The following is a 116,430-nucleotide window of genomic DNA, read 5'->3' on the forward strand; positions in this document are numbered from 1 at the left end:
CATTCTTTTGATCTGATGCAATTGCAGACCGGTTGTTGCAGAACAAAACACACCCAGGTCTTAATGGAGCTGTCACCAATAATAGCTGTGACTTCATTCTATGCAGTACTATACAGGTGCTATGTGGTATTATGTGTCAAGTGCAGAGATGATGGTGAAATTGTTGTTCCCTGGGCACTGCGGATGATTCTCGTTCCTTGTTCAATAATGCTGCTCATAGAGAATACACGCCCATTTGTTTAGAATCGTTGTTTGCTCTATATATGTTGCAGACAATTGAGCCAGCAAACCTCCCCCTTGAATTTACAGTGTTTGTTAATAGGGTTATAGGAGGGGAGTAAGAGGGGGAGAGTGCTAATGGGGAAAACACTGGATACAGGGGGAGTTTCATCTCTTGTGTCTCCACTTGATTAGTTTAACAGCTCCTTTGATCTTTTGCTGTGATTGAAGTGTTTAAGTGGAACATGGGGGGCAATGGCAGAGCTAGAGAGCAGGCACCGAGTAATGTGCCACCAAATGCCTATGAGGCACAACATCTTAATGTCAGGGGGAAATTAAAACACTTTTCCATTACCAGGGCCCTTGAATCTTAATTCATTTGTCCACACGCAATACAAAATAGGTGACAAGGTCAGTAAATACTCATTGAGTAAGATGGGAATGTTGACCTTTCAGAGAGGGTAGAATTGAGAATATTTTCAAAATATATGAGAAGGAGAGTTCATATATTTCAGTTTTGGATATGAATGAAGCCTTCGCACACAGCGGCAGCTTCCACTGATTAAAGCCACACTCAGCAACTTCTCACATCCACATCCACAACCACAGCAATGAGGGATAACTTTTAAGATAACCTCATATATAGATCCTGGGGATATCAGCAAACAGGGCACTCATGTTTATCACACTGGGTGCACTGTTGGTGACATTTACTCACCCCTTGCAACAAGGCAATCTTTCAGTGGGACCTATTTCAATTTATCATCATCTTTTAGTTATTTTTTTCCCTCATTACAATTATGTACATTGTTTGAATATGATTTGATTACTTCTCAAAATTAAATGTGGTTTTTCAAATAATGGGTCCTCAGTTTCATAAACATAAACCGCTTTCTCATTTGAGGACAGAAACAGTCAATTTTTGCTACTTCAAATAAAAATGACAGTTGTCTCTGGCTTGCTAGTTCCATGAGTTTGTTTAGAACAGCATTGCTGTATCACCTAATCATATGGTAAGATGTATTTGTTAATCTTATAATTCCCAAACCATGGGCAGGTGAAGTAGGTGAAAAAAACAAAAAAAACAATCGACAGGTTGCATTCATGTTCATTCAGTTATATAATAAGTCACTGTGATTTTGATCTTTGACCTTTCACCACCAAATCTAATAAGCTCATACTTGAGTTCTAGTGAAATTTTCTTTTACCAAATTTGAAGAAATACCTGAGTGTTACTGCATCTATGAGAATGGAACGACAGGTGAACAACCTGGAAACAATCAGGCTTTTGCTCACTGGCATGGAGACATAAAAGTGTCAGTGTGGACACAGCCTCGGATTTCATTTGAAAAGTCCTGACCTCCAAGTTGGAAACAGCTGGGTTAGGATGAACTCCACAGTTGGAAAATAGAAATGTATTTGTATAAACAATTTATTCAACTGGGTAGAGAGTTTCTTCCCAACTGTATTACTTTTTTTTTTTTTTTTTTACAAGAATCTTACAATGGTTACTTTTAAGCCAGTCAAGTTATCAGATCAAATTTTTGTCATTTGTCAGACCATTATTTATTTGTCTGCTTGTCAACCATCATCAGCCTTCAACTCGTGAAATCCTGACACTGGATCTGTACGAGTCATAAGCTTGAGGTATCTTCAAGACACACCTCACAACACAAACAATTTGGTACCTGTAATGTTATGTCAATACCACTGGACACAAGACAGATGTTGTTATTACTTTGTCATTTCAACATTTTGCACCAGTTGGAGAACCTCAGAGATCCTGCTGCGCTGCACCAGAATGTCAACTAATGACCGGACAGTCGGAAAAGAGCAGCAGATTTGTTACCACTGACAGAAAGCAGTGATGGATACAAGACCTGGTGAACATCCACAAAACAACAGCCTGCAGACAGTCTTAAAGGTCTAGTAACAGTAGCTGCACAAGGTGTTACTGCAGATATATAAATAGATGCCTAATACAAGACTGTGATAATAAAAAAGTAAAATGTCATGTTGAAATTGTGAATGAGTTCAAACAATAATTAAATTACACCTGTTTCACATGAGACAGATTGTTTCATTATTTTCTAAAACATTGTCATTCCTCACTGGTGTTGCCACTGTTTTTATTTCATGTTAAATGCAAAATCAGTATTGCAGGACTACAGTATGTTGATCAAGAGCAGCTGTAAAAGTGTGATTGTAAAATTACATTCACGTGTTCAAAGTTGAATTTTAAGTAAATTACTTCTGCTTAAAGCAGATATCAGTGGAATGTTTTTGTTAATATAAGTCCTAAATAGTCCTATTTTCCGTCAGCAATCACTTACATGAAGTATTTCAGCCTAAACACGAGTCTCTCCGTCACTCTGCTCTGCTGTAACCCGAGGAGAAAATTTTCCTTGTGGGATACAAGTGTTATCCAATGAGGAGAGAGAACGGCATGAAGGGCTGTGTGTGCAGCCAAGGGATGCGCGTGAATGTGGTGACGTAGCACGAGGACCAATTGATGCCTGACAAGGGCGGGGGCTGCTAACTCATGGTGCGTTCAAAGAAACTCGTACTTTGTGTTTTTCCTTCCTGTGAAGTCATACCAGTTCGATCTGGTACGAGTTCACGGGTCGGAAGTTACGAGTGGCCGTTATAGGGAACTTTCACAGACAACAGGATGGTAAAAACACGAGCTACGGGTTACCTGGAACGCTACCAAGTCGTAGTTGTGACTTGAAGCTGTAACTTACGGTTTCAAAAGCCTGCCTTGAACGCAGCATTAGCCGAAACGGCCGTGAAGCTGATATCTGCTTTAACATTGCATCAGTTTATGATGTTCCACTTTAATTATCACTGGATGAATTGTAGTTGCATTGTAATGCAATGTTTCAACTATTTTTCTGACCTTATTTTGTTAATAGACTTATATATATCAGTGGGAAAACCTCACTCTTAATAGGCACTAACCACCGATGTTGCATCCTCTTCATGGTCTCATTACTGTAGCTTCTTCTTGTAAACTTTTAAACACTAAAAAGGGGTTTGCAATATCTGCTCTTACAAATGCACAGACATGTTTGTGGTTTTGGAAAATATTTTCAAAAAAATATTTACACACACATCACATATTGTGCCAAATGACCCTTAGTTGTACATTCAAATAAATCTCTGATCAGTGTAGTAAACCTCAGCCAGGGAACAGAATGATCTCATTTTATGACTGATATAACTAAATAAAGATAAATTAGGTTAGCTAACATTGATTTACCATGATGCATTCAATAAAACTGACTTGTATTAAAATTATAAAAATTGATTAGACCCTTGTTTTAAAGGAGTGTTAGGATAGAAATTACCTTTGAGTTGTACAAATGCACAAAATTACATACATATTAACTCACAGAGTGACAGATATTTAATTAAGATAATTGTAAAAGCAAAGGACATAGTCTTATATTAGATTTCTATTTTTCCTGTTAATGTGTTTTAATGTGACTATTGCTGACTTTGGTGCCACAGATTAAGCTGAATAAACAGTGACTTGTGTGGTTGGGGTATCTGAAAGATTTTCTCTGTCTTCAACACCAGTGTGTGTGAAATAACAACATCTGTGTTTATGTTAACACTAACATTAAGACAGTTTACCACCAACCATCTAAAGAGCTGTATAGGCTCACAGTGCATCTGTAATTAATCTGTAATGAGGGACCAATCTTTAAAACATTACATTGCATTTACCAGACATGTGGAATATTATTTCCACGGTGGTCTCATGTGCTACAACTATAGCTACCCTACATGTCACCTTGAGAGAGCACAGTGAAGTGTGGTTTTTTTTTTTATGTCACCTTGACCCTATACAGTATGAAGCATAAGGGCTGTCAAAATGACTCTGACTTTGGCGAATTTCTTCAATAGTCTGGTCTGGGCTGCCTGTTGTTGAGCTTGTTGCCTGCGTTAGCACAAGCTTAAATCAGTAGAGATTATCCACAGATTCTTGTTAGAACTCCAATCACTCCAATTACATTTGCTCCAAAGTGACTTTTCCCAGTCATCCGGCCAGGGATTTCTTTAGCCATCAATTAGAAACGTCGCTTCTAATCTGAGCCTGCTTCCCAGACACTGGTCATTTCCCATTAGAGTCATTTTCCCCAGGATCCCGTGGAGCGATAGACATCTCCGCCGCTCAATAGAGGAGACGTGGAGGAGACCATAATTAAAGAGGTGGCATTTACTCTCAGTCAGGCTCTCTCAGAGATCTGAATCTGCAATTACCTTCCAGAAAATAGCATTGTCAGGACAGGACCCACGTTAATAATGGCCCCCATCTCTGGGGCAGGGTACAGAATGCAATCATTTCCACTGAAGCCGCACTTTGATTGTTTATCGCTTTACCCTGGGTTATCAGCCACTCTACTGTAGTGAATGTACACAGAAGGAAATAATCCTGCAGGCCACTAGCCGGGCCATTCAAGTATTTTGCTGAGCGGTGACTGCGCTCATAAAGGGTAACTTTAACACCATGCTCATAAAGGTTGTAATATCATGGCTAGGATTCACCAACCAGCCGTCACTAAGTCTCACTATCTATACACTTGCCTTGCTCTCTCTTTCTCTCTCCCCCTATCTCACACACACTCCTTCTATCTCATTCGCAAATACTGAAAGTGCACAGACTCCCCGAAGCCGCTACCAACCCGTGCCTGATGCCTGACTTTCCAGATACTTTATCAAGTGCATAAGGACCATTTGCACAGAAGGCAATTAAAAGCTTTAGTGGTTCCTGCAGGCAGAGGGGTAGTTTGGGGGCCCCAGTCGACACATGAGCCAGCACCTTATTGGAGAGGGCTGGCTTTGTGCAGCAAAATGGCTTCAGTAATTTATACCAAATAGACTGCAGGTAGGGTATGAGAGCCAAGAGGAACGCATCTGCATTAATCAATATGAAATTATCCTGGACATAATTTGTGGAGGGCAGCCATGCACCTGCCTAGAAATGTGATTGGGGGAAGCCTGCACATAAATAAGTGACTAAACACTGCTGAAAATCTGGTGGCCAGAACAAGAAAAGAGATCCAAAATCAGATCCAATTGTCTGCCAAATCCCAAAGAAACAGAGGACTGAAAGGGGAGAAATGATTAATGTTCAACCCTGTTCAAAAGTACTAAGTTATGAAACACACTGGGTGCTTCTGACACCAAGTCATCATGCTTTATTTGTGCTAAACAGATTAGATGTACCATTAAGTAAATGTGACTTGACCTAGAGACAAATTTAGTTGTAAAGAAGACTGGTTCTCAAGGGTTGTAAGGAAAGAAATCTATTAGCATGGTAAATTCTGGTGCCAGAGATAAGCGTGTCCTTAAAATGACCATATGCAAAGGTAGCGATAGTGAGGATGGCCAGCGGATTATCGCGTTTGCATATCTTCTAATCAATCCACTTGTGGAGTTCATGTGTAGAGGCCAAGATCACAGTGTCGTGATTTTGAATCAGCCAAGTGTTCATTTTCCTCAGACTGCAGTTTTTTTCTTTGTCCTAATCATAGGCCACTTCTTCCTTCTACTGATACGCCCCTCCACCGCAGGCTCCCAATGTCATTAGTGTCAGTAAATAGAGGAGAAGCCGAGGGCATTCTGGACATGGTCTGCCCCTTCTTTGGCAGCTGGTGACCTTCCTGGTCTATGCGCTCCATGACTTTCTCTCCAGTTTCTTTTTTTTTTCAGGTTTCAGACAGCCCAGCTCTCTTTATCACTCCCCAGGATCAGCAATTGCTCACCGACAGTCTCTCAGTAATGCATCCATGCTGGGTATCTCTTCAGTGCACAACAGTGTGCTTTGCAAATGCAATATACAAGGAGTGAATACAAGAGGAGAGTGGAGTGTAGAGAGTTCAGTGGATTTCAAGTACCATCCCACACAGGAATATTTGAAGCTATGAAATGTTACTTTAGGCAAGATTTGAATAGCATTTCACCTTCATTGTGCTGATTTTAGACAAGTAACAGGAAAACACGGGGGTCAGGGTTGCTCTAAACCACCAGGCTTCCATCTTGTTTGTGATGGCAAGATTTTCTATGTAATGTTACACCTGTCAGCCTGATCAACAAAGGCATAAAGTCAGATAGGAGAATATCTGTCCTATTTTCAATAATGAAGTTTTGTCAAACCCAAATTCCAAGAGGGATCTGGCTTTTTTACTTTTCTTTTTTTTATTATGATAATGCAGACTGTAACCTTGAGACTAGAAAACAGGGGCCACATTTGAGTAAAACAACAGGTTGTGTTAAATTTTGTTATTTAAGTTCTTGGTGACTCACAAGTGGTTTGCCAATTATGCAGAGTGAAATACTGAAAAAACATCTAGAGCCCTTCCTGTGATACATGCTTCATAAGCATAGTAGCAGAGGCTTAATTGGTTGAATTCCTCTCTTGGCAGACAAGGAACTGTACCCCCAGGCATAGATAAAAGACTTCTAAACTCTCTTTTGTGGAGCAAGGAGATGAAAGGGCAGAGAAGACAGGAGCTTGTGAGGAAGAAGCCGGTCCCAGCTGCCAGTTAGTGTGCAGGTGTAGCAGACGAGAAGAACGACAGGTTATCACGAGCTCCCTGCTTGGGAAATGAGACGCCTCGTCATCAAGTCATGATGTCTTATTCCTCCCTCAACTCTCGCACCCAATCACCCTCACTCCTGACATGACAGACGGCATGTTGTTTACAAATATGAAACGCTAACTGTACAACAGTGTCTGCTCAGATTTAACAACCTCATTTTGCCACAGTTAATATTAAAAAAAGAAAGAAAAACAGGATTTAAAGACTGTGAAAGCTACATCTTGCTTTTTGTCAGAAAATGATTGATTATAATGTAAATGTAAATGTAAATGTGAAAAATCTAAATGTATACATATAAATATTTTAAATCGGAACATCGATAATGTTCAAACAACAATTAGTGTACACATGAAACAGACCAAGACAATAGGAGGAACAACACATTACACCACATTTACATAGTACTTTGTTTCATACTTTGGCAGACATGACATGGCATAGGCTACATTCAAACTGGTAAAGGGTCTTATTCAGACAATAACCAGTGATGCTCCAATAGTGACTACTGCATAACCCAAGTAGACTACACTGTCCCTACCCTACAACAAGAGGTGAAGCCTGTTGTTGTGTAAGTGCCTGATATCTTGCCTGTTCACTAATTGCAGATGATTTACAAGTAAATTGGTCTTTCATTTGTCTCACATTTTGTTCTCTTACAGTAAAATTAAGGAACAGAATTAGCTGCAATTTAGCCATCTGTAATTTAGCCAAAAAAGGGGTAAATTACTGTCTGCAGTAGAAGCAGTGCACTGAGCATTCATCAGGACTCATCATTTACTCTAATGTTAACTGTTAATACACTGTAGGTTAACCTAATGTGGGATGTTGTTTAGGGTGTATTAAATTCACATATATTAAAACTGTTCATTCGCGCTATTATCCATAAGACTATATTCTTAGGTTTCAGGTATTACCACAAATTGTGATGGTAACATTATTACAACTGACAGTAAATATAAATGTACCTGATTTCAAAAATAGTTGTGAAAACTATACTGGTAATCATAAAAATGGACAGTTTTTCATTTAAAGAGGATGATTGATGTTTAGATTTTGCATTGACATCATATCTAATTTAGTTTTAGAGTTTCTAACTACCACACAACCTTTGTTATATGGACAAAAATAACCACAGTCACTACATTTTCACTGAAAATCTTACAACATTGTTTCAAAACTGTCAAACTACTTTTTCGGTTTGTTTGTGAGCTGTTCATTTGCACCACTGCTATCACTTTTCCTTGAGAGAATCACTAGCCAGATGTAGTTGTATTCTGCCACTGGAACAACATTCAGCAGCATACACAACTAATTCAATATATCAATATAATATCAGTCTGTCAAGTGCACAAAGAATCATGGAGAAATTATCACATTAGGTTTGTTCTCTTTAATCAAGTGAAATGTGGAAGAATGTGGTTGAAATGTGTTCATCTTAAAACTAATAACCATGATTCAATTTCTCAAGAATGTCATAGTTCATTTGATAATCAAACCAGGGAGAAAAAAATGTGCATTTTGGATAAATTAGTGTCTCATTTCCATACCAAGCGGCACTATTAATAACATGGAGCTAGTGTGCAATTTCTCTCACTGCTCCATGGGAAATGAGCTATGAAGAATAGCAATAATTGTCAATGGACATCTTGGCAACAGAGCATCTGCTTCATGCTGTATAATCAGCCCTGTCAAAATCGTGAAAGGGCTCAAAGATTGTTGGGAAGGAAAACAAGGAAACCACTTAATGAAGAAGAGCGAAATGGAAACAAGTGTAATTTAATTTTGTTTGGAGTTTCATTACACTCAAACCCTCTTGCAGTCTCCTCACAGTTAATTTTCTGCCAACTCTGGTGTTAAACTCTCGTTTTGTAACACTGGACACTTTTGGTTCATCACACAAATGTAGTTTTGTATTGTCATTTTTTTTGAATAAGTGTTGGTTTTCTGGCAGTATCATGGGGTGTTATTATATAAAAAAGGTAACATCATAATGTAATTATATAAGCTAAAAGCAGTTTTGAGGCCTTTTACCAGTTATATTTTACAAAGTACAATACGTAACAGTGTAGGAAATCCTATTATATGTGTGAATGTCTGCTGAAGAGCTCAGTTATCTGAATCTAACCAGCTCCCTGAAGGAGACAAAATTTCTTGTCATTTTAGGGAGGGTTAAGCACATAACGGGGGAAATGGTACTAAAACCTTTCTTAGTGATTATATCTTAGTGTAAGAGCCCCGGTCCAGAGTGCAGGCTCAGTGGAGCTGCACATTTTAATATCGGCACAGTGAGAGAGAGGCACTGTGCTAAAAATTCATACACAAAATACATATTACATATATATATATATACATATTACAGTATATAACAGTTTAAAAGCAACCTGAATGTGAACTGTCAATGTGCAGCTGGTCTGGGAATGTCTTATTACTGCATAACACAGAAATTCTAGACAACTGTGGCTGTAGAATAACCTCAAATTGAAGATAAGAGAATAGACATGAGGCACTATGACATGTGACTCTATTCTTGCTAAACCATACAACAAATTCTCTTATCAGTTCATTTTGAACCTATAAATTGATTAAGATAATTATGTCACGTGTTTGATTAACACAGGCAATACATGAGAGGTGTGCATATTTAACAAGTGTGAGCTACATCAAATTCAGATGTAGGAGATAGAGGACACCTTCGACGATGGAGACAAAATATTCGAAGTGGAAGGAGATTCTAATTTTACACTTTGCATAATTTTCATGAAATATTCCATACATTTCCTGACAATCACTGTGATTAGTTTGGCAAGGAGATTCAAGGTGATTCAGTAAAAGAAACTGATGACAGTCTACAGAATTATTGGCATTTTATTAGGATGGGATTAGACTCATCATGATACTTGGCTGTTATCATATCTACAGTTGTTTGTTGTTTTAGTACTAGTATTTTATTCATTATTATTTACAGAAATGTAAAAAGATGACAATAACAGGTATCCCAGTTATCTCAAAATAACTGACATTTAAATGGAGGCAAGTGAAGTAAACTTATGTGACTAAAACTATAAGTGCCAGCACTTCACAAAATACCCATTTACTGCTCCAGATGGATGAGAAACTCTTGTGAATAAAGGATCTGTAGATAATCGGACCAACTAATGCCTATTTTCTGTGCCCATCTTCTCAACATTTGGATATTAGCATATATGTTATTACTTTGATTCAATCAAATTGGATAAAACTGAAATCTCTGGTCGCTGCCATCAACTCCTTTGTTCAGTATGATGACTTGATTTCCAAGTCACTGAGAGAAAAATAAGAGCATGACCGTTGTCAGACTCCATTTTTCTCCTGACATGACCATGTTCTGATAAGGTCACAGGGGCTCGTCTTGTCACTTTTTTTTCTTCCTGCTCATAAATTCCTTCTCTATCATTCTTCATCACTGAAGCCATTGAATACTTGTCAGGAATAATATCGGTGGTATTTTAAGATCTTCTTAATTAGAGCAGTATTGTAGATTGGAAGAGGAGGACTGTCACAGCCATTGTCTAAGGAGATATTCATGCAGAGGGCTATTCATTCCCAAGGAACATATCAGATAGGACAAAGACACAGAGCAGGTATTCAGTGCCATTCATTCTGAAGCCAAACATGCACTAAGAATAGAAACACAGCAATCAAACTGATGTGAACCTGAAAAAAGAGCTTTGCATTCAGTATTAAAAAGTGAAATGCTCCATGTGCACACACTATGTGCTGCATACAGAGTGCTAGGCCTAGTGCTTTCAAAGCTGATAAATACAATTAAATGATTATTCCTGAGACTCCCCTTTCTCGGATTGTTGGACTATGTTGTCTGTGGACACATGCAGTAAGGCCTGTTTCCCTGCCCTTAAATTAAACTGATTTAAATTCATGATAAGTATGCTTTTATCTCTCCAACTCTGATCTTATCATCCATCCCTTCTACTTCAAGATGGGTCACTGTATCATCGCTATGGTATTAAAGACTTTTGATGTGGGCCCCAGAATCAAAATGTGACATTTTGCTGCTGTGTTTACAATATAGTATAGACCAAACTGAAACTGGCTTACTTAGGTGTTTTGATGTTTTTCATCACTCTGAAGTGCAAAAATCCAAATGACTGTACCACACTCTGTCCATGAATGTAGACTGATTGGTGCTGAGGAGCCATTTATCGCTCATAGTGCAGAACAATGTCCATCCATCTGAAAGGGAATTAGTTATCACTGGCCTACAGGGAGTCTTTATGGTGTATTGTTTCAGAGAATGACTTACCCCAAGCTGCTTTGTGTTTGCTAAACGAGAAACATCAGAAGCAGAAAGAAGAGACAGTGGCTGAGAATGAGCTGCATTTGGGGGTTTCATCTATCGAGACTCTGTTCTTTACTTATTTTTCGATGTCTGTATAGCCTATGAGGATGGGCAATTATGGGCAGATAATAGGCAGATGATGAGTAGGGCCTACACCTACTCTGTCCATATACATTATTTGCATTTTCCCATATAGACCCTCAAGCATGCTGTGAATGAATACATTTATATTCAGAATTCTATGTACAAGAAAAAAAGACAAACCTTTACAAATTATAACCTCATCGACCCACACAGACACAGCCTATAGGTACTTAAACTAAGTTACACATGTAACTTGTACAAGAAAAAAAGACAAACCTTTACAAATTATAACCTCATCGACCCACACAGACACAGCCTATAGGTACTTAAACTAAGTTACACATGTAACTTGTACAAGAAAAAAAGACAAACCTTTACAAATTATAACCCCATCGACCCACACAGACAATAGTAGGTACTCCAACACTAAGTTACACATACTTTCAGATGGGTCAAAGTTTAGCCCACTTGTTGACATCTTAAAAATAGGCTAGTATTGTAGCCTACCAGTATTTTACAACATATACAAAGTGACTGAATAGAGACAAAGATCGCAATAGACCTAAAATAAAATTATATTGTAGTTTTAATAGCCTATGTTTCAGAAGGGCTCTTGATTTAGGCCTAATGCAACTTCAAACTTACTTACTGCTACCACTAAAAAATAAAAAATGAAAAATTATATTATACCTTCATCATACTATCATCTATTGTTATCAGTTTTATTTAGGGTTCATTTTGATTTATTATTATGGTGGTACTAGTAGCAGTAACAGTACAAGTATGTTTGGATGAGGGGAAAATAAGAAAAAGAAAAAAAAAGAGATGGACCAGGATGTTATCCAAATGTGGCGCATGCGCACTGGCTCTATTTTCTAGCCTGTTAAAGATACCAGCCAGCTAGACAGATGTAAGCTAGCACAGATATAAATTAGACAAAGAAGCCTTGAGAAGAGATTGAGTGAAAAAGAGTTTAAAGTAACCGAGGGTGAAAGGAGCGAGTGTGACACAAAGCTACATGCGTTGTCCGATATATATGGAAGTATGAAATTGAAAGGTACGCCGTCACCATGTCTTTTTAAACTTTTTGTGAGCATCAGTGCAGAGATTAGCTTCAGCTAGCTGCTGTTTAGCCGCGGTTGTTTTCCCACCAGCCGACTGAACCAAAACGTGAGGGTTTAGCTTGGGTAGTTAGCATCCTGCCACAGGAATCAGGCCCTTTGTTTTATACTGCGGGCTCTGCACGGGACATGAACAGTTTAAGTTGAGGTGTCGTTAGCTAGTTTGTGGTTCAACATAGGACCATTTACCGTGAGTCCGACCGGTTGTATGGGGAAGGATTTACTGTTAACAAGCTAGCAGATCAGTGTTAGCTGCATTTGCGGTACAAGGCTAAAGTGAACTTAACATTAATCTTGCTAATGAGAAGATTCATGTTAGCTTGTGTTAGCTAAATACGTATTTCACACATAATTGACAGATTCGCGAAATCCTATTGTTCTTCATTTTGATTATGGAGGCTTTGCTTGATTATCTATCTTTATATGTGTATAGGAGGCGAATCGTGAAGCGATATTGATGGTTTGGGATTTAGTGTTGACACTTTAGCTGATGTTACGCTAACATTGAGCTGTTGCTCTCCACTGATTTCGATTACATTGTATCAGACGCAGTCACATCTGCTTACATCTCGTATAACATATAATGTTGGGCCAGAGCGAGCCGTATAGCTCAATTAAGATACGACAATTTAACCTTAAACTACTGCGAACTAGCTAGGTGCCTTTCCGGATAGCATCACTTGTGTTGTAGTGAAGGCGAGGTGGCACGACCCAGCTAAGATGTTAGCCAAACAAAGTTGCCGGTGAGTCCTGAGTTAGCTCATTTAACTGACTGGTTTATGGCCTGAGCCCTCGGTTATTGACAAAGCTTCACGGGAAAGCGTTGAAATGTGATGTGGTTGATTATGATACATGGGAATGTATACAAACCCCACATTGCCTGTGTGGGCTAACACAATTTGGTATCTGAGTATCTTTTTAATAACGTGGCATTCTTGAGTGGTTTGATCGCTGTCACTATGTTCATGTATGTCCCTTGGTAGATGTGACAGTTCTGGTTTATTGTGAGAGCTGTGACTTTATTGCCAGATGCTTCAGTAGCGTTAATAGCACTTCATTTCCATTTTCAAGGTCTAATTTTTGTTTCTTTATCTCTAGAGTGGAACATGGAGATGGGGCCATGAAGGATCCTGTGATAACTTAGAAAAACTCCATCATTATACATTTCAACCAATCAAGAGGTGATGAGAAGGTTTTCATTTCATTGCTTGTGTTGCATGATACAGTACATATCTATTTAACATAATCGTATGTAAGGGTGGCATCAGTGAACTGTACAGTTGTTGAATTTGAGGCCTGGTAGCCCAGTGTTTATCCACTCCATCTGTGGTACTTTATGAGACTTGGAGGCCCGTAATATCATGAAAGGTGATTTCAAGTGAATCATATTAATAGAGACAACAGGTATCATTTAGTGTGGTCCCTGCTGGCTTGGCCATACGTGCACATTGTCTCACAGTTTGAATACTTTTACCCCAGAATATTGAAAAATCAAAAGATAAATAAGAGATTTTCAATGTAAATGAAGAAAAATGCTGGAAACATGTTGCTTAGGGGACACAAAAGAATTGAAATTTAGAGATGAGAGCTGGACGGACAGAAATTCTAGCCATGTCATCCTTTCCCTGGGCTTTTAGTGCCTCTTGTCATCTTGCCATGGATACATCTCTGTTGTTTGTAATTATTGCATCAAGCATTGTGTCAGTGTGCAGTACATGCAAATGTGTGTATGGTACATTTTTAAATGAACGATATAGTTGTATTGTATTTGTAGGCGTTTGCCTCGCTCCATTTGCCACTTGCCAAAAAAAATTGACATTGTGGACCATATTTAAACCTTGCAGAAGTAACAGGAACTAACTTTGAGATTGCTTGATCGGAGATATGATGTGGCTTAGAGGATTTGACATGGAGTTCACTTTGTAAGAAAGGTGAAATGAAATGTGCAGACACTCTTCACAGTCTCAGGTGAGGAGGGAATGTAATACACTTTGAAATGCTTCACTGAACATGTGCATTTCATGTTTGGACACGAAAGGCCGTTGTATGACTAAAACAACATGCTACATCTGCTCCATCACCTTTTCTGCACAGTCTTGCAGGCCAGGTGTTACTGTACACAACTGTTAAGCAACTAGCTAGTTCACCTCAACAGTGAGTCAAGAGCATGATGTGAGAAGCTGTTTGTTTTTTTCCACTACATGTTTCCAGTTAAATTATCTCAGGTAAAATTGTGCAGATAGCTATCCAGATATCTTCCTTTGTTTACAAAATGAATCGGAGACTAACACTCAATTCTCATGGAGGCTGAGCTCAAGTTATGAAAAAATCTATGTGTTGACTAAAGGCATAGTGTAATTTAATGTCTCCCTAGTGTCCACAGTTAATTTGTGATTAGCAGACTGCCCCATCTGGCATAATGTGCCATTTAAAAACTTTAAGCTGCACCAAGCACACATACATTTAGCTGCTCTGCTGTAATCGACAACAGGATTGTGTTGATTCTCTTTACTTGATGCCACACTAATAGGGTTTTGATATGGTTTGCCTGTGTTGTACGCATGGTGTTGTGCAGGATGAATGATATTATGTTTTATATATTTATCCCTCATGGAAAATAGATTATTATTAGTTAGCCAGGATAGTAGCAAAAAGCTTATCAGTACAATAATTGGAGGAGAGGAGAACATGTTGTGCTGTAGCTCGGTATTTGTTGAGTTGTAAGTTCCAGTACATTTGAAAAATAATTCTGGAAACTTTTTTCAGTTTTAAATAACACTTGAGATTTCACCTTTTAGAGATAATGTCAGTCTCACTGTTTATGGTCCCTGTTTGGTCGTCTTTCAGAAGTTTGAAGTGTGACAGGATACTGAGTGTTTGACACCGCAGCTGCTTTAGTCTGAGGTGTTCTAAAAGTGATGAAAATAATGCCATAATTTCACATTTTCACACCATGTCATTAAATTACAGGAGGTCTGTTTTACCTGTGGTCTTTTTCACAGTCATTTCTTCTAATGATCTGGAGAGTGGCTTTGAACATGTACATTAATGTGACCAGCCAGGGAGTGTGAATTTTCTGAAGCTGTGTCAGTAATGCTTTCCACACTTAAGTAGGTACTGATTCTAGCATAGACCACACAATTTGCTATGTTACCATGGATACATTTGCATCATGTGTCACCATACCCGTGCAGCAATTGCAGCTGAATTCACATATTTTGACTTTGCCTGAGAGTTTAGACTTCTGTTTTTTCCATCACAATCACAAGTCAAATTCCAGGGAAGGATTTTGCCATCTTTTTTTTTTTTTTTTTTTTTTTTTTTTTTGCTAGACTTTAAACTATTGGTTAAAAGGTTAGTTGATTTAGTAAATGAAATCTGTGCTTTTAATTTTTGCAAAACTAATGATATCTACTCTCTTGAATGATTAGCGCTTAAAGGACGTGAGTGAGTGGTACTCCGAAGCCAGTGATGTCACGGGTTCCCACCCCTCCTCCTCCTGGGGAGATGTCAAGTGGACCTGTGGCAGAGAGCTGGTGTTACACACAGGTATGGGCATAATGGAACTAATTGTGTCATGTTGTGTACACAAAAGAGCCAGATCATATTTGAGATGCCAGTTACATTAGGTGTATCTTTTTGAATAGTTTTCAGCCATAGAAAAGGGAGAGGGAAAGCCCTGAGCTCTGGTATTTCCTTCTCAACGTGCACTGCTACTTTTATTTTTCCTTCTTTTGTTAATACGCCTTTTCACAGCAGACAGTTTGACGTGCTGTTAGTCATAGAACAGGCGCTGCAAATAATATTAACTACAGCTCTCCTCTGTCCAAGTGCCCCATTAAATCATGACATTTTGACAGAGAGCCAGCATGTACGACACCAGGACCCTGAGTCTATAACTGCTAAATGGAGTTTAGCCATCTTTGGTTTTATTATTACACCTGTGCTCTTCCTACTGTGACATAACCAAACCAGACCTACTTTACCAAAAGATAAGACAATAAAATATCTGAAACTTTTGTATTATTTTTGCTGCAAACCATTTAATTGTAATAAGTTAAAACTATAAAAACTGTTTGTTGACTAAGTAAAATGTTATTGTTGTGTTTTTTTTAAAATAGAAACAAAAGAAACAAAGCTTTGGTCTGATGGTTCCTTATGCTTCTCTTTCTGGTTCCAAGGTCAAAGTTGTGAAGTTTTCCTACATGTGGACCATAAACAACTTTAGTTTTTGCAGAGAAGAAATGGGCGAGGTGTTGAAGAGCTCAACCTTCTCCTCTGGTCCCAATGACAAAATGAAATGGTAAGTACTTCCGTTAAACAACGCATTGGAGTGGCATTCCTGAAGTGTCCTCAGTGTTGTTTTGACACAAGTGATAAAAGCAGTTGTAACTGTCTTGTCTAGTATGATTAGTAACGTGCAGTGGCATCTGTTTGCTTTCCAGGTGTCTGCGTGTCAATCCAAAGGGACTTGATGACGAAAGCAAAGACTATCTGTCATTATATTTACTACTTGTTAGTTGTCCAAAAAGTGAAGTCCGGGCAAAGTTCAAGTTTTCTTTGCTGAATGCTAAAAGGGAGGAGACAAAAGCGATGGGTGAGTACAAGCAGAATCATCACCACATCCACTCATTATTATGTACGTTTGGTTTTCCTTGTGTAGCCTCACTTCAGGTTATTTTCAAAGGCAGTAGACCATTCACGCAGCAGCCGTAATCCTCTGATGCGATGCTCATGGTGGGAAGCCCAAATTCTGTAACTCATCTGAATGTCAGGAATTTGACAAATAGTTGTTGTGGAACACTTCATGATCAATCTGCAACCGGAAACACGATGGATGATGTATGACTGCTTGTTTTTAAACCTGCTACACTTTACCTTTGCACTATTTATCAGTTTGGTTTAATTTAAGTGGAGGTAAATACATTTATCTACATTTCAACTCTCGAGCAAGGTGTTTTTCGAGGCTTCCCACCCTCAGTGTGATGTTAAAGGAAAATTATCGTCATGTGATATGGTATGGTTTCTAACAAGACTGAGTTATTTGTTTTCTTGTGTTTTACAGAAAGCCAAAGAGCATATAGATTTGTCCAAGGTAAAGACTGGGGCTTCAAAAAATTTATAAGGAGAGATTTCCTCCTCGATGAAGCTAATGGACTCTTACCAGATGACAAGCTCACTCTCTTCTGTGAGGTAATTATTACTAAACCGTTACAATTCTGTTTACACAGAGCCACACTCTCCTCGCTTTTACCTGAAACGAAGGTGGAACTTTACAGAAGTGCTTAAATGACATGTGAATGGGATTGTGAAGAGTTATTTTTCCCCATTGAATCTGTTGCTCATTCTCCAAGGTCATTGTGCTGGCACACACTTCTTCTCATCTGTCCACAGAAAATGGCAATCTCTCAAATGTGTGTCCTTTCTTTTGGCGACGACATCCTTTAAATATGCCTGTTACATGTTGTTCAATGAAGCAGAGAGGATTTAGAGTTTGGATATCAATCATTAGTGAACTGACTGTGGTGTTGAGACTAAAACAGAAAGTTACTGTGTATAATTTATGTGAAAAATGTGATTTCCAGCTCTGAAATGGGCACAAAGAGGCTGTATTGTTGGACACAGCTCCTAGCATTATTTGGTTGTTTCAATTACTCTCCTCTTTGCTGACTGGCTGAATGATCTGAATTTGGATTGCCAAACCCCATAATGCCAAGTGTGTCTGTTCAGCCTCTGTTATTCTCATCTGTCTTTATTGTGTAGCAGTGTCGTATTACTGAGCTGCTGATGTGTTGTACACGGGCTACAGATCATTGAATCTTGGCCAATAATAGAAGATCATTATAGTGCTGAAGAATTCATACTCCAAGTGTTACTCTTAGTTGAATCGCAGCTCAAGTCTCTAATTCTTGTCATTGTGCATTTACACCAGAGTGTAAGCTGCAGTGCCATTTAACTACAACCACACTGATGACATTTGCTTGAAATTACATTAAAATCTGAGGAAGTGAAATGCTTCCCCCTTTTCTCATTATTTACAATGACACTTGTTCTGAAAATAATTGAATTCATTGTGTCAAGAAGAATAAATGTCTCCTAAAATGCTCTCTCAAGGGACAAGTTAAATTGAGTTTCAATGAATTTTGATGTAAATGCAATTGGCTGAATTCTGCCAGGACTGGACAGTGTGCTGGAGAGTAGTTCCAGAAAGATTCAGCATTTTCAGAGACACTGCCACTTTGAAAAATAAATTACATTCAAATGAAAGACAAATGCCTTTTCTCATCAATGAGGTGTTTCAGCAAAGTGAATTAACTTCGGTCTCAAGCGGATGTGTTTAGTCGTTGCAACTGTAGATTTTTCCTCCAGTGCTGTCAGATATGTTTGCTGCTTAATGTGTTGCTATGCTTGGTCTTGATGAGTCATCTTCATCGTGCGCTTCTCCCTGTGATGTTTCTCATGTTGCAGGTGAGCGTCGTCCAGGACTCTGTTAACATTTCAGGCCAGTCCAACATGAACATGCTGAAGGTACCTGAGTGCCAGCTGTCCGATGACCTGGGGAACCTGTGGGAGTGCTCACGTTTCACAGACTGTAGCCTGTATGTGGGAGGGCAGGAGTTCAAAGCCCACAAATCCATCCTCGCAGGTAAGACCGTCCTTGGCCACCGCCACTTAAGCACACAGCAACGAGGAGAGAAGCCTCCAAACAGGCTCCAGCAAGACACGTCTTAATGCCCCCTCGTGGAGAGCCCATAAGCACGGCTGTAGTGGGGTCTGTGTCCGTGGCTTGATTTGTGGCGGCCTAGTTCTGCAGTGGGCACTAATCCACCCCACCACCCCTCTTTGGCCCTGCTTGACCCAGATGATTGTAGGATCCAGGAGATTGAGAGGCTGGCCCTCCTCTCCAGTGTGTTTCCATTAGACATGGTGGCAACTGCAGCAGTCAGGAAGAAAATGCTGACAAAGTGGCAGCTCCACAGATTTTACAGCATTTTAAAGAAGCTGCACCAGTTCAGTTGTAATAGTTTGTTTTGTACAGTTTTTTTTTTTTATGTCAGACAACTGTATCCCTTTTTAAATGCTCTTTTATCAAATGTGCTTTCTTTGTCACATAACTCAGGGTTGGTATGTTTTGAATTATTGATTTGTTTTTCCAGCAATTGAATTGTGATTTTGGCTTGTTATATTTACCAGTGTCCAATTTATCTCTTTGACAGCAAGGTCACCAGTGTTTAATGCTATGTTTGAACATGAAATGGAAGAAAGTAAAAAGGTGAGAATATCTGCTTATAATGGCTTTTTGTCTCAGGTCATTGATCTTGCTCATTAGTCCCATTTATGAGCACAGTGGTACAAGTGCCACACAAAGATATTTTTAATGAACATCACCCTCAACTCATTGCTAATAATACTCATCACCATCTGACATGGATGTTTTTCAGTTCCCAAAGTCTTGCTAGTGGTCAAGTAACCATTTGTAACTTTTTTTGTAGAACCGTGTTGACATCAGTGACGTGGACCCAGACGTCTTTAAGGAAATGATGGGCTTCATCTACACAGGAAAGGCCCCCAACCTGGAGAAGATGGCAGACAATTTGCTGGCAGCTGCAGATAAAGTAAGAACCCAAGAAATGTTTATATTTTAATAAGCATCTACCTCCGACTTATCAGCAGTAAAACAGTTTCCTTCAGTTCTGGCTTTAGTTGGTCTATTTGTGTGGTCAGTGTGAATTAAATGAAGTGCAAATATGTAACCTCACGAATCTTGTCTTTAGTTAGACTTGAGATGTTTTTTTATAAACCAACATCACAGTCCTCTGTCTGACCATTCCTGTCACTATATTAAATTGACAATGTGACACTGCCATCCACTTCACCCCATGATTGTAGAAAAGAGCCAAGGATTGTGCACTTGTCTGTAGCTCTCCTTTTTTCCCCCTTTGTGGTACCTTTCATGAGAGCAATCAAGTGTAACACTATCAGTGTCTTCTCAGAGAGACTGTGCGCTGATATCCCCATATTTAAACAATAATCTCTCTGCCCCGGTTTGTGACATCTGGTTTTCACTCTAACCTCGAGTGTTGCTGCTCAGATCAGGCATAAACACCTCTGAATTTGGATGTGGTTGGAGAGCATGCCGCTGTGTTTAAAATGTTTGGCAACCAACTATAGAAACCCATCCTTCTTTGTGTTTGCCGATAATAGCAGAACACAGTGCTTGGATCCATCAGCTCTTATCAAAATAACTGATGTGCAAGTTTGATTTTTTATTTATTTATTGAAAATTGGCACCTTCAGCGGCAGTTTCAGACTTGTATCATCATGAGGTATTAGTCAGTATTAATATGAGGCCACTTAATCACTGAAACAGTCATGTTAAAATCTGATGCACTGAGGGACAGTCATGTAGCTTGCTGTCTCTCTGTGCCTACATCTAATGTGACATATTTTCATCACAGATAAACTATAGAGGAATAAGTCTATTTCTTTTAAAAATTGAACATATTTGTACACAACATGAAAAATATCAAACACCTCTCAAAGTATAATAACGTACTACTATTGCTGTAATTTTTTGATGCCTATGGTCAACATGTATTTGGACTTTGATGAGGAAAATAAATAATAAATTCCTATAGGATGCTCATTTGACAATTTATATTTTTGTGTGTTGTGTACAAGTGGAGGTCAAATTTTGCAGCCACACATTGTGTCTTTTTAGGTTGTGCGTTTATAATCAGTTCACTTCAATAGTTACCATAGCGATATTTCCTCTCTTGAAGGATAAGCAACAAGCTGAATTCCCCCTTCATGATAACCCTCATCACCACTAAATTAATAAATGTGCACCATGTGGTGAAGTTGTGTAATTCTGTGTTTTTTATTATTTCCATATTTACATGAGCTTGCTGGTTGCTCATTTTTCTTCGTTAGTAGTTGAGACATAATTAATACAGATTTCAGTAACTTTTTCTACATGTGCTTTTTATATGTTCTTCAAATAGTTGAGACAAAACCTCAAAACATGAGAATCCTCATTGAATCTTACATGTAACTGCATCATTTTGTGTTTCTGTGTGTGTCTGTGTGTATGCGTGTCCCCCGCTGCCACCCCAGTATGCTTTGGAACGTTTAAAGGTCATGTGTGAAGAGGCCTTGTGCAACAGCCTTTCAGTGGAGAATGTGGCCGACACCCTCATCCTAGCAGACTTGCACAGTGCCGAGCAGCTCAAAGCACAAGCCATAGATTTTATCAACAGGCAAGTATTGCAAAAAAAAAAAAAAAAACCTCCAGTGATAAATTCCTGCTGCCATTTCTGTTTACCAGCCCTGAATGCTTACCTTTTTATCTCCTTGCCATAGGTGCAGTGTCCTGAGACAGCTGGGCTGTAAAGATGGAAAGAACTGGAATAGCAAGTATGTAATTAGCTGATATATGTGACACAAGATTAATAACACACTCTTATCTCTTCCCCCAACCAGATGCATTAGAATTCATTGTTTTAGCTCAGGCAGACAGAGTGCTATTTGCCTTTTCAGTTTGAAGCTCCATATCTCTGTATCCATGTTATTAATAGACTCATACCTGCATAAACCCTTGAAATGGAATATTTGTAGAATTTTAAAAAGAAGGGAGGTGGTCGCTGCGGGAAGTTTTTCTTTCAGATGATGTAGTGTGTTATTTAAGGACATTTTGAAAGGTTGAACCTAAAATCTGTCGCTGTTGTATTCAACATGCGAATACGTTCCAGTCCTGCGTTCATTTCAACCTATGCTCATGCATAAGGCACTAATGGCCCTTTTCAAGTTTGACTGTGAAAATCTGCTTTATTTGCTTTGTCATTACCATCCCATTTATGTTTATTGATTTTTAATGTGCACACGTCTTACGTCTGAATGGTAACTTCATTCTGCTTGTGCTTACAGTCATGCTACAGATATAATGGAGACTGCAGGCTGGAAGTCAATGATCCACTCCCATCCCCACTTGGTAGCCGAGGCCTTTCGTGCCCTGGCATCAGCGCAGTGCCCACCCTTTGGTCTTCCCAGGAAGCGTCTAAAACAGTCGTGACTGGCTGACTGTGCCCCAGGACTTTACTGGAGGTGTGAAGCATGGGTTTACAAAGGAAGGACTAGCGAGGGTACCACTCTTATTTCCACCAAAACTGAACACACTTGAATAAAGAAGAGTGGAGCTTTCTGGCCAGGAATGTGGGGAGGCTGGCACGTGGACGACTGACATCAATGCATTGGGAAAAAATCGGTTCAGTCGGTGTTGCTTGCTTGCTTTGCTTCCCCAGCTGAATTCTGTTCAACCCGGGTAGCAAGTCAAGCTGTCTGCTACTGTTTTTTTCCCGTAATTTTAAAAATGGCCTTAATATATCTGCCATTGCTCTGGGGCTGCTCTAGAGTACTTTGTCTATTTTACTCTGTGCCTGCCTTGTCACAAAGACCAGGCCTCCTCCAGGTTGCACTAGTTCCCATGAATAGTCATTTTGATATGGAGTTCTATAGGAACGTAACAAAGGTTTAACTAAATGGGAAATATTATATATATTTGTAATGTTTAGCCCGTTTTGTGACTAGACATTAAAAAGCATGAACACTTTCAGTGCAAGGTCAGTTCTTTACACTTTTTAAAAGATGTGTATGCCCCATATTGATGGCACCATTTCTATGTAAATGACAGTTGAACCATCTTCAGAAGACTAGTGTACAAGAAAGTCTGTTCTATTGCATATTTGTGGGGAAAAATAATCTGCCATTATGAAGACCCAGTGTCAAACCTAACGATTCATGTAAGACAGAAAAGTGTCTGTACCTTGGCCCTAATATATTAGAACATTGGAAGTATATGGAAGTATTTACTCAGTCTCCCATTGAATGACATATTCCAGATCATACGTCTGTGAACTGTTATAGATAAAATTTTAAGAATTTTTTTCCTTTAGTATCGCCAACTTGCAAATATATATTCTCAATATATTGTGGTTAACTAAAAGTGGAGAGACTAATGCATGGTCATGTTATTGTCAAAGAAAGTGTCCAAGTACCAATTTTGTTTTTAACAATTTATTTTCTGCAATTATCTGACATATTTGTGCAGAATTAAATGAATTGAGTATGTGCAAAAATTTCCTCTAACATGCTTGGATATTTGTAGGATGCTGAGCATCACTTCTACTGGCAATGTTATTCTGTGTTTGAATGGGGGGGTTGTCATGTTTATTCAGTCCGTCTCGTATGTAGTGTGGTGTGACAGACACTTCAGAGGATTTTGTAAATTAAAAGAGTAGCATCATTTTTACATGATATTACTCATCATTCAGCGTCATGTTGAGATGTTGAAACTACTTTTGGTTGGAAGCAAAAAAGATGAAGTTGTTGTCTGCAAGAATGCCTGCATTAATCCATTAAAACATTTTCCAGCAGTACGAAGTGCCCCAGGTTTGTTTATTTATTTTTAATTGGACAAGTCAATGTAACAAGTGATTTCAGTGTGAAAAAGGATGATTATTATCCACACCGTCTCTTTTTAATGACCATATTAATGGATGTGGCTGTCAGACAGAGGTGATTTGTTTTCTTCTACTGGTTTCTTTTTAAATAGAAGAAACACCACTGGTGATAATCAAAAGAAAATGTGCTTTAACTGCATTAGCTTAGTAACATGTTTAATGTTGAACCTTTCACGACACATGAAAGGCATTTCTTCCACACGTTTTGTGTGTGAATGTGCGGCGCAGGCTCTAATTAAAGTGAATGCGAGGCACCTCTTTCCTGCTGGAACAGAGACGTCTTCATCAGCAGCTCGCCGATCCCCTCCACCCCTCTCAGCACAGATCCTAGGAAAATGCCAGATACCATCTCTGCTTTAGGACGCCTCTTCAACCCTCTATCTGCCTCCGCTTTCGCTCTCTCCAACCAACCGTAACACCTGAAAGTGGAAATGCCTGCAGTTGCACACTTAAAAATTTGTTCTGTAATTTGGATCGTTAAACAAGCGATGAACAATGACACTGGGTCAAGAGTTTAGATGCTTGAATATGAATATGGGCTTGTTAATATGACAATGTCTGTTTCGTGAGGCTGTAGCAGAGAGCAGTGTCCTGACTTACGTAAAGAAGTAACAGGTTGAGACAAAAGAAATGCTGCATCCCTGGAGGTATTCTGTGATGGATTGGATGTTTTTAACTACTACTTATTTTTCTATTCCTTCAAGTGTATAATCCTTTGTTCCCCAGGGTGTAAAATTGCCATTGTCAGTTCCTGAGGAGTACATACAGTATCAGCTGTGGCTGGAGAGGGCATGTGTGGACTTTTGCAAATTTTTTGCTTTACATTTCTAATGAATTTTCCCTTTGTGATTGTTGTTCTTAAGCAACAAAACCTGATAATTAATATTGCCACTTGTAAACCAGGGGGGAAAGGTATGTTAACATTCCTCTTAGTTTTTCAAGGGTGAGGATGTGTGCAGCAGGAGAGGCTGGTGTGACTTGATGCCTAAGGAGTAGGTGCCTCACCCTGATCAGATAAGAGTAATGGAAGCGAATGAAAAGACCCCTGTCCCTGATGGCCACAGCAAAATGGATGTGCTCCCTGAGGTGTACCTCTGGTATCATCCACGCCTGTGGACACAGATTTATTGCCCATTAAAAAGCTACACTGAAATGTACCTCTTAAAATGGTGTGTTTATCCTGTTGAGAAGTCGTTGTCGGAATGAAATGAGACAACCGCGAGCGCCGACAGACTGGAGCTGACTCAGTGTGACAATATGCTGTGAACCAAGTTCAAATAAGGTTTAATGCCATAAAAACCTAAATTGATCTTTACAATTTCATTTTAACAAAAGTAACCCCCTATGAAATCAAATATTCCAAAATGAACATTTGTACTTACACTATACACACATCTGTGCTCTTATTCATATTTTACAGGGGAAACCGTTAAAACAAGATTAAGCTAGCAAGAAATCAAAATAGGTACAATCTGCAAGGATTACAAAAAATGGAAATCAAGGCAATCTCTAACTAGAAGCAATAAATATGACATCTATCTACATGATACCTCTGAACAAACACCAAAAATAAGGACCAGTATACTCATTGATATATTTCTCTGGGGGGAAAAAAGAGAATAAATTGACATCTTTTACTGTGAAGCCATAATTAAACACGTTTAGTTTTAGAGTTACACGATAATACACTGCATTTTCACAAAGGAGTAGAACTAAAACATCAACATAGATCAACTTGGATTTCAGTATTTCCTTATCATACACCGTTCCATGTGCGTTAATGTGACAGGGTCATTTACAGCAGATGAGGAAAGACATGAGATACAGCGAACAAAGAAACTGCCATGGGATCAGTCAGTAGCACATGCCCTGGCCCTAAATCCCTTGGATATGTGCTAACAACGCAGCGTATGGTATTTAATGTGTTGACCGTTTTAAACAACACCTTTTTGAAAATGTTTTTTTTTTGTTTGTTTGTTTTTTTTTTAATGCTAAGTCAAAACACATGACACCGTTTATTATGAGCCTGGATGTTTTCCACTTTTACACAAAAAGTTGTTTGGTTTAAGCCTGCTGTACAACTGGGAAATGTCTCACATTTTCAAATTTAGTAGTCCCACTTCTCATTAAAATTCCAGATGGATTCTGTACTTTTACCTTCTCTCTTTTTTTCTTTTTCTTTTTTTTTTTTACTTTTGCGTTTGGTTCCTCCACTCTTGGTCTTAGGTAAATGAAATTTCCCAGGCTAATTAAAGCCTATTAAAGACAGGTAATGTCAGGGCTTGTGGCAGGACCATGACAAAGTGCTGATAATTGTCTGCCAGACTCACTAAATCCACCTGTCCTGCAATTATCGCTCCTACCCCCCCACCCCCACCTCTTCTGACACATTAATCCACTGCGGGCGTTGCACGGCAGGCTGATGCCTCAAAGTGCATCCTGCAAACACAGATGTTGGATCTCAGGCTAGTTTAGCGTACACATGCCTTATGATGATTGTAGCAGAAAACCAATACATTTTAAGGAGCAAACAAGGCAGCAGCCAGGTTACACATGGATGGATACCTACATATGTATGTGTTATAATTTATGATCATGCTGTCTGGTTGCTTTTGGATTAGATTTCTTTGATCAATTTATTTTGAGTTGGGCACTTACAAATAGGTTCAATGAATCAATCCACTTTATTTCAGTCCCTACAAGAGACAGATAACAGATAAAAGATAGGTTGTAAGGGCATGTTAATTATTCAGAGCTACTTGAAAAAATAACCATTAATCACACTAATCTGAAATAATGGAGACTGTCCCGCCTGTGTTCTGTTAACAGGTACAAATGGATGGTAGCTCCACTTTGAAGACAATGAACAGACCACTTTGACTAATCAGTCAAAACGTAGAGACATTTCAAATAGGGAATATCTAATTTTATGCCCTGTTGAATAATAATTCAAATGTCTTGGTATTGTAATTATTAACATAATTCAAAGTCTTGTCATATTTCTTCCCATAACTGACTGTTTAAATGAGGTGAGGAAATTGTTTGATAATGCTAGCATCATTGCAGCACTGGCAGAGAAGGCTGCTATATACTTCCAACTGAGAGGCTGCTCGCCTATGGTCTAGCCTCGAAGAAAACATCTGGACGACATGCTAATTATTCCTGTGGTTTACAGAGAACATGTGCTGCTGTGATATGAAGGAGTCACTCAGGGTTGGTAGCTAGCTCTGAATCCCAAGTCAACCCCTAAAGCCCAGTCCCTGGACACCTAACTATCTGAAGTGCTAGAGCTGTGTACTTGTGCAGTACATACAAAAGTTTTAGAATAATGCGCAGAATCCCTCCTGTGTGTGTCCCATTTGAAGTTACACCTCATGCAACGTGACTCAGGTATTTAGGTATTTCGGGACAAGGAGCTTAGAAGTTGACATTTACATTATTTGAGGACAAAACAAAAGGCCGATGCATACTAACAGCCGCTAGGTCATCCTGTGGAGGAGTAGGGTGTGTCACTATGGTAGTTGTAGTCGGGGCAAACCTTCTGTACCAGTTTATAGTCTACACTGTAAAAGGCTATATAGATGCATATGACTTTAAAGGGTTTCGAGCACAGCCAGGACACGTGGCTCTGCGTCTGCTCGTGATAGCACACCTTGGATGGGTCAAAGCCGCACAGGGCAGTCTTCTTGTTGCGGTCCGTCTTCTCATACTCAATACGACAGTTGAATGATTTGGTGTCTTTGGTCTCCAGCGTGGACTGCTGGGCGATCTCAAACTCCACCACCTTGGAGGGCGGCACCAGGCTGACTGAAACGTTCCCCATGCCCGTGGAGTTGTGGCGGAAGTAAACGCTAAAAGTGCCATTCCCGTGGTCCACAATCTTCCCCGTGATCAGCAGGTTGAGTTTGACAGTCTTAATGTTGGAGTGGAAATCCCCCCACCCGAACATCTTTTTGAACTTGCCAGTCTTGACGATAGGCCTGCGTTTAGTTCTGGCCTGTGCACCCTGAACATCTGTCTGGTTAGATAACCAGTCCCAAAAGTCCTCCATGTTCTGCAAATATGTTATTTCCCTCATGTTGCTCTTGAACCCGGGGGAGCCCCTGGCAAACAAACGCAGGGGGTTGAGCATCCGTGGACTGGCCCCCGAGGGAGAAATCTTCTGTTCATTACTGTCTCCCCACTCAATGAGCTCTGTGGCCCCTCCGTGCACCTTCCTGCATGTGACCTTCAGAGGAAACAGAGCACAGGTAGACAGAAAAATTACATTAAATGATACATCAGAATTTAGTCTTTGCACTTAAAAACAGTTTATTAGATATTTTCAAATGTTCCACAGTTGCACAGACTGTGTATCTGTGTACCGACTTTAATGCTTGTTATGTTTCCATGTTGCACAGAAAGCGTCTGAAAAGGTCAGCGTAGTTTACACAGGCAGTAATACCTTTCACTGACAATAGCACCAGTTGTCTAATAACTGAAAAGATTAAAGCTTTACTTTACAAAATGTTCTTCAAGAACATGCTGCACTTCAGTCAGATTGCTGAAGAAAATTCACAGTCTTTGAATTTGATGTTTTATTAAAAATACATGGAGTTCAGGGCAAATCTTTTACACAATAAAATTGATAAAAGAATCAAGTTGTCTTTCTGTACTTTACGCACCTTAGAAAAAGTAGTGTCAATAAAATTCATAACCCACAAGTGAGAATTTTCTTTCATATATACTGTCTGTTAGTGAGACCAAAGTCTACTAAGCTAACATTGGATGGGATATGACACTGACTGATTATTCACTTCATTCAGAAACTATTTAAGCAATTGAGAATAAATAGCTGCTATCAAGGCCTACAAGAGAAAAGAAATGTAACATTGGTTCGCCCAACAAAAAAAAATATTAAGATGGGTTATGTTGTCATTGGATATTTCTTTAGGAGGATCAGAAAACAGTTATGGTTGGCTTTGTCCAGAGTTTAAAAACAAAACAAAAAAACATTGCCCTTCTCTAATGCTCACGTCACACGTGTTTATTTGAACATAGCCAGGTTAGCATTGTTGCAGTCACTTTGTTTAAAGCCGTGTCACTCATCGTGACTCAACTTAAACCATTTTCCATTAAAATTCAACACGCTATAGCCACTCTTGAACGTATGTATTTAAATGTTGTTGTTTTTGGGGGGCTTTTTGCCTTTATTTGATAGCTCACAGTAGAGATAGACAGGAAAGGGGGAGGCAGAGAGAGGGGGAATGGCACGCAGGAAAGGGCTGCCCGACGCGGGATTCGAACTGGGGCCGCCCGCGGTGAGGACTGTAGCCTCTACATGGGGCAGCCGGTTTACCCACTGCGCCATGCACCTCCCCATGTATTTAAATGTTTAGTGTCTTTTAAGCCCATGTGGGCTGGGCACAAAAGAAAATGTGCATGACACATCAAATCAATCAATCAAAGCAGTAGACATGCTACTGTACCATGTGGGCCTACCAAAGGCCCTTTTGCTTTAAACATTGGTGAATAATCCCTTGTTTATTTGATGTGTAAATATGATTTTGTGTGTGGTGGTCTGGTGGATGAGAATGATTGCAGGCCTGTGCAGTATAGTGAATAGCACTAAGTAGACATCTAAGTAGACTTGGTTGAAGACAGAGTAACTTAAATTGAAACAATATTGCATTTATGGCCCTTAACTGTTTGTACCTACTGGCAGTTCTGGTTGTTATCTGCTCCCATTGTCAAATGTGACAGTGTAAACATATTTATTGTAATTAAATTGCATTTCTATAATTTAGTTGCTTCTTAAAACTAGTAACAGCAGAGAACGTGTCAGACACTGAAGTATAAGGGAAGATTCATGGATGCACAGCTAAACTCCCACAGAGCTCTAATTTGCATAAAGCTACTAATATTTTAGGACAACTTGTCAGATTACATGACAATGAAAATCCCCTGAACTAAACACGTGAGCTGGTCCCAGATCAGTAATACTATTCTCATAAAGTCTATATGCTTATGAACTTTAGCTTATAGTGGTTCCCAACAATAAAATCGGCTTTGACAGTGGTGTGGTAAAGTATGTGCTAAGTGCTAATCCAGAGGCAGCAATGAACTATGATCCCTGCTTGTGCCTCAAAGCCTTTTAGCTTCAGGAGCGATTCCTGGTCCACTTCAGATAAAGCTTTAATAATTCACGGCAATAAGCTTAGCTAGTTTTATTAGTAATTAGTAGTGCTGGCTTTCCCCAGGCCCGGTTGTAGGGATCACTGAGAGAAGCAGATGTTGAAAGCAACGAGCAGCGGCTGTTTGAATTCTTACTGAGCTGCTGTGCACTTCTTCCAGACTAATTATAATTTTGCTGTAAGCTTAACTGAGGCACATGTATACAAAGCTAACAAACTACGCCTGTCTGCCACAGTTTGTTTTTTTGTTACACTCTCGCTTAAAAACCTAAGAGACTGTCTTTACTACGACACTGTCCGATACAGTAACACCTTAATGTAGCAGGCGGAATTGAATGGTTATCTGGATATGTAATGTGGAATCAATGCGGTTCCCACGGACAGTGAGCCCGGCTGATCTATTAGCCCTCACAACGCTTAAACAAGACAGTCGCTCCCTGTAAACACGGATGAATGAGGCAACAGAGTAATAATGTCCCTCTGTGTAGCTCATCACGTCCACAGTCATTTAATCAGCCAGTTCCAGTGTCAGTATTCCCCAACGATACTGGCACTTAGTAATACCTTGTGTGAGCTCAGCTGTTAATTTGATTAGACTATTACAACATCACAATAACGGGTGATGCTCAACATAAAATCTGTGGGACTGAGGGCTCCTAACAGGAATATTCCTGTACTGCTGTGAACTCGTCTTACAGCCCGAGCTGTTATATCCATTTCACATTGGGTGTCACACTGCGCGGCTTCGGAGGTGAAACTGAATTTTGTCTTTCAGTGTAAATCTCAGGTGAGCTTTGTATAGGGTGATTATAATGGAAATGAGAGAGGAGTTTAAGTATGATGAGCAACTGGGGAAATTGCTGTGACAACAAGGGGATCAGCAGAGGGCTATCTAATACTTAAATGCCCCAAGAGAGATGAAGCACTGGGAACTTGAAAGCTCGCGCTGACACGCAGGCTTTGGTTTCTTTCTTTCTGGCTGTCTCCCTGCACGCATGTAGCACCTACACACACAAACACACTTCCTTCATTTAGGCGGAAGTGGTGTCTCTTAAAAACTGACTGAAGGAATCCGAGTTTTTATATAACAAGACGCTTTGGGAAAAAAAAAAAAAAAAAAAAGGAGGCAAGGTCTGATGAAGGAGAATCTACAAAAGCTTAATTAAGATTTCTTAATCGGTGCTGCTGTGCTAGAGGCATTTCAGGGCCACTTGAAACAAGACATTATTATGATAATAACTGCCGACTTATGGAGCTGAAAACACCAGACCTCATTTCAGCAGCAAAAGAGAAAGTGCAGCGGATATGTCTGCGTGGTTTCGCTTCTTCCTTTTCCTGTAAGTCCTGAACCAAAACACAGAGGTGTGCACGAACCCCCCACCCCCCCAGCAGAGATGTTGCAGTTATATTCCCCAGCAGTCAGTGTGCTTTATAAAAGAGTGTGTTTAGTGACACAGCGGTGAATTTTAATGACACATCTACCAGTATGAACAAAAAATATTTCTAGTTAACACTGTACTGTCTACAACACATGCAGTATTTTTTCTTTGACATACCATATAGATTTCTCTCACAATATTCAATAATCATTATCAAACTGTAAACCTCTCTGACATCAGGGGCAATGGGTTATTTGATTTATTAGCAAAAATAATATGTATTTTGTGTAATTAAAGTTGAAGTTATGATCTTAGACCTTATTCTGGATCTCAAATACGTTGTCTGAGTGTAAATATTGTGGATTGTGGGCCCGATAAGGAATTTTCAACTTAAGTTCTATCTATCATATTTTTTTTACTTATCAGCTGTTTAATGCAAGCAGACCCACCGGTTTAATTTGAAATATTAAATTGATTTGCACAAAAAGAAAAGGGGGAAAAATAAATCTTGATTCATAAATAGCTACACTTTGGCCCTGTATTAATGTTGGTAATATCAGATCAGGCAACATTTACTGATCTATACCATAAGAGAGCAGGGTCAATATGATCTGCGAGTTTCAGCTTATCACATATTTAGCTGTGTGAGCCCATTATGTCATCCTATTAGTCAGTAAAAAAAATGCAAAATCTATGTCTAGAATCATTTAGAAACAGTGTCAATGTCAGAAAAGTTTATCAATGAATCATAAAATAATCAAATTTAAAAGGCTCCTATGACTAATTCCTGTTTTTGTTTTTAGGCCAATATATTATTGTCAAATATTTGTATCAATATTATCCTCCAAATAAATGTGCCTACGCTGTTTATCATGACTTTGCATCATTATTATGTATGGCTGTTTAATCACCTCAGGGCATATTATCTATTTTAATGATTTCTAAGGAGAAAAATATTCAATACAACCTCAGATGAAAACAGACTTTCAAAAAACTGCTACATTTTATTTTCTTAACTTCTAAAAAAAAAAAATTGAACAGTGTTGGGGCATTCTTCTACTTCTTCAATACGCAGGACTTCATTATCTTATTAGGTCTTCATTGACTCTTCAGACCTTGTCAGGCAGGTGATGAACTGTCATAAGGCATCATCAGCTGATTAATTACCAGACTCTTCAAACTTTGTGATAACTCAACCACCGGTGAGCTCTGAAAATGAAGCTAAGTGAAGCTTAAAAGGCAAGGCAAGACAAAAAGCAGAAGAGAATATAAAAACATATCAAAATGCTTCCAGCTTGTCATTAAGAAGTACACACGTGAGTGAGGAGATCAATACAAGATCTGGAAGAACAAGAAGAGATGGAGATAAAACTGCACATCAGCTGGGCAGAGAGAGAAACCTCCATTTGACCGTAAAAAGGTGCTGCAGGAAGGTTTTGCTCTGATGCACAAACAGGGTCTACATCCCATCGCAGAGAAATGTTACCTGTTATCTCATCACAAACATCAAACCAGAGGCAATTTGTGAACAAAGATTATATTAATGATAAACACTTCGCCAACTGATAGAGTTGGAAATACTGTGGGTCGGACACATTGTGAGGAAAGACAATAAATAGGACAACAACCCAAAGCAAACCTGAAAATCCACCATCAACTACTTCAAGAAACAGAGGCTGAAGCTTCTGGAAGGGGCCGTCTGATTTGAACATTGCTGAAAATCTGTTGGTGGATCTTAACCCATGCTGTGAGAGCAAAGAAGCATAAAAATATCTCAGAATTTGAAGTGATCTGCAGGAAGAGCGGGTGGAAATTCCTAAATCAAGAATAGAGAGAAGAGAGACTCATCTGCTACCAAAAAGCATTTGCAAGCTGCGATATCTGCTCGAGGGCATTACCAAGTACTGACTCAGTAGGGTGCCCAGACTTTTGCAGATGCCATACTTTTTTATTTCTTAAGTTCATGAAATAAAAAGTAACAGAGCATTAACATTTGAAAATGTCTATTTTGATATCAGCTTTCTGAGGGGTTTGTATTTACTTCTTCTCACTTAAAAAAATCAACAAAATGTCGTACGCGCACTGACATTTGCACACAAGTGTGGATGTCAACGCAGGGAAAACTTGAGTGTTTGGAAAGTTCATCCTCTACAACATCATTTAATTGCAGGCGCTTCTCTGTCTGCACCTGACAGGCAGTTACTTTGTATATCACACTTGAGGCACAGCTGGATAAATTACCTTTACATCTTTTTTCACAAGCAATTATTCCTCTAGATCTATATGGCACTTTCTTTTACATGTGTCAAAAGTACATTCACCGCCGAATATAACTCTGCCTGTAGACCTTGGTTGTGCGATTAACTGCAAATTATTGTTACTGCAGAAGGGCTCCCTTTACTTTTTAAGTGTTTTCACAAACTACCTTGAAGAAAACCTTTTAATTTTGCATGAATCATCTAACTAAATGCTTATTAAAAATGCTTATTAAAAATATGTGGGCTGCATCTTTCTCCTTTACTCTATTTTTTCAAGGGCATGTTTGTATCGCTTGTGCATTTCTACTGTATGTCCACTTTGTGCATATGTGAATTTGACTGCATGTGCGATTTTTACAAGTTTCATAACTATTAATGCCACTGGTATAGTAGATTCATATTCATCCGTGTGGCACACACTGTATATTTAATGTAATGGCACATAAATCAATACTAAACAGAGGTTTTAGTGGAACTTAAATAGTGACAGTGGCCTGAGCAGCATCTCACACACTGAGTCACGATGAATCAGGCTCAACATTCATTTGTAATGAGCATTATGGAGCTGGCTGTCTGCTTGTCCCGTGGGTAGACATATCTTTTAGAGGCCTGACATAAAGGTAATTGCCACAGTGACCAGAACTAGCCTCTAGAAAGTTATTAAGAAGCCAGTGACATCTGGCTTCTGGATCATCTGAAGAGATGCCGTGAAAATGCATTTGCAGTGAGCAGCCGGCAAGATTGTGCTCGACCATGATGGGCTCTGGGCCGCGGGCAGGGCAACGGTACTGTTTTGATGGTGACTTGTGAAGCACCCCCCCCCCCCCCCCCCCCCCCCTCCCTAAGACCTGAGATCTGCGTACTCATTCTTTCCGTCTCTTTTCTGGTTCTGCGTGAGTCGTCTTCATCACCAAGTTTCTTGTATGTGAGCTGAAATGATCAGCTCTTCCGTAGTTGATTTTTTTTCTCCAGCACATAAGGTTGGTATATGCGTCTGGGGAAAATTGGTTTCAGGCATCTTTCTCACAATAAACAAAATGGGCAATTAACCTGCTCATCAGTGCAAGCAGAGCAGTTCCAATGATGCACTCCACTGTTCTTCATGGATTTATCTGTGCAAATTGACCTCACTTTGGTGGTGCAATTCATTTCTCTGCTAATTTTCTGTGTCTGAAGCTTCATTAACTTGATGCGCTTCCACGTAGTAAAAATCTGGACGTCCCACGGAAATTACACCGGCTTCACCGCTGCCTTCCCCGGCATCACTGCAACACAACACCTGCCATATTAGAGCTGCTCAGCCGGCGCTGCGAGCATTAGACCACAGATTGTTGCAGAGCTGGATTGACTGCAGCTTCTTGCTTTCAAGTATCTAACATGACAAGCCGCTCCACTCACATTAAAACCATTCTCAGGCTGCAATCCCCTGCCCCACGTCCTTCCCCAGCCATCCACCTGATGTTACAGGGCATATCATTTGTAATGATTCACACCCAGAGCCGGTTCCAGGAGAGAAGGCCCTGGAGGCGCATAGCCAGCACAGAGCGAGAGTCTACACGCTGCTGAAGAATAGATTGGTGCTGTGATCGCTGGAACAGCTTCACGCTCCAGAGCCATCACTTTTAATCAGAGGCTGTCCAGGGAAACACATGGCAGGCACTTCAGCACTGTGGTGGATCGCAACAGCAAATCCACACCAGGGGCACCTTACCAATCACGCAAGGCTATGGTTAGGGTGTGTGTGTGCGCGCATATAGCATATCTACTCCCCTTTAGTATAATCCTTTAGGCCATTACCCCATGACCTCGGTGTGAATGAGACAGACTACTGCGTCTAATATCTTAACACACATACTTCTTAACTAACACCCCATATGGAATTTGAGGCTTAATTCATACATACAGAGTAATTCAGGTGAATGTTAAGAGCAGTGGTGATCTAGATGATCATTGCGCTTGGTGTTCCTTTTTATGGTGTATTATATGAAATACAATTTCTTCATGAGGTTGTGTGGTGGCAATGCCAACCTCCAAAGGCCTAAAAGCTCCAGTCACCACCTTTCTAAACTGACATTAGCAAACTCTGACTGAGTGTTGATAGAGACAGGAGAGGGGATGACACGCTTCAGAAAATGGAATGCTGATGATTTTATTAGTATAATCCCAGCAGCATCACCAGTTCTCTATCTCCACAGTGCATTGCCACATCAACTTTGGGTGTTTGAGTACGCGCTGAATAATAATTGTGCAAATTTGGTCTCCTGCTTCACATTGAAAATGCACTGAAAACTGTGCCCAAAATGATTTCACGGGAAGACAAAAGCACTGCAAAGATCATGAAACAATATTCTGCTGCACCTGGTGAGTGTTTTTCTTTTTCATGTTCCCCAATGATGAGCGTTGCGTTCTCCTACAGAGCCGTAACAGCATAGGCGTCCAGCCACTTCGGAGACATAACCTAAACCTTCACGCTCCTTGAGCTGTGTAATGTTTAATACTGTCGGATGCAACACACGAATGAAATGGGCATACGGAAATGTGTTGCGTAAATTAAAAACAGGAACTCCAGTTTTCACTCTAAATTCCCCTAGTTAGTTTTGGTGTGTTGCTTAAAAATAATTAATACACAGTGCAACTTAGTTGTCAGCACAAGGACATTTTTTAAAAGCAGAAAATTGTTGTTTTCTTTCAGCAATATTGGCTGTTAATGAGTTTTATATCAACTGACTGAAGTATTCATCTTACAGTTGTGTCCCTAAGCAAGATGCTGTACCTCTACCACTTGTCGTGCTGTTGATCTGCCCTGACCTCTGACCTCTGACCTCTGGAGATACACTGAGAGAGCTCCATCTATACTCCTCCCTCTATGTAGAATTTTAAATGCCAACTACTTGTGTTCCACTGAAGTCTTGTTTTATTCTCACACAAACAAATGTGGTCATCTTGAGCACTTTTAAGTTTTTCTAGTCGACTAGCTCTTAATGTATTAAACTAAGACGAACCTGTTTCTGTGACAAAATAATATTATCTCATTGCTTATGATGTCACTCGAGGCTGCTCGCATACCATGATTAGCATAAATTATAGCACATAACATATCCCTCCTGTGGCTAGCATAAATCATATGATGTGAGTCATTAGTCATGTTTCTACTGTCAGAGCTTTTTCTGTTATTTCTCAATCACATAAGCTCCTGTACTCCTGTGCTCCTAACAACTGACACCAACTGAAACAATGGCTCACATCACCTCTTTTGCACTTTGATTGACTTTTTATTTTTGTTGATGTTTGTCTAGGTCTTCCTATGGAGAATTTAGTGACATTAAAGCATTTCCCCACAGGAAATAATACACTGTACTGTGCAAATTACACAGTGTGTCTCTGCTGCTGCTGCTGCTGTGTGGAAGCTATGAACACCAAATTACAGAAACGTGCCTCAGTGTTTCCTAATAAATAGAATAATTACAGGAAATTATAGCGCAGTTATCTCCGACCTCATTGACACACTTTGTCTCCTGTTAGAGCAATCAAGAGCTCTCAAACTATCTATATTTCTAACTATTTATCTAACCATGTAGCAGTCCTAGTACCACAGCAAATAGTCACCTACAACGTAATCTGTCTTTTTATGTTGCACAAGAAAATATCAGTGATTTTGTAAAATGTTGACTATAGAGATCTGCTGGACATATTTCCATCAGCGCAGAGCAGGTGTGAAATGTTATCTTTCAGGAAAACCACTTCATCTCTCATTAAACCAACTACAACTTACATGGAACTGTGTTGGAAGCAGATGCAGCAAACCAGTGTCATTATCACACTACACAACGCTGCTGTTTTTGTATTATTACTTCAGCATTAAAGCCAGATTGCACCTATTCACTGTCAGGCAGCGGGAAGTGACAGGTTATTGTAGCAGACTACTTCTTCAAACAGTAATTGCTTTTGTGTGTTTTATCATGGTAGTCTTCAAAAAGGAATCAAAACAGATTTTTGTTTCCTTTATCTGGGGAAGACGGATATCAAAATAAGACTTTTCTTTATTGAAGCTGTTGATAGTTGTGCTGTTCAACTGCAGCATCTTTTACATTTACTTCTAAATGGGGCCATTCATACACTCCCAAGGTATTTACCCCGTAGTTTACTTATCAGGACAGATGAAGCCTGTAAAACACCATCAAGCCTAAGGGACTCTAATACTGTCAGCTTATTACTGAGCAGTAATGAAGTTACAAACAAGACACATCCAAATCCTTTAATTAAACTAAAGCAACTATTACACATAAAACATACTTTTAAGTTGCTGCAGCAGAACTGATCCTCTCAGTTGTTGTTTCTTCTTTTTTTTCTTTTTTTTACTGTAATGTATTACTGGAGAACTATTATTGATACATGAACATGTCAGTAGCATGTCAGTCCTAATCAAGAGGGAGCTTATTAACTGTCACTTATACTGTATGTGCTAGTCAGTGGCTATGCATCACATTTTTATAATTTCAGTTTTTATTATATCTTTGATTATACTATATATAAAATATATTTTTAATATAGGTTTTGTATGTAATAATGTAAATTTAATTGCAATGCTATTTGAATCTTTTTTGCAGAGGAGGGCCACAATATCTATTTAAGAGTTGCAGAAATTATAGGCTGTGATAGACCTGTAAATGAAGGATTCATTCCCGCACATCAGTAACTCTGGAAAAGAAAAATAAATTAAATCAATCACAAGTTGTGGGGAAAAAAACATTGTGATAATTTATTTTTGATCCAAATCTTTTCCTTGCAGGGAATTTCATAAAATCTGACTTGTTAACCTACAGTAGTCACAATTTAAAAGTGTGTCTCCAGACAGTTTGCAAATTATCTGCAGGAGATGACTGACATTTTTCACCTACATCGCTGGCAAGGCCAGGAGGTGAAAGTGGGAAGTTAGTGAGCATGGCTCGGTGTGGGAAATTTAAATGCAGCGACGATGTCAGGTGTTCAGTAAGTGTTAACAAAGATCCCACCAGGAGAGAGGAAGCAGAGCGGGTGGAGGCTCTGGGACGAGAGCCTCCAGGTAATCTGGATACTTGTGTTATCGCAGCACCTGCCACATGTGACAGCAGCAAAGCCCCTAACACTTCACTTTTAGGCAGGCGTTACCTTTCAACGCATCATCAGTTTCATAATCCCCTTACATGGTCAAAGCGCCATCTCTTGTGCTGGCTCCTGACACCTGCAGCGCACCTCCGTATGGCTGATAGCAGGGATTCAGGAGGATAATACCACAAAGCGTGTTGGACTCAGTGTAATTATCATTCTCATGACTAATTTCAAACACCTTCTACTTTGTTCAACAATAGTATATGTGCATGTAAAACTCCTCAGATAATAGCCTACTTGAAGAGGAATGGCATGTTGTTCTTTTTTAAATTAATACTTTATGTTACCCGGTTCAAGTTCATTCCTGGAACACGTCATCTAAATCTGTCTCTCAAAAAAAAATATTATATTGACAACCTTTTGTCAATTTTATGTTTTCGCTTCCACAAATTCATGCTGCAAACGATACAAGTGTTTTATTCAGAAATGCTTTTTGCTTGATTTGCTCAAACACACGTCCACTGAATTTGACAGAGCAAATGTTTCTGTTCTGTGAGCAGATTGCGCCACGACTGATTTCACAGAAACAGCTCCCTTTGAAGAAGAAACAAGAGTTGGGAAGACGTTGCTTCCTTTTTCTCTGAGTAGCTCTGAAGACAGGTACTTCACAAGAAATACACAAAGACAGAGCGGAGCTGACAATGCTTTGTTAGGGCTGAAAATGACAAGCTGAAAAGAGAGGCCTCAAAGCACAGAGCCAGAGGAGGAAATGCAAAACTGAGAATAATCAGAAGGGAGATTTATTGTACTTATTCTAAAGCTGTCACACCTTGCCTTTTACAGGAAAGCAACAGCGTTTTAATTAAAGAGGTCAATCATTCTCCTGCTCTCTGACATGTGGTGTGATTGCCTTTTCCAAGAACCAACCAGGTGGTAATTAAGAACTTAATGTGTCAGAGTGTTTGGAAAATATGAAACTGTTCAAAGGCTGAAACTTTGCTGCGGCGCCCGCTTGAGTGGTGGTTTTGTGTGATTACGGAGCTTATTATGAGTTTGGTAGTTCAAACACAAATGGAGAGCTCACAGGTCTGAAAGCAACAAGACAGCTATTGCAATACTTGATTGAATAAAAGACGACGTGACACCAAAATTCCTGTGGCGATATTCTATCATCCGCATGCAATTTAGACAAAATACCTGCCAATATACGATACGATGCCTGCATTGTACTTTGTTGCAGCAGAGCAGTAAAGAGCACTGCAGGCAGTAAAAGAGCTGCTAAACATCGAGGCTGTGCATCAGAGAGTGCCGGATGCTTCTGACCCTGCAGAGCAGTAATGACAACGCTATAAGGTAGCCGAGCCTCCAGATCTAACAGCGCCTCGGGCTGCACATTGCCCATAAAAATTCATAGCTGTGGACCAAGATCAGGAGACTCAACATCATATTAAACATAATGTTCCCTGCACCACAGCCACCAGAGTGGGTGCGACGTCTTCTGAGAGAGCTGCTCAGCTCTCCACTCCATTCTCAACAGTTCACATCACAAGAGGAGCTTGAGGAAAGTAATCGCGCTGTTCATAACTGCTCGACTTTAATCTTTAATGGTCCATCCAGATGCCAGATTAGGGTTGTTGTCAATGCAAAGGGCAATGGTGTCACACCCATCAATCATTAGGAGCTTCTTTCTCTTCATTTCGGGACCTTTATCATGGATTTTTTTGCCAGTACGTACAAAATTATGATCGATGATTAGAAAAGTAACAGGTTCCAGGGCTCAATACAGTCAACACCACCTGTAGTAGCTGCAAGCTACACTTGAGGGATTTAACTCAAAGAAACAACAACCTTTCCTTCAGAGGTCTGAGACAACACACAGGCGGAGGACTTCAAATGCCACAGACAGTATTGTTTATGAGGGATTATCCAGTCAAGCCTTCTGGCTAGAAAGATTGTGACCCCAATACGAGAACAGATACACATCAGCACCATGTAAGCTCCAAAATGATTCCTGGAAGGCAGCACATGCATACAAGGCCCCTTCGCTCTGTCAATCCATGTTTAATCACTTCCACAGAAAATTTCTACTGGTCTGCCTGACATTTTCTCTCATATTTTTCTCCCTCCCCACCCAATTTCTCTGGTGGGCTTTTGAAGACTTAAGTTCCACACTTTTTTCCCCCCTCTCTTTCTTACAAGGCAAATCCTGGGCGAGGTTGATGTGAAGACCAGGCAGAGCAGGGATGTGAAGAATATAAACACAATTTTTTTTTATTGTCCAGAGGAAAAGGGAGGGTGCAGGGGGTTGGGCGGTGGGGTCTGTAAAAGAGACGAGGACCTTATCACAGCCCAGCAGCTCTGTAATTCGCCGCCATGATAAAGTGGCAGCGCGGAAAACCTTACAAGGCTGGCACAATCCAAAGACGGATTAGGTTTTTCTGACATAAGCTTCCTGAAAAACTAATCAATCAGCCCATGCAGTATTATCAGAAGCGTGAGATTAAAGCGCTGCTCCTAATCCCCCCACTGTACATTTTATTACACTTCCCAGTGTTAGTTGCCTTTAAATACACAATAAATAAATAATAAAACCAAACCTAATTGAGCATGGGGAAGGGGAAAAGGGTTAAAGAGCCCTTAGAGAGGGAATTTATGTAGAATTTGTGTTTTGTTATGAAGACAGGGATAAAACTGTTGTCCTTGCCAGAGCCCTTTTTGACTTTGAATAGAGCCTCACTGTCTCACTTCAGCACTGCAGAGGAAAAAATGTAAGTGGAGAAGAAGAAAAAAAAATCCTCTGGTAGAATTTTACAACAATATTAGCTGCGAAAAATGAGCTTATTCAAATTCACATCCCAACTCTCCTGTTCTAAGCATTTCCCCCCCGATGGACGAAGAGATAAATGATGAAGGAAGTAGATGTTAATAAATAAATAAATAACTTTTGAAATTAATGCCAAATCCTTTGAGGAATGACTTGTAATCCCTTAAATCAGTGCACATCAAAGTTGCAGAGATGAACTCCGAGCTTGTAGCGGATCCCGAGGACAAGACACGTTGAGCTTACTCGAAACCAGCTAAGCTTTGTCTCTTTAATGCGTCACACCCTTCTGTCAGGATGCCTGCTCCCTCCCTGCACAGTCCGACCCTGGACGGCGTTTTACAGTAACAGGGAAGGTAGCTATACTTTTAATACAGAACCTCTAGGCACGGGCCACGTAGATGTTTTGTCATGGCATAGTATTACCAAAGAGCTCTTACCCCCCCGACAATAAGATACAAAGGTGTAATAGACTTTGTCATCGTCTTCTCACACTTAATCCCAACCAGCATTGAAAAAACCCACTTTCACTGCATGCAATCTGTGGAGCAGAAGCAGGGCAGGACAGGCAGAGAGCAGGGCTCTCAAGTCATATACATTGTTCTGCTGTCATTGCACGGAGGATAACTGCAGCAGATGTCATGAGGAAGAATGGATTCTCCCAGGATGGCTTTGACCCTCTTATTTGTCCCTGGGGTATGGCACAGATGCTGGGGCTGAGGTTACGTTTTCCCTCATTTGATTCATGCTCAGAGTGTCTTCTCTATGAGTGTGTGTGAAGACACAAGACAGAAAATGTGTTTGTTTGTTTTTTTTTAATTCTTATTTCAGAAGGTTGTCCCAGACACTGAACCTCTGATTAAAATATGAAATCAGCGACTGTCCTGCTGGTTCAGTTGTCTGAGGTGGATCCTGTGATGCCATATGATGCCCCAAGTTGAAATCTGGCCTTGCAACTCTGTCCCATCCTAAAGAATTCCTCCAGTGACAGACTATGAAAAGAACAAAAATTGCTCAGATCTCAAGGAGTTTTGGTGCACCTATTTCATGCTTTCACTAAACGTCAGCCTGGTATTTAATAAGCATTCTTTACACCAGGTAAAGTGGAGGAATATTGATAAGAGCCAGTATGTCCCCAGTCAGACAGTGGTTGGTCTGCTGGGAAGGGAGCCACTGAGGCATATGAAGAGAGCCTCTCCTGGGAGGGAGCCTGTCCCCCTCTCTCTCTGGAGGCGAAGCTCCCAATGGGCATAAGGCTGATTACAACAGCAGCCGGAGCAGACAGCAGTTTGCCGCTTCATCTGCACAGTTCAAGGCTATCTTTAAAGAAGCCCTCCTAGAGGACAGCACAGATGTGAAGAACCTCTTCAGTCACATGGCATTTTCTGTTCAGGTCTGATCACGGCACGAGCCCGTAAAGCAAGGATGATCATAATAAAACTCCCACTGTTTTCAACCAGAGGACAACACGAGCAGCTGCTGGAAAGAAAAAAAAGACCTAAAACTTCATATTTCTCTAAAGCCCATGATCTTTCTTTGAAGAGCTTATTCCTGCAATAAAAACAGAATTAGACTGCAAAAAGATTATGTCCAAAAGCTTAAGACAATCAGTCTCTGGTGAATACTAAATAATTTCTTGTGTATTCACGGAGACTTATGATTTCATCACATTGTATAAGTTATCAAGGAGGAAGAGCGCAGGCCTTGAAAACCTGTGAGTGTAATTTTCACCTATTATTCTCAGTTGACAAATTATTTATACTTTTCAAATTGTATTACTGCAACAGCACTCTGCTGGTTGTTTTGGGTTCCACACAAAGGTTTGTTAATGATTGAAAGCTAAATAAATTTCAATGGTCCTTAATTACAAATACGCCTGAATAAAGGAGGAGGTGTGGTGCTGGTCTTGTTGAGACACAAGTAGTGGATGCAAAACACTAGTACCAAATATTAAAAAGATTGAAAAAAAATGCTGCACAGTGGAAATAAAGTGTAAACTCCACAAGCTTCCACATCAGTCAATACCGCTTCATGTTCAGTGAAGGCGATTGATGTAACCACATTAACTCAACTTCCCCATTAAGATGCACCGCAGGAATCTTAATTAAAGACCACAATGATGCTCGTTAACTAAGAATGTATGCAAATGTCTTTTACATTGTACAAATATGCCTTTTTTTATATATCTGATTGAGAACGCTGAATGCTCTGCGATAAGTCACTTAAAAGCCAAATAGGAATTATAAGTTAATTAAGTCACTAAGAAAATTAACAGCACATTGTATCATAAATAAATAAATAAATAAATAAATGGTGGTCCTTGGCAAAAGTAGAACCTGCTGTGGAAAAAAATACTGGACTGATGTTATGAATATTTCTTTTCTTTTCTTTTTTTTAAATATCCTCTAGCAAATTAAACACATGAGATACTGGATGGAGATACTGAAGAAAGCTCTATTTTAGAAATAATAAACAGCATTTGACTGAACAGACTGCAGGTTCACATTGAAAGCAAGCTCACCCTCTGTAAAACTGAGACAATAGCACTAACAAATTTACTGCTGATGACTGCGTCCACTCAAATTGAATGGCATGAATTTCTTTCTATTGTCCTTTTGTTGTGGTGTGGTGAGTGATGAATCTGCTATTGCATGAAAAAAAAAAACTCTGCGTAACCTCTTTAGACACTCTTGTCCATGTTTTTATCAGCTGGCATTCAGTCATAAGCTCACCTGGTGCAGGAGGAAAAGAAACAGGAACGTTTGCAGAGCACTCATCTTCAGTGACTTCTCGACTTATTCAAGATGAGCGGCGCTTACACCCTCTCTGGAAGATTTGGGGAGAGGCAGACGCACATGCCGCAGAAACATCGCTGTGATCACCTGCGAGAAAGATTCACGATGTTAAATCACCACAGTTTCTGAAAACGTGGTTAATTTTGAAAAGGCCCACACACACACACACATCCGAAAGAAATGGGACATTTGAATCTGAGAAAATGATGAACTTTTGTTTCTTACCGTTTCGTTTCGGAAAGGCACTACCTCATTTAGATGAGTGAGGAGACTGGAATGAGCATTGTTCAATCCACTTTCGGCAAAGAGTCCTAAAATCCTCTCACAACGCCTCCGCCTCTCAGGATGTTGAGTGAATTTTCCCTGAGCAGCTGGGACTCTTGGATTTCTCTACAAACAAGGTTCAGCGGCTCAGTTGAAACAACACTCCACTAAGTTGAGAATCGAACCAAAGCAAGATAAAAAACTGTGGGCTTTATTTTCCCCGCTACTCACTCCGGAGCAATGTTTTTTTTTATTATTTTCTTTTTTTTAATAAGATGTCGATGCACGCGGCAAAGTGCAGCCAAGTGAGCCTGTATCCCAGTGACAGGACTGCAGCCGGTCAGACAGCTGTCCGCGCGCTGTGCGCTCTCCTCAGCTCTACTTCAGTGCGCAAAATCCTTCGCTGCGCGTCTGAAGACTCCAAGGTCGGCGCGCATCCGTGCAGAGAGTCAGCGCCAAAGATCTACCTCTGAAGTCTTACTCTCTCCATCTTGGAGACAACTAAGAGCCTTGATGTCACTGTTATCAGGTTTTGTTCACCAACACGTCCACATGTTTAACCCTTTAGAGGTTTCGTTACGTGTACAAATAGTTAACGCTGTGTTTTCATAGGTGCTGTGAGTGGGTGAGCGGGTCTAAGAGAAATGTGACCATGGCTGCTCTGCACTTTGTGACTTGTTCTTAAAGGTGTGTGCAATATATACAAAACTTTAAAACATCACTTTATATTATTCCACTCTATGCGTTTAATGCCTCCCAGCTTGCAACTACAGTCCTGTTAGGAGAGTTGTTTGATTCATAGTAGAAGCACCATGGTGAGTAATATTAATTCATCTGGGAAAGTGGCTGACACAGCAGTCCTGACCACACAGTGCAGGCTGCGGAGAGGTCAAGCGCTGACTATGTCTGTGCTTAAGGCAACAGGATTTTTCTACTGTAGACGAGACTACTTGTTTAGGGATCCACGTGACTCTGGCACCATCATGTGGCAACAGTCAAGAATCTCACCAAACAGGGAAGACTTGATACAAACACTCAGTGCATATTTATATGCATTCAAATACACAAGATCAAATGTAGCTGTGCATTCAAATAGACTGTGCAATTGTATTAAAAAGAAAAAAGTGTCACATTAAACAGCTTAAGGCCGCTCTGAAAATGATTTTAGTCAGATGGGGCCTTCTCATACGAATGACCGAAGCTCATGGTGCATTACAGGCCAAGTGTGAAACACTAGAACAAATAGTGTCTGAGTAAACAGATTTTCTTTTTTATGAAAATAAATACTTGCAGTGCTTACTAACTGGATACACATTCAGTGTCCTCATAACTGTTTTCTTTAGTGTGTTATAAATTAACAGTAAGCACATTTCACTCTCACAAAACTTGTCTCATTTAGCCATATAAATGTGTTATATGACAAATATGTGCCACAATGGGCCCTTACTGAAGGTATAGAAATACAAATAAAAGCAAAGAGTGACTCTTTTCTGTGCCCGCATTTGTTCAGACATGTTTAAGCCAATGCCACAAGGGAGAATGTGCATGCTGCTTGCTTAGTGCACAGACATATTTATCAACTTATTTCCCCACCCAGCATAAAGCAACCAACCACGCCATCTGTAAACAGAAAACACTAAAGCCTTTTATTTTGCAGAAACACATATTGGATAGTTAAGCTTATACAGTTGACACCATGCTGTAACACCCACTGCCCTGAACTCTAAACAAAACTGATACTGGGCTGCCTGTGACTTTACACATGAGCTGGATATCAGCCAGCAGGGGTTAAACACTTCTGTAAAGAGTCATGTGATGCAATTACATGATAACATTGTGTAACTGATTAATACACGCAGGCTGCTGCTATCCAATAAAGACAAATGAAGAAAAAAAGAACAGGTCAGTTTCTACTGATCCACTCACCTTATCAAATCACCAAGACAATAAAACAGAAATTCAGGACTCTGTCTTTGAAATTTGAGATAAACAAGGAACGGATTACAGATTAGATCTGTTTATAGGACGGCAGTACAGTGGCTTGTTAGACAAACATTCCCACCTTGTCTTTCATGTCACAACCCTGTTTTTGAGTGAATGGCTCAGTATTTAGTGAATGTAGTCACAGTCCTGCACATGTAGCGATAATAACTGATTCAGCAAACCAACAGAAATTATTTTCTAATATCTACTGTGGGTGATTCTTATGTCTCTGGCACCACCATCTGGTTGAACAGTACAGTAATGTAATTGTTTTATGGCAAAATCAAAACTTCATAAGTTTCTTGTTAAAAGGCTGTTTTCATAAGTCATGAAAGCAGTTAAGAAGTCAGATGTTCCTCTCATTTAAACATTTTAATTAAAAAATTGACTGTGGAAAAAAGAAATTCTTCGGTCATAAAAAGCTCCAAATATGAACACAATCCACACAAACTGTGCAAGTAAATGGGCAAAATCCATATAAAAAGCAGTTTGAATGATTGATCTTGAATTAATTATGTTTTTTATTTGGCTGTGCAGGCAGATATAACAGACAGCAGCTTGTCTGTAAACTGGCACACAACACGCAGTGTCGTCCAAAATGCCGCATTTCATCAGGTTGTCAGCATGCTGTCTGGTGAGATTCTAGCTTCTATGAGCACATTAACATTTCATTCATATTGAGATTTTTTTCCCCCATTCATATGACAGCTTGTCTGTGAGCTACACATGATGACACTTGTATGTTGTTTGAAGCTAGAAATGGTTACGGTACATGAGTTCTGTCTTGTGGTGAAGGCAAAAGAAAAGAAGTAAAATACTGAAACTACCAGTGTTTACACAAGTGAATTGTGTGTAGGTTTTTATTCTATAGTATAGTCTGACAAGATGGTTTGAGGGTTTTACATTGTAACCCCTTGTTGTTACAAGGGTAACAGTACATTACTCTGCGTGTTCACACAGGAAGCATTTCAGTCACATTTATCACTTTCATGTCAGAGAGAAGAGATACAAGATGCAAGTTTAATCAAAGCAGTTGTGTCTATATCTTTATGTGAACAAAATCTATACAAAGTAATGATATGATTGCGCTTGTTTATGAATAATCTCAGACTACTTTTAGCACTGTGACTGAATAGATCCCCGTGGCTGCTGCTGTTGAGGTGTTACTTTCGATTGAAGGCCAGTGTAGACAAGGTCATATGTTATAAGGTGTGATGCTCACATACACACACACACCGAGGCAGGAAACACTTCTCCTACACCCTGCAGATACAGTAGCAAAACAAATTGGAAAAACACCACATCTACACAGGTAGCTGAGAAGTTGTCAAACGGCATTTTTCTGTGTGAAAACAGTTATGTGTCAGGAAGCGGCAGCATCTGGGTGCTGCTCCGGCATGAAAGAAGCGTTTTTCATGTTGTTTTCACCAAAAGAACTACACATCAACCCCAGCAGAGGCCCTTCTCTACTATTTCCCTACTATTGTTGAAACTGTTTCCTCATTGCTCTGTGGGGTTCCTTTGTAGAGACCAAACTGAGCACAGGAACACAGGAAAACTGAATGTCTGTATCATATTACATTGCAATGCATACATTTCACTCAAAACCACAAGTATCAACCTTCAGATGGTTTATATGGGATTCATCCTCTAAAGACCATAACGTCATATCCAGTAGTTGAACAAGATGAGGTCAAAACCTTGCATGTGGACCACTCAGTTGTATTTACTTAACACTCAAACACAGTTAGAAGAGACAGACTGTCTTTCTGTTCTTGTAGATGTTACTTTTTCAGGCTTTTGTCTTAGTGAGATGTTAGATGTAGTTAGCTTGCTTGCTAGATAGACAGAGACACACAGAGGGACCCCCTATCCACACTCACACACTCACACATGCACACCTCTAAATACGAATGTATATGAGAGACATGAAGAGGGCCAGTTACATGCCCATGCAGAATTTAGTGTTTGTAATATTACTTAACAACGCCACTTGTTGTTCTTTTTTTTTGAATGAATGAATGAATGAACAGTTACTTAATTCAATCTCACTACAAGTACAATAGTCATTGTAAAAAGAAGTTTATAGGTGAACTCAGTTGTAACTGAGGGTGAAATTCCACACATTGCATGTTCGTGTGATGTTATCATCCCCCTTCCAAAGAGGAGGGTGTCGGTTTCCTATTACAACTGGCTTTGCACGCTACCGTTTTTTTTACAATGAGTGTAAGTATACATGTGCGTGAGACTAAAAGGTATGGGGGTAAAAAAGAGGTTAACGGAGGCCGCTTGCAACAGCTCACCGCACGCATGTGTCTGTTTTCCAAGAGTGAGAGAGAAGGAGCGGCCAAGATAAACAGAGAGGACTTTGCACAAAGCAGTTGGTAGGACAAGCTGCATATCTGCATGGCCACCATGACTTGCAGATCTACTAACTGTTAGAGTCCACAGCTGAAGAAAAAAGAATATAAGTTTTTCTTACAAGAAACGTTTGCTAAATGAAGAATGCAACTTTTGATAATGTTATTACAAAAGACACTAAAGCTTTCTAGTTACATGTTCATTGTTGGATAAACACACCATTTATGAAATATGAGAATGTATTTAGCCCACTTATAAATGTCTGAAGTGGGAATGAATACACTCAGGCATGACACGAAAGACTAACATGAAAAAATCTCAGAGAATGATTAACTGCAGGCAAACTCTGAATGCAGGACTTGACCACAAACTCCACTGGGATTCTCCACTCTGTCTGTCTTTCCTGGTTATGTAATAGCCCGCCTGCACATGCAGCCTGAACTTCCTGCAGAATTTAAACACACACTCACACGCACACACACACATAAAGGCACCTCTTAAGAGCAGGCACCACTTGCTCTTGTAACAAGCCAGCTTGCACAACAAGAGAGGAGGCAATGAGCAACGGGGTGTGGTTTCCTACACTGGGGCTGGTGGCCTGGATGTGCTGCTCCAGTCTGGGGCTCGTTCAGGGGGGGAAGGTGCTGGTTATGCCTGTGGACGGGAGCCACTGGCTAAGCATGAAGATACTGGTGAAGGAGCTCTCCCGTAGGGGCCATGATGTCTCAGTGCTGGTGCCTGAGACCAGCCTGTTGATCCAGGGCTCAGAAAGCTACAAGACTAAGATCTACCAAGTGCCGTACACCAAATCAGACCTGGATGGAAAATTCGACCAGCTGAAGGATGGAGTATTCCGCAGCCCACCAGGGACAGGGATCTCAGACTTGTTTGTCAGTGTGGAGCTGTTGGTTAACTTTACAACATTGCAGGTGACAGGTTGCGAGAGTTTGCTCAACAACCAGCCTTTAATGACTGAACTGAGAGAAGGGGGCTTCGAACTTATGCTCACAGACCCCTTCCTCCCCTGCGGCTCCATCCTGGCTCATATTTTCTCCATTCCAGCTGTTTATTTTATGCACGGTCTTCCGTGTCAGCTGGATATGAAGGCTAACCAGTGCCCCTCTCCTCCCTCCTATGTTCCTTTGTTTTTCTCTGGCAACACAGACAAAATGAACTTCCCACAGAGAGTCAAAAACATGGTCATGTCTATGGTGGAGCTCTATATGTGCAAAGTAATTTATCGCCACTTTGACGAACTGGTCAGCAGGACCTTTGAAGATGTCAAGACCTACAAGGATCTTATAAGTTATGGTTCTGTCTGGCTGCTCAGAAATGATTTTACTCTTGACTGGCCCAAACCCATCATGCCAAACATGTTTTTTATTGGAGGTATCAATTGTGCAAAGAAAGCTCCTCTGCCAACAGTGAGTATGCTAAGATTTTTTTTGCCAGAATAAACAAGCATGCAACACATGGTTTCACTTACATCACATATCAGTGCTTTGTGTTGAGTCAAGCTACAACAAGCCCCTTAAACTCAGATGTAGGAAAACCAAACTCCCAACCAATAGTAACTTACAGTATGTATTGACAGTTGATCAAATGACAGTGCTGAATATGAAAATAATAATAATGTTGCATGCATTTTGCATTTGACTCCCTTTTAGCTCATTGTTTTGGTTCCACCACCCTCATGCTGATCTTATCATCCCTGTTTTCAGCTGTAACAACTATTTTTAGCAAACAAATGTCAGATAGACTGAGCTAACTACTGAAATCAAACATCTAGCAGGCAGAGGTAGATATTGGCTGATCGAACTTCAGTGCAAATGCAGCTCCATCATGTCCAGCTGATGGGTGCAACAGTAACTGTTTGTCCACATACTGGTCAAAACAACTTAAAATTGGGATGAATGGTCCATTAAATTTGTTATTGAGCTTTTTATGATTCAAATCAGATCCCTTGCCAAATTATGAAAGTTTAAATTTTAGTTGAACATCATCGTCTGTGATTTAAAAGTTAAAAGTTGCCCCTGATTTTCTTTCTCTTTCCCTGCAGTACGTTTTGTACCAGTTAGCAGCTGTTCCAACCACAATAACTTATGCTCTTCATTTAAGGGAACCTCAAAATATTTAATTGTTATGTAAAAACAACAACACTAGATTTTATGTTTCTTAAAGTACAAGAAAATGTGGATCTGAATATCAAGATTAAATGTTAATAAAATTTAACAACTAAATTATTCCAAAGACTACATAGTATATTTTCAGTGGTAGGCTAGTTGTGGTTTACCGGCCTTTGGTTCACAACATTTGTGAATGAATGGGCGGGCTTGTTTAGATTTAGTGTGTGAAATGTGAGCCATGGAAAGCTGGCTGTTGGACTATGGCCAGTGTAATCTAGGTAAATAAGAAGGAAGGTGGACTTTTAGTCTTTAGTTTTCATTAGAAGCTTTACACACAAAAAAAAATCAAATATGTTCATACAAACACAAATGAGATTTTGCATCTAAGATTTATTTATTGGCTGAATATAATATAATTAATACATTAATATAATTACAAATTAAATTACTTCTCTAGTGTGAGGCAGCTGATTAGATTAAAGTTATATAAAGGCTTTATAATATAAAGGGAAAAAAACTGGGGCACATTGGTCTTTGCCCACTAGATTACATTGTCACGCAACCACCCTAAACTGAACATTTTTCACAAATGGTCATTTTATGCCTTCTCTAAAATCCCTGCAGGACTTGGAGGAATTTGTAGAAGGCTCAGGAGACGATGGATTCATTGTCTTCACGCTGGGCTCAATGGTGTCCAACATGCCTGAGGAGAGGGCTAAACAGTTCTTTGATGGTTTTCGGCAAATTCCTCAAAGGGTAACTATGTACTTCCTCCAGATAAAACATTGATATAACGTACGTTTTCAACTGCACATTACAATAAGATACAAACATTCTAACTCGTTATTTCAATGTTTTTACACATCTTCAAAATTAAAACTGTTTTCTATGTTTTAGGTTCTCTGGAGATACACCGGAGCAGTCCCTGAGGATTTACCCAAGAATGTCAGGCTTATTAAGTGGCTACCACAGAATGATCTGCTAGGTGCGTTTCGTTTTATCCACACAAACATATCTGGTGCTGCTATCATGTCATTGTACAATTCAAAGCAGATTTGTTTGTTGCAGTCATTAGTATGCAAAAACATTTTCAATTAAAAACCTATATGCAGTTGTAACTAAGTATCAACAAATGCAAAGGCACAACCCCTGTGCTGAGGTTATTACATAATGCTAGTTTTTAGGTTTTTATACATGTTATTGCACCTCAGTATCAGTATAAAAACTGCTGGTTAGCTGTGTACTGGTGAACTCCAGGAAATCTGGTGAAACTGGCTTTAGATTTTAACTATCTTTCTTTTTTTCATCACATTTTATTCATAGGCATGTGCTTTGTAGCACATAATATCTCCACCTGGAATGAAGTGTGCCATAAAAATAAAGTTTTGCTTACTTGCTCTAACAGTAAATACATAATTAATGAAAGAACTGACAGGGGTGCCTCTTCTTCAAATGTAACCCCACTGTTATGATGTTATAGTATTTTATGTTTTTTAATCAATTCAATGATAACATTTGAAATGGATTATAGTAGTGTTTTGACTACAGTATTTCCCATTGCATCTAATGTAATTTTCCCTCTGCCTCTCAGCCCATCCCAAGGCAAAAATTTTCATTACTCACGGAGGTACCCATGGTATCTATGAGGGGATCTGTAATGCTGTTCCCATGTTGATGTTTCCGCTGTTTGGAGACCAAGGAGACAATGCACATCACATGGTGGCCCGTGGTGTTGCAGAGAAACTCAGCATTTTTGATGTGACATCTGAAAAACTAGTGGCTGTACTAAACAAAATGACCCATGATAACAGGTAAGACAACGAGATGTTCATTAACAAAAGTCTCCTATTAAAGCAGAAGTAAGTGATATATTTGTGTTAATAAGTCTCAAATAGTTATATCTTCCGACAGCAATCACTTACATAGAGTGTTTGGACCGAAACACAGGTCTGTCAGTCACTCTGCTCTGCTCTGAGCCGAGGAGAAAACATTTATCGTATCCTACAGTTTTTATCCAATGAGGAGAGAGAACGGCATGCAGGGCTGTGTGTGCAGCCAAGGGACGCCGTGAATGTGGTGACGTAGGGACGAGGACTGTTATGGTGCGTACAAGGCAACTCGTAACTCGTATTTTTCCGACCTGTGAAGTTGTACCAGTTCGATCTGGTACGAGTTCACGGGTCGGAAGTTACGAGTGGCCGTTATAGTGCACTTTCACCGCTAAAACAGGTCGGAAAAACACGAGTGGGTTGCCTGGTACGCTACAAAGTCGTAAGTTGTGACTTGAAGCTGTAATTTACGTTTTCAAAAGCCTGCCTTGAACGCAGCATTAGCCAAAACGACCGGATCGCTTACTTCTGCTTTAACTACTATTTTTCCGTAGCAGTAGTCAACTAGTGGTCAAAGCCTCCTCAAAATACCTTTGTGAGTTGGTCCATGTTGGACTCCAGTCAGTCCAACATGTTCACAGTTTACCATGTCCACAGTTTGCCTGTTTTCCCTGGTAACCCACATGTAAGCACCTTTAAAATGACCATCAAAAGACACAAATCTCGGCATTGTTTTCCAAAATCACAAACCACTGGCCATACTTTTGACTTTATTTGTACTCCTCCACAGTTACAAAGAGAAAATGGTGGAGCTGTCTCAGGTGCACCTGGACCGTCCCATTGAGCCTCTGGACCTGGCTGTTTTCTGGACTGAGTTCACCATGAGACACAAAGGAGCTTCACACCTGAGAGTGGCTGCACATGATTTGAACTGGATTCAGTACCACAGTCTGGATGTCTTTGGCCTTCTTGTTATAATTCTTCTAACTGTTCTGTGGGTGACACTGAAGTGCTGCTTATTCTGCACCCGCAAGTGTTTGAGAAAAGGACCTGGGAAGAAAAAATCTGAATAACGTTTTCTTGCATTAGGGTTTATAAATTCTGTGATGAAGCATATAATGGAGCTTGAAGCACTGCAGTAAGTTTTCACACTGATGTACCGTTTGTATGTGCCATTACTACAGTCCCTTAACATATGCAATACAATGTTTTCATTGATTTACTAAAGTTATAAACTTCCAACTTTTTAATCACTTGGTCATGAACTTATGTATGAACTTATATAATTAAATATTTTGGAAAAGGTGTATAAAAATTCTCAAGTTAAAAATGCTTTGTGACTGATGTGTCTTCAGGTAGTGAATGTGGTGACATTGATTTTGTTGGTGGTCCAATACATTATTATTACCTTCACAGACTTTTTCCATAGTAAAGCCCTTAAATGATCACAGCCATACTGGCATAATATCCCAAGAAACATATGCTTTTAACTTGCACATTGTCATTTAAATGGGAAAAGTAGTGATGACTAGGTAACACTGTGTTATTGTTAAGACTGACTAGAACAATTGGAGGAAGAATTAGTCTACATACTGTATATAAAACATGGCCCTCCCCCATTTCCTTCCTCCTCTTCCCTCATTTTGCTTTCCTCCTCCCCCTTGCTTTCCTTTTCTTCAAATTGTGCTTAAACTACAAGTACTAACTATATGCAGTGTGTATCAGAAAGATGTCAGATAGATCACCATTTGTACATTTGTTAGGATACATCGAGGATAATCAGAGTACACACACTCACAGTGCATACAATTATAAAAAAAAAGAAGAAGATGTTAACAGTAAAACTTAAGGGAAAAGAGTGAACATTAAAGAATACCTTTTATTCTTTAATGTTTACTCTTTTTCCTTAAGTTTTACAATAAATATATAAAAATCAATATCGAACAGATACTTTTCACTGCACCTAAGGATATTGCACATTTCCCAGGTAGTATAGGTCAGGAGGACTGATGGTATATTTTGCTTTTGCCATCAGTCTCACAGTAGCTGAGAAGAAACTGTTATAGAACTGTGTTTTACGGGTGATGACGCTCTCTCTGCTACTGTATGTCTAAGGTTGTATCCAGGGTGTTTGTGCTTAAGGAGGGTGTGTGCCGGCCCTGGGTGATGTTATTCTTCCCATCCCAATGGTTTATGTTCAGGGTTATTCAGGGCGGATGTGTCTGATTTTTTGGGGACGGGTATAATGATGGAGAACTTAAATATGCATGTGACTACTGCTTGTTTTAAGGATAAATTGAAGATGTCTGTGTACACATCACAGCACAGGCCTTGAGCACTCTTGGTGACACACCATCCGGACCTGCAGCCTTGTGGGGGGTCACATGTTTCAGAGCCCTCGGGACCTGTGTGTTTGTCACCAGCAGCAGAGTCCTCAGGGTCAGAGGGAAGTTATCTGTATTTATTCTGTCAAATCTGGCGGAAAATTTGTTAAGACCGTCAGGTAGATCCGTGTCCTTAGTCTATTATGCTGTTGGCGCCTCGCCTGTTTTTTATGACTGATTTGATGCCCTGCCACGTCCTACTGTACGTGTGTTGTTTTGCAGGTAGCAGCTTTCAAGCTTTTGTGAGTGTGCCTTCTTTGCAGCTCTGCGCTCTGCACTTCATATCTGGACTGCTTATACTCTGCTGTCACTTGCCTTGAAAGCCTCCTGCCTTTTCCTGATTTCTTCCCAGCATATGTCTGCATTAAACCAGGGTTTCTTTGGAATGACACAAACAGTTTGGACACAGATTGAATTGCACCAGCTGATATAGTCACTGACAGCCTCTGTATAGTCATGTATGTTGCTTTTAGCCTCCTTAAATAGACATATTTGTGAGCTCGAGACAGCCTTGCAGTTTGGTCGTTGCACTTTCAGTTGAGGTGTTGACAATTCTGACTGTAACATGGTTAGTTTTCAGCTGTTTGGTGTAACTAGGCTTGAGCAGAATGTGATCTGATTTTCCAAAATGAGGTTTGGGCTCAGCTAAGGATGCATTTCTTAAATTACTATAACAGTGGTAGGCTATAGGGCATTATTTCCTCTAGTGGGAAATGTCACATACTGTATATTTTGGCAGATTTTTCCTAAGGTTATCGCCCAAGACAATAACAGCATTGTCAGGGTACCTGTTCTCATGTTTACTGATCATGTTGTGCAGATTGTCCAGTGCAGCAGAGGGAGGGATGTACACAACAACACTGCACACAAAAATACATTGCAGTTCTGGGTAAGAAGAACGGTCTGCACCTCAGGTATACACGTACAGTATGACTGTGTAGCCTATATACATGAATGTAGTCCACATGAGCTGACAACCCATTCTTCTTCATGTCAACATTACAGAGATGAGAATATTCCCTGGAGCCAATTTAACAGCTAGATTAAGCATCAAGTTTTCCATTTACAGTGTCGCAACACATTGAACTGGTGACTTATCAGTCACAGTTTAATTGAGACCCATGGGCTGCTGTGAGAGCTGGCAGTCGGTAACCTCAGTGCTCTGTAGATCATCAAACAATCAGATATGTTGACCTTGTAGAATGATTATTGAAGACACTCTTCACTTTATACCAGTTCCCTGATTATAATGAAAAAAAGAACAAGTGAGGCTGTGTGGATGTATAGTAGCTTCACTTCTACCATTTACCCGTAGTCCAGCTTCCCCTCCATGAGTATTGTGGCAGAACTGCAATCAAGGTCTCCAGTCAGTGAAGGGGGAGGAAATGATGTCATCTTGGCTCCTACCATGGTTTGAATTCCCTCCAGTGAAAACCGACCCTCCGACAGATCGACTATGTCACACAGGAGAAATTGCTCAGTGGGGGAGGGAAAGATCAACATTGTTGTTAATGACACTATTGGAATGAAATAACTGAAATTTCAGGGTGGAGCCAGAACGAGTAATGATAACTGTGGTGAATCTTATCTTCCCAGAGAAACATTAGTGATCATGATCAATGCCACCAGTCTCACCAAATGTCACAGTGCCACCATGTGTGTTACACAATACACAAACAGAATATGACACAGACTGTTGTTACATTCAGTATACCAATGGTTTGAAGTTTAAAGTCTCTCCATGGCTTCAGAGGAACCAGCAGGAAAATCTGAGGGGTTATGTCCAAACATAATAATCTCAGTCTTATTTTCATTAAATGGATGCACAGAGTCCTTACAGTTACATTTTAAAGGTAGAAAAATCCACATCTGCATAACAATGAAGGGAGATATTATGCCTCCTGAAAATCGAGCCCAGTGGAGGTATGTATAGTAGGAACATAGGATAGGGCCAAGGATGGACCCTTGGGGCACCCCGCAGGTGAGTGGAGCTGTGCCTGAGGTAAATTCCTCTGGATGAGCAGAAAAGCTACGATTGGTCAGGTAGGATTGAAACCATAAAAGTGCAGTGCCTGTGATACCAACACACTGTTCCAGGCAAGACAATAAAATCCTGTGATCCACAGTGTCGAACGCAGCTGTTAGGTCAAGTAGAACCAGGACAGCAGGTTTCCTGAGTTAAAAACAGTTAAAAGTAGATCATTTAGGACTCTTAATAATGCTGTTTCAGTGCTGTGACAAGCAGGAAAAATTGCAGCTGTGTAAAAAACACTTTTTCTAAAACCTCGGACAAAAACGGTAGTTAAGAAATTGGTCTAAAATTTGACAAGACTGAGGAGTCAAGGTTTTTCTTTTTTATAAGGGACTGCTCCACAGCGTGTTACAGAGCCGCTCGGACATGCCCAGAGCTAAGGCTGTATAGTTTACTACAGCAAGAACAGTAGGTCCCACAGTACTAAAAACATCTTTAAAGGGGTGGGATAGATGTCAGAAGGACAGTTTGTAGGCCGCAGATGCTTGACTACATCTCAGAGCAAGGAGAGAGATATTGGCTCAAACTGATCAAGGGAGGACAAAGGTGGGGCAGTGGGGTCAGCGCCAGGGGCAGAAAAGGTGGGAACAGCTGGTCTAAGGGAAGAAATGTTATCGATAAAAAATTTAAGAAAGCTGTTACAGAGAGTTTGTGATGGCACTATAGGATAGTTCTCATGGGGATTTACAAGAGAGTTAAAAATATTAAACAGAACCTGGGGCTTGTGTTTATTATTAGAGACAATATTGGACAGCTTTAACGGCATTCTGATAGTCAGAGAGATCATTTCTTTAAAATTTCATAAGAGACATAATGGAGCTTGTCCTTTTTCCACCTCCTTCCTGCAGTAATTAGAAGCTCCTCAGTAGAGAGCACGATTGTCATATGTGCCATGATGGCAACATTATACATGGTGGAGAAACTCAGGGCAGTTTGAGGATAATACAGTAGTGCGTAAAAGGCGCACAGGGACACAGGATTGTATGTGTGTATGTATGTTTTTATATGGGCAACTCAAAGTAGGATGTACTAGTCTCAGTTGAATACTACTCCACTCTTTTATCTAACCACTGACTTCATGCCCACCCGTGTTTGTTAATATGTAGTATGCTCATGCTGCAGATGTCTTGTGCTATGTTGGTTAACCTCTGTGCCTGCTTTGCAACCGTTGAGTCATGCTGGTGGTAACCTCATAGTTCCATAAGCAGTATTGTGTAAATACTTTCAGTTCTTAAGGGGGTATTTATGTCTAGACCTTGACCTTACTGAAGCAAGCAGCTTCAGGTAATATCAGTTAGGATTTGGCACAGCATAAATAAACTGATCTGAACTGTGTATAACTTGCAATGTACGAACTCAACAGGTTAGACAATGGTCATCTTGAAAGTGGCTCTAACTGTTATCATAGTGACTACATACAGTATACTGGTCTATTGTTCAAGATCAGGATATATAGTATTGTACTGTCTATTGTTCTGTTTGACTGTATGTCATATCACCATACCTGAGGGGGCAAAAACATGAGAATTACTGAGTCACAAGTCCAGGAAGACAATAAACCACCAAATTTGAAACTTTGCTTTACCAATCAGTTCTCTACAAGCTAACTGTTAGTGTTGTTAGTTTTAGTTTACATTATTTATTTCCATTGGACAAACATATTCCGACTCAGTTATCAACAGCAACATTAAATGTATTACATTCATCCAATAAAAGTGAACTTGTTGCCATATGTAATGAATAAAAGAAAATCTTATGTACACTCAAATGATTCCATCTAGTGGACAGTAGACAGAATAGAAATTAATGTTTTATTGTTATCGGCGTCCTTATAAAAGGATCGCTGCAGTTTATTTCAAGCCATGATAATTTGTCAAATATAAGCCGGTGTGAGGGTTAAATCGAGCATTACAGTAGTTCTCCAAATTCCTGGATCAAGTGTGTGTGGTCTTGTATTATAGGGCACGTTGTAACCCCACTAGAATTGAGTTTTCAGTAAATTGGTTTTGAAAGGCTTTAAAGAAAGAAAAAAAAACATTTGCTATGAAGAATTACTATTAATGGCTTAAATTGACTTTTAATCATCCTCAGTCTCTGAGGACAACTTTGCCTTACAAAAACCTCCAGCAGACAGGTCTTTATCAGGGTGGGTAGAGTGCTTAAAAACAATCAGTGTGTTTACAGCTTATATTCAAAAACTGTACTTCATTCCCAATAGTAAAATGCAAACACACAAGTCTGTCTTTGAAAAAATGATCAAATTAATTTTGGTCAAGAAAAACACAAAGGGTAGAAATAACATGTTTTGTGTGTGCATTTCATTGCATGAGTCGCTGAATGCCATTGTGGTTCATGTGGCCTTGACACAGTTTCTACATGACCATTTACCTCTGTTTTCATTTACCAATTGGTTTCTAGTAAAAGAAAGTATTCAACAACAGACAAAAATAGACGGTAATTGTTTGTATCTGAGGATGGACTTTTTCATACATATAAATGGAATAAGAAGTCAGGCCCCAGTCTTCTTATCACAAGTCTCATCAATAACTTTTTTTTCCGTCTTTTTTTGTTTTTAATAAAAAACCTTTTTCTTTTTGTTTTAGCAAAATGATACATTGTGTGGTGCCATTAATGCAGATTATTGTATGATAATTAAACATTGATATATCAGCCAACTCAAGAGTTGAGAGGGCTTGTAGGTGTTGTGAAGGGGTCTCACCAATGTTGCAGTTAGCACGGATGATTTTCACACCTGCCCACAAAGTTTCCGTTGTGTGAGTCGGAAGGATGACTACAAAAAAGGTAGCAGAGTGAACAGCCCACCACACTCCTCAGGTTTTACCTCTGTACAACGACAATGGCGCGTCTAGTCTGCATCCTATTAGTTTTTTTCTTCTTCTCTCAAACTGGTAAGATAATTAATTTTCTTGATCCGTTTTTGCTGTGGTTATGAATAATTATAAATAATGGATAATAGCAGTTTTTTTACTTTTATTTTTTGAAACGCCTGTTTGTAATTTATTTCCTGTTGTCCTGCAAGGGGCTACTGAGAGTGGCATTGTAGGTGGTAAGGTCTCAAAGCCTCACTCCAGACCCTACAAGGTATCACTCCGGAATGAGGGACACAGGTGCGGTGGGATACTTATTCGTGAGGACTTTGTCCTAACTGTGGCACACTGCAAGGAGTAAGTTCATTGACATCATTACATCAGTTCAAAATCATAGTGGTTTAACATTCATAATTTACTTTCTATATGGTGATATGTATAATCTTAGACTTCATCATCAATGTTTTAAACTAATTTTAGAGTATAACTAAATATGTTTATATCATTTGTGGCTTGGTTTGTCAGCTCTCAGCCTCTGACAGTGGTTTTAGGGGCACATAATTTAAGCAAGAAAGAAAAGAGTCAGCAGTTGATCCAAGTGGGTCGCTACTATCCACATCCAGACTACAATGGAGGACAGAGTAATGACATCATGCTACTTAAGGTATTGAAAAATGTTAAATTTCCAACCTGAAAACAGTATTTTGTACAATGTCGTTGATGCCATCATTTCACTGTGTGTCCTTCACCACGTGCAGTTGATGTGATACGTGGCTTCACACTTCACAGGTTCATAAGCACATTTACTATGATATTTGCTAGATGTTTGTTAGACATACAGTATAGCTAAAATCTAATCTCAAATGAAAACAACTGCTGTGATTTCCAGTTCTTCTCTGTTCTCTCTCACAGTTAAAAAACAATGCCACACTGAACAAGTATGTGAAGGCCATTGGACTACCTAAGAAAAATGGAAAAACCCCTGCCAATGTTAACTGCGTTGTTGCTGGCTGGGGTAAAACTGGAGTCAATGAGCCTGCCTCAGATGTACTCAAGGAAACAACTGAGAAGGTTCAATTCACCTATAAGTGCAAAGAGATATGGCAAAAGTACTTTAATGCTGAAAGCATGATATGCACCAAGTTTAACAAAAAGAAGGGAGGAGTTTGCCAGGTAATTACAGTAATCAAAGTTTTGCAGCACACCAGCCAAACAACAAATCATCAACTATAATAATCAAACCTTTCTGTTTCCTTTTTCCTAGGGTGATTCTGGTGGGCCAATCATCTGCAACAGCAAGCCACAGGGTCTTACGGCTTATACTTTTGCAGAAGACTGTAATAATCCCAAGTATCCTCATGTCTTTACTAAAATACACTTCTTTCTTCCCTGGATTAAGAAGATCATGCAGGCATAGTTGTTGCATGAGCCAGCTAGCTTCATTTGCTTTTTACAAAATTACTGTGGAAGTTTTGCCAACTATGTACATGTGTATCTTTATTCTTATGACTGGAAATCTCATTTAAATGTTTCATCCTTGAGTGTTTCTAGATGAAGATGTGACTGACTAGCAGAGAGGAGAAATGGCAGTCTAACAGTGGTGGGACAGATAGGGAGGACAAATGTGAAGTGCGTCAGTGAGTGTGATGGTTGTGGTCCAAGACCACAGCTTTACGCTTATGTCCTGTCAGTCATTGTGCAAACTACTGAGGTTGAACTCTTTTTGATCTGTGAAACCTGTCACCTGAAGAGAAAGGGGAACAGCTTCCTTTAAACTATATGTCTTATGGCGCTTTTCCACTACACAGTCACGGCGCGGCTCGACTTAGTAGACCTCACCTGTTATAAGTGAATTCTGACTTTTGCTTAATAAAAATAAATAACTGCAACTTCCTGGTTTGTTCATGCTATTTGTATTACGGTAATAAAGTCTGGAATGTAAAACTCACTCGAATTGGATCCTTTGTGAAATAATGTCATCTATAACTAATTGAGAGATAGGTTATGATGTTATTATTATGTTTTTCTGTATTGATAATAAATAAACATAAAATATAATCTGATCTCAATCTACAGTAAATTACTATGGCAGATAGACGCTATGTCATCAAACTAATAGTATGACAACAATTAAAATCCTTGTTTGTTGCACACATTCATTAAACATAATAGTAAGCGGGCCGGTTACAGTATGTGAGGGGGCAGACAGAAATGTGGCGACCCAGGCAGTTAAGGGGGGGGGGGGGGGGGTAACAATACAATACAAGTGTTTTATGTCTTAATATTCAGACCAATCTCAGCTCTATGTACACCCAGTTTTGTCCTAGAACACTATATAAAGTAATTATTTAATTATTTAAATCTGGAAATTTTATGTCAATTTTTTTTTTTTTCAAATCCCTTGTGAACACTAGGTGTACCAAAGTATAGCTTCACAAAAGCAGTGCAATATAAAGCAATAGATAAGTGTAGAAAACATGAAAAAAAAAATCGCTTTTTGAGCATCCTACATGTTGCATTCATTCTATTTTCACCAAATGTCTCAAATGTGAGATAAAAGAGGCTGATTTAAGATTAGGCTAAGCTTCATGAGATGTGTGTAGGCCTATATGAGAAATGAGCATTTTTTTCTCCAAACAAAATATTTACTAAATACAGGATACAGTTTAAATGACTTGAATTGAACCCCGGTTGGTGCCTTTCTGATCATGTGGTTGTTTAAGGGCACAATCCTAACGATTGTGTACAACCGCATAGTGCGTGTCTGTGCCTGCACACAGACGAGCTGAGGAAAAGGGCAAAGAAGAGATTAAATCTGTCATCTCATTTGTGCCTTTTCCAGTGGATTTTTCAACTTCTACTGTAGTAAATCTTGTCTATATTCAGTTTGTGGGTAAAATATTATTTACTTTCTCAACTTCTTTTTATTTTTTTTATTTTTTTTCTGCATTGTCTGAGTGGATTACCACCACAAGGGTGGAAACCATATCCAGAGCTTCATGCATTTTCTTTTTTTTAAAATATACTTTAGTGACTGCCACCTGCCCTCCCTGGGACGTAGCTTCCGATAGTTACACTTCTGTAGGTCAGGGAGGGGTGTGCTACACCGTAGTGAAATGAAAAGGGGGAGGTGAAGGACTGTGAGAAAAAAGAAGTGAGGAGTGGGGGACGATAGATGTTGAGCTATACAGTAGATATAGTGCATGAAAGAAGGTGCAGGGAGCCTGTGTGCCTGTGTGCTTGTGGACACTGTTGACAGCCCATCAGGGGCCTGGGGCCAGTGTGGTATCCATCAGGGCAGCAGGGGCGCCCCGAACCCCCAGCCAGCAGCCCATGGAAGCAGAAGGGGGCCAAATGGGATCCCATGCCCGGACCGGCAATGCACGGCACCGCCACGGAGCCAGGGCCAACCCCAGGTGCGCCGGACAGGGAGGCCTAACCGCCATCCTCCAAACCCCCAACCGCAGTCTTTACCGCTGGGGTTCCAGATTTTGACCTTCCCAGCCTTCTGTGTGGGTTGTGTAGTGCATTAAAATAGGTGGACTTGGATAGTGGACGAGAGACTTCCTGGACACCACTGATCCATGCTCAACCTGTAGGTGTGTGTAGTGCTTTAAAAATTAAGGGACAGATGGGGAATAGGTGGGGTGTAGGATGGGAGGCCCTGGCACACTACTGCCCCACGGCCTACTCCATCGTGGGTCCCCTTGATCCACAACAATTCTGCCCCTTAGAGAGTGAATGTTTTGTGTAAAATGTAAGTGAAAGATGTGTGGAAGTTTTAAGGAAGGTTTAACTTTAAATGGGCTGGTGTGGGTCTGATTCACGGGTTGGAGGTGTGAGACTGTGGTGTCATCCGGACCCCAATGGCAAGAGCGGAGGAGGGAGGGGGAGGGGTGGGGGCAGCCAGCCCACGGCACCAGAGGTCGGCACCGCACACCGGATGAACCAGCAGGCCGGCCACAGGACCAGGGACCAGACAGGGACCCCAACACCTCCGGGGACACCGGCTGAGCGGTCCGGACGAACCCACAGCCGAGGGTGACCCCTACTTTCTCAACTTCTAAAAGTTTGATTTAAGGGGGCAGGACGGTTGTTTAAGGGCGCTTTGCCCCCTCTTGCCCCAGCGTAGAGCCGGCCTCGATAGTAAGTGAACCCTTGGATTGAATAACAGGTGGAATTTCCCTTGTGTACAATAACAGACTCAGATAAGTTCTTTCAGTAGCTGCTAATCAGACTTGCACAATGTTCCGGAGGAACTTTGAACCATTCTTCATACAACCTGGATTTCTGGAATGAGCTGCTCTCTGAGGTCATTCCTTAGCATTTGTACTTGATTAAGTGCGTGTGCAGTGCTCTTTTTACTATACATAGAGCTGCATGTTCTTCTCAAATGATTTAACTTTACATACAATTTTATTTTTACCACATTGATCAAGGAGAGTAGCCACAGAATGCAAAGACCTGCAGCCACACTGGCCCTTTGTAGAATGAGTTTCCCATCCCTGCTCTAGAGGTTGGCTGGGAGGCCGGGCTGACAGGCATGAAGACAGAGTGCTGGCTGGCAGGCTGCATAGAAGGGCATGAAGAGTCTAGGGGCCAGCCAGGAGGCCAGGCAGAAGTGCATGGAGACCTTGAAGGCCAACCTGGAGGCAGCACTGGAGGAGAACGCTGCAAGCAGTAACAGGAGGAAGGAGGACCACCTACCAGAGATCAGAGACTGTGGAGGTCCGACATCGGGGCTGGACTACGCCGAGACAGGAATGGCGTCTGCGGGAAACTAGGTCACAGGGAGCTGAGGCCCAGCCAGGTTAGGGACTGAAGAAGATTTAAATTTAGATTTTTAGATTTAGATGTATTTTGCACAGTTAAAAATACACATAAGTAAAAGGAACAATTTCATAATATACAGTGCTGGAAGAGGCGAAATCTCAGAGAACTTATTAGATGCCTCACCTATAGTTAACAAAAAATATAATACAAAATGAACAGTCAGAAATATATAAATAATAATAAAAGAAAAATGATCATAAGGAAATTACATAAAAATATAAACGATCAAAATACATTAATAATAATAAAATAAATGAAAGAATAAAACAAATAAACAAGCAAAATAAACAGTTTTAAAGAGATAGCACAAAAATGTAAATGTGTGTCTTGTCAGTACATCCATGGTTTATGGCAGGTGGCTGTGGCCCAGCCAGAGAGAGTCAAGACTGCAGCTGAGCTGGATATGGGACTTGGGACTACAGGCTTGCCTGCTGAGTGTTGGTGGACTGAATCCTGGTGAGTTGGGAACCTATGTTCCTGACCAAGTCCTTGTACTCAGCAGGCAAAACCCCAAGCCGCCAAGCTGTCTCCATGATCCTATCATAAACAAGGCAGTGGGCAGCTTCTCTATGGCCCTGGCCAGACTTCTCTCTGCACTGAGCAGCCAGGCCATACTTCAGTTCATTAAGATCTTGAGAGAGGAGTAGATCATGTCCATTATTGGTTGGTTCATTCTGTCAGGGATTTAAAGGAAGTTTACCCAAATTCAGACTCAGACGAAGACAGGTATGGTGGAGTGATGACAAATAGGATTTATTAAACACTTACAGAGAACACAAAGAACACAGTCAGGAAACCAAAGGCAACACCAAGTAGGAACACATTGAAATGAATGCAGATGAACCAGCAAAGTGCAATGGGAAAACTTGAGGGAATGGGACAATCAAACACAGGTGAATCACAGGAGGGAGAGCAGAGGAAAACAAGACATGGAGACAACATACAGACCAAGAATTGAATTTACAGTAAATTTATTTTTGGAAGGTTTTAAAGAAAGAAAAAAAAACATCTGACATGAAGAATTAATAATTGACTTCTAATCTGTCCTATTGTCTCTGAAAAAAACTTAGCCTCACAAACACCTCCAGCAGACGAGTCTTTATCGGGGTGAGTAGAGTCCTTAAAGGGATAGTTCAACATTTTTGAAAATTGGCCCATCGCCATAATCCCCCTAGTAATAGCAGTAGGTTTGTTACCTTTAATTGTTGGTCCAAGCTGCTTTTAGATTGGGGGAGAAGAATACCGAGCGGCGCAGCTACACTACGGAGGCTAATGGAATTTCTTGGTTTTGCTCATCAAACTCAGCAAATACACAACCAAAAAACTCAAAAACGCTGTGGTGGACAAGTTGTGACCTGCACATTCACCACGCTATGAGATAATAGCGGAAAGTTAAGAGAAGTGAAGCAAATACTCGGAACTACTTTCTTCAGTGAACCACTGGTCGGAGGGACACAGTGTGCGCACCTCAGCCAGTGCCGTAGTATACGGACGTATCTGCAGTAAACAGGCGCTTTTGAAATCACTCCGCCGAGCAGCCGTCTAGAGTGTAAAGTCCGACTTTGCCTCTAAAACAACTCCATCTCGCAACTTTCCGCTATTATCTCATAGCGTGGTGAATGTGCAGGTCACAACTTGTCCACCACAGCGTTTTTGAGTTTTTTGGTTGTGTATTTGCTGAGTTTGATGAGCAAAACCAAGAAATTCCATTAGCCTCCGTAGTGTAGCTGCGCCGCTCGGTATTCTTCTCCCCCGATCTAAAAGCAGCTTGGAGCAACAATTAAAGGTAACGAACCTACTGCTATTACTAGGGGGATCATGGCGATGGGCCAATTTTCAAAAATGTTGAACTATCCCTTTAATATAATCAGTAGCTTGGATTCAAAAACTGTAGCCTACTTGATTCCCAATAGTTAAACGCCAACACACAAGTCTGTCTTTTGAAAACAATCAAATTAATTTTGGTCAAGAAAAACACAAAGGGTAGAAATAACATAATCTATGTGTGCATTCCACTGCATTAAGTGGTGAATACCTTTGTGGTTAATGTGGCCTTGACACAGTTTCTACATGACTATTTAACTCTGTTTTCATTTGCCCTAAACACTCTTGGTCTCTCGTAAATGTTTTTATAACTGATCAACAGTGACAGTAAATGTATCTAAGTATGGACTTTCATACAAAATGGGACGAGAAGTCCGGTCTCAGTCTTTGTATCACAAATCTTATTGATACATTTTTTTTCTTTTTTTTTAAATAAATACTTTTATTCTTTTTACTACTTTTTTTTCGTTCAATGAGACATTGTGTGGTGCCATGAAGTTACACATGCAGATTATTGTATTGATGATCAAACATTGATATATCAGCCAACTCAAGAGTTGAGAGGGCTTGTAGGTGTTGTGAAGGGGTCTCACCAATGTTGCAGTTGGCACAGATGATTGTCACACCTGCCCACAAAGTTTCCGTTGTGTGAGTTGGAAGGATGACTACAAAAAAGGTAGCAGAGTGCACAGCCCACCACACTCAGGTTTTACCTCTGTACAACGACAATGGTGCGTCTAGTCTGCATCCTATTAGTTTGTTTCTTCTTCTCTCAAACTGGTAAGATAATTCATTTTCTTGATCCGTTTTTGCTGTGGTTATGAATAATTATAAATAATGGATAATAGCAGTTTTTTTACTTTTATTTTTTGAAACGCCTGTTTGTAATTTACTTCCTGTTGTCCTGCAAGGGGCTACTGAGAGTGGCATTGTAGGTGGTAAGGTCTCAAAGCCTCACTCCAGACCCTACATGGTATCACTCCAGATTCAGGAACAACACACCTGTGGTGGGGTACTTATTCGTGAGGACTTTGTCCTAACTGCGGCACACTGCAAGGAGTAAGTTCATTGACATCATTACATCAGTTCAAAATCATAGTGGTTTAACATTCATAATTTACTTTCTATATGGTGATATGTATAATCTTAGACTTCATCATCAATGTTTTTAACTAATTTTAGAGTATAACTAAATATGTTTATATCATTTGTGGCTTGGTTTGTCAGCTCTCAGCCTCTGACAGTGGTTTTAGGGGCACATAATTTAAGAAAGAAAGAAGAGAGTCAGCAGTTAATCCAAGTGGATCACTACTATCCACATCCAGACTACACTGGACAATATGATAATGACATCATGCTACTTAAGGTAAAGTAAAAATGCGGAAAAGTCAATTTCCAACCTGAAAACGGTATTTTGTGCAATAGTTGATGCCATCATTACTGTGTGTCTTTCACCACGTGTAGTTGTCGGGTTCATAAGAGCACATGCACTGTGATATTTGGTAGATGATATTGCTAAAAACTAATGTCAATTAAAAACAACTGCTGTGATTTCCAGTTCTTCTCTGTTCTCTCTCTCAGTTAAAAAACAATGCCACACTGAACAAGTATGTGAAGGCCATTGGACTACCTAAGAAAAACGGAAAGGAACTTCTTGCCAATGTTAACTGTGTTGTTGCTGGCTGGGGTCAAACTCGACCTGGATTCAAAAAGCCTACCTCACCTGTACTCAAGGAAACAACTGAGAAGGTTCAATTCACCTATAAGTGCAAAGAGATATGGCAAAACCACTTTGATACTCAAAGCATGATGTGCACCACGTTTAAAGAAAAAGGAGGAATTTGCCAGGTAATCAAACATTATTTGAAGCAGACAAGCCAAATAACAAATCAACAACTACATACACCGGTGATGCTTACAACATAAGATTTCATAAATTCTTCTCGTATTCATGAAGAGCAAATATCATTTATCACAGACTGCTCAATCAAGCCTTTATGTTTCTTTTTCCTAGGGTGATTCTGGTGGGCCAATCATCTGCAAGGACGAGCTACAGGGTCTTACAGCTTATACTTTCATGTGTGACTGTAATGATCCCAATTATCCCCATGTCTTCACTAAAATACATTTCTTTCTTTCCTGGATTGAGAAAACCATGCGGACATAATACTATAGTTGCATGAGCCAGCTAGCTTCATTTGCTTCTTACAAAATCCTTGTGCAAGTTTTGTCAATTATGTTCATGTTTATGTTAATTATTATGACTGTAAATATTTCATCCTTTGTTTGCGTGTTTAAAGATGAAGATGTGACTGACTAGCAGAGAGGAGAAATGGTGGTGGGACAGACAGGGAGAACAGAATGTAGAAATATGTTGGTGAGTGTGATGGTTGACCCATGTGGTATGTAGTAACATAAGTTACATCTGTAGATTATTGATCATCACATTGATATATCTGCCAACTCAAATGGCGGTTGAGAGGGCTTGTATGTTTTGTGAAGGGGTCTCACCAATGTTGCAGTTAGCACGGATGATTTTCACACCTGCCCACAAAGTTTCGGTTGTGTTGGAAGGATGACTACAAAAAAAGGTAGCAGAGTGAACAGCCCACCACACTCAGGTTTTACCTCTGTACAACGACAATGGCATGTCTAGTCTGCATCATAGTTGTTTTTTTCTTCTTCTCTGAAACTGGTAAGATGATTCAACTCCTCCAACAGTTATTGCTGTGATTACAATAATTTAATGATCATAGAAGTTTTTGACTTTTATTTTTTGAAAAGCCTTTTGATAAGTTATTGCTCACTCTGTTTCCCTATCGTGATGGAATTTTGTATATTGTTATCTGTTGTTTTGTTTTTTTTCTTCTCCTGCAAAGGGCTACTAAGAGTGGCAGTGTAGGGGGTAAATCATGTTCTGCTGTGTGATTATAAATATTTTAATGATAATAGCAGTTTTTATTTCCATTTTTTTGAAAAGCCTTTTGATGATTACACTTTCAGTTGCTTGCTTTTCTTTCCTCTTGCAAAAAATATAATAAACTTGATGACTGAGAATTTTGTATGTTGTTTATGTTTGTTAATTTACTTCCTGTTGTCCTGCAAGGGGCTACTGAGAGTGGCATTGTAGGTGGTAAGGTCTCAAAGCCTCACTCCAGACCCTACATGGTATCACTTCAGAATAAAGGACAACACAAGTGTGGTGGGATACTCATTCGGGAGGACTTTGTCCTAACTGTGGCACACTGCAAGAAGTGAGTTCATTTATAGGACTACCTCATTACCTCATTACACTATAAATGTTTTTACTTACTTGCTGCTTGGTTTGTCAGCTCTCAGCCTCTGACAGTCGTATTAGGGGCTCATGACATAACCAAGAAAGAAAAGAGTCAGCAGTTGATCCAAGTGGGTGACTACTTTCCACATCCAGAATACAGTGGAAAATATGATAATGACATCATGCTACTTAAGGTAAAGTAAAAATGTGCAGTTCTTCCTGTCATTTGGAGTTGATGCATCTAATTTCACACATTTGCACTGATGCACCTGAAGGTGTTGTGGTGCATTGCTTCACTTGTTTAGTACTTGGTATGCACTGTGATGTCTGGGAGATGTTTCATGAGAAATCTTGCAAAAAAATAATGTGAAATTAAAGCCAATCTGTTCTCCACTGTTCACTCTCACAGTTAAAAAACAATGCCAGACTGAACAAGTATGTGAAGGCCATTGGACTACCTAAGAAAAATGGAAAAACCCCTGCCAATGTTAACTGCGTTGTTGCTGGCTGGGGTAAAACTGGAGTCAAAGAGCCTGCCTCACCTGTACTCAAGGAAACAACTGAGAAGATTCAATTCAGCGCTGAGTGCAACCACAAATGGAAAGAGCACTTTAATGCTGAAAGCATGATATGCACCAAGTTTGACAAAAAGAAGGGAGGAATTTGCCAGGTAATTCTTCTAAGTTTTGCAGCACACCAGCCAAAGAACAAATCATCAACTATAATAAAATACAACAATGATGCTAACAAAATAAGGTTTCATGAATTCTTCTCTTATTCATGAAAAACAAAAATGATCTATCACAGACTGCTCAATCAAACCTTTCTGTTTCCTTTATCCTAGGGTGATTCTGGTGGGCCAATCATCTGCAACAGCAAGCCACAGGGTCTTACGGCTTATACTTTAGAAGAAGACTGTAATAATCCCAAGTATCCTCATGTCTTTACTAAAATTTCTTTCTTTCTTCCCTGGATCAAGGAAACCATGCAGGCATAGTGGAATATTGCATGAGCCAGCTAGCTTCATTTGCTTTTAACAAAAATTACTGTGGAAGTTTTGCCAACTATGTACATGTGTATCTTTATTCTTATGACTGGAAATCTGTGTTTCTAGATGAAGATGTGACTGACTAGCAGAGAGGAGAAATGGCAGTCTAACAGTGGTGGGACAGATAGGGAGGACAGATGTAGAAAGTATGTTGGTGACGAGTGTGATGGTTGTGGTACAAAATGCCCACGCACATGAAGACCAACCTCAAGACCACAGCTTTACGCTTATGTCCTGTCAGTCATTGTGCAAACTACTGAGGTTGAACTCTTTTTGATCTGTGAAGCCTGTCACCTGAAGAGAAAGGGAAAGCAGCTTCCTTTTTACAGAAACAGCTTCCTTTAAACTATGTTGCAGACCTCACCTGTTGTAAGTGAATTCAGACTTTTGCTTCAAAACTTTCACATGAGCAAAATAATTGTATCATCCTGGTTTGTTCATGCTATTTGTATAACTGAAATAAAGCCTGGGAATGTTAAGCTCACCTGACTTGAATCTCTTGTGAAATATGTCTTCTATATAACCAATTAAGAGATGTCATGATGTCATGTGAACAGCCCAGTCTTCTGTATTGATTAATCATCATAAAATGTGATCTGATCTTTATTTAAGTAACATGGGCAGACAAACACAATGTCATCAAACTAATAGTAGGTTAACAATCAAAATCTTTGTTTGTTGATCACATTCATTAAACCTATAGTAAGTGAACCATTTGAGCTAATAGCAGGTTGAATTTCCCTTGTGTACAATAACCTCAGACACGTTCTTAGCTGCTAATCAGACTTGCACAATGTGCAGGGGAACTTTGGATCATTCTTCCTACAGCCACCTCGATGTCTGTTGCAGTTAGCATGGATGATTTTCACACCTGCCCACACACCTGCCCACAAAGTTTCCGTTGTGTGAGTTGGAAGGATGACTACAAAAAAGGTAGCAGAGTGCACAGCCCACCACACTCCTCAGGTTTTACCTCTGTACAACAACTATGGCGTGTCTGGTCTGCATACTATTTGTTTTTTACTTCTTCTCTGAAACTGGTAAGATGATTCAATTCCTACAACAGTTATTGCTGTGATTACAATAATTTAGGCTAATGACCATAGCGGTTTTTGACTTTTATTTTTTGAAATGCCTTTTGATAGTTATTGCTCACCTTGTTTCCCTATCATGATAAGTTTGATGACTGAGAATTTTATACGTTGTTATCTTTTTTTTTAAATTATTATTTACTTCCTGTTGTCCTGCAAGGGGCTACTGAGAGTGGCATTGTAGGTGGTAAGGTCTCAAAGCCTCACTCCAGACCCTACATGGTATCACTTCAGAATAAGGGACACATATGTGGTGGGATACTTATTCGGAAGGACTTTGTCCTAACTGCGGCACACTGCAAGAAGTAAGTTCATTTATAGGACTACCTCATTCTTAATCATAATAGCATTTTATTAGATTTTATAGTCCACAATTTAGAAACACACTGCAAGATGTGAGTTCATTTATACATCAGTTCAAAATTATAGAAGTGATTTAATATTCACAGTTTACTTTTTATATGTTTATATGTATAATACTAGACTACCTAACTACTATGTTTATATCATTTGTTGCTTGGTTTGTCAGATTTCAGCCTCTGACAGTGGTTTTAGGGGCACATAATATAAGCAAGAAAGAAAAGAGTCAGCAGTTGATCCAAGTGGGTGACTACTATCCACATCCAGACTACTACACTGGACAATATCATAATGACATCATGCTAATTAAGGTGAAGTAAAAATGTATGAAAAGTCTATTTCCAACCTGAAAACAGTATTTTGTACAATGTAGTTGATGCTATCATTGTACTGTGTGTCTTTCACCATGAGTTGATGCCGTGTCGGGTTCATAAGCACATGCAATGTGATATTTGGTAGATGTTTTTTAGACATATTGCTAAAAACTAATGTCAATTGAAAACAACTGCTGTGATTTCCAGTTCTCCTCTGTTCTCTCTCTCAGTTAAAAAACAATGCCAGACTGGACAAGTATGTGAAGGCCATTGGACTACCTAAGAAAAATGGAAAGGTTCTTGCCAATGTTAACTGTGTTGTTGCTGGCTGGGGTCAAACTCAACCTGGAGTCGAGGAGTCTACCTCAGATGTACTCAAGGAAACAAATGAGAAGGTTCAATGCACCAATAAGTGCGAAGAGATATGGCAATGGTACTTTGATAATAAAAGCATGATATGCACCACGTTTGACAAAGAAAAAGGAGGAATTTGCCAGGTAATCAAACAGTATTTGAAGCAGACAAGCCAAATCACAAATCAACAATTACATCTAACAAAATACACCAGTGATGCTTACAACTTAAGATTTCATAAATTCTTCTCATATTCATGAAGGGCAAATATCATCTATCACAGACTGCTCAATTAAGCCTTTATGTTTCTTTTTCCTAGGGTGATTCTGGTGGGCCAATCATCTGCAAGGACAAGCTACAGGGTCTTACAGCTTATACTTATGAAGATTGTAATGATCCCAAGTATCCTCATGTCTTTACTAAAATACATTTCTTTCTTCCCTGGATTAAGAAAATCATGCAGGCATAGTTGTTGCGAGCCAGCTAGCTTCATTTGCTTTTTAGAAAATTCTTGTGCAAGTTTTGTCAATTACTGTATGTGCATGTGTATGTTAATTCTTATGACTGTAAATGTCATTTAAATATTTCATCCTTTGTTTGCGTGTTTAAAGATGAAGATGTGACTGACTAGAAATTGCAATCTAACAGTGGTGGGACAGATAGGGAGGACAGATGTAGAAAGTATGTTGGTGAGTGTGATGGCTGTGGTACAAAAGCCCACGCACATGAAGACCAAACTCAAGACCACAGCTTTACGCTTATGTCCTGTCAGTCATTGTGCAAACTACTGAGGAACTCTTTTTGATGTCACCTGAAGAGAAAGGGAAAGCAGCTTCCTTTTTACAGAAACAGCTTCCTTTAAACTATGTTGCAGACCTCACCTGTCATAAGTAAATTCAGACTTTTGCTTCAAAACTTTGAGAAAGATAATTGTAAAATCCTGGTTTGTTCACGCTATTTGTATTACAGAAATAAATGCTGGAAATGTAAAGCTCACCTGACTTGGATCTTTTGTGAAATATGTCATCTATATAACCAATTAAGAGATATGATATGTGTGCAGTGCCCTTTTCACTATACTACAGCTGCAATTTCTTCCCAGTCAGCAGTTGATCCAAGTGGGTTACTATCCACATCCAGACTACACTGGACAATATGATAATGACATCATGAATTAAAAATGTATGAAAAGTCAATTTCCAACCTGAAAACAGTATTTTGTACAATGTAATTGATGCCATCATTTCTCTATGTGTCTTTCACCACGTGCAGTTGAGGTAGTTTTGGGATAAGCACATGCACTCTGATGTCTGGTCGATGTTTCTTGAGACATATTTCTACAAGACAATTTACCTCTGTTTTCATTTACCTTAAACATTCTTCAACCAACAGACAAAGATCAACAATGACACTAAAAACTGTTGAAATATATGGACTTTTTCACATATCAGCACAATGAGCCATGTGGTATGTAGTACCATAAATTACACTGATCATCATCACACTGATATCAGCCAACACAAATGGCGGTTGACAGAGCTCGTAGGTTTTGTGAAGGGGTCTCACCAATGTTGCAGTTAGCACGGATGATTTTCACACCTGCCCACAAAGTTTCGGTTGTGTTGGAAGGATGACTACAAAAAAAGGTAGCAGAGTGAACAGCCCACCACACTCCTCAGGTTTTACTTCTGTACAACAACAATGGCGTGTCTGGTCTGCATCATATTTGTTTTTTTCTTCTTCTCTCAAACTGGTAAGATGATTCTATTCCTCCTACAGTTATTGCTGCGATTATGATAATTTAATGATCATAGAAGTTTTTGATGACTGAGAATTTTGTACATTGTCATCTGATGTTTTTTAATTTACTTCCTCTTCTGTAAGGGGCTACTAAGAGTGGCAGTATAGGGGGTAATTCATTTTCTTCTGTGTGATTATAAATATTTTAATGATAATATAAGTTTTTGTTTCTATTTTTTGAAAAACCTTTTGATGATTACACTTTAAGTTGCTTGCTTTTCTTTCCTCTTGCAAAAATATTTTAATGTTTGTTAATTAACTTCCTGTTCTCCTACAAGGGGCTACTGAGAGTGGCATTGTAGGTGGTAAGGTCTCAAAGCCTCACTCCAGACCCTACATGGTATCACTTCGGAATAAAGGACAACACACCTGTGGTGGGATACTTATTCGGGAGGACTTTGTCCTAACTGTGGCACACTGCAAGAAGTGAGTTCATTTATAGGACTACCTCATTACCTCATTACAGTATAAATGTTTTTACTTACTTGTTGCTTGGTTTGTCAGATTTCAGCCTCTGACAGTGGTATTAGGGGCTCATGACATAACCAAGAAAGAAAAGAGTCAGCAGTTGATCCAAGTGGGTGACTACTTTCCACATCCAGAATACAATGACAAACAACATGATAATGACATCATGCTACTTAAGGTAAAGTAAAAATGTGCAATTCTTCCTGTCATTTGAAGTTGATGCATCTAATTTCACACATTTGCACTGATGCACCCGGAGGTGTTGTGGTGCATTGCTTCACTTGTTTACTTGGTATGCACTGTGATGTCTGAGAGATGTTTCATGAGAAATCTTGCAAAAAATTATGTAAAATGAAAACAACTGCTGTGATTTCCAGTTCTTCTCTGTTCTCTCTCACAGTTAAAAAACAATGCCAGACTGAACAAGTATGTGAAGGCCATTGGACTACCTAAGAAAAATGGAAAAATCCCTGCCAATGTTAACTGTGTTGTTGCTGGCTGGGGTAAAACTGGAGTCAAAGAGCCTGCCTCACCTGTACTCAAGGAAACAACTGAGAAGATTCAATTCAGTGTTGAGTGCAAAAAGATATGGCCAGAGGTCTTCAATACTCAAAGCATGATATGCACCAAGTTTGACAAAAAGAAGGGAGGAATTTGCCAGGTAATCAAACAGTATTTGAAGCAGACCAGCAAATAACAAATCAACTAAATACACCAATAATGCTAAGATTTCATAAATCTTTCTTTTATTCATTAAAAACAAATATCGAGTGCGGCTAGTGATGCGGAGAGAGTAGGAGCGCAAGAGCGGAGCTCTCCAGAACAAACCTAAAATTAAACATTTGGGATAGTGAAGGTGACCAAAAAAGCACACAATCGAAGAGGGAATGTCATTGCGTGACTTCTGGACAACAACACCAAGGATTTTGAGATCCAGCACCCGGAAAACTCGGACTCAACCAACGGCGGCTAGTGTAGCCGTAGCAGCTAACATGGCGGAAGGCGACACAGATGCCCTGGTAGCCAAGATAAGTGAGGGGGTGTTTGCAAAGCTCAACTCCTGTCTAGACACAAAACTCGACCAAATACTTAAGTCGGTGAACTCAGTGTGCGAAAAAGTCAAAGTGGTGGAGCAAAGGGTAGTAAACGCCGAGGACAGAATTTCTGACCTGGAAGACACTGTGTCGCAGCTCCAAACCCACATTGACCAGAGCGACGCTCGGCTGAACGACGCCATCAACAGGTTGGAAGACCAAGAAAACAGGTCAAGACGTAACAATATAAAGATTATTAATCTACCAGAGCGCACGGAAGGTGACAACCCCAGGGACTTCTTCGAGACGTGGCTGCCAAAAATCCTGAATCTCACGGTTAAAAACGACCGGATCAAGATCGACAGAATGCACCGGACACCTGCTCAGCGACGCATGGATTCTACCAGAGCTAGAACCATATACATCCGTCTCCACAACTTCGCGGACAAACAGAAGATAATGCAAAAGGCACGAAACATGGGCGAGATCACCGTCTCCGGGAGCCGCATCCATTTCTTTGAAGATTTTTCCCCGGCGGTGGAGAAGAGAAGACGCGAGTTCACGGAGGTGAAAAAATCTCTCCAAGCACTCGGGGTGGAATATCGGATGCTGTTCCCAGCTACGCTACGCGTCGCATATGCCAATAAGATACAACTTCTCAAATCTGTGGATGAGGCACAGAGGTATGTTGAGGAGATACAAAAAGAAAAGAGATGAATACTAAACAAGAGAGGTTAATGGACACAACATTCAGGTTTATAAACTGTATCATATCCAGCTGAGAGCTGTGATCATTTTTATTTCAGTTTTATTTTGAAACGGTGATAAACCAGTTACGTGTACTGTTATATCACCATACATCTTACACTGTAACAATTTTATTATAGCCTATTTAATTGAGGATGAATAACCAGTATGTGCTTTAAGAACTCCCTCCCTTTTCTTTCTTTTTCTCTTTTTCTTTTTTATTATTATTGTTGTTTACATAAAGTAGCGACATTTTGCTATCCCAGGGAGACTATAGCATAGATCTGGAGAGCTCTATCTCATCCTACCAGTGATCTGCCAAGTGCTTAGAAGGAGGAAAGTTAGGTTAGTGATAAGGAAGCTTCACATGCACCCCATAGTGATGTTAAGTTCACAGCAGGAGTGTTCAGTTCTCTTTGTTACTAATCCTGCTGTTAGTGTTCAGTGTTGTTGTTTTTTCACCACCAGAGAGAGATGTCTGTTTGATCCAGGTAGAACAAGGTCAGAGGATTCATATACTTGGAGTGATACCAGAGGGACAGTGCTTATTAGTGACAGAATAAGGAAATGGTAAATGTCAGATCCAAACAATGTTAAGTTTTGTACATATAATGTAAAAGGGATTCACCACCCAATTAAGCGGAAAAAACTATTAAGCTTCTTAAAAAAGGACAAGGTGCAGATAGCTTTTTTACAGGAAACCCATTTAATAGATAAAGAGCACATTAAACTAAAACGAGATTGGGTTGGCCAGGTTTATTATTCATCATTCTCCTCCAATAGCAGAGGAGTTGCGATTCTGATTCACAAGGCCATTCCATTTGTGCTTAGTTCATGTAAGCAAGATCCTGAGGGCAGATACGTCCTTGTCCATGGTACAATTTATGGCATGCATATTACAATGATGAACATATATGCCCCTAACCCACCTCCTCCTTCATTTTGGACCAAGGTAGCAACAGAACTGGAGGAATTTAGATGTCCTATTACATTGTTGGGTGGTGACTGTAATTGCTGTCAGGATGATAGCAAGGACAGATCCCGAGCAGAAAGATATAGAAATAAGAGCTCAGACACTTCCTTAGCCAAAATGCTAGATGACATAAATCTGATTGATATCTGGAGAGTTCTTAACCCAACAGCAAGGGACTTTACATTTTACTCTAATCCACACAAATCCTATTCTCGAATTGACCATTTCTTCATACCACCACATATTACAGGACAGGCGACCTCATGTAATATAGGTTCTATTCATATTAGTGACCACGCCCCAGTCTATTTAGAAATGGCTATGAGGTGCGATATAGAGGGCCCGCGGAGATGGCGATTCCCTTCATACCTTCTCAATGACAAAGATTTTAAGAAAAAGATGAAGGAGGAGATGGCATTATTTTTTGATAAAAATGATAATGGGGATACAAATCCAGAATTTTTATGGGAAGCTGCAAAAGCTTATGTCAGAGGAATCGCCATTTCATACATGGCACGGCGTAAAAAAGTGTTATCGCTTAAGCAAAGGGAACTAGAAGCGGAATTAAAAACAGCAGAATCCGCTCACAAGTCCAGTCCAACTAGAACAAATCTTATTAAAGTACAGACTGTTAGAGCAGCGCTAAATTCAGTCTTGAATGAAAAAGCTTCCAGATCATTGTTCTATCAAAGGCAACGACTGTATGAATATGGGAACAAACCTAGTAAATATCTGGCGCGCTTACTCAATCAGAGACAAAATCATAACACAATAGGAGGAATTAGAGACACAAGGGGGAAAAAACATTTTGATAAAAAAGACATCAATTCTGTCTTTGTATCATTTTATAAAACATTATATACATCTGACAATAACTGCACTAAAGAGGAACTTGATAAGTTATTTTCTAAAATTAATCTACCAACTCTGACAGAGGAACAGCAAAGATACTTGGGAAAACCCATCCAGGAGGCTGAAATATTACAAGCAATATCTTTGATGCGTAGCGGCAAGTCCCCAGGCCCCGATGGGTTACCGGTGGAGTGGTTTAAGGCCTATAAAGATAAACTCACGCCATACCTTGCTAAGACCTTTAACTATAGCTTAAACATAGCTCATCATCTGCCTGAAACTATGTCATTAGCCAATATTTGTCTAATCTTGAAAAAAGACAAAGATCCCGAAGATCCGGCGTCATATAGGCCTATATCACTTATAAACGTGGACGCAAAAATTTTAGCTAAGGTATTGACTTTGAGACTTGAGCCACTAATGCAGACTTTGATTAGACCGGACCAGACAGGTTTCATAAAGGGGAGGTCCTCCTCTAATAACATAAGAAGGCTTTTAAACATAATTCAGATGGCCAGTGATGAAGAAATGCAGGGCCTGATAGTTTCATTGGACTCGTTAAAGGCTTTCGATCGGATTGAGTGGCCGTATCTTTTTTATGCAATGGAAAAATTTAAATTGGGGACAGGATACATTGATTGGGTAAAACTACTATATCGGTCACACAAAGCAACTGTAACTACCAATTCCTATTGTTCGAGTCCTTTTCCGCTGGGACGTGGGACACCACAGGGTTGCCCGCTGAGTCCCTTAATGTTTGCTCTTGCCATTGAACCTTTGGCTGAGCTAATAAGGTCTACACCAGCTATTAAAGGCTTCTTGATTAATGGTAAAACACATAAAATCTCTCTGTATGCAGACGATGTACTTTTGTATCTAGTTGACATTGACACTACAATTCCAAGCCTACTTGATTGTCTGCAACAGTTTGGACATATATCAGGCTTTAAAGTGAATTTAACTAAAACTGAAGCCATGCCCGTGGGAGCCCTGGCAGGCTCTGCCCCACCTAGTGGCTTTCCTTTCCACTGGTCACCTAAGGAGATAACTTATCTTGGAATTAAAATCGGTCCCTCCCTTAGAAAATTGATCAAGCTTAATCTTACCCCAGTTACAATGCGCATCAGGGAAGACTTGCACAGATGGGGGACTTTACCTGTGTCCTGGTTGGGCAGGGTAAGTGTGCTTAAAATGAATATTTTGCCTAGGTTGTTGTACCCACTACAAATGCTGCCAAATACAATTCCTAATAGCTTTTTTAGCAATTTAAATAAATTATTTACACAGTTCCTATGGCAGGGCAAAAGGGTCAGAATGAAAATAGGCAGGCTGCAGAGAAATAAAAAGAATGGTGGTCTGGGGGTCCCAAACATATGCTTTTATTATTGGGCATCGCAAATGAGGTATATATATGAATGGGTAAACCCAGATGTAACTAATACGTGGATTGATATTGAATCTAGAAACTGTGGTATGTTGACGTTGAAGGACTGCCCCTTTGTGAATCATAAAAAGGCAAAGCAGGAGGTTCATGATAATTTCATTGTTTTGAATACATTGAATACATGGAGCAAAATCAAGGTCCATTTCAAACTTAAAAACAACTTTTCACTTCTGGCTCCTATATGGAGAAATCCAGATTTTTTACCCTCATGCCAGGACCCAGTATTTAAGGTATGGCAGGAAAAAGGGCTAGACCAGCTTGCCAAATTATTTACAGGAGGAACAATGGAGTCATTTGAGAGTTTGAAGAGTAAATATTCTCTGCAACAATCCCATTTCTTTCGATTCCTACAAATCCGTCATTATGTAACTAGGAATATGCAAACCTCTAGCTCATCTTTCTTGGAAAACCTACTTGTTCAACCTCTACCAAAACGATTTATTTCATGCATGTATGAAGCCTTTGATGTAAACTCAAACTATTCCACTGACCACATACGAAGGCAGTGGCAAATTGATTTGGAATGTCAGATAGGAGAGGATACTTGGACAACAATCATAAAAAACACATTAACCATTCTGAGCTGTAATAATGACAGAGAGAGACAATTTAAAATTTTACACAGACTCCACTATACACCTCTGATGAGAGGCAGGCTTGGTCTCAGCTCTTCTAACTGTAATAAATGTGACAGAGAAATTGGTACCTATGCACATATGTTTTGGAAATGCTCGAAGATACAAATGTTTTGGAATGAGGTTAAGAAAGAACTGGACACTTTGATTGGACATAACTTGGATTTATCACCTCTTCAGTGTATTCTGGCGGCCAAGGTCCCGAACGCAAGGAACAACCACAACGCAAAACTCATTGGAATACTCTTGTATATGGCACGAAAAACTATTCTTAAGTTTTGGATTCATAAAGAAACTCCTACATTGGACGATTGGTACAAAGAGGTAATGAGTATAATCCCTTTGGAAAAATTGACTTATAGCCTTCATGATAACTTGGAGGGCTTTACAAAGGTATGGCAACCAGTTTTTGATGCTGTGGATCCCTCTGGACTGAGCTTTAATATCCCTCACTGAGTGACACAACATGGATGACTCTGGTGGTGTATTTATGTGTTTATGTTTGTATGTTTGTAAGCTGTTACTTGCTTTGTTATGTTTATTCATAACTGTTTAGTAGCCTGTGCTACAGAAAATGCATGGTTCTGTGGAAACCATATGTAAAGAACAATATGTGCCCTGATTGAACCTTAATAAAAAGAAATTAAAAAAAAAAAAAAAAAAAAATATCATCTATCACAGACTGCTCAATCAAATCTTTCTGTTTCTTTTTCCTAGGGTGATTCTGGTGGGCCAATCGTCTGCAACAGCAAGCCACAGGGTCTTACAGCTTTAACTGTAGACGACTGTAATAATCCCAAGTATCCTCATATCTTTACTAAAATACATTTCTTTCTTCCCTGGATTAAGAAAACCATGCAGGCATAGTGGAATGTTGCATGAGCCAGCTAGCTTCATTTGCTTTTTACAAAATGACTGTGCAAGTTTTGTCTGTATACATTTTTATCTGTATTCTTACGACTATAAATCTCATTTAAATTTTGTATCCTTTGTTTGAGTGTTTAAAGATTAAGATGTGACTGACCAGCAGAGAGGAGACATGGCAGTCAGTGGCGGGACAGATAGGGAGGACAGATGTGAAAAGTACGTCAATGAGTGCGATTGTTGTGGTGTAAAAGCCCACGCACATGAAGACCAAACCCAAGACCACGGCTGTAGTATCAATGTCTCGTCAGTCATAGTGCAAACTCTTGAAGTTGAACCGCTTTCGATCTGTGAAACCTGTCATCTGCAGAGAAAGAGAAAGAAACTTGCTTGACTTTAGCTTAAACATTTTCTTTGTAGTAAATACCTGTAACATTGTGGTTTGTTGATGTCATTTTCATTACAGAAATAAAGCCTTGAGATGTAAAAACCTACCTGACTTGGGTCTCTTGTGAAATATCTCTTCTCTATAACCTGTTAAGAGATAATTATGTTTCGAGTTATCTATAGTGAGGCCAAATTCACATAACCAACCAATTAAAAGAGATTGTCACTTGAAGGTACAAACTAGGTGCAACAAAACAATACAGGAAATTGAAAACAACTGTTGAAAAACTGCATGACCTACAGTACATGTCAAAGTTAAAGCAGAAGTAAGTGATATATTTGTGTTAATATAAGTCTTAAATAGTTATATCTTCCGACAGCAATCACTTACATAGAGTGTTTGGACTGAAACACGGGTCTCTCAGTCCCTCTGCTCTGCTCTGAGCCGAGGAGAAAACATTTATCGTATCCTACAGTTTTTATCCAATGAGGAGAGAGAACGGCATGCAGGGCTGTGTGTGCAGCCAAGGAACGCCGTGAATGTGGTGACGTAGCGACGAGGACTGTTATGGTGCGTTCAAGGAAACTCGTATTTTTCAGACCGTGAAGTGGTACCAGTTCGATCTGGTACGAGTTCACCGGTCGGAAGTTACGAGTGGCCGTTATAGTGACTTTCACCGGTAAAACAGGTCGAAAAACACGAGTGGGTTGCCTGAAACGCTACAAAGTCGTAAGTTGTGACTTGAAGCTGTAATTTACGATTTCAAAAGCCTGCCTGGAACGCAGCATTAGCGAAAACGACCGGACCACTTACTTCTGCTTTAATATTTTGGAATATTACACTCAGTAATATCATCAACAAAAAATATTGCTCACACCTCAATAAATTACTATAATTTAATAACATCTGTCTGACAGTTTATGCTCCCCTCACTAAATTCAAAGCAGAGAGATGTATTTCTTGTAAAGACTATCACTAGGGACAGAAAATAACATGCATATTGTGTTACTCTGGTTTTCTCACCTTGTCAAAGAACCTGCTAAGCTTCACTGCATTTGATGTGCCTGCAGCAAGGTATCTTGGGTTAGTGCAGTCCTGGAAAAATAAAACAACACATCAGCCACAGACCACAAACCCTTTTCTTTCTCTGATGAAATCTTATAGCTTTACGTGTATTTAGAATGTGTAAGTGATAACAGCTTCCTTCAAATTGTTCTGGCAGCATATGTTTTTTTGTTTGCAGAAACATTTTCTGAACATTTTTCAAAATCTTTGATGAAATTTTGCATGCATTGCTGCTGTGGTGTGTTATTTAAAAATTCCACTAGGTGTCGCCAAAGTCAAGCATTTTAAAATTGGTTTTCTGTTTTAACACAAAGGCTGCATCATTCATAAATAATTTCATGATTGGAAGGACCTTACGGTTACAGCTTGTAGTAATGAAAGGTTGACCTACAAGATTGATCTCCTCTGAAATGAAGTCCTCAGACAGGAAGGCTGTCCGGGTGAGGACTTCATTGCGTTTGTTCTCTGGGATCTGGTCAAACCTTGTGCCAATTAGCAGCAAAGGCACAGGGTTCTCAGCAAACTGCTCTCTGTCATAGTCACTGCAGAGAGAAAAAAACATCAATGCATTTAACAATAATCAACATTTTCAGTCAACAGCATCTTTATTTGTGTGTAAGTGTGTACCAAAAACACACATCTGCATACCCATTTGAGACAATGACTCCTGTTGGAGAGGAATCCCTGTTCAAAGCTTCTAGTGACCAGCGGTAAAGATTCTGAGAGGATTTCTTATTCGTCAAGTCATGAACCAATATAATGCCTGAAATAAGCAGAAAATTTGAGAATAAACCTGAATAATATAATTATTTATTTCAATAATGATATGACGTTACCAATTACCGTTAACTGAATTGTAGAAAACTGCTCTGGTGCTTTTGATACTGGTGGCACAGCCCACGGATCCTCCTACATCCCAAAGTTCAATGTAGTAGGTTTTCTCCTCTGGGGTTCCTTCCTTATAATCTTGAACCTGCAGTTGAAATGATTATTTAAATCCTTTACTCATTTTATTCCGCAAAAGCATGGCTAAGTTCAAGAATTTTTATCATGGATGTGTTGGATAACATCACAAAACCTATATTAGCAGGTCAGCATAGAATGATAATATTACACCATTTTCAAACTTTAACTTTATTCAGAATTGTTGTATAAAGTAGCCTATTGCCTACATAGTTTATCTGAAGTCACTTTAGAGAATCAACAGTATCACTTCACATTTCAGATCAATTGAATATTATGAATTAGGAGGCGTTCAGCCTGCTTACCCGTACATCCACGGAGCAACCAACAGTCCATGATGGATTTCCTAAAACTTGATTCTGACACAGAAGGTGGACTAAGGAAGATTTACCCACTCCTGAAAAATATGTAGATGATTAACAACTTTGGCACTGGCACAGTTCAATTACTCATAGGGCACACATTTCATTGATGATAAAAAAATATATATATGTTATGTATGTTTAATCTTATCTAAATGTAGATCACAAGTGTAGACAAACACTGTGTGCTCAAGATATGTTTTTAAATAATAATCTTGTTGAAACCCTTAATAAAATATAGTAAGTGAACCCTTGTATTCATAACTGGTTGAAATTATGTGCCTTATTCCCATCATAGCCTACCACATATCGTCAATATTGAGTTGAGCCAGAGAACTTATAATATTGTCGTAGACTGGCTCTAGCTGAGCTGATTAGTGTGTCTTACTTCCGCTAACATTGTCTTATTAAATTTCCACTTTAAGTGCTGATTCGTCTTCCACTGAAGCGATGTCTAGGGCGAGAATTTAACCCTTAAGTAAGCGATGGTCATTGTGAAGAAAGAGAAGAAATCATTGCACCTGAAATGTACAACTTTAGTCATGTTGTGTAAGCTATACAGGTTTACACTGATACTGAACTAGAGTTTAGGTGCCTAAATTAACGATTTAACGGGTTGCAAACCGGGTGAAATTCATACAAACTAAACGCATGTTTAAATACTCTAAGCAAATGTCTATACAGATAAAGTTGAAATGCTAAAATGTCAGTTAACTTACCGGAATCCCCTAAAACTAATACTTTTACTCTGTCTAGAGAAGCCATTTTTGTTGACAGCCGCGTCCCGGAAGGAAACTGGTAAACCCCGCCTTCAAGGTCTCATCTGATTGGCTGACCGACAGCAAAGCTATTGGTTGAAACTAAGATCAGTCAACATTACTTTGTTTTGGTTGGCTATTGCGTTAACGTTTACACCTCGGCCAATTGAAATCCAAGAAAACCTTTCTCTGTGGTTTTGGTTTTCCTTCCGGGACTTTCTCTTGAAAATCGCGAAGCATGCTAACTAGCCCAGCAACTTGAAGACTGAAATGTGCAAATGTGAGTTTTGCTGAGTTTGTTTGAGACCCAGTCAGCGTGTAAACTGAAATGACTTAAGGAGGTGTTGACGGCTCGTAGCACATCGGTGAAATTTAAAGAGTCGGGTAAGATATGCGTTAACTGGCTGTCGGGTTTATGGGAAACTAAATATAAAGACTACAGCTTGAGTTACCATAAGATAGCGTCAGTACGCTCGATGTAAATAATGTCAGACAACGGCTTACTGCTAAATTGACTAACGTACTACTATTACAAGTCGACTACGGTGTGTAACCATCCTGCTGCTAGTCACTGTTGGTTGTCTTTGTTCCAGTCAGCTAACGGGAAGCTACCGGGCTGTATCTAACAGTAACGTTAGGTTTAGCTAAACTGGACATATGTCAGTGTAAAAGTTGTGCAAAAGCATTCAAGTAAAGGAAGGATGGAGAGGAAGGGACATTATGTGAAAAATATTGTTTCCTCTCCCTTCAGATTTCATTCAGTGTGCCAATGCTTCCCAAAAGGATTGAAATCTTTATCTAAATTTGTTCAGCTTTAAATGACCAATGCTATGTACTTCTTGTTTTATGCTTATTGAAGTCTGACGTGCTCATCCCCAGCATTGTTTACAGAAGTGCCTACCTCCAGTCTCAGATCTCCACGTTTTATTTCTCCTCGCAGGAGAAGATGATAGAACCAGAGCTACTGACCGAGGTCCCCGCCTCACTGAAGCGGCTGGCCAAGCAGGTCGTAAGGGGTTTCTATGGAGTGGAGCATGCCTTGGCCCTGGACGTGCTGATCCGTAACCCATGTGTACGTGAGGAGGACATGCTGGAGCTGCTCAAGTTTGATCGTAAACAGCTACGCTCCGTACTCAACACCTTGAAGTCAGACAAGTTTGTCAAGTGCCGCATGAGAGTTGAGACGGCCCCTGATGGCAAGACAACACGACACAACTACTACTTCATCAACTACAGGTGTTGTGGCTTATTTCTAATCTTTGAATTTAGCAGTGTCTTCAATGCTCCTTGCTTGCAGATGGAGTTTTGTTGTAGGTGAGGTCCAGGGAATAAGAAGTGGATGATGCCCTCAGGGATTTGCATTATCAGCCTGCTCATCCTGTCAACAGTATTTCACTGAGCAATACTCATCTGCCAAAAATTGTGCTAGCATTTAAAGCAAAATAACACAACAGCCACTTAATTATGTGTAATCCTTTTTAGTGATGCTCCCCAAATTCATTGCAAATAGATGAAAAGCATATTTGATTAATAATATGTTTGGTTAATATCATTCTTCATTGTAAGAACACGTCTCTGTCAACAACACTTCTCTCTATCTACTTTTACAGAGTACTTGTCAATGTGGTCAAGTATAAATTGGATCACATGCGACGGCGCATTGAGACAGATGAGCGAGACTCCACCAATCGTGCATCTTTCCGGTGCCCTTGCTGCTTCTCCACCTTCACTGACCTAGAAGCCAACCAGCTGTTTGACCTTATGACAGGTAAACCTTCAAAATACAATCTACAGTTCTGTAGCATGTCAGTGTGGTTTTCTGTATGCTTTAGACATTCTGGCTTCCCGGGTAAATTTTAGCTTGCTATTTGCATTGTGGTATGAAGATTGGATGTACCTTTTGTAAAGGTGACACATGATGATGATTGATGAATAACATAATATAATCACACGCCCCTTGACTCAATTATGAACACTTGTGTAGTTGTCTGTTGTAGGAAGTACAATCTGAAATTGTATTGCCCATTAGTTTGAGCGGTTTCGTTACCTGTTTAGTATTATCACCTTGACTTCACTTGCTCAACATGAGGTACATGACACCCAAGTGGAGTAAAATTCAGAGTAACAGGCGCTCAGAAAATCTTTGTGCTCTTTGTGATACTGGATTTAGTTTGAAATAAGAAGAATAAGGGGTCCATAATTAGTCTCAAGCTAAAATTGATTTGTTGAAAAAAAAAAAAAAAGTAGGAAACAGGGAGACAGAAAATAATAAACAAATGACAAGTTGAGAACACAGATAAATTGCACTTCAAAAACTCTGGCTGTTGATCTGAACTGTGAATGACTGTGTTTAGAATTTTCTATTACAGCAAAAGGTAACATACGTATTTCCACTCATGCCATACACAAGGACACAAGAACGCTCTCTGTAGACTTGCCTTTCATAAACACTGTGTTTTTTTAGCAAGGTATTTAATGGGTCATTTAAACTGTTAATCCTTGAGATATTTAAAGTGCAGCAATTTAAATCTGCAATTCATTCATAAGAAACAGATGCATCTCCTTAATTAAGGGGTCAGTCTTTCCCGAGGCAGAAATGCCTGATGTCTCTTTTTGTGATAAACTGTTACTGAGCCTAGTCTACTGTATGTGCTTACTGGTGAACTGGGCAGTACACCTCTAGATGGCAGTCAGTACTCAGTTCTATGAAAATATCTACTCAAGTAGATTCATTAATAACAGGTTCATTCAGTGCAAGTCCGCAATAAGAATGAAATTGCAGCGCTTATTAAAAAGATGGCCCTGCCTCCAGGCCTTCATTAAAATGTAATAATTTCAAAAACAGTCCACCTTCATATGTTTGTGGTTTCTCTGTTCCAACATGAACACATTTCTAAAGGTGCACTGTGTCTTGCTTGTATTATCAGTTATTTAATCCTAAAATTATTATAGTTAATATTTTAGTGCATCTACCTTTGTTTTTCTGTCTATCTGAAATGATAAACATAGCCATGTTTGATATTGACCGTGAAAAGATGCAAATTGAAAGACTAATTGGGGCTAATGACATGGAAGTGGTTGAGGGCAAGCTAGCAGGAATACATTTTCTGCAAATTAACAGTCTGCCATGTCAAAGTTGACTTGGCATTGTGAGGACAGTTCACTTCAAATGTTTGTTAATCCAGCTCCAGGACATGACCTGTGTAAATCAAGACATCTCATTAGCATTGCACAGTCATTTACTGTGTTACCATAATTGACTATTTCATACTAATTAATGTAGATTACTATTTAACCCTCTGGTATGGGTTTCAACATGTGTACTTGTGCAAAACAGTACTATACTAGTGCCAATTACTCTTTTCCTTCTTTTGGAGAAGGGAGATAAACTCCAACAAGTACAAGAATTAAAAATAAAGACAGGGAAGAAAATAACATACAAACTATATCCCACCTGAGGGGCCCCAGTGTCTGTTGGTTTTCATGACAGTTTGATTACGTTTTGAAACAGTCAGTGACTCCAGGCCTGTCATTAGAACTGTAATTTCATTTGATTTAGTATTAGTGGGCATTGATGTTGGCTGATCACACTCTCTACCACTGTGTAAGTTTCACTACTAGATGCTTCTCTTCAGTGGAGGACCTAAATCTTGTCAGACATAATTAAATTGTTTATCATTGAATGGAGCAGCAGTTCATAAAATATGTGTTATTAAGTGAATTCCTTTCACACGACAGTGCAAGAAAAAATATTTACTCTCCGATGGGTAAATTAGCCTTTTTCTTCACAGCAGAAATGCACAAACAGCCTTTGGGCCTCAGATCCTCTTTCAGCCTGCCAAGAACGGTTTTAATCAAGCTGCATGGTTCCATTTTTGCCTTAGTTAAAAATAATAATGATACGTGATCATATGATGTCATTGGATTGGCCAGAGTGAGATCCTAGGCGTGCAGTCAGTGATGCTGACAGGTTGGCTTACCATATTAACAGAACCTCAAAAAAAGGTTCATCTGCTGCAATCCATCATCTCAACCTACAATCCTGACTCACCCTTTGTTCCTCTCACCCACCACATCTCTGCATTTATACACTTTTTTTTTTGTCTGCCTTTCCCTGTCGCGCTCCGATTCTCACCCTGTCTCAATATGGGCTGGCAGCTGTCCAAAACCTTGCTTCTAAATGGGCATCACATCGCTCACTTATCACGAGCAGTTATCCATTCTGTTGTGTTTGTGCTCGCTTTTGATAGGTGAGCAACCGAAGCGACCAGAAAGTCTTAATCATCTTAGGCAGAGCGTGGGTGAGGATATGCAGAATTTAAAAGGAGGATGAAGCTAAATATAACTATGGCAGAATGGTAGACATAGACTCCCACATGCATTTAGAAAATCATTTAGTTGATTAACAACACATAGAAGTGGCCACCTCGCTTGAGTCGCACAAGCTTTCTCAGTTTAAATGAGGTCTACTAACATCTACAAGGCTAGTGTTTAATTGTATAACATTTTAGCAGGAAGATGCACTTGATATCCATGCTGACACAGAGAGGCTCATTTCAAGATTAATTTCCCTGGCCTGAGACATAAAAGTTACAAATGACAACCTACATTCAGGCAATACTAAATGCATGTAGCAAAATGTGACGAAAATCCAATCCTCCTAACAGCTTTCCTCTTAATGCAAACTGATTTCCTGATTGTGCAAAATGTCCTGTAAAGACTGGGAGCAAGCCAAGTAATGTATCAGTGACATAAACCAAGCATTTAATGTTTACTGACATTAGAGGAGCTCTAAAACCTCAGTACCAGTATATTTGTTTTTCTGCAATTCGTCCACCCAGTATTTCCATCTGAGTAAAGTACAGCCCCAAAGATCTGCTTCATGTCATTTGCTAAAAATGCATGAATGCATGTGCATTTGGGTGGAATGATAATGCTACAGCAGAATGTTGTGCTTGTGATGATGATGATGATGATGATGATGATGATGATGATGATGATGATGATGATGATGATGATGATGATTATCTATGTTTCATACTTCTGTCATCTAAACTGTGTTCATTCATAAACTGCAGTCATTCTTGAGTCTGTCAGAATGAGGCACCAGGCTTCAACCGTCTGCCAATCCTGAGGTTGATTACTAATCAACCAGCACTGTTGCTAGGAAACACAGATGGGGTGTGCTACACACACACACAAGTGTTTAAAAGAAGAGCTGAAATGTTCATGATTTAAATTTAAATCTGTTTTGATTCGGTCAATTGTTGGGAATAGTTGATTTGATTTGGTTGGGAGTCTGAAAATTAGGGCACCATTTTGATGAGTATGAATCTCCTTGACTTTGAATTTGAATTATTTTTATTTATGTAGTGTGTTTTGTAGTTGGGCCTACCACATATTTTTCTAACACTATTTTTGTCTCCATCATCATTTGAATTTGAAATGACTTCTCTTATTTCTCAACTTCAGCTCTGCCTGACAGGCAAAGCAACATGTTTATGGAAATGTTGTATCATGCACTGAATTCAGTAATTGTGTGGGTAACCTATTATACTGCATCCAGTGTGCTGAAGCCAGATTGACTTTTTCAGTCAATGTAATCATGTGAAGTATAAGTAAACAGAAAGCAGACTAATTAGACTTCCAAGGTCCTTGTTTGAAACTTACTTTGGAATGAAGGATTTATCTACTTAGTCAGCCATGAGTCGTAAAAACCCAAAATGATGCACATAACTACTTGAGAAAAGAAAATGCACAATAATTCTACGATGAAGGATTGATAGCGGGTGTTGGTTTATTTCTGCAGGGGATCCACATTCACAGCTTCCTGCTACAGTTTTAGAACAGTCGGCGTCTTCCTGGTGATACATTTACAATTATCTTGCCAATTCCTTTGCTCTCGTCTCTTGTTTCCACATATTTCAAGTGGTATCCAATGATGCTGTGAAGGCAGTAACCCTGCACTCTGACTGAGGCTGACACAATGGGTACCTGGAGCTCACACAGCAGTAGTCTGATGGACCGGTTGCTTCTGCAGGGCCAGCAACACTCAGTGTGGCCTCACTGGGATGGGAAATGACATTACTGGTCTTCCAGCTCATTCTGATCCACAAACTAGAGCTGAACACCCTGCAGCTCTGATTTTTCACAATGTGCTCTGTCAAGGTTCTAAGACGAGCATTTTTGTGCTCATTCCTCCTGACATTTTGTCTGCACAGTTGTTGGTGGGGAAAAAAATGTTTTTTTTTTTACTTTTGCATAAAATCTTACTCTTAAAAACAACCTTTGATCAGTCAGTGCTGTCAAGGGGTTTGTTTTAGACTGGTAGGGCTCCAATTATCATTATGTTTGGGGTGGAACCCAACCTCAGTTTGTGATGGAGACCAACAGTGGCAACATGGGGCCTGTCTCATTAGTGAGCAAGAGTCTGTTTCCATGCTGCAATGGTTTTCAACCAAAGGTTTTTTCATTTATTGTGATGGAGAGCGACACAACAATCCACAGCCATGATGGTTTTGCTAGTCATGTGTTACCGAAAACAGCAGATTGCTTTTATTATCCACAACTTTCCCATTAGGAGAGGTGGCACTTGCCTCTAAAAAGTAATTTTATCTTTTCAAGCAGATTGCTTTATTTGTTAGCGCTGAAAATGCCCCCAATGGCATAGGTGCAGTGTTTTGTTCTATTGCTCTCTGACTTTTCTTTCCTGGCATCGGCACAGACAGTACTGTGGTATCATGGACTGTTTTCTTTCTCTCACACACACATACACACACTTTTTTTTCCTCTGTCACACACATAACCACAAGGCAGACATGGGGTCTGTGCAAATGCTGGAACAGCTCCCATTACTGAAACTGAAATCAGCCAGAGAAGCAGATGGCCAAACATGCCCTTCTCTAACTGGTAGGAAGTAAGGTGTGCATGTGTGTTTGTTGTTTACACATAGCGTAGACAAGGAGACAAGGTCCCAAAGCACCAGTAAATGTAACACAATGTTCATAAAATTGTCCTCAAAAGTTCATCACAATGGAATTAACTACAATCTCTGGTTACCTCTAAGTAGATGACCTGCTGTGTCATTGCTACAAACACTGGTCTGGCTCAAGGGTTTGTACTGTTCCGTAGTTAGACATGGTCCACTTATAGTGCAGTGCCAGACGCTGATCAGAGACTCAGCAGCTCATTGAGATTGCTCACCCTGGGTTTGCATGATGTCAGGCAGCTCTGAAGTTGTGTAATTTTTTCGTGATGTGCTGTCCCATTCACATCCCTCTTGATTTTTTATGTTAAGTGGCTCAAAAACACCCAATTTGTCTGTAATCATTTGTCACCATATTGAAGCGTGTCCTCGTTGCCACTGTATCAGTCGGCTGCATCCCCAGTTCTGGACTGGTGATGATTTGAGGGCTGAGAGGTTGCGCTCCTGCCCCCAGCCACTCTCACAGCATAAATGGTACAGCTAATGGATGGAGGCTAATTAGGCTTGCTAAAAAAATATATTCTGGTTAAGATGTTTAGAAAAATAGTTTTCATCCGCTACCAGTACCATCCCACTGCCTGCCCACATTCAGTGGCTTAGTGGATTAATTCATGGCTTTAGACATGAATTAATGTACTCGGTACATACAAATTTTGCCTGTGGATACCCAACCTGTTGTTGGACCCTGTTGTGAGCAGATGGTATCTTTTGGCCTACCTGAGCATCCCCTCCCACTCATTTTAAACAAAGTTCTTTCTTTACCCACAGGTACATTTCGCTGCACCTTCTGCCAGACGGAGGTAGAAGAGGACGAGTCCGTCTGTCCTGATGCCCGGACGCTGGTGGCGCGCTTCAATGAGCAGATCGAACCCATCTATGCGCTGCTACGTGAGACCGAAGATGTCAACTTGTCCCATGACCTGCTGGAACCTGAGCCTGCGGAGATCCCTGCTCTCAAACAGAGGTCAGTTTGGGACGGGTCTTTAGAAATACACCGGTTTATTCCCCGCAGTCGCCATCACGTGTCTTCCCGAATAGCACGTTGAACCAGTATAGCTGACTGACATTATAGCACATACTACAGTGGAATTTTTATTTGATTCACTAGCAGTGGGAGCTTACAAGTTAATGAATTACATTTTCATGATTATTCATGTTTAATTGAAGTGTTATGATGATTGTTTAAAGGTTATATTCTCAATCTTTCCTCTAGTCGTGAACGTGCTGCAGCAGCCGCTGGCGCTGCCGGCCCACATCGTGAAGCCTGGTCCAACAAAGGCTCGTCCTACGCCGACCTGTACACCCAGAATGTGGTTATCAGCATGGAGGAGCAGGAAGAGCAGCAGAAGCAGGCCAACGAGGGCAAGGCACCTAAGGAGAGGCCTGTATGGCTGACCCAGAGCACTGTGCAGGGCGCTTACAGCGAGCCGGACATACTCAAGAATCGTAAGTTCTCCACTTGCTGAACCCAAAGCATCACACCCACATTGCTGTAGTTGTGTAATTTGAAGCAAATTCTCTGCCACAATCTCAAAATCTCCTTCTCGACACATTAGAAGACATTAAATTCAACATTAGATTCCCTCCCACTCTCAACAGCAGCTGCTGCTGTTTTCACCGTCAGTAAATCATGGCATGGCTCGCTGAACAAACAGGATTTTTCAGAAAATTGGAAGATGATGGTTATGGAAGGACCGTGACGAAGCCCAGTCCAGACACACACCTGTGGCTGCTCTTCTCTGACCTTCAATTTCAATCCCCACTCTCTTTGTAGTTGAAACGGGCCGTTACAGGTCAACTGAGGTTATCTCCTCCTGTCAGAGTGGTCGTTCACCACCCAAGGACACGCAGCAATCAGGCCTGGCCAGATTCCAACTGAACTGTAATTGCTTAATTGAAATAATCTGACTTGATTAGTGCATGGCTGAGCAAGGATTGCTCATTTATAAAGTCCATTCTTGTGGAAATTGCATAAATTATGTCTTCCAAATGGCCTGCATTAGAGGTGCGTCTGTGTTTATGTCTGTAAGGAGCCTGGAAACAGACAGCTAAGGACATCTGAAGGTGACCTAGTTTAAATGCTTTTGTGCATTGGCTTTAAAAGCTGTGATTCAGGTAGTTACTTGCAATAAGTAGTCTGCCAATACCATCTGTGGTCTGTCATCTTAATTTGGCATAGTTAAGTTTTCAATTACTACTTGATTCCATTTTTATTTTATTTTTTAAAGATGATAAGCTTCTATTATGGATGTCAAATAATTGGGAAGATGTGACTCTTGATGACATAGACAGCTAGAGAGATGTATCCTATCCTCCTAGTTGTTGAACTACACACAACACACAGTCCACTAGTGGTTGTGTGGAGGCATTACCACTGTTCAATGCTCAGCAGAAGAGGCAGAGGGAGCTATAAGATGGACTCAAGTGTCTTATTTTGCTGTTTCTTCAGGTGGAGACCTTGTACCCGAAGTCCAGGATGGAGCAGCTGGTCAGGCAGTTGGCCAGGTAGATGAAAACGAGGAGGTGATGCGCGCTCTGCTCATCCATGAGAAGAGGGGAGCAGCAGGAGCGGGAGCAGCTGGAGGCGGGGCGAGCGCCGCCGCCAAAGGACTGGCCTCGGCCACGGCCAACGCCAGCGACTCGGAGAGCGACACCAGCGAATCGGACGACGACTTCCCCTCGGGTCCTCCCCCTGCCGCGGCTGCTCAGCATCGGGCCGCCGAGCAGGAAGAAGAGGACGATGACGAGTTCGAGGAGGTGGGGGATGAGCCGGTGGTGATGGTGGGAGGTCGGCCGTTCTCATACCGAGAGGTGAGTCAGAGGCCAGAGCTGGTGGAGCAGATGTCCACACAGGAAAAGGAGGCCTACATTGAAATGGGACAAAACCTCTTCCAGGACATGTACTTCTGAACACACGCATCCACACAACACCTATACATTATTCCCCGAATATATCCTCCTGCTGTTTCACACTGTCAGTGGTGTTTTCAGAAGAAATCTTACCGGACATAAACTTATCTAGAGGAAACAGGATGCTGCTCAACAAGTATTGACAGTCAGCTAGCTTCATGCTCCTGCACTGTAAGGACCAAGGACATGCTTTGACAGTGTTGCCTAAGGGATCACACTTGAAGTATTCTGTCAGAAGTATTTCTGAAAGTTGCCAAACAACAAGGAAGCTGACCAACTACAGTCTGTGCACAGTGTCAACATAGCTTTTAGTTTCTTTTTTCCTTCTCCCAGCTGTAAGTAACAGGATGTCTACACATGTCACGCCTCTAGCTGTGTTTTTTGGTTTATTCATCTACCTAGAAGCGACATGAGCAGCACTTAATACTAAAAGTCAATTTTTCTTGTGTATTGTGCTGTCAAAACTGCCAAAAAAAAAAACAGCTGAATGCAAAGCAGGATTGTGGCTGAATACACCGAGGACGGACTGAAGCAGCTGAGGCGCTAACTGCTTTCACTTCGCTGCCGTGCAGACAAGGTCACGGCCGAATACTTTGTGCTTTTTCTGACGCACGTAAACAGACTGGATTAACAAACTCATCTCAGGCAAAATGTTGAATGCAGGACAAAAGGACTATGGGTAAATCGTTGTAGGGTAACCGTGCAACAGTTATTAATTAGAACGGTGTGTGATGAAAAGCGTTGCAGTACAGGCAAATGAATCAGAGTGTAATAAATGTGTTAGCTGAAGTCAGATTCTAAAGGGAGGGGGGATGAAATGCTTGTGGGCAGACATGTAGACTGTAGGTGAGAGAGAAGTGTGACATTTGTCCTCTCACATAGAGCACTGACTCTAGTGGGAGTGTGCAGCTTTTCATTATGTCCAACACCATTTACAGGTGAACCTCATACACCACACTGTGCTTATGTGTTTGGACACGACTTCATCCCACATCATGTTCCTATGTTACGACCTTGACTTCAAAAAAAAGAAAAGATTTGCAATTGGCAACCATTTCGAATTTTCGTTTATATTCAGAAAATATAAGACTGTGATAAAGAAAGTGTGGATCTAATTTTGAATTTAGCTTTGGATGTTGTTTTTTTATTTGTATTCACTTTGTACAAATAAATTTTTTTCTCTTAGTTTTTTCTTGATCTTCCATGAAATGTTTACTTGTGTTCTCTACACAGTGTAATGCCTCCTGCTAATGTGTGTCAGGAGGCCAGTGGTTCCTCCACATTTCTCCCTCTAATGCACAAGTTAAACTAATGTGATGCTCCCATTACAGTCTGGCACCAAATCCTTCTCTGCTCAGTGCTGAAAAGAAATTTTCAGACCCCCTGGGTTTTTGCACTAGTTTGCATTTCTTGTATTTCTTTCTATCTCTCCCTCTTACATGGAAGTGGCCAAAAAAAAAAGCAAAAGGTTTACTCATCTTCTTCAATACATTTTTTTTTTAAAGCAATAAAGTATGAGCATAAAGGCACGTCAGCCACAGCTAGAGGAATATATTATATATGTTCTCATTGACACAATATCAGTAAGGCCTTGAAAGTATTTGGCACAACATTCTTTCAATGATGGACTTATACGATTTGGGGAGGTCACTGTGACCTCAGTTCAGTTATTAAAATGTATTTTCTAAAGGTGAGATTGTTCTCGTGTAGTCTGACAGTATCAGTATTGTACAAAACCTTAAAATTAAAGAAATAGAAGAGAATCTTGTGTCATACAAAGACAAATTATTTCACTCCATGGTCATATCTTCCCAACGACTAGTCCCATTTTACCAGGTCAAAATAGGTGACAGTTTTCTTTTTCTTTTCTTTTTTTTAAGGCACCTGCTGCTAGACAAACACATTCTCAGTTCTCCCCCGGATGTGTTCCAGCAGAATACAAGGGGGTTTTGTAATATGGTTTTCTAAATAATGACTGCTTTGATGTAACCACAGTAACCTACAGCACTGGGTCAGCTACTCATAATGGGGGCAATTTCACCTCTAAGCACAAGGCTGAACATTGAATGTGGGCCTGGCATTTACAGAAATCAGGCCTTTTCAAATAAAATGTTAAATGTTAAATCTGCCATGATGCCTGCTGTAGAGAAAATTCCTCTCCCTTTATCTTTTGAAGCAATATTAACTGGAGTACTGAAGGAAAAAAAATCATTGGCTTGTTTGCACTTCAAACCCCCAGGGTATTTTTTTTTTATTTTATTCATGGTTAAAATGTCCTTATATTTGTGGTAAACAGCGCCAGTGATTTTCTTTATACATCCCCAATATTGTCAGATTCCACAAGGTGTAAATCTATAGTTCACCCTTTATATTGAAGCCATCTGTTAGAGTGAGACAAACACAGGCAGTTGCAAAATGGCTTTCCCTGAATGGTAAATGTCAGCCTCCCAGACAAGTGGACTTGTAGGTAACAATCATAAAAACTATAACTTGTCAGAAATCCATACCATTATCATGTCAAGTCTGTGCGGGTGCTTGTCTGTGAGTGGGGAGGAAATGGGGCTGTGGGACGGTACTTCAGATGTCAGTCATTGTCACAGATGCAACCAGTGCCTGGAGCTCACAGAGCCTCAGCAGGAGGCCTGTCCAGACTGGAGGGCTCTCTTAAGACATGTGAAAATGATCCTCTTTCAGATGTGTGATAGATGATGATGATGATAACAGTAAGACTTAATATTATTTAATAATATGTTTGAGTAACTAGCAGTATTCTAATCCATGCATACTAATGGATGTGTGATCGCTTGTGCTTGTGTTATATGTGAAAACAGTATTTCTAGAGAATGCTAATGCTGCTCTGTGTCTGCTGTGTGAGTAGTGTGTAACGTGTAATTAGGCAACTGTTTCCCACCAAGCGAGCTATAACTCTTCCTTTCTGCTCTGCCAGGAACAAAAGCATTGTTGCTGGAGGGCCACCTGCTAGCTGAGACTTTAAAACTACATCACCCACTCCCTCATATTGCACAAGCTTGATGTTATTGATTCAAATACTTGGCATTGTTCTTCTTTGAAATGCATTTTGTTAAAGGTGTTTGTCCTTCTCATATGCCCTTCATACATTAGACATAAGGTGCATGCAAATCCTGTGTTTGCACCATGGACTGGGATAAAGACCTAGCCTCCATGAAGTCACCCATAGGTTTCTAAAGAGCTATTTTGAAGCTCAGTGTGGGCCATTGTGCTGTTTAATTCTGCTCTGAAGTTGCTCATTTTGAAATGGGCGTCTATGGGGATTAACTGACCTTTGGAGTCAGCCTCAAGTGACCATTGGAGGAAGTGCAGTTGTTGGTACTTCAATGTTGGCTTCATTTTTCAGCCCTGGAGGGTACCCCATGAATTCCACTTGATAGAAAATCCCTCCAATTAGTAGAGTCAAAACAGACCGTTACAATCTGAGCCCTACAAGTTGCGTGTTTTGGACGTATATGTTTCACACGTTGTACATTATTACGTTTGCCGTATTGGATTCAGTTTCAAATGTAAACCTGTGCAGAGCAACTTGGTGAGGCCTGACACCCCTTGGGTAGACCTACAAGCCCATACATTCCTTTTAAGTTAGAGGATGGACACCTGTAGGGCAAAGCATAAAGGTCAGGATGAAAACAGGACCTGGCCTCATTAAAACATCCCCCACCCTTCAGGACAGCTCAATTAAAAAGCCAACCTCATACTGTTCCATTGATCTGCTAAGGCAAGTCTGAGAGTGAGGAAGTAGGCTGGGTTGTAGGGAGGGTGAACACAAATCAGCAGGGATTTTACGAAGCTATAAAAAATCAGGGGACCTTGAAGATCAGGTGTAGTGTCGTGATATGGTTGTTAATTGTGGATACTGGAGTTCAAGCACATAATTAGTTAGCTCTCTATCCTTGATGATGTGCTTTTGTTTTTCTTCCCTGTATTTTGTACATTGATTTGGACACAAATAGTCATAAATGCACATCAGCTCATTTGTTTGTGAAAGACAGAGAATCATTTAAAGGAGAGGGAATTAAGGTTGATATCCAGGGATCAAGCGGTAAATCTCTGGGAAAGGATTTGGGGAGGCTTGGTGTACAGCTGTGTGAGTGGGTGGACACTCTGGAAGGCAGGTTGTTGTAATGACTCAGATTTGCTGATTATTTGGCACGATGATTACTTGAGGTTTGATTGAGGTGTCTCTGTCAGTCTTTAGGCTGGAGGAACAATTAACTTAACAATTGACTGAGTTTGTCTGTCAATCAGCCTGTAATTCTCTTTCATCACCTGCTTTGAAAACTGAGAGCTCTTACAAAGTCCATTGATATAACCTAACCACTTATTCATCCATTTTTCTGTGTATGTTGGGAGGTGTGGGGAAGGAAATGTTTAAATCATCTGCAATCTGAAATATCTCTTTAACACAAACTCTCAGAAACCACTGTATTGAATTACTATTATTACTGTACTGAATTGTTACAGCACTGCTAGAGCTGGAAAGCTCTTCACAGCTGCTGTAGAAATGTTACCAAGCCTGGTGAAGCGTACTGCTTGTTTAAGTACTGAATATTTTTCTACATTGAATTGCATTTGCGCTTTTGCAAATGTGTGTTTGCATCTGTAGTACTAGCTACACTGCTGATTTTCATTTACATAAGGTTTCTTTTAATACATATTAAACATTTCAGCTTACTATTTATATAGCAAATTTTGAAATAGGTTTCTGGTCCTGGTTTCAGTTATCACTCATGAGGGGTCATTTGTTTTGCATTAATATAGAGAAATGTATAATTTTGGTAAAGAGTGGAAATTTCCTCTGTTTTAAGCAGACCTCAAACTTCTCATGTTCATTTTCTCTATGGTTTGTGCAAATCAGAGCCAAGTCGAAGGCAGAGTGCCTTGAGAGAGAGGGTTAAGACTAGACTCGGTGTGTGGAAACACATTTTTCTTCCAAGCTTCTGGATGAGGATGAACACTGAAATGTGGAATAATACTATAAGCATGCATGGTTAGTAGACAGGAAGCTTATTAGAGTTTGTAAATCTTATTGGTAGTGTGCTTTGGACACTGCCACTCAAGCTACTGCAGTGGAGCTGCCAGAGAGACCTGTGTTTCTGCACATGGATCAGGACGTGTTTCTTCATCGCTCAGCTAGCAGCTCTAGACTGACAGCTCAGACTATCACTAACAACGTTCTGTGTTTCCAAAGGAACAATGAGTACAAAAACATTTTCCTTGAGGATTACAAATGAGCTCCAACAGCGCGCCATGATGTAATTTATGTGACATTAACATGGGTAAAAACAACGTCTATAATTTTGGATAAAGCTCACAATAACAGTATACAGCTGTTCATTCAGCTCAGGGTTATATGCCTGAATTTGTAACTGTAGACACATCCTGTATCAAAATTGAATTAAATGGATAGGCTACACATCTTTGTTCCGCCCATTAAAGACTTTAATTGTGACAGTTGTTCAAGAATTAAATGATCATGCATCTGTAAAAACAAGAGATCAAAACTGAGAGTTTTACGATGTCAGCAAGCAAACACATTCATGTTCACCATTGTCCACTTCGTTCAGTGTTGTTCAATGCAGATGACTGTGATGGAAATAGACCTGTAGGTATTAAGTCCTAGACAAACTGAAATTCATCCTGACAAGCTAGTTGAGACATCAAGTTCAACCGGGGACATTTGCTATAGTAGTTCCCCATCCCTCTTCCTTAATATCCTGACTCTGAATTAAAGGCATAAAGATGTCAGAAAAAGACAAAAAAAGAAAATTAAAAAAGCACAAATATCAACTTCATAGTGACGCCAGAGGAAATGTCAGGGGATCATCAAAGTTTCCTGACATTTCATCACCGTCTAAAGGCTTAATCCTGCAGACACCATGCATACCTGTACCTAATTTAATTGTAAATCATTGAGTATTTGTTGAGATATTTCTGTCTGGATTTGTGGTGGACCAATTATTCCAAGTAAAGGGCAGCATCAAACAACGATGTCTATTCTACAGAACATGACTGCTTTAAGTTTAACATTTTAAAGAGGTTTATTGTAAGATTTAGTAATTTAGTTGATCCAATATGGCGGAGCAGGGCTGGGGCTAATGGTTCCTCATGGTTTGGAACAGTTGAGACAGATTACAGCTGAGCGTGGTGAGATGGCAGACACCAAGCAGGGAACCTACAACACAGATAACACTTTCCATTAAACGGTAAGCTCCAACCTTCAAACAAGCCAGTATGTGGGTTTTAGGGAAGACCAACAACCAGCGACGAACATCTGACAACTAATTGAATGTTCTCTCAATTTCCAAATAGAGTAACAGGAACTGTGTTGTAAGAGACACAGACAGGCCACTAACAATAGGGATGAAAGATCCTTGCCTAATCATTACATCTTTTTTAGAGAAATCAAACATCTACCATTTTATCTGTCTTGTTTGAAAGGGATGCTGGAAATAAGTGGTCGCTCTGCTGCTGGTCGTATTGAGCTCCCATCACTGCAACCATGACAAATGCCTGTCCTTCTTTAGAAACCGTTAACCTTTTGTGGAACCATTTCATATCCACTTTGAAAAGAACAGCCATTATTCACTTTATTTATTCATGAAAGTCCCCGCATTTTTCCATACCAGCCAAGGACAGGAGCTGCATTCACTTTGGCCTGGCTACAGTTATGCATCTCTTTACATATGCAGTAGCTCTAATGTGCCTAAATTGCTGTTTTATCGCACCAACTGTTATATAAACATTTCAGTGGTGGAACCCAGAGCCATGGCAACCTTTTCTGTTTTGTCCTTACTGAGGAGCTTATCTTCATCATCGACATACTTTATTATATGACTTTGACCAACTACAGAATTTCCTGTCAGCTTCATTGCAAATGTGGAAAATTTATACGTTTGGTTTAGCTTATTTATTTGCACCATAGAAAAATAAGGACAATTACAAAGATAGAAATGAAACAAGAATAGTAAGTGGGGGAGAGGTTAAAAACAGAAACAGCAAGCAATATAAGTGCCAATTTATAACAAAAAGAGTAAAAAATCAAATCATAGGTGCATATAAATGTGAAATGACCTTGTTATTGACAATCTTAATATGCTCAGACCATGACAACCTCTCATCAATTAAAATGCCTAAAAGTTTGGTGAAAGAAACCTGGTTATCCCCAATTGAGATTTTTTTTTTTTTTCATTTCAATAAGATTAGATTTTTTTTTTTTCATTTAATGATAACTTATTTATCTGGAACCATTCAGACAATTTGTTTCAAATATGTTTATTCATAGGAAACTGATCACATAAAGAAATTAACAATCAACAATTATGTTTCTATGTTTTTTACATAGGTAAAAAGTAATCCCTAACAAAAAACACTAATGACAAAAACTGTATAACAAGTAACATCAACAAAGCAGATAAAACAAAACAGACAGGACAAAAAAAAAAGGGCAGTACCATGAGTGAAATAGTGTGGTCAACAAATTATCAAAGGCTTTGGATAAATCTAAGAAATAATATAAGATAGATTCAAGGGAACATTGAAGCCACCTACATCTTTAGGTCACCTCACTGTGCATGCTGTTGTTACCCATCAGAGAAGCCCAATGTCAGCTGCACTTTAAAATGAAAACTATTGACATTCAGTGGAATAAAGCAACAGAATTACATAAAAGCAGGCAACACACAGACACATGGTTAATTATTAAACGGCAACATTACCAATTCAAAAGTTGCACTTTGACAGCTGCTCAGGAGAGGTGTACCTCTAAATCCGATAGAAGTAATAATATAGTGAATATACATCTCTGATCACATCCCAGAGGTCCGTGCAGCCTGAGGAATGTGTAGGAGCCTGATCAATGAAAACTGATGAAACAGCTGTGTCTCCAGTGCTTTGTTTGTGGCGATGTGTTGCTGCTCCTCCTTCCAGTGAAGGGACCCCTGAGAGTTGATTTGAGTGGACTATTGACCTCTGATCATTCCCTACTCCATAGGGAGCTGGGACTATCACTCTCTCTCTTCTCATGGTTGATTAGCTTTTCAGTGATTTTCACTCCTGCTGTAGTGTTGTGTACATTGGCAATAAGGGTAGACGTTGGTTGGTTGCTGTGCTGTGATATTAACAGGTGTTATTAAACATTGTCCATGACGTAGGCTACTTTGTGTTCAGACCCTGTATTTAAAGCCTGTTGGTGGCTTTTACAGCGGGTGGCCCGACGTCCCCATCATATCAGGACAGTTTCCCTTTACAAACATTAGTCCAACTGTCGCAGTATGGACAGTCTTTGTCCTCATAATTAAAATTAATTAATGTTTTCTTTGGACAATATTGCTACAGAGGATAGAGCAGAGACATACAGGTTAGTGTTCTGAATGGAAACTCACTCGTCTGTTCCCTCCCTCTGATGGATGTGGTGGAGGGATGTAAATGGTTACTTCACCTACAGTAAACATGAAGTTCACTGTATTTGTTTTTGTTTTGACCAGTTCCAAATTAATTGCTTTCAGATTTCATCAAACTATGACACTGGAAGACTTCCATTGTCTTAGTAGAGTACAAAGACATTTTCTCATTGTACTAGTGCATTTCCTGATCTGACTCTGCAACGTACAGTATGGAAACAGTTTGGACCCTCATAAAAACTATAACAGACCAAACTCACATTGTATTAGTGTTTCCAATCAAATTACTAGATTTCATTTCCTTTCTTTTTTTTCAGAACATGCTACACCTCTCCACTAGTTGCCCTTACCGAGTTTCCTGCTCTAGCTAGTTACCTGATCCACATGCCCATCAGCTCTACTGTTCCTGATGCTCTTATCAGCCTCAGCCTCCCAGCTTGTTGCATAGAGGCCAGGTTTCACTACCTGTTTGCCAGATTGTCTGGTGCCACTGCCTGTTATCTGTCTGACTCCTGTCTGTATCCTGACTCTCTTGCCTGGCCGTCTTTATCACCTGCCTGTTGATCTTTGATTTAGTAAACTGTCTTTTCCCAACTGCAGAGTCTCTGTGTCTGCTTTTAGTCACATATTGCCCAGCAGAAATGTTCCAACGATTTTTTTTTTACAGTGTCTATACATTTTCAAGATTTGTTTTTTGTAGTTTAGTGGATACAACATCTATTGCACATCTGCCCATCCTGGGTGAGGGATCCGTCCTCTTGTTGCTCACCCTGAGGTTTCTCTAATTTTTTCCCTGTTAAGGGTTTTCTTGGGAGTTTTTCCTCAGTTGATGTGAGGATGTTGTAATTATGCTATGTACAGCCCTTTGAGACAAACTGTTTGTAAAAATGGGATATGCAAATGAAATTGCATTGCCTTTGCCTTTGCCTTGTTGAAGCCTAAGAAGCTGTGCTTCAAATACTTTCCCCGCATACTTGTGGGTGAATTTAGTTGAGAACAGTGTCATTTTTCTGACCATTTTGAACATTTCTCTTGATTTTATAACTATACAATCAGTAAAGTACACAAGTGAATTTTAAAGACACATTTCTATTTACACAGAGTACCTGTGTAAGAATTTCTTTGTGATGATAAATGTATGAAACAATGTTATTGCTTCCTTTGGGAGGGCAAACAAAACACCATCTCAATATGGTTTTAATTTACCCACATGACAATCGTATTTGCTGCACTCTAGCAGACTTTGTGAGACTGTCTCTGTCCAACTGCTGCTGCTCTCCTCCTCCTTCTCCTCAGCGTCCTTCCTCCTCTTCCCCTGTGTCTTTTTGCACTGTGGAGACACTTTGGTAAATTTACAGATGGAAAAGATGAGAACTTGCCTGTTTGCTCTGTAGTCACTCACTCTCTCTAGCAGTTTGCTCGGTGCTTTCTGGGCAGTACAGAGATCACTCTAATGACAGTCCTGCCATTGCACTCTGTGTGTCAGACACAGTTTCAGCAGCTCTGTTTTCTCAAGAAGAACTGGACTCAGTGTAGTATGTGGAGAAGAGCTTGAGCCTACAGCAGGCACCAGCACACCTGCTGGTCAGACACAGTCTGGTGTTGTCCCTTTGCTGCTGCTGCTCCACTTGAATTAAGTGTGTGGCTGTCTGAGGAGAATGGAGCGGTATTGAAGTTTTGATAAAGGCTCAGGATGCATTCTCTTGTGGACTCAATGTGCTACCCAGTGCTTTTATAGGACATGGGCCCAAGTTCAACAACAGGAAAATGAGGAACTTCAATAATCAATTAGCATACATCTTATGCATTTACATTACATTGATGTCCCTTTTAGATACATTCAAAATACAGCCACAATTCTACTGTCATACTCCAATAAAGTACGTTATAAATATTTAATGTTATAACACAATTGAATGTATCATTATCAACGTCCTTACAATAAATCCCACACACAAATGTTAGGAGTTTTCTGCATATCACCTGCACATCTGTTGTAACATCTGCCCTACAGTATTACAGACACCTGAGTTAAAAAAAAAAAAAAAAAAAGTATCTTTCCCTTTATTATAATCCTCATCTGTAAGATTATTAGCTATCTTGTTTTGTAACCTTTGTCCAACTTGAACACCCATGGGTTCACATGTGTTTAAAGAGTGCACAAGGTTCCACTGTAGTGTGAACAGGTGTGAACTTAAACAGTCCAGTAGGATAAAATGTCAATGGAAGAAGCAATGAAGTACAGCAGTCCACTATCAACACTGAGAACATGCTGCCTCAGTCATCCAACACCAGTCCCAGGTTGAATACATCATGGTGCCTCCAGCACACACAACTACAGCATTTTCACCCTTGTTGCTTTCACTATTCAAGTGAATGACCTTGTAGCTCTTCAGTGAAAGGTCTTTCTCAAAGACTGTGTGAACATTTCTGCTTTTTTCACAAACCAGCTGGCAGGATGAGGAGAATGATCGTTAGGTGTTTCTCACAAAGGAAACCAGCGGAGGCCATGTTCTCCTCACTACAACAGCTACCCGCTCACTTACAGCTGTCAGCAGCCTAGCACCTTTTACACTTTTCAACAAATCAACACTTGGTCAGAGTTGAAGAGTCTCAGTTCAGCTCCTGTCAGTCAGTGCTCTGATACAAATTGGAAGTCGGACATTTGGGGATCTGCTTTTACAGGGGCCATTACAACCTGGCGCACCTTAATGATATCAGCTTGAATCATTATTTCCATGGTTGTTTTTGGTACGGCTTCACATTTACTTGTGTAGTGTACTGTAAATCATTTTAGAAAAAGGGTTTTGTCTACAGCATGTACATGGACAACAATGCCACTTAAATGCTGTGATTGACAGACCCAAACTATTAGTTTTGTGAGGATTAGGTATTTTTAGGGATTTTTCTAAATATAAATATAAAATTATTATCGTTGGTGGAATATTGCATTCAAAAAGCACCGATAACACTGTATGTATAGGAGTCTTCATGCTACCCAGTGTTTTGCTTGCTCCTATTTTATAAAATCTAATCAAGGTAGGCAAACTTTTTTTTTGACCTGGTGCCAGGCCCAACAGATGCAGCAATAACTTAAAAGAACTGACGTGTGCAAACTGGTTTTAGCCAGTGAACAGTATTATGCAGAAAGGTACCTGCAATCTCTACAAACTGAGTGCCACATTCAGTTTTGTTGTTTTTGCGTTGCTTGCAAAGTAGCCTCGATAGATGTTGTCAGTTAGTCCATGCTTTTGTCTCCCTGTCAAACAGACGACATGTCAATATAAACCAGTATGTCTGTTGTGGATATACTTGAATCCCAATGTGTTGCTGATCTCTTATAGTGATATGCACATATGTGCATGGAGCTGTGAATGGTGCATTGACATTTACTGTGACAAAAAGTTTGAAATACTGTGTCAGTGTGTTAACTATGATATGATGGATGTGAAGGAACAAAAGGCTGAAACAGGAAATTCACCAGACACCAAAGGCACAGTGTTTGCTGGGAATTTGTTTCTCTCACACTTCACTGTCTTGTTTCCTCTTCATTGTCTGATGTCACTCTGGCTTCACACCTGCTGTTCCACCCACCTCCAGGCACTACGGGATAAGTCCCTCAGGTCTGTGGTGTTGACGTCACCACCTAATTATGTCAGTGGTTGTCCAACTGCGGGACTTGTTTCTGTGCCACCAAACAAAAGCCTTGTCTCTGTCTTCTGGCAAAACGAACCTTTCAGACCACCCAGGAATCTATTCATGAGTGTGTGACTCATCCATCACTAAAGTGTGTTCACATTAACCCAGGCTTTCATTCTATTCAAACCACAGTGTGATGAGATAGTTTTTTTTTTTCTAATGCCACAGTGATTCAACAATCAGGTCAAAACATCCAGTCATTCATGAAGGATGAATCATGATATGAGTGGTAGCTAAGATATGCTCTTAAGATAAATGTTTTATTTTGATCTCACAGTCAAATCATTCAAGTTGGGAAGCCTGGTGATAATTGCAACCAACCAACTGCCTTCCCACCAAGTGAGAGGACACACTCACCATGTTTGATCTGTTCTGCATTACTAGAAAAAACAAACATGCTTTGGACGTGTTAAATTAATTTTATCATGAGCTTTATTTTTTGTCATAAGCTACCCTCCTGACCATAAGTGTGCGTTCATCAAAGCTTTGTTTGAACCATTGTTTTGTTGACATTTTTAGTGAGATGGTTAGCGTGTCAAGGTCAGTGTGTCTTGCCTATAGACGCTGTTTCATCACCGTTCTGATGGAGACGGTTGCAATGAGCTGTTGTAACTGCGCACAAACAAACAGACAAACAACATGGTTCAAGACTGACAATAAACGAATAGCAATTGTGTCCCCTATCACAACAGATGATGCAATAATAATTATTCATTGTAACATAAAAGGGAATACAAACGAGTTATGTAGGAACTCAGCCTCTGATGACCCTATAACCTCTTTGCAGAAGTAAATCAGCTGTCCCCAGAGTTGTGATCAGTTGCAACAGCTGAATTCTGTTATTGGTGCATCTGTTCTAACAGGTATTAGCTAATGCTATTGCTAAGGCTACATGGTAATGACATATGATATATTAATGATATATTGACCTGTAATGAACATGTCATTCTTACAGTACATAGGGTTATTCGTCATGTAACATTTCAGTATGGGCATTTTGCCATCCTGTGGAATCTTAAGCAGTAAGTGATTGGCTACTTGCAATGAGTCGGAATTTGACTGGAAAGTGGCCCACAGGTTTTCAAAGTGTCTTTCAATCTCTTCTTAGAGATCAGCATAAGCTGATGTATTCCCTGATTCATAGCAGTTTTCCCATTGATGCCCTCTGATCCATTTTATATAAATGTTATATATGACTGTAGTGTGCTCTATCTATCCACCATGCAGGTGCTGCATGTCACACACATGAAGTGTGTGATACCCAGCAATCGCAGCATCAACAATTTTACCACTTACATTTGCTCCACTGTCTCCACATGATGTATTTAAATCTTATTACACTCCTGATTGTTGCTGCATCATCCAACATAGACGATGTGACTCTCTTGCCCCAGTTTATCCTCTATGCAGCAGTTAATGTTGAAATGCATCTGTATCACTTACAGAGGATTGGATTCAGATATCAGGTGATGTAGGACCTCATCTCAGAGCCTAATCCAACCCAATGTAAGTCATACTCTGGCCATTACTTGTGCTAAACTGGGGGTAGCTGTCACTAATATACTTACCTAGAGATGCATCTTTGATATAATGAACCTTTCAACATGTTAAAGTAGTCATAAAAGTCTTATGGTATTAATCTCATCTCATTGCATTCGTTCCCGAACACCAGGGACTTTCATAGTCAAACTGTCTTTGAATGGGCTCTGCAGCAGATCCATAGCAACAAGTGGCTTGTGTTATAACATGCCTTGCTCATGGTACAGTAGTATAAGGGTGAAATTTATCCAGTCATCAGTGATAACTAGACCTAGACTAGAAAATGCCTTCTTCTTCATTCATGTTTTTTTTTTTTTTTATAACAACTACACTGCAGATTTTATAGTTGATGCTGTAGGCTAGTAACAATAATACTGGGATTATGCAATATCTTAAAATTAGGTGGTCTTCCATTTTAAGTGTCCGTTATTTAAAAACATTAGAACCATAGGAGAAGAATTGTGTGTTTTGGCGCTGCTTCAGGGGAAATAAAGACGGGGCCTAGTTGGCACATATTTAAATTACTTCCAATTAATTGCAAGTGTACCCACAGCAAGTTCAGGTGGATATGCAATAATGTAAAATAAGCAACAAGGCAGGGTACAATTTCACATATATGGAGATGATTTTTTTTTTCATTCAGGAAAATTACTATTTACCTTGTAATGTAGCACCAAATAATATTACTTCCTGTAATTAAGAAAGAATGAAAGAGTAAAATGAGTCATTATGATTGAACATTTAAAAAAAGATTCAGTATATTTCACACCTTTAATTTAGTGTACTATGCAATGTAGCCTACAATACCCTATACATTTTGCTGATAGTAGCTACTCCTGGTCTTTTTTCAAATGCAGCATCTTAAAGCAGATATCAGTGGAATGTTTTTGTTAATATAAGTCCTAAATAGTCCTATTTTCCGTCAGCAATCACTTACATGAAGTATTTCAGCCTAAACACGAGTCTCTCCGTCACTCTGCTCTGCTGTAACCCGAGGAGAAAATTTTCCTTGTGGGATACAAGTGTTATCCAATGAGGAGAGAGAACGGCATGAAGGGCTGTGTGTGCAGCCAAGGGATGCGCGTGAATGTGGTGACGTAGCACGAGGACCAATTGATGCCTGACAAGGGCGGGGGCTGCTAACTCATGGTGCGTTCAAAGAAACTCGTACTTTGTGTTTTTCCTTCCTGTGAAGTCATACCAGTTCGATCTGGTACGAGTTCACGGGTCGGAAGTTACGAGTGGCCGTTATAGGGAACTTTCACAGACAACAGGATGGTAAAAACACGAGCTACGGGTTACCTGGAACGCTACCAAGTCGTAGTTGTGACTTGAAGCTGTAACTTACGGTTTCAAAAGCCTGCCTTGAACGCAGCATTAGCCGAAACGGCCGTGAAGCTGATATCTGCTTTAACTCAGTAATTTGGCCTTGTTTTATGACCATGTTTACTGCGAGTAAAGGCCCTAAATATGTTACTGGTGTCTGGTTGAGTGGAGGGGTCTTTTTCAAGAATGGCTCCTGTGCTGCTATCATCCATGGCCTGATCTTTGACTGCAGGTTCAGCAGGGGGTGACAGCAGATTTGTCAGCGCAGCACTGTCTGATTCAGAGGAGGGTTTAGTGTCCAGGTCCAGGTTGGATTCTGCACCACCATCCTCCCTGGCCTGGATTTTGGCTGCATGTTCAGCAGGATATGACACTGGACCTTAAACCACAGCAGAGTTTATCTCTGGATTGCTGATTTGCTGCTCAGAGATGGTGGCAGGCGTTTCCACTTCAGGGTTAGGGTTAGTTTGAGGAAGGGGGCTGGGACTTTTCGAAATGTTTTCAAAATGTGGCCTACTAGAACCGTTTTTCCAGAATCTCCAACCCTATCTTTAACTTGATGAAATACACCTGAAAAGTCTAATCCAGTAGAAACAAGCAAACAAGCTGACATACCCTGATGGGTCTGTATATTCCTCTGCTTCCCTCCAGAAACGCCATATTCAGCTTCTGTAGGTCACAATACGGAACAAACCAAGCTGTCAAAGCAACAATCGAAATTCCACAACGGTCGGTACGACGTTGACGTCTGCATGCACAAGTGAACAGACTGAGGGAGTGAGCTCAGGCTGGGCCAGTTTGGGTTCTAAAGTGGAACCCAGTTTGTTAAGTCATATTAGTGTGTCACTGTTCTAGGTTCTAAAGCTGCTCTCATTTCAGTTTCTTTATGGTGGACAGAACATAACTGACCTAAATCTCTTCTTGGTTTCATGGCCTTTTAGGTTTTTTGGTGCTGGCTGATATTGTTTTATGGACCTGCATTGCATCATTCTCTTCATCATTTCCTCATTAATTATGATTGGGGTTTGGACTTGATATTTATTTTAGTGTTTCATCTGCATTGGCATACTGACTTTAATTTCTACTCGGTTCATGACTTTCATCTCTGTCCTGCTTTTTATTATGTTCACAGTCTGATCTTGCCTTTTTCTCACATTTGACCATATCTTAAAATTTCACGTTAACTATTGCTGCTTCCCATAAGTTTTTTTTTTTTAGGTCTAAATCAATATGGCTGTGTCAGAGTGACTGTGCCTTTAGCAGAGATCCCCAAGAGAGAGCCATCAAAACACAAATGACATCTCAGAGATTTGTCATGTAACTCCCTGTTAGCATCTTACATAACATGACAAAAATCTCCCAACCATTATTGACCCATTATTGAACTGGCTGTCGTGAAGGGCTGATCTGACTGGAGACAGACTACTCCCACTAGGCGGCCATATGGCTGCTCCAGCAAATCACTCATGTAAAGCTACTCACGCTCTCTGCTGCTCCATGATCCTACTGTAGTGTTTTATTTTTTGATTGGCAGACAGCAGAGGTAACCTCGGTAGCCATGGCTGCTATTATCAGTGTAGAACTGTTCCTCACCATGGTAAGGTCACTTTTCAGCCTTCTTTCCTTCTCATTAGGTAATATTTTAATTGGAGCTTAAAGTGGAAGAAATTCAGTGCTTGAATTGTAATAAGCAAGTTCATACACTTTAGTGGCAGTCTGCACAGAATACATGTGCAGTACTTGCTGATTTTTTTTATTTTCTTTTTATTTATTCATTATTTTTGTATGTGATTATTTCCCATGAGGTCATGCATTGTCCTCTCCTGTCTGGAGATATTTGTCATGTACTTGACTCTGTGTCACCTGACAGCAGATTTACAATCCGTTAACTGATTTATAAGGGCTGCTTGAGAGGTGACAGGGTAATATACTGATAACACTGGATCAAGGTCACAGCTGGCTACTTCCTCCTCACTGTGTCACCTACAGGTCATGAGCTGTGTGTGGGGATCCGGTTGAGGTCACAGCTGTTAAAATCCAACTTGTAATTCAAAGTGTCCTGTACAGCAGCTAATAATATGATGGCAATAGTAAAAGTAAAAAGTAAAACGATGAAGACATCCAGTTAGAACCAAACCAGTCAGAATATTTTCTTTAGGTAAACCAGGTATTGTAGTGTTGTATTTCTAAATGAAAGGACTCTGGGGGACACTTCCTTGTAGAGAAGAAGTAAGGCTTTGTGGAAGATTTAATATCCTTTATAAATCCTTTAAGTGCCCATGATACCAAGATCAAATCAGGTTTTACCTCTGGACTGCTGAACAAGATCAAGGGATTTAGAAGCTCAACTAAAAAAAAATGGTTCCTCTGATTAATAATAATGGAATAAAATAATGTTTAAATTTGTTAGTTAACTGTTTATATTCTGTCTGTTCTCTTCTCTGACCAAAGATCGGGCTGAGAGGGCACCAGCATTTTCCATCACATCTTGTTTACTGCCATGCCCACACTAATGTAGGACACCTCAAAAGAAGATAATACAACCAAAAGGTATTAACGCTATCCATTTTCATGTCATATTCTGCAGTGCCACAGCAGGATGAGATGAGCACAGTGGGGATGAACCTCAACAGACAAAGATAGAAAGGAGGACCAGATCAATGGATCTTGTCCCTTTTGTCCTTGCTGTCTGGCTATCTTGGTACTGTATGTGACTGGATGTCATTTTCTGCTAATGGCATGTCTGACTCCGTTTTAAAAGTCTGCATTGAAAAGAGGATGTTCATGAGATGATGAAATGGCCTTTATTAGCAGAGGCATCAACCCATCCAGGAGCCATTGCAAGTGTAATGTCTCTGAAATTAATTTCTGTAATTATTCCACTCAGGTATCTCCCTGACACCATGGTCACTCTATTATCCTCTTTTATTTATATGGCCTTTGAATGAGAGGATATTTTCACTGGATATATTAGTTATTTTATGTAGGTTTTTCAGAGACATATTCCATAGCTGCAACATTTGCAAATGGTGGATCACATTTTGAAAATAAAGCTTTCCAAAGATAAAAGTCAATTGTTCACATCAATTAAATGAATTGTGTTTCATGCTTTTCACTTACCATGACTGTCAAGCTTTCAGGGATCGGTAGTTGAATACTGAAATACTGCCTCCCTTTTTCCCTCAAATGAGCCATCCTTAACACAACAGACTACGGACGTTTTCATTCATTTCTTTTTATTACAAGAAATACTTTTTATGAGAATGTCAATATTTCAAACAAGGATCCAGTGAGAAAGCGGCTCTGTAGACCTGCACTGGTCTATTTTAAATTTGCAGTGCTTTTAATGACAGCGATATCTCAATAAGATCTCCTGTTGTTTGTGATTGACTTCCCTCAAACACAAAATAAGGCAGAAGGCAAAAAAAGAAGTATAGCTTTGCCAAAATGGTGCAGAGGGTAGACTGAGTAAATTGTGCAATAACATGAGTGTGTCAGTTTTCTAAGATCCCGTGGTGAAATAGTGAGTTGATGCTTTGGTATCTTGGATGGTGGTTTGCTGTCTTTGTTGTCTCTGAACATACTGTGCATGTGATGTCTATCCAGTTGATGGAATTGGTCCATTAACATCATTACCTAGCTACAGAAAGATAAAAAAATAAAAATCTATTTGTAAACCTCCCAACACAATTGCTGATCGTTTAGTTACTGAATATTTAACATATCTCTATAATTCAATGCATTTTTGTTTCAACCAAACTAACAGTTCCATTAGTGAACTGTCTCCTTGATGAGCACAGAGACAAGGAAATGAGAAACGTGCCTTTCTTTTACAAGTATTGACACTCATTTAAGTGGATAGTTACCCCGAGAAAGTGCCACTGGTTCCTTCGACTCAACGTGACTCCCACTATCTCTTCAGCTAAAGGTTTTTGTTTTCTTGGGCGTATTGAGAAACTTCACTCAACCCACTCTCTAACAGAAACTTCAAACATGCATTTACCTGCTCTGAAATAAGAAATAAATCCTGACCCTGTAGTAAGATAGGAAAGTGGTCGTTACTTGTCCTTGTCTTTTGGTCAATAATGAATCTTGAAAATCAAGCGGGCATTTACCGGCTCATTTATATGGAAATGAACAGTCCCTGAAGGAGTAGCCCCACCTCTCAAGCCCTCACTTCCTCCGCCTTGACTCAATTACCAGAGATCCTACTGACAACAATGAATTTGTAATTGGAAATTGATTAAAAAACAACTTTTTGTGGCTTCACTTCGCTTCTAAACTCTGCTCCTGTGCACTTTTATCAAATCACGCTGCAGGTATTAATTGGACCAAAATGACTTACAGATTGGTGGGTGGTCTAAGTCAGTGTTAATCACCTCAGCTGTTGGTGGTGTGGGTTGAGGGTGGGGGGTAAGGTGTGTGTCCATAGGGTGTGTGAAACTCATTATAAAAGTTTAAGATGGAATGTATTTTAATCAGTTCGGTGTGTGTTTTCACCCATTTTCAACTGGTTTAAGTGTTTCCATTTTGCCATTAAACCCATCATATTCCATTGACAGGCTTCAATATGGACTGGGCTCTAAGCTAGAAAGGCTCCATGCAGCATTCAGCATGATGCTCCTGATCTCCCTGCACCCATGTAACTACTGCCACTGACACCTTCTGCAGGTAATTCAATTAACAGTCAGTTAACTAAATCCAGTAAGTTGATGAGTAAAAGCAGAATTTATGTGTTAAAATTTGAACCTTGAAATTGATCCTTTTTTCCCCTAGTTCATTCATATAAGAGACCAGTAAGTATCTCAGTGATCTTGTAGAAGATTGAAGACTGTCCTCTAATCTCGTTCTTCTGACATGCTTCCCTTCCAATCTGTTGCTGTTGCCTTCTCTTCAAATAATCAAGAATCCTGAGCAGCCTTTGTTTACCATCTATGATGCATAACCCGGCTGAAAAGTTTCAAATTTTCTGCCGTTCACAGAGACGTGCTCTCTGATGAGTATTTTTTCGTCTAAAAGTAGTGATACAGTACTGTATGTACATATGTTCAGTCAAGAAGTGCCCGCTGTGTGTTATTTAACTTTGTGGTGTATGTTAGACCAGAACATATCATAAAACAGATACAGCCTTTCCTCACCCCTGTCATCTCCAACACAAAGACATTTACAAAAAACTTGGTTATCATTCTGGACTGCAACTTCAGTATAGAGCAACATATTAAGGCTCATGTTTCTACCAATTTAGGAACATCGCCAAAATTAGATTACTTCTGTCCTTCAGTAACGCAGACAAAATCACAAACGCATTAACTTTATCTTCCCATCTTGATTATTGCAATGCCTTATTTACCCGTCTAAACAATGGAGCCATTTGACAGCTCCAAATTGTCCAAAACTCAGCAGCTAGACTTCTAACCAAAACAGTTGGCATACATCACACCAGTCCTGGCTTCACTGCACTGGCTTCCCATCCCCTTTAGAATTTATTTCAAAATCCTTTTAATTACATACAAGGCACCAGAATGACCTGGCACCAGAAGACATAACTGTCCAGCAGGCCCCTCAGGCCTGCAGGTCCGGGCCTCCAGGTTAAGAACGGAAGGTGAGCCTGTGCAGTCCTGGCCCCTCATTTCTGGAACAGATCATGTTATTTGTATGCATATGTCTATCTGTGTTTTGTTTTGATTTGTTTTGTTCTTTTTATTTATTTATTATTATTATTATTATTATTACACTTCCCTCCTAATCTTCCAAATACAGATGTTTTAATATGTAAATCTTGAAAGTGATACATTCCCTAAGACGTGCTTCTTGTATTGAAGAGCACAATACAGTAAATATCTGTATCCATATTTTGTTACTGTAACTTCA

At 39.9% G+C, this 116,430-nt stretch overlaps 9 protein-coding genes across 9 annotated transcripts; 7 read left to right on the forward strand and 2 right to left on the reverse strand.

Moving 5' to 3' along the window:
* Window positions 1-12,147: 12,147 nt before the first annotated feature.
* On the forward strand, window positions 12,148-23,800 carry spopla (speckle type BTB/POZ protein like a). The gene is made up of 12 exons (XM_083996753.1): window positions 12,148-12,307; window positions 13,470-13,552; window positions 15,803-15,920; window positions 16,553-16,674; window positions 16,817-16,968; window positions 17,437-17,564; window positions 18,840-19,017; window positions 19,589-19,644; window positions 19,865-19,987; window positions 21,489-21,631; window positions 21,735-21,788; window positions 22,299-23,800. Exons 3-12 carry the CDS (start codon window positions 15,843-15,845, stop codon window positions 22,441-22,443), a joined length of 1,179 nt encoding a protein of 392 aa, XP_083852879.1. The 5' UTR covers window positions 12,148-12,307; window positions 13,470-13,552; window positions 15,803-15,842; the 3' UTR covers window positions 22,444-23,800.
* A 3,574-nt stretch (window positions 23,801-27,374) lies between these two features.
* nxph2a (neurexophilin 2a) lies at window positions 27,375-44,479 on the reverse strand (the record flags this gene model as incomplete). The annotated part of the gene is made up of 2 exons (XM_083996535.1): window positions 44,342-44,479; window positions 27,375-28,118 (listed from the first exon to the last, which is right to left on the reverse strand). Exons 1-2 carry the CDS (start codon window positions 44,384-44,386, stop codon window positions 27,375-27,377), a joined length of 789 nt encoding a protein of 262 aa, XP_083852661.1. The 5' UTR covers window positions 44,387-44,479.
* A 4,983-nt stretch (window positions 44,480-49,462) lies between these two features.
* LOC311004651 (UDP-glucuronosyltransferase-like) lies at window positions 49,463-54,291 on the forward strand. The gene is made up of 5 exons (XM_083996813.1): window positions 49,463-50,436; window positions 51,763-51,894; window positions 52,036-52,123; window positions 52,730-52,949; window positions 53,758-54,291. Exons 1-5 carry the CDS (start codon window positions 49,570-49,572, stop codon window positions 54,038-54,040), a joined length of 1,590 nt encoding a protein of 529 aa, XP_083852939.1. The 5' UTR covers window positions 49,463-49,569; the 3' UTR covers window positions 54,041-54,291.
* Window positions 54,292-60,230: 5,939 nt separating this feature from the next.
* Window positions 60,231-61,646, forward strand: LOC311004593 (granzyme B-like). The gene is made up of 5 exons (XM_083996709.1): window positions 60,231-60,292; window positions 60,424-60,568; window positions 60,737-60,875; window positions 61,124-61,384; window positions 61,476-61,646. The coding sequence occupies exons 1-5, from the start codon at window positions 60,241-60,243 to the stop codon at window positions 61,626-61,628; spliced, it is 750 nt and encodes a 249-aa protein (XP_083852835.1). The 5' UTR covers window positions 60,231-60,240; the 3' UTR covers window positions 61,629-61,646.
* Window positions 61,647-67,580: 5,934 nt separating this feature from the next.
* On the forward strand, window positions 67,581-71,279 carry LOC311004760 (granzyme B-like; the record flags this gene model as incomplete). The annotated part of the gene is made up of 6 exons (XM_083996929.1): window positions 67,581-67,648; window positions 67,780-67,927; window positions 70,201-70,339; window positions 70,555-70,815; window positions 70,990-71,062; window positions 71,260-71,279. The coding sequence occupies exons 1-6, from the start codon at window positions 67,597-67,599 to the stop codon at window positions 71,277-71,279; spliced, it is 693 nt and encodes a 230-aa protein (XP_083853055.1). The 5' UTR covers window positions 67,581-67,596.
* An 832-nt stretch (window positions 71,280-72,111) lies between these two features.
* Window positions 72,112-73,781, forward strand: LOC311004761 (granzyme B-like; the record flags this gene model as incomplete). Its single annotated transcript, XM_083996930.1, has 5 exons — window positions 72,112-72,193; window positions 72,445-72,589; window positions 72,814-72,955; window positions 73,189-73,455; window positions 73,632-73,781. The coding sequence occupies 5 exons, from the start codon at window positions 72,112-72,114 to the stop codon at window positions 73,779-73,781; spliced, it is 786 nt and encodes a 261-aa protein (XP_083853056.1).
* A 1,216-nt stretch (window positions 73,782-74,997) lies between these two features.
* LOC311004401 (granzyme B-like) lies at window positions 74,998-82,132 on the forward strand (the record flags this gene model as incomplete). Its single annotated transcript, XM_083996459.1, has 5 exons — window positions 74,998-75,065; window positions 75,391-75,538; window positions 75,617-75,758; window positions 75,981-76,241; window positions 81,983-82,132. Exons 1-5 carry the CDS (start codon window positions 75,014-75,016, stop codon window positions 82,130-82,132), a joined length of 753 nt encoding a protein of 250 aa, XP_083852585.1. The 5' UTR covers window positions 74,998-75,013.
* rabl3 (RAB, member of RAS oncogene family-like 3) lies at window positions 81,929-85,686 on the reverse strand. Its single transcript, XM_083996460.1, has 8 exons — window positions 85,627-85,686; window positions 84,851-84,942; window positions 84,426-84,555; window positions 84,231-84,345; window positions 83,974-84,124; window positions 83,541-83,612; window positions 82,625-82,663; window positions 81,929-82,493 (listed from the first exon to the last, which is right to left on the reverse strand). The coding sequence occupies exons 1-8, from the start codon at window positions 85,670-85,672 to the stop codon at window positions 82,437-82,439; spliced, it is 702 nt and encodes a 233-aa protein (XP_083852586.1). The 5' UTR covers window positions 85,673-85,686; the 3' UTR covers window positions 81,929-82,436.
* Window positions 85,687-85,880: 194 nt separating this feature from the next.
* Window positions 85,881-96,664, forward strand: gtf2e1 (general transcription factor IIE, polypeptide 1, alpha). The gene is made up of 6 exons (XM_083996261.1): window positions 85,881-86,049; window positions 86,606-86,901; window positions 87,276-87,433; window positions 93,419-93,614; window positions 93,864-94,096; window positions 95,100-96,664. Exons 2-6 carry the CDS (start codon window positions 86,612-86,614, stop codon window positions 95,558-95,560), a joined length of 1,338 nt encoding a protein of 445 aa, XP_083852387.1. The 5' UTR covers window positions 85,881-86,049; window positions 86,606-86,611; the 3' UTR covers window positions 95,561-96,664.
* The last annotated feature ends 19,766 nt before the right edge of the window (window positions 96,665-116,430 follow it).

Source organism: Trachurus trachurus, assembly GCF_905171665.1.
Source record: "Trachurus trachurus genome assembly, chromosome: 21".
NCBI classification, from domain to species: domain Eukaryota; kingdom Metazoa; phylum Chordata; class Actinopteri; order Carangiformes; family Carangidae; genus Trachurus; species Trachurus trachurus.

Coding starts and splice junctions, on each gene's coding strand:
- spopla (XM_083996753.1), top strand. CDS start 15,843: ATGTCACGGGTTCCCACCCCTCCTCCTCCTGGGGAGATGTCAAGTGGA. Junction 17,565..18,839: donor AGCTCACTCTCTTCTGTGAG/GTAATTATTACT, acceptor CTCATGTTGCAG/GTGAGCGTCGTCCAGGACTC. Junction 19,645..19,864: donor AAATGGAAGAAAGTAAAAAG/GTGAGAATATCT, acceptor CTTTTTTTGTAG/AACCGTGTTGACATCAGTGA.
- LOC311004651 (XM_083996813.1), top strand. CDS start 49,570: ATGAGCAACGGGGTGTGGTTTCCTACACTGGGGCTGGTGGCCTGGATG. Junction 52,124..52,729: donor ACCACAGAATGATCTGCTAG/GTGCGTTTCGTT, acceptor TCTGCCTCTCAG/CCCATCCCAAGGCAAAAATT. Junction 52,950..53,757: donor AAAATGACCCATGATAACAG/GTAAGACAACGA, acceptor ACTCCTCCACAG/TTACAAAGAGAAAATGGTGG.
- LOC311004593 (XM_083996709.1), top strand. CDS start 60,241: ATGGCGCGTCTAGTCTGCATCCTATTAGTTTTTTTCTTCTTCTCTCAA. Junction 60,293..60,423: donor TTTCTTCTTCTCTCAAACTG/GTAAGATAATTA, acceptor TTGTCCTGCAAG/GGGCTACTGAGAGTGGCATT. Junction 60,569..60,736: donor ACTGTGGCACACTGCAAGGA/GTAAGTTCATTG, acceptor TTGGTTTGTCAG/CTCTCAGCCTCTGACAGTGG.
- rabl3 (XM_083996460.1), bottom strand. CDS start 85,672: ATGGCTTCTCTAGACAGAGTAAAAGTATTAGTTTTAGGGGATTCCG. Junction 82,664..83,540: donor TTAGCAGGTTCTTTGACAAG/GTGAGAAAACCA, acceptor ATCTCTTAACAG/GTTATAGAGAAGAGATATTT. Junction 82,494..82,624: donor TCACAAGAGACCCAAGTCAG/GTAGGTTTTTAC, acceptor CTTTCTCTGCAG/ATGACAGGTTTCACAGATCG.
- gtf2e1 (XM_083996261.1), top strand. CDS start 86,612: ATGATAGAACCAGAGCTACTGACCGAGGTCCCCGCCTCACTGAAGCGG. Junction 86,902..87,275: donor TACTACTTCATCAACTACAG/GTGTTGTGGCTT, acceptor CTACTTTTACAG/AGTACTTGTCAATGTGGTCA. Junction 94,097..95,099: donor GCCGGACATACTCAAGAATC/GTAAGTTCTCCA, acceptor CTGTTTCTTCAG/GTGGAGACCTTGTACCCGAA.